Source organism: Bactrocera dorsalis, chromosome 5, assembly GCF_023373825.1.
Source record: "Bactrocera dorsalis isolate Fly_Bdor chromosome 5, ASM2337382v1, whole genome shotgun sequence".
NCBI classification, from domain to species: Eukaryota; Metazoa; Arthropoda; class Insecta; order Diptera; family Tephritidae; genus Bactrocera; species Bactrocera dorsalis.
The window spans coordinates 31,247,521-31,391,699 of NC_064307.1; the positions used below are offsets into that span (position 1 = coordinate 31,247,521).

A 144,179-nucleotide genomic window follows, 5' to 3' on the forward strand; every position below is an offset into this window, starting at 1 on the left:
CCTGGCTCTCGCGTGGAATATCCAATTGGCGCCACGTAGGCGAAGAGAATAGAAACGACTGGCGCGCTTGTGTTGACTCGGCTATAATCGCGTAAGCAGTGTTCTACGCCAGTAAAGACGAAGAAGACTAACAAATCTACTTGTATAAGTTAAAACACTTTAATGTTTAGATATATAAGTATTTATTTTATTTTTTACCATTATATAGTATATTTAATATTAATATTAGGTTCTAAACACTACATCTATACATAATTTTTCCATATTTTAATTCGTTTAACTAGAAGTATTCATTTTTGTCGCGTCAAACTAATTTACAATATATTATTTAAATGGTAATTTATGAACATTTATTCGCTTTAACCTAAATTCACTTTCGGAAGTTCAAAATACAGATAAAAAATTGCTAAAGAAATATCAAACAAAAATTAAGCAAAGATTTATTACATACATACATATTTATCATTTTATCACAATTTTAATAAATAAGAAATTATATAAGATATATTTTTAACGATTATACGATTATATGTAAGCATTGGTTGCAGTCAGATGCTTATGGATAGGTCAATAAAGTTTATTTATAACATTAACAATTATTTATTATAACTAGTTTTATTGTATAAAAGGCACAAACGCAGCTACAAATATACTAGTATTGAGAGACAACTTTATTACAGTGGCTAACATCTTGAGACATCCCGCTAGGTTCCATTACAAATCGTCTACTTGCGCTTTTGCGACTCGAGATATGTGGCGGTAAAGGTCAGCAGACGTTGGCGTTGCTTCAAATTGCGGGCGCGCACATGCGCTGAGTTCACCTCCTCCGTATAACTGCCTGGGAACCAGCCTACAACGCCATCGCGTATGCGCTCACCCAGGTACCAACCTAGAGGAAAAAAAATAGCAAAGTATTTCAATTATATAATTTTGTACAATTTCTTTGGTAATTTACCGTCTGGCAATTTTCGCGTTACGTTGACGACATCGCCAACCTCCAGACTCAGCGCATCCGGCTCTCTTGTCACGTATGCGTGCTTCGTTATCACTTGCGGACAGTCCCAGGATTCGTAAAGCTTTTCTCCAGGCGTCTCCGGCTCGGGCGGTCGAACTGCCTGCAACCAACGTTCCTGTTCGGAAACTGATGGGCAAGAAAGGAGCTGCAATACAACAAGTTAATAACCGTTTTGTAAATATTAACAAAAGTCGTTGACTTACTAGTTCCACAGTCTTTCGTTCATGATTCTCTAACAATGTCATCAATATTAGATTTTTGTGCGTCTGACTAATGTCTCTTAGATCGCCCGATGATATGGTTAACATGCTACGCGGGCAATAATCGAAGACTATGAATTGCTCTTCGCCCTTACGTTTTGTTAGTACGAGTAAGTCGGAGAAGAGGAATGCGTAGATCGCCACCTTGGAGAATTTTTTGCCGAACGTAAGTTTTACGTCGTCACCGCGCCAAATGAAATGCGTCAACTCGCCGCGCTTCACCAGGAAACGTGGTTTTGAACCAGCTGCAGGTACACCTACAGGCGCTATAGCTAAGGCACGTATCGTCGAAGGGAATTCCAGTTGACGCGCAATACGTTCAATTTCGTATGCTTGTTCACATCTATTCGCCGCCTCATTGCATTGTGTCACTATTTTATTCATGATGGCCAACGTCATTTTCCAGTTCTCGTATTCGTCATCATTGGAACTGACTTTACTGAAAACGGCATCGATTAGCAATGGCAAGCGCGTGATACGTTGCATGGGTAGCATGAGAAAAGAGTGTAGATTTAAGCCACAACAGGTGGGACTCGTTTCGAGTAGATGCAAGTTTTGCGCGAAGATACCGCGTGTCTCCTTCAAGCGACGCAATGTGCGGTCCATGCGCCCTTGATGTTCACAAAACGAGATGTAGACATGGAAGTATTTCTCGGCCATAGTATAAATACGTTTACTTAAACCGATCAGCATGATATTGTCTTGCCAACACGACTCCATTTCGGTAAGTAATCTTTCAGAACATTCATGCACGGGCACTATGTAGGCGAATAACGCTTTCCGATCGCGTGCGCTCACTACATTCGTATCCCGAAAAATGGGATGATTCATGAAATGACTACGCAATAAATTGAGCGATTTCAGATAGCTGGCCTCGGAGGTGATGATTTCAAATTTCGCCTCCTGTAAACTGCGTTCGCGTGGTGTAAGCGTGGCTGTGGGAAAATAATATATTTTGAGCTGTCAATAAATGAAAAATTACTTCGAATAAGTCGAGTACAACTCACCCAGCACACATGAGTTTATAACTTCCGGTATTTCGCTCCACAAGGTACGTGCTGGCCCGTTCTTTGGTTCAATTAATTGGAAAGCGCTTGGCCGCTGATGTTTCTGACTACTTATGCGTGCCTCACCACGCGTTCCATTCTGTCCAATTTCCTCATAACCGTCCGTTGAACTGTCATGACCCTCCATATCACGAGTGATCGACTGTAATTTTCATTTTTAGTATGTAATGTAATAGAAGTGGTAATATAGATAAACAAAATTAATTACCTCTATCTTAGCAGCGTTGTAGATCTGATACAGTGGTTCATTCTGGAACATGCTGTGTGGTAGATCATCACCAAGCGCGCCTTCATTACCAGTCGATACACCCGAACTACCGCTTGAACTTGCCACTGAAACGCCACTAGTTTGATACAGACCCGCCTCGGTGTACCACGAATTGCCGTTGAAAACCGACGATCCATTTTGACTCATTTTACTATCGTTTAGTGAAATTTCTGACTCATTTATCAGTTCACTCGTGCCATTTTTAAAAACACCACATTCAGCATACCAAGAGGTTGTCGATGAAGCAACGGGTGGCGGTGGTGGGGGATCCTGTGGACGTATGCCAATCGTTGTACGTCGCCGTTGTGAGTTCAGTGCTTTCGCTTCTTTTTTTGCCTTGCGCGCTACAGTTGAAAATCTCTGCGCCTCGGGTACAGGCACTGTGGGCGCTGTGGGCAGATCACCAGATGAGGCTTTTTCTGAAAAGCCAGAATCTAATTCTCCTGAGCCACCGTATGTCGGATCTTCAACGTAAAAGGTGCTGCGTGTAGGCGACAACGATGACATTTGTTTCATATCAAATGTGGAACCAACTAAACTTTTACGCAAACGTGATTTGAAACTTTTACCCGATTTCGATTTGGAACGTAATGTGGCAACATTCGTATCAGCTTTCGAATCAGTTTGATTAGTGGGCGTTTTGTCTGCTGCATTAAGTGCTTTATCATCTACTAAAATGGCTGGTGGACTGTGGAACTCTGTATTTTCGTAAATGTCTTGTTCTTGTGACGCGGTTGGTGTCTTTTTCACATTTTTCTGTGTCTTGGATTTAGTCTTTGGTGTATTCTCATATATATTGCCACTAACGTAGAATTGTGTAGAGTTCTCGTAAAGTTTTTGTTGACTATCACCGTACTTAGTTTGAGAAACGGGCGATTTCTTATTTGAGATGAAATTCTTCAGTTTGCGTACAATGGCGTACACTTGATTTGTGGAAGGAGGTGGATCCGGGAGCTTTACATTACGTATATCGACGCCGCTGTCATTGTGCTACAAAGAAAAGTTAAAGTGATTAAACAGTTACCAAAACTAATGGTAGTTCGTTTCAGTAGGAATGGGTACATCCAAATTCTCTAGTATTTTTGGCTAAACCCGCGCACATGTTTACTTTTTTTGGGAACATTGCATGGGTTGCTCTTTTTGAAAATCCCAAACGAATGTCGTGTCGTTTACTTACATTTTTTATATTCTCCTCGGTCTCATAAATTTCATCAGTATCCGTGTCGAAAGAGTCATAATCATCCGATACTGCCAGTGTGCCGAGCCCATGCATCGAGGCGGAGTATTGTTTACTGCGCTGCGAGCCATTTTTCGTAAAATGTGGCACATCTTGACTGTATTTATTATGGCTATTTGTACGCTGGTCAGGTAGCGTGGAGTGGCGTTTATTTCCCAAAGGCGACAAAGTCTCATAGTAGTGATCGGAGTCATCTAAAATGAAAATAAATAAACGCAAAGATCAGCAACGGGCAAATGGCACATTTTAAACTCCAGAATATTTATAAAAATACAATTAAGCACACAGTTGATAAAACCTTAAGATGTGGAACGAACCTATGAAGGTGCTCACAGTCATCGACTGCCGTGCGCCACCGTCATTGCCACCCTCAGTAATGGTGGCGCGTACAAACGATAGCCGACCACAGCGATTAATTCGTCTGTTCGCTTCCTGCTCGGCCTGAGTCGTTGTGTTTTGATATATGGGTTCGCTGATAGCATTGTGCTCGTTGACGGCACTATTCAGATATACCTGACTGGCCGGACAAGTGATGTAGACCTCACCGACTGCACGTGGTCGACGTTTACGCGGCAGCGTGCGCAATGTGCTGCAATTGCTTTCGCCTTGGCTGACATTCGTTGGCGCTGTTGCACTCATTTTATAACCGAGTTCATTTCCATATACACTTTTTCTCAATTTTCTTTTATTTCTATTTTATTTAGTTCAATTATTTATTTTGGTATTTTGTTGTATTCTCCTTCAGGAATATCTTTTAGTCGAATCATTGTAGAAACAAAAAAAATACAAACATAAAAATGTAGGTTCATGCAGGTCAATTGCACGTTGCCTGACATTCTCTTCGCGATTTAATCAAAGCTCACTCAGACATGCTTTCTCGGAGACACACACACGAATGCCTACAAACTCTGAAATTCTAATTGGTATTAAGAATTCTCCCAAACAAACGTCGGTATCGCATATGCTCGTATCTGCCTTTCCAATAAAAGTAGTTACCCCTTAAATGTCGTCTGTCGCGAAAAGTTCAATTGGTTAAGCTGGCAATATTTCTCAATTAAAATCAATTGTCTACCGGGTGTGTAACACTTTATGTTATATGTACATAAGAATGCGGTTACTTCTGTTTTAAATTTGTATTTTGTTGAATTTTATGTTATATAATAAAAGTGACGTCTACAGATATTACTTGGTTTTTGCGATTGTTTGATTTTAATGGATGCCTCTTTAAGTCAGAATTGCACTGGGAAGTGTCCTGAGTAGGTTTGAAGTTATAACGAACCTAAAGCATCTCATACATTGTCTTCTCTGTGAATGTGTGAACTGTCATGGCGGAGTGGCGCAGTGAGAATGCGTTACGAAAGCTCAACAGAGAAACCCTGCAATGTGCAGTTCTGTCTCCTTTACTCTGGATCTTAGTGGTAAATGACCTACTGAAAAAACTCTAGCAACGAGACTGTCGAGTTATAGCCAAGCTGTCAATTAAAATAAAATTGAACTGATTTTATTTACCAGGGGGTTATGTACTCCTTCCCTTATTGGAATGCTCTCACTATGTTGAAAAGGTGAAGTACTTGGATCTCATCTTTGATAGAATGCTATGATGAGAGCCCAACGTCGAGAGGCGAGTGAGTAAAGGGTTGCCTTACTATGTAAACGAGCTATTGGCTCCAAGGGTTATGCTTTGGCTTTACGAAACCATAGTTAAGTCAATTCTGTTCTATGGTGTGTTTGTCCGCTGGAGGCCGTTCGGTAAAGCCATAAGCGCTAAACAGCTGGAACTTATTTAAGAAGCGATTCACATTAGCATCAGTGATGCACTACGTACAACACCACCAATGGCACTTAATGCCATTCTGCATATGAAAGCCGTGGAGATAGACGCAGATGTATTACTGTGTATGTTGCTATCAGGTTCCAGGGAACTGGCACAGATTATAAGTACCAGAGAGAGACAACCTGAAATCCTCTTTCTCTTCGATTGCATTCCCGACAACTTGGACTTTTCCGCGCACATAACTCCGACTGGGATGGGTGGGTTTGAGAGGGAGTCTTTTGTCGGGAACTCTCAGTAACTTTTGTTTCAGACTGTCAGATCACTGGAATGTCTTTCAAGAAAAAGTGACAGCCCCAAATTACATCAGATTGGGAAAGGGCAGGGATTAGCCTTTCTTCATGCATTTGGGTCCTAGATGTATGGGTTTCGAGCGAGCTCGGCAAGCGTTGCTCAGCATGTTGATATGCGATGGTGTTTTTCATCCAAACCTTTCAGTTCTGGGCAGCACAATGGTCAAACGTCTCTGGCAGCCCATGTGAAATTATTTGTTTTCTCACAGTTATATCAATGAAAAATTAATAAAAACTGTATTAATATTGTAGGTAACCAAACTTTTTTATTAGCCCTTCATTGATGAAGGAATGGTAGAAAATATACGAAATAATAGTGCATATAAAATTTGTAATGATTTTTGGCAATAATGTAGTTTGCACAATTTTTCAGCGAAACCCATAAAATTAACAAAATTTTACACGAATTTCCCAATGTATAAATACTACCCAATTTTGCCTACTCATTTCACCCTAAAACATTTTGCGTATACTGTAGGTCAAAACACTTTGCCGTTCGCTTTGTTCGAACTAATTGGTTTTTGTTAAGTGCTTTGTAAACTATTTACGAGTACATTGAGCGATGGATCATTGGTGAAATAATGGACTCATGGTATGTATGTATGTCGAAAACTATTATTTGAAAATATTGCAATTGGTGATTAATTGAGCATACATTTATTATCACTTCTGCGTAAAAATTACCGTTTTTTCGCACGTGAGTAAAAGTTCAGAACATAAAATTATTTTATGTTTTAATGTATACAAGTTTTCGTCATGGAGGATGAGCGTTTGGGACCCGCCACGTAAAAAAAACACTCTCAATGAAAAGAAGAAAGCAGCCTTAGATAAGATACCCCCCTTTTGATGACGTCCACTGCAAACATGTTAAGGATGACGATTTAAAAATGCTGCTGGAATGTCTGGTCTCTTAATTGGAAAGGTGCCGCTGCCCAGCTGCTTGATGTCCTCGTAAGAGAAAGGTTGACATGACCGCCGTTCAAGAAGTGTGATGGACGTTCAGAATTGAGGTCTTAGTTATCGAAGGAATCCCACACTCTCCCGCAATTTTCGATCTAATTTAAGGAAAGGTGCTTCTTTTCTTCTTCTTCTTCTAAGCGCCATATTAACTGGTAAATATTATAAAACATAGTGAGCATTTTTCATACTAAAATTTAAATATTCATCATCCTAAATCATCCGTTAACTTTGGTTGCAGCGAAACTATAATGCCCTTCACAAATACATACATATGTATATATATTCTATACAAAAACTTGATTTTGTTCGTTGCAAGGCAACTATACAAGTATATTATAGTGGTCCGATATTCGGTTCCGACAAATGAACAGCTTTGGGAGAAAAGGACGTATGCTAAATTTCAGATTGATATCTTAAAAAGTAGTTCGCATATATACAGAAAGGCAAATGAACAGTCGATCACCTCTTTCAAAGGATTGGTTCGGACGAAAGGAGAAAATTATGCCAATTACTATGGGATAAGCCTCCTTTATATCGTATTTGTATAAAGTCCTATTGAGCCTAGTGTGTGAAAGACTGAAGCCAACCGTAAACAAATTGATTGGACTCTACAATTAACGAAATTCACCATGCACCTAATCTTAGAAAAGACCCGTGAAAAAAGGGTGGACCACACCATCTCTTTTTAGATTTTAGAGCCACCATCGACAGCATGAATTCTATGCCGTATGAATTTGACATCGCTGTAAAAGTACAGATTTGTAAACTGTTAACCAACATCATACGCTCCGTCAGGTTGGGAAGGATGCGTCCGAACCGTTCGATACCAAACAAGGTTGCAGACGGGGAGAGTCCCTATTATGTGACTTCTGCAATCTATTGTTGGAGAAAATAAAACGGCAAAACGGAAAAAGGACAATATTCTTTAAGAGTATAGAGCTGCTGTAGTTCTGCTTTTTCCGGACAGAATAAGGAAAAAAAAGGGATGGGTCAGATGGGTCAGAACAAGGTGAAGACGAAATATCTTCTCATATATCATCCGGAGGACTCTACAACGACAACATCTGATAAGACGGCGTTAGGAATAATCGAGGGGAAGGTGTTTCGAATGATTTATTGTCCTTTGCGCATTAACAACGGCGAATATTGCAGTCTATGGAACGATGAGCTGTACGAGATATACTCGTACTTGTACACAGACAGAGGTTAAGGTTCTTGTTGATGGATGTAAGAAAGCACTCCAGCTTTGAAGATTTTCGATTCAGTAAACGCTGGTGGGAGCAGAAGAAGGGGTATACCTTCGATCCGTTAAAGAGATCAGGTGGAGAAGGACCAGGCTGCACTCGGTAACTCTGACTTGGTATCTATTGACACCAATTAGCGAAAAAAGGAACGACTAGCGCGCTGTACGTTGTATCTATGCTAGTAAAGAAGAAAATCCAAGGTAATTGGAGTTTCGAAAATGCTCGTGTGTATGCTTTTAGCCTGTCCTCAAGCTAAAATACGTTTTCAAACAAAACATTCCAGTTTATACCCTACAAAACGGAAAGCTACATTTAATTAGTACAACTCACATGCGCGGTATATATATTTTTTTTATTTTAATTATATATACCATGTTTCAATCTGAATATAATTTAACTTTATCAAGGTCATGTAATTACTCATAAAACTGGTAATTTGTGGAATTATGTGAGTTTCGTCCATATAAGCAGGTGTAATTGTTAAACAGTTATTCAGATGGACTATTTTGTTTGTAGTAGTTGTTGTTGGACAACTTAATTAAAACAATGCCAAGTTTGTTTGCATTTATGGTCTAATTCATGAGGGTAATTGGGTGCAAAATGCAAACGTTTAAAATGTATGCACATATGTCAGTAAATATATACACTTATTTACATATACATAAGCCAGTATACTCTAGCACACTATTCGAGTGAGAATTTCAGCGCAGTACATATGTTTACATACGTATGCATGTACATAGCGCCAGTACATAAAGATCACGTTTGCAAAAAATGAACACGGAAAACTAAAAAACGCGCAACTAAACCAGAGTCGACAAATAAAAAACAAATTTCAACAAAAATGCTTATGTTGTTGCGTCAAAACTTGAAATGGCGCGCAGCTTCAGCGTTGAGGAAAGAAGAGGGAGGGCAGCATATGGTCACAGGCATACAGGTGAGCAATGAACCGGTCTATAATATCGACACCAAGCTGAGCTGACGTTTGGTTTTATTTTCATGTCAATTTATTTTATTTTTAAACTTCAATACCAGCGCAAAATGAATTATTATAAGCGCTTGTGTGTGAGTGCAACCACGAAACGTTACCGTGAACAGTGGTTTATGGATGAAAAAATATGTAAAAATTATATATTTATACCCTAAACAGGGTCAAGTTTTCCGCGCAGTTTGTAACACCGGGTACCCTATAAAATGTATACATACTTATATAAATAATAAACATGATGAGCTGAGTCGTTTTAGCCAGGTCCGTCTGACTGTTCGTCTATAAGTCTGTCCGTATGTGTATGAGGGAACTGGTCCGTCAGTTATTAATCTGAAATTTTGCACAAGTTCCTTTGTTCTCAAGAAGCTGATTATTGTTGTCATATAAATTGATCGGAATCAAGTGCTTGCTTGGAAAGCTTTTTCATTTAACCCCATATTTCCACGAAATCAGGCATGTGTCCTTGTGCCTAAGGAAATAATGCAATATTCGACGAAATTGTTCGAATCGGATCACTATAATATATAGCTCCAATACATATGAACGAAATTAAGTTTTTCTTTTTTAATAGCAAAAGCAATGAATATCGTGATATTGTATGCAGCATCAAGATGGATACAGGCGCTGGACATAAAATCATATGCAAGACCAATAGAAACATTGTAAAGGCTTTTTGCAATCCGAGTAATAAGTATTTTACGAACGAAAATGAAGTATGCCGAATATTGACATGAAGGGAGACGAATTTGCGACACTATATCAGCTATCAGAGTGGAAAAAGCGGAGAGAACCAAGAGCCTTACAATGTGGCAGCAGTTTTGGCAAACCTTATCCAAATGACGATGGACCCACAGTCTGATCCCAGACATTCATTCGTGGATAGACGACATGGGGACCTGAATTTTCACCTAACCCAAATACTGAGTGGCCATGGATACTTTAAAAAGTATCTATTCAAAATTAATCATGACGTTAAACCGTGTCCCCCGACGTGTACAGAGTGCATAGAAGACTCTAAACACGTAGTGACCTCGTTTTTTGAACGTAAGGGAAAAGTTAAAATCTACACTCGGTGGTGGTGAAATACTTTACTATGTGTGTCAAAAAGCTAAGAAACTTACAATAGATTAGGAGTCGGTCAGGCTCTCCGTACAATAGAAGAGACTTAAATGTTTTTTTCTCTCCCATTAAGTTTTTGGTATTAATCCGGTGGTTTCGTGGGAGAGATATGAGTTGGGCGTAGGTTGGTTTTAGCGGATTAAAGTTCTGCTCTCCGGAGTTTTATTTCTTCTAAAGAACTTTTTGCATTTGTGAATGGTATAATAGCTGCGGTGCAACCGAAGTTAATTCTTTTCTTATTGGTAAGTTTTTTTTATATGTAAGTCTGTTTCATGAGCAATGTACGTTTTGTTCTTGCAGAAAGCGCAGTCACAGTACTCAAAACTTTGTATTTGTAACCAAATTTATGCAAGTAATTTTCTGAGAATTCATTCTGCGAAACTTTCAAGTGAATTTTCGTGGGGAAAAATGTCGATAATTTTTTCCAAAAAAAAAGCAATATTAATTTGCAATCATACCGTTCCGTCTTGTCGAATAAATAAAATATTCGTACAATTTTGAGTTGTGTCATTTACGAATTAAAATACTCATATACATATATACATACATATGTACATGCATGTGTCGTAAATGAGTTTTTCTCGCATTTGTATCTTTTCAACAAATGGCTTCTTGAGTGGGATTAATATCTGCTTGGTATTTCCAAAAACTGGACGCAAATTAGAGCTTACTCAAAATGGTAAAATATATAGAAACCGGATTTTAAAGCAACATTGCTGCTGACTAAATTTGTAAAGACTTACCAAACTCAATTGATTTACTGAAATATTTTTATAGCTATGTATGCATCTCTTTTTGTGTTATTTGTGCTAGATGACAAACCATCGAATAATATAGTTTTAACAGAATACTATATGGCAACATTAAATTTGAAACAAAACAAAGGCCCTCCTTTGTTCTCTAATACCAATTTACATTTTTGATTTCGCAATTTGATTGCATTTAATTCTACCTTGGAAAATAGTAACGATCTCTTCGCCCTTAAGTAGTTTATAGTTAAGGTCATCTCTGCCGTATATTCGGTATGAAATGAAATCTCCTCAAGTATCCTAATCCTTTCGGAGTGGATTTGAAAGCAAGTGAAGCAGTACCCCTTTATTTGCCGTTTAGAAATTCTCTGGCCGCAAGCAAGCAAAGCCAAGCAAAAATCAGATGTCATATACCAGGCCGACTGTAAAGTTCGTAACCTTTCTACGGCAAAGCCACAATAATTGATATGTTTCATTGCTAGTTCTAACGTTCAAAAGCCACATTCCCCCCAGCGGGCAGTGGGTAGAAATTGTCCGCGGTAAGATATGCCTGTCGTAATAGGCGACTAAAATGCAATATGCACTATGTCTATTATTTGGCTTGCCTCGAAATATCAGCATAGTCAGAAATAGTGCTATAATACTCAGCTTGAACTGATATTATAGACTTTGAATGAGATTCCTTCTCGTGAAAAGACATTTGAAGTTCAAGCGAAAAATGTCCCAAGCAAGCCAAGCCAAGCAAAAATCAGATTTGGAGGTGCCATATATTTGGCAGACTGAAAAGTTTGTACCCTCTCAATGGTAAGACCACAATAATGCATATGTTTTATTGTTAGATCTAATCTTCAAAAATCCATTTGAAGCTCAAGCGACAAATGTCAACAGTCATTGAGTTTAATGGGTGCTCAACTGATAGTAGCAAAAGCTACAAGGTCTGACCGGAGACATAAATCTACCACAACGGAGAGCAGTTAGCCCTTGGTGTTTGCTCCAATTTGCTCATTAGGTTTGGTCTTTTGGGAAGATTCGTGGTGGCTATGGTGGAATTGAAAATTCAGTTCAGTGTGCAGTCGTATTGCGTCCGGTTGCCGGTCCTACAGCACTGCAGAGGTTTTAGGTCGGCCTCACACCAGACCAAGGTGGAAAAGGTATCCCTTCCACCTGACCAATTGGAACCGAATAATACTTGGAGAAAGCTTGCATTAGCTTGCTAAATGCTGCACATGCCATGTTAGTAGAATTGACGATAAACGCAATGGCCTACTTAAAGAAACTGGATGACATGAAAAAGTTAACAAAAATTTTTGGATGATCATAAAATAGGATTGGTGAAGATAGACGTCACTAACGGTATTAAAGGAATGAATTGGACTTATGTTGTAAGGACGACCGCGACCAAAGACAACAACGAATTGATGACTTTGAGCTCTCTGAGTTACATTAAGATATCTAACAGACTGATCAACATTAAGGTATAGAGTCCAGCGTATGATTTGAAATTCTTATATGAGATACATGGTGGCTAGGCGAGGATTTGCCACGATTTTATCCGTTTTACGCACAAGGATATATTATTGTCGGAAAAAAACCATCTACTATTTTAAATTTATTTTGTTATTTTCTGTTCAAAGTGGGTGTGGTGAGAGCTCACACGATTACGACCAAAGACAACAACGAATTGATGGAGCTTCATCATAATTTTAGTGTCGATTGAAAGAAGTCCAAAGTTAAAGCATCTTTACTTTGAGATCACATGGAAAAAGGAAAAATCTTCAACAGCAACCAATTTAATGCATTATTGGAACTTATGAAGGACGAAATCGGGAAAAAATTATCCAATGTGAAAAGGAAGAAATTTAGGTTGGTTTAATTCTATATGGCCCAGTTTTGAAATTGAATATTGCTAGCCCATGTTACCGTTGGAAGATCTATGTAGTTGTTGAACGATTCGTGATCTGAAATTGGAAGGTTTCTACATTGATTCGTTCAAGCCATTAGAACAATATCACCCATTTCAGCTTCGGTGTATTATGGTGGATTATTTAAAGAATATTCAACTACAAGTTGAACAGTGAATATTGTGGTAAAGTACTCCCATTTTTATCCAAATAAAAATATTTATGAAAGATAATAGAATTTCCAACGATTTCATTTTGCTTCACTCGGAACTTGTACTTAAGTAATACTTTAGCATAATATAACATATAAAGCCAGTACAATAATAATACGAAATAACCTCTCGAACTTTATACTACACATGGGCAATAAACATCTTAATCTGTTAATGGTGTCCAACCATACTCCGTAAGTGTGTGCTTGGCTGTGCATTGTTCGCATGATATATAAACCTAGAAACGTCATTTCATTGTTTATTGTGTCTGATCTCTTCATGGTTATGCCGCTTCTTCACAGCGTCACATCGCCGCATCTACTTACAAGGTTAAACGCGAACATGAACTGACCGTTTCTGGCATTTCCTTGGCGAGCAACACGACAGTCGCCATGTGTAGTCTGTCTGCGTTTACTGCTACGCATTCATAGGTTATCTGTCAATAATTTAATTATACATAAGAGCAGGTACATAAGTGAGCTTATGTGCATATATGCATGCAATTATATGTTTGTTTATATTTTTGCAGTTTTTTGCAAACCATGAAATGCATTCGATTGTTGCTGGTGAATCCATTGACTTGACTTGGCAGTCAAGGCATTTTCATTTCCATTTCTATTTTAATTTGCTTCGTTTTACGTTTTATTTTGAAAGTATTTCGCCTTTGTTTGCACTCGCCTTACTGGCAATTGTGGCAATTAATTGCGAATGCATATTGCAACGCCGTTGCATGTTTACATATGTGGCTCATACGAGGTGGCATCAATTATTGCCAATATTTGTGTTGCACTCAAATGAACGCATATAAAAAGTGGCTTCTTTTTAAACAAGACTTTCGCCTACCTGCATATATGTATGTACATATATATTGTATTTTTATGTGTTTTATTATCTTCAGTATGAATTCTACGCAGCTCAAATACGCAGTGCGTGCACATTAGGGGGGTTAAAACATAAGAAAACAAATAAATATAATATAAAAAAAATTTTCATTTGGTACTATTAAGTGCTCTACATTTTTTCATAAACCTAACTTAGGCTTAAGGGGTTACATGGGTTTACGGGTTTCAAAGAATTGATTTTTATTATCTTATTAAATTCTACAACACCTCTAGAATACTGTCCTCAATTTTCAAGTTCATCCGATTAATTTTTTCGGTAATAACAACTTAAGAACTTGTGCGCTCGAGGCTAGCTAGGCTAAATGCGCCGTCTTTAAACTTGTTTTTCTCAAAACTGTGGTTTTGAAGTCGGTTGGCAAGATTTCTCGAGAACTACTCTAGCGATCTTCATGAAATTTTACATAAGTCTTTGAGTTACAATTCTTAAAGCCTTGGTTGTAAGTTTTATTTCGATTACATTTATTTGAAAAAAGTCGAGAAATTTTCGTGTTTTCCTAAAAATGTCTCGCAAAAATCTGATTTTTAGTTTTTCATTTCCTTCGTCCAAGTTTTAAGTTAAGGTTTTAACCAAAACACGTATTTTTTCAAATTTTTTGGCCGAGTTTAAAATAGGTTTTTTCAGATTTCAGAATTTTTTTGTTAATAGTGTATGTTTGTAAAAATAAAAATTCTAATAAAATACTCGTATTTAATTTTTTGTATGAGAAAAAAATTGTTGAAAAAAGTACCAAACGAAATGAATGGTTTTGTCTGACCCACCTTAAGGCACATTGCGTATAGGCAAGGAGTTACAATTTGTTTTTGTCCAAGGTAAATATTTATTTGCCAGCGGACAGTCCTCATGAAATATATTCAAGTAAGTATTGATATGAATTTACGATGTCGTACTGCGAAGATAGTGAGCTGCATTTCCTGTTAATGTGAACATGATCACGAAACAGACAGTTTGCTTCCAGCTACGATAAAGACATTCCAATCCTTTTACGTGGCAGTGTTACTGAGCCAGATAATGGAAATCGTGGATTGTGTTAATTTGTTATGAAAGTGAAAAACCTGAACTAAATAGAAAGACATGTTTTACATTTTACTATACGTTTAATACGAGTATATTAGTGTCAGTATGCGCAACAGACTTAAGATAATGTATTTTGATATTTAGTAAAAAACTTGATATATTTCCATAATTATTTTACCGTAATTAAAAGCATCCGGTTCTAAGATATTGCTTCAGTTAAAATACAATGTCGGTTCTCATGTAAGCTGGTCAGAATAAATATAATTGTTGCCATTAATCTATTATGTATTTCTATACTATATTAATATATATGTAAAACTATACCTTTAAGTTTCTTAAGACAATGTACCACTAAACTAATAGCATTAACATTGTATTAGCCATATTAAAATACAACAAACTATATTTATTATACCCTGAACAGGGTTTGAACAGTTTGCCACTAAGTTTCTAACAGCCAAAAGGAAACGTCGGAGAAAGTAGGAGTACCCATCGGACCACTGTAAGATATGCCTGTCATACAAACTGATCCATAAAAATGGAGCTCTTATATGGAAAACCTTGACAAAATATCTTCAAATCTACGCAATAATCACCGAAAATATTTCTTTTTACCACTATAGCGTACATTGTGTCAAAAAAGCACACAGTAAGTAATTAAATTCCCAGGTAAATGTTGTTTCAAAAAAATATATTTTGCTAAGTTGATAGGACTGTTCTTATTACTTTGCCAAATATGAACGCGAACAATAAATAAAAATGTCGAACAAAGAATTTGTCTCAAATTTTGTATTTCTAACAAAATTGCATGTGCGAAATCGTTGCGAATGTTGGAAAAGGCGGTGATTCAGTTTTATCAAAAACTCAAGCCTACGGGTGGTACAAAGCCTTCAAGGCAATCGAGAGCTCGTTGAAGACATACCTCCTTCTGGACGACCTTCGACCTCTTCAACTAATGACATTATTAAAAAAGTAAGGATATGGTGCTTAAAAATCATGAGACAAGTGTTAGAGAGCTGGCAGGAGAACTCGATATCTCTCGCGAGTTCTTTCGAATGATTTTGGTGGTTATTTTGAGTAAGAAACGCCTACTTGCTCGACTCGTCCAGAAAAAGCTGAATGTTTCTCAAAAAGAGTACCGTAAACCTCTTCACACATGCTTGATCGTGCGAATTCCCATCCCATATTCGTAGAGAGCATTATAACTGCCGATGAGACACGAGTTCATGAGTTTGTCATGCAAACGAGTCAACAATCATGCGAATTGAACGCGTTTGACTGGAAGTCCATCGAAGAGATTAAACTAAATTCGCTGAAGGAGTTAAAGGTTATCCCAAGAAATGTTTACGAAAAGTATTTCTGGAACTGGAAATAAATATTGATGAGTAATTAAATATCTTCCGTATTCAATTTCCGGGTACTTTTTAGTCACAATATATAGCTGCCATACAAGCTGACCGACAAAAATCGAGATTTAAATCTTGTGTACCCTTTTATGCGAAAAAAATTGCAAATGAAAACTATCCGAATGTCTTATAATTTTTTAAGATATTTTTTATCAAATAATTCATATTTAATTTTATTTTCTTTAAGATAGAACGATCTTTTCTTGGCTTGAATTATTACATTCAAATTGTTCAATAGCAATAGAAGAACTACTAAAGATCGTTCTATCTTAAAGAAGTTGAAAGATTTAATAATTATTTGTAGATCAATTTCATTGCTTAAGAAAAATGGTAAGGTATTGACTATGTTTATAGCCTATTCACACAGCCAAATTTAGTACAATAAGATTATAATTGAGAAACCAGTTTTTGTTTTTTTTTGTTTGACTACTCGATCAGCGATAAGTGCGATTCTGTTATACTTTCTGCTTTTCCTTGTTTTATTTTTTTCTAGTAATTGAAATTTATCAGCTGATTGCTATTTTATACGCAACCAAATTTACAGCCTGGGCATCAAACGACAGAGTTAAACACAGCCAAATTTACAGTGTGGACAACAGCCCGCAGAGTAGCATTCCAGGTTCAGCTCGATTGCAATTCGCTTGAGAATTAATGTAGTAAAATCTTAGTTTTATTTTGTATGGAAAATCGATCTAAATTAGCACTTTAATCGAGCAAAGACCGGTTAATTGATCAATTAAGTGCTTTTCAGGCTATTACTCAGAAGTGAACGACAATAGGGAGAAAAAATCTACCATACGAACAATAAGATACCGAAACAATAATATTCAATATTTGGTTAGAAAAGTTCTGAATTTTTCATATTTATATTTGATTTTTATTCAACTATTAGAAAATTACAAATTCGTTCGATTTAAATCGTAATATTGGGTGATGAAAATATCTCATATTGAAGCTTCATATTTAAAAATATTGTCATCATTTGCACGAATATATTAAATTCGTACATATTTGGTGAAGGATTAAATTTGGGATTGAAATGACTATCTCTAAAAGGTAAACAGTATCAACAGCGGCTTCATACTCGTACAACGTTGCTGCAATGCTTGAAAGACAAAATCTCTTAAAAAGGACCTCATTGGTTAATGAAGAAAATGCTCATCGATCAAAAAAATATATTATGCCACAAATTAATGAAAATGATCGCTCAATTTCATGAAGTGAATTCATTTCTTTTACCATATTCTTGGATCTCACCCCCACCGAGTTTTTACTGTGCTTGTACATATCTCAAGATACATACAAATCTCAAAATTACCGGTTTGAATTGCAGCGGCAATCAAGAATTAATCACTGAGACTGATCAATCTTACTAATGATACCTACTTTTCTTTAAACTGATGTATAATTTTCAGCCACTTGCAAATAATATTTTATGAAGGTGATACACTTGACTATGGCTGCCACTTAGAACATTTAGCAATCTGCAGCTGCTCCACTCAGTCCACCAGCTAAAGCTATTTTTGCAATTTTGCTGCGGAAATGTAAATTTTCGCGCCAACAATTCGCACCTAGAGATTAACGGGCTCTGCTCAATTGATGCACAAATACAGAGATATGTATGTATGCTTGAATTTGGCTTTGTAGAGCAACGTAATGCAAAATATTGCTTTTGATTTCATTATGACGTTTCCTCTTTCATCATCGTTGAAAAATATATTCTGTTAATTAATTAACAAGCGTGTTGATCGTATTAATGAATGAACTTGTTCGCCTTCAAGTATTTTCACTTTTCAGTCTACGAAGATTTAGTTTGTGGCTATTTTTCAGACCATTAATTTTAGTTCCTCTTTTTGCTTCTTCGTAAGTTCGTAATTGTCTGCAAACTCATAGAATTAGGCTCATTAGCATATTTAGTTTTCTTGGCCGCTTTGAACTCCACTTTTTGGTAGACTTTCAATTTTTATGGTGAAGTCGAAATCGAAAGCGAGTGTTCTTAAAAAAAGTGGTAAAGTCGTATATTTTGATAGAATGAGTAATTCTTATTGTACCTGTTATATTTATCTTCATAAATATTTTATTTGGATTTGAGATAAATTTATAATTTAATAGCACATAGTACCGTGTTCACTTCGTATGCGCCTCATTAATGTTGGGTTGGATATCAACTGCATTTTGTTAGGGTTTTGATGTGTTAATAATTTTTATCAATCTCTATCGAAAAAATGGAATAAGGAACTCAAAGTTAAATAGTAAAATTAATGTCAGAGTTAAAATGTGAAAACATTCTTTAAAAAAGGTCCCTTATATTATAAAAAATTGTAGTCAAAAGCAAGTATTTATATAACATAAGCTTTATAACCTAAATATGTTCTTAGTTTCGCTAAATATTATTCTAAATCTAAAGATTCTTATCCTTGATAAAACGCTTTCATGGAGGCCATATATTGATAAGAGAGTACCGAAAGCATCGGTTGCCTTATATTGCTGTAGAGAAGCTATGGGGAAAAGGTGGAAACTCTCACTAAAGTTAGTGTTTTGGCTATACGAAACCGTTATCAAGCCAATAATGCTCTATAGTATATTTATCTGTTGGAAAGCGTTCGATAAGGCTACTTCGGCTAAAAAGCTTGAATGTGTTCAAAGAGCGGCTCTTAACAGCATATTCGGACAACATACGGACTACATAGCACACGTGGACCCTGCTGGCATTTGTATTGCTCTAAGGCCATGAAAAGTAGGTTTGTGATTGATCCAGAGCAAGAACACGTCGAAATTCTCTTCTTCTACAACTACTACATTCCTGAAAACTTTGATAAATGCGTCGCAAAAGCTGTTCATGACGGTTTTTTCTCTGCTCACATGCCGACAAAAGAGATGTGGATGGGAAGAAACTGCTGAAGAAGAGGTCCAGTGAGCTTTTTCACGGGCGGATCAAAACTGGGAAGGAAAATTGGAGGGGGAGTTTTCAGTAAGGAGCTCTCCGTCATTATTAGCTTTAGGATACGGGATCACTTTAGTGTTTTTCATACAGAAGTGGCTACTATCAAAGTTGCGGTGGACCTACTACTACGAAGTGCAGCCTCTTTTAATTGGACAGCGGATCAGTAAAACTAGCGCTAAGTTTGTTAACTGTGCATTTAAAGTTAGTTAAGGAGTATCTGTCTTCACTAGAAATAGCATCAAGCTACTTCATCATCAGAGTCATCTGGGCGCCTGGTAACAGCGTAATCTACCGATGAAAGGCCGATGAGTAGCCACAAGGCGCAGCATTGGCGTCTTGTGTTCTAGCACTAGACCAATGTACCTCGCGTGCGCTTAGCAGGCGCTGGTCATCAGTTACATATATGAAGGAGGGTGAGATGAGACCGGTAGTATTTCCTTTACAAGAAGACATAGTTGTAAGTAAAATTAGCCTTCTCAATAAATTTGTGCTAGGCTCTAAGCGCTTCGTTTGTCTGTAAGATTTCTACAAGAGTCTTATGATCCAGTATATTTGGAAAGATCTTTGAAATCTTACCTTCTGCAAACCAGAAGACATAGTCGAAGCTGAAATTAGCCGCCTCAATAAATTTGAGAGTCTTATGATCCAGTATATAGGAGTTTTTAGGTACCAAAACGAACCAGGGTTCTAACCTTACCAAGTGAGATACCTCTTAACTCAACTTACTCTTTTACTAAAGTAGGTCACTATTCCTGATAAGAATAGTCGACAAGTTCTATACAAACTTAAGAGAGTTATTATTCCAAGATCTCCCAAGAAAGCATTATGTCTCATATAAAAATCAAAAAATAAAATAAAATTAAATATGAGCGAATCGGAATCGATACAATAGCCAGGCGGTTCGCCCTAATACCACACCTACTCTAGAGATACAAAAAGTGATAAGTATGAGTCAGATAAGCTTCGTTCTAATTGAAAATAACCCAATTCTAGCACATGGGTGAGTTGTGATAAGAGTATATACACCTGTATAAGTACCTATACATCTTTGATTTGGATATAAATTGTACATATACTATATACTTATAGATATTAGTAGCAGATATTTATGTTATGAGTCAAAACAATTGGTAACCACGGTGCTGTGCAGATTTTGTAACTAACAGTATATTCACTTGTTGCTATGTAATTGAGTGTTTTTTTATATATTCACATATGTATTTATGCATTTGCTACGTTGAGGTCTGTCGCCCACCCAAACATTTTATTTGTCTGAATTTAAAAAGTAGCAAATAGAAACCAACAAAACTTCGAATAAACCGTATTAACAAACAATGGCTTAAATATAATGCAGCGGCGCCTTTGTTGGTGTCGAATGCGGAAGCCGGCTACGCCGTCATAGACACGATCACTGAACTTAGCGTTCATTAATTTTTTCAGCTTTGTAAATAGGTTGGCTTTTTTTACAGTTTGCTTGTTTGCAAATCGCCTTCACTATCGGTTTTATGCGTCGTTTTGTTATTTTTTTTTGTTAATTTTTCGCATTTTATACAGTCAACAACAAAAAACAAAAAAAAAAGCAGAAAAACCTCAAACAGCAAGCGATACAACTTTTCCGCGGCGATTATGGTGTTTGCGGTAAAATATGCAGTTTTTCCTGCATTACAACGTTACAACGGTAGTTTGCGAGCTTTTCCATTATGACAATTAACGCTCAGCGCCGCCACTTCTTACAAATGCCAGCTATGTTAGGCCATAAGAAATTAATAGAAATGCATATGTATGTCTGCTACACAAATATATAATTGGAAGCGCTGAAGATCGCATGCAAAACAATAACTTCAGACAAAATTCAAGTTTTGTTGTTATTATTGCTTTTCGCCAGCGTACGACTTCTTCACTTGTGAATTTACGCCATAACGCGATTTCATTTTATTATGTTTCAAGGTTCTTTATTTAATTTCACTTTATTTTTGTATTTATTATTGTTGTTTTATTTTTTTCGTGCGTATTCTTTTTTTCATACTTTGATCCACTAATACTGGTTTGCAGTCCTATCAAAACGGGGGCTTATTAGCACTCGTCACCGCATACATATTTACCTTGTTTGTTTTTATACCTGCGTCCATGTGTATGTATGTATGTTTGTGTATGTATGCATATGTGTGTATTATTTGTGTTTTTCTTTACTAGCTGACTTTGTATCGTTTCGCGTTTCGTCATCGCGGCATCGTGCGCAAACTAAATGTTCAACTACAAATTCGAAGCGCTAAAGTTACCTTTGTGCGCTCGCGTTTGCGCTCATTGCTTCGATGCCCAAAGGTAATAAATACATACATATGTATGTATGTTTATGAGTGCTGCAGCGCGAACAATGGCCAACAGCACCAACACACAACAAAGTTCATACTTGTGAACAGATCACAACAAAAATGATCGCATCGGTTACAAAGTGCTTCATAATACTGTAGGTAAGGGGATAAACTTGGTAGGGGCGCGGTTGTGTGGGTCAAAAATAAACTTAAGTAAGCAAAAACGTTAACTTCGAATTTAGCGAAGCTATAATACCTGCACATATACAAAAATTCCTTACAAGAACTTTGGACGGTCAGTTTGCATGGCAGCTATGTATGTACATATATGCTATTGTGACTTCATCTGCACAATTTCTTCGGAGATTTCAGTACTACTTTTGGTAACAACCTATGCCAAATTTCGTGAAGATCTCTTGCCAAATGAAATAGTTTTCCATACAAGCACTTGGTTCCGATGGTTTAGTTTGTATGGCTCCAACCAATGAGCAGTTTCTTGGTGAGAAAAGATCGTGCGCAAATTTTCAGACCGATATCTTATAAACTGGACTAGGTTCGCATGTACATATAAAGACTGACGAATAGACAGACAGACAAACATTGCTAAATCGACTCAATCCATCACGCTGATCATTTATATAATTTATAAGGTCCCCGCGTTTCCTTTAGGGTATTACAAACATCGTGGCGAACTGAATATACATTGTTCAGGGTATAAAAACTTGTTTTTGTATGTGTAGGATATTTTTTGTATAAAATATAATTCCCTTAGTGTTATATAAAATATATTTCAATATTACTGCGGGGAATGAGTTCCCTAGTCCAACAATTGGTTTTGGATTGAACGGCCCTGAAACTTAGTTCTGAAAATACCTGAAATTTGGCACTTTACTATAATCTATTTGGCCAAATAATGAAAGAGAAGACTTTATCCTTCCTGAGGGTTATCCCCATCTGGAGTAATGCATTTGCTCGATAACGGTTCGATAGTGTGAGGCTTCGATCTGTTGGATTTGTGATTTTGTTTCCATTTTGATCTCATCATCTGCGAGCCAGTTTTTAGCTGGCAGCCAAATCTGGCAAATAAGCGGTATGGGAGACTAGTTCATAGTCTATTTTCTCCATACGATCGGTTGCTTCACCAGCTGTTTTATATCGTTTTCTTTTCTCATAAATAACTGGCATTTATTCTGAACTATGACTGGGCTGTCAAAGTTGACCGTTCTTTTCTCAAAACTTTTCAGGTTCGTTTGCTCTTTTCTCAGACCTTCTAACTAGAAAGTGTTGCACTTTTTCCAAACTTCTCAAAACGTGAGAAGAAGTGAGAATGGCTCAGCGAATGTTTATTTATTCTTTTCGATAGTTATTTTTTAATAAAGTTCTTCTAATAGTTATAAGGAAGAAGTCAATTTAGTTATGCGCAATAATGAAAATTGCGATTGTGAGGTTGAAATTCAGTAGATTTAAGAAAACAAAGCGCTATTAGTGAATTGAATAAATTTTTCTGCTCATGCATAGCCAGCTCTCTTCTTCAAATCTAAAAAACAAAGCTTGGTAGAATGCAAGAAAGAGGTTATATTACTCTCTTCTAGCGAAATCAATCCGCTAACTGGACTTTTGTTTTTACAAAACTCCCTCTCTCTCTCTTTTCATTCTCGACGTCACAAAGCATTGTATTCCTCTGTCAAAAGCACTTCAAAGTAATAGTGGGACGAAACTGTCGTAGTTTATATGACATCATTTTAGTTCCGGAACTTTTGTGTAGTTGTTTTATTAGACAGCACTTCGAAATTGCAGTTGCTAGAATTCACAAGCTCCATTACTTAGCCTAACCCAGCCGATATGACATTTTTATTTCGGTGTAACTGTTCGCTGCTTCGGATTTTCACATCGGTGTAACTGTTTTGAGAGGTATGTGAGCGCCATACGTCTATAGTATACAATAAACCATAAGTTTATGTATCATCATGCCCAGTTGGACTACGAACCTAACCTAACCTTGCACATTGTGCCCCAACTACTAACTACGCCACTGTTTTTTGTTATGCCCGTAAGCGTAGCTTGTAATCATGTTATGGTGGCTATACGCCTTTATTGCATCGCTGTGCGTATACGAATATTATTACTGCAACAAAACTGTTGCTTGTTGTCATTGCGGTTGTGTATTTGCAAACAGTTACTTTAAAGTTACAGCAATACCACAGCAACATCTTTTTTATATACACACACACATTTCGCACTCATTTGACCTTAACATTTCGATTACTTATTTATACGAGCATATTTATTGCATTGCTTTTTAATATATTTTGGGATGGGAAACCGCAGAGCTTATTGGCGAGATACACATAGGTATGTATATTGGCAGCACGTTCCGATATTTGCCACATTTGCAAATGTACATATTTCTAACAATTTTCCCAAAACGTTAGCGTCAATATGAATGCCACACGCGTACTTGCATTGCGAAAATTCCGAAAAAGCGCAAACACAATAAATACCAGCAAACAGCGAACCTGTGCGATCACTGCAATTGCGACGGCGAAATGCACTGTAGGTCCAAACTAGAAAAAAACCTGAAAGCTGCTAATGCGCTAACTTTTTTCTCACTTTTTTCCATTCACTGAATCACTCACTACACTTGGACAGATCAACTTAGCCGTGCGATTGGGCGCGCGCGCGTCTACTTCTACGTCCAAACGCTCGAACCGGGCCCGTGCGACTGACTACGCCAAATGCGCCAGCGCTCTCTGCGCACAATGTACAGGCACACATATACAAAGGCAGTGTAAGGGTGGGGTGTCTATAGTACCAGCATTTGTGGACTACTGCCAGCAAAAGCCATGGGGGAATCGTACGTTCGAAATGCTTCAGTGATCGCAGTGCGCTCTGCTGCTCATGCACAGGCTCCAAGCCAATTGTGCTGCTCTCTGCGCGTATAGGCGTAAGCTTTTGTGAGTACCTACTATGAAACATGCACATAATTTATGGGATTATTGCTATATGTGAGCTCAATAGACTTTAAATGAGATACGCGATCATTAGACATCTGGTGGATACACTACAAATAGCGAAACACGTATGATAATGTTTCAAAGTCAAGCGTTTACGAAAGTGCGGCAAACGAAAATCGCGTCATCCGCGTTTCAGTGAGCTTATGCTTGGCAATATCTGATCATGCTGTTGTCATTTCGCTGTATCAGCGCTGTTGATCTTCACGCTCTCACTCTCGGTGTCTACATCTTGCCGGTTTTGCGTATTTTAGAGTGTGATGTGATGTGCTTATGCCTGCTACTGGCGCATGATGCTTATTAATAACAAGTTTTATTTTTATTTTTTATGATGCAAACGTGTCCCTGAAAGCTTTGAAAACATTTAACTTTTGTTTTCTAAAATCAGTTTACAAATCTTTAACTTTCGTCTTCTAAAGTCAGTTTACAAATTTAAGTGCAGTTCGAAGATTTTTAATTGATCTCTTCACTTTCATTGTGCACGTTCGTTGCAATCAGTTAACTTTAATACGAGCATGAAATATCAAATGTGCATTCCAACTCTTCGTTACAACCGCTGTAATTACAGTTTACAATTTATACCCACACACATATGTACATACATATATAAAATATTCATCAATAATGCATGCGCTTAGTTGTTTATGAGTTTATTGCTTTCTCCTTTTTCGTTTTATTTACAAAGCGTCGTGTTTGCCATTATGTTGTAATCGCATCGCCCTGAATATCCAAAAATCGCTGTTACCATTTATGTTCTGTGTGATTTATCGCATATTAGGTAATGTAATACAAATTCGTGCCTCGCAGTTCAAACAAGATCACCTTCAGAAAGTTGCTGTTAAGAAAGCTTGGCTTACAATTTGTGCTTTAAGCCACTGTTAGTGTTAATTAACATAGCAGTCAAAGAGCTTTTTGAGCTTTGATGTTTGGAATGTGGGCTGTGAAAACATTTTACAGAAGCTTAAGAGTTTAAAGCTTATTTTAACGGGTATCATATTTATGAAGTAGTTCTGTTGTGCCGATGGTTAGCCAGGAAGGGCGTGTTCACATTATTCATTTACCATATATGTATGTATTTTATTCCATATGGGAAGGTCGCAAGTGACATCGTTCCATTTTATGGGCTCTTGAAAAGTTCCAAAAAGATCTGATGTTTTTGAGCCAAATTTTGTTCAGAGATGAGGCCTATTTCGGGCTCAATGAAACGAAGTGCAACCTGAAATGAATCAAGTGCTGCCATTTCATTGAGAAAAAACAACGGTTTGGTGTGGTTTATGGGCCGGTGGAATTATCGGCCCATATTTCATCAAAAATAATGGCAGTCCGAAAGTAACCGTCAATGGCGACCGTTATTGCGCCATGATAACCGACTATTTAATGCCTGAAATTGAAGGTTTCAACAAGAATCGCATCCATCAATGCATTTATGAAGAGAAGACTTCGGTAAGCAGAAAATTTCACGTTTTGGACCGGTCGATCGTGTGATTTCGCACCGTTCGACTTTTTCGACAGAGAAAGTGGGAAATCGTATCCTTATTCCCTTCTAACTAGCTTGGAACTGCGGTAAATATTGTTACAGCGCAGTCCCATTTTCGAGTATACTCTCAAAAGCCAAATGACTCGTTATACTAGCTGCAGTTTGTATATGCTATTTCTGAACCTAAATAGTAGGTCTTTTGTTCTTTTTCCGCCATATTTGTTTTCATACTCTTGCAACCAGTTGCTACAGAATATTATAGTTTTGTTCACCTAACGATTGTACGTATCACCTAAAACTAAGCGAGATAGATATATGGTTACGTATATACATACATATATATAAATGATCAGGATGAATCCGGTTGACTGTCTGTCTGTCCGTCCGTCCGTCCATGCAAGCTGTAACTTGACTAAAAATTGAGATATCTTGATAAAACTTTGTATGCAGGTTCTTTAGTACAAAGAAAAATTCAAATTCGTAATCGGACCACTGCCATGCCCACAAATCGCTATTAACCTAAAACCTATAAAATGCCTTAACTAAGCACTAAATTAAGATATAAAATTATAATTTGGCGCAAGGGATCGCAGTAGCAAGGAGCACCTGTGGATACAATTTTTTTTAGGTATTTATTCGTGTAAAGCAGTAAGATTTAACATTTTACCGGATGTTATTAGCATTAGCTGCTTGAAAGAAAATTCTGTTCGAATGTCCCGCCTTTAATACAAGTAGAACAAGGCTAAAACACCACGAATCTCATACTTTTAGACATTCAGGTGAATTAGCGGAAATAGAAATAAAGCACCTTATCAGATTTGGCATAGATTCAGGGCGCGTTGTTGTTGACTGATATTCAATTAAAAGAGTTTTTCATCTGACTTCACAAAGAACTGCACATAACAGCCTAGTGCAATTCCTCGCCATGTCTAGGGATCAGCCATTTAGTCTAACCTACCTTAACCATGGAAAACTTTTTATTCAACAAAATATCTTCATAAAATTTTACACAGATTATTAGCCAAGGCAACACCACATTCTTTTAACAATTTATTCAGATCGAGTCACTATAAAATATAGCTGACATCTTTGTAAAAGATCGTTATGCCTTATGAAATAACATTAATTCGATTTCAACGTTATTTACATAAAACAAAGTTGATAGAAGAAGCTAGCAAAAAGTTTCCCGTTCGCCAATTACGTTTTCAGATTCAGTTATACACACACTTGTAGTTGCCATAAGAAAAGCATATGTGAAGCATATTACTGTGCTCATACTTTATTATTAAAATATCCTTACAAAAATGAAAAGTTCAACTTTTCTTATGACGCATAACTTCAAAAACTACAAATTTTAATGAAAATAATGAACATTTTTTTGCGTATGCACTTCCTTTGAAGAATGTTGCTCATACGCCACAGGATATGTGCTTGGAGATGCAATTGCTAAAAACATCTTTTATAATTAAGTACAGTACGGAAATGCTCAATATTCTTTCCCATAGATTTTTTCAAATTCAAACAATTTTCAAACATTTTTTTATTATCTTATTTAATTAGCTTAATCTCTAGAATATTGTCCTCAAATTTCAAGTTGATCCGAGCTACAGTTTTGGAGATACAGTCTTGAAAAGTATCGCACTCGAGGTCAGCGTTTAAAACTTTAAACGCGTTTTTCTCGAAACGGCATTTTTCAAATTTGCTTAAGTGATTGCTGGGATGGGTCTTTTGCATAGTTTTCCATGAATGATCTATCAGTTTTGATCTGTTAATCGAATTTGGCAAGCCAAAACGGCTAAAGTTTTTGATAAAAGTAAACCTTTTTAGTTTCTATGACTTTCGTAAATTTTTCAATAAAGTAATACAAACGATGGACGTTAATCGAGAAGCAATGTTTTCTTACTAGTTTTGATACTTTGCGTAGACGAACTTCTTTAGAGAATCATTCGATACACAGAATTTTCCATGTGAAGTTGCGTTTGATTGCAAGCCTTTGGCTTATCTAATATTTATATGAACGACCTTAAATGTTTCGCTCCACCTTATTAATAACAGTATTTATTTTTAGCTAATGATCAATTTAAAAATAAACTCACCTTCAATACAACTAATCGCCTTCTTTTGATGTAATCTTTTGTCTCTGACACGTTTCGACCAATCAGGACTGCGATGCACTTTGGAGCGTTCGCGTACACTGGAAGTGAACGAAAAAGAAATAAATGAAATATGTGAAATAAAGAAAGCTAAATTTGAATATTGCATTAATACGAGTAAACAAGAACACAATCTCATAATAGACGTTAGCCCATATACCCTCCAAGTAGGTGGCCTACCGGTTAAATAACCGGTTAACTACCCAACAGCGCTAACACAAACTTCTATTAATGTTTGTATATGTTTCTTAAGGCTCAATTGACAATTCTTACCGAAACTTTTATGTACTCTGTAGCACCACTCATTCTTTATGCAAAGGCTTTTTGAGTTGCACGGTGTATATGTATGTATGTATTATTTCCGCGTTAGTTCTTTTAATATGTCAGGGTTCCGTGGCTTGCAGGGTATATACATTTAATTATATATATAGTTATGTATATTAACAAACACTTTGTATTCGAATATGGCACAAATTTGTTATCTCAAATGCATTCCTAATGAAATTTCCAATTACAGCCATCAATCAAATTTGTTTTCCACAATAACAACAACAAATGTAAGTACCACAAACGACACATATGCGCAATAGAAATTGACAACTCAAGAACCTCGTTGATTTCGAAATACATGTCTACATGCTTACGAATATATGTATTCAATTGATTATACCCAACAAACAAAAGGAAGCCATGAATATAAAACCCAGATTGTTGGTAAAAATGTACAACGCGTTTATAATAGAAGAAGCGTTCCCCAATCCGTGGAAGGTACAGGGTTTCGTTTTACTCTCAAAAAAACATCTATATGACCTCGGGCTCAAATGAAATGGTTGCATAAAGGGTCTACACCGCCAACAACAGTGATTAGAGAGAAAACGGAAGAATTGCTCATAGACACAAGTAAGGTTGAAGAAAGTGGAGTGCGAGATTACTTCACAGTCACAACTGAAGTATTTGGAAGTAATGTTGGACTCCAAGTTAAAAATTAAGGAACATTTGCCATATACTTGCAGGACACAGGCTTTCTGCAAGTAATCAGTGCTTTCAGAACGATATCAAGCAATGCTGTTAAAGTATTAGCCAGCATGTTGTCTGTTAGCAACCAGGAGGACGAATTCGCGCGACTATAGCAGCTATCACAGCCGTCTACAAGGAAAAAAAACAGCAGAGAAAACCAAGAGCATAACAATGCAGTAGTAACAAGTCTCATCCAAAGAACGATAGACTCCAGACATTTATTCGTGGCTAGGCAAACGACATGGGGACCTGAATTTGAATGCTTTAAAAAGTATCTGTTCCAAATTAATCATGACGTTAGTCCGTATTGTCCGACGAGTACAGAGTGCATAGAAGGCGTCTGCTCTAATTATCACAAATCGAAGAAACTTACAATAGATTAGGAGTCATTACAATAGAAGGGACTTAAATATCTTTTTCTCTCCCACGAAGTAAAGCCTAATCCGGTGGATCCTTGTATGTATGTAGTATGTCTTTAAATCCAATGCTGAAATCAAAAATTATAGAGTCATCTTAATGATATGCATACGTAAGTAAAGAATATAAGTATGTAGATTCGGAGGATACATCGTTCTATTCTATATTAGTGAATCATCAGTTTTCTAGTTATGATTTTCTTTTCCTCAAACCTAATTGTTTGTTGGGTATATTTATTATCGAATATAGAAAATGTGGTTCTTATCATCAAAGGCGCGTAGAAAAGTTTAGATTTCTAGGTCAGCGGGTGAAACGGAATGAAATTTGTACGCCTACATAATCCAATTGAGCCACTATGTATTGGTAAGCATATGTACGAAGGGTGAGGTTGAATGGCGCAATGTAGGCAAATAAATGTCTCACTGAATCCATTGAGGTTAAGCAGTAGTCCAGAGCAGATATGTCGACATCGTTATATATTATATAAAACTATGTACATATGGTATATACTACTATGTATAATATTTTTCATTAGCATTTATTATCGTCCGTGCCAAAAATGAGAGTTGCGAATATAAAACTCACGCAGAAATTCGCTAATCTCCGCTGAACCAGACCTTATTGGAAATAAATGAATATGGTCGGATGAAAACTTATAGTATCTAAGCTTTGTTCTCTCTCCATATTCTTTTCTCTTTAAAATCATAATTTTTTCCATGTTTCAAGAGCTTATATTGATTGAAGTCGTCCCAAAGACCTCACGAATATTCATTAGGCATGCTACCAAACGAACTCAATACTTCCCATTACCGAAATTAATGAGTTATCGCATAATCATATACATACATACATAATATATACTATAAATGGTACATACATACATATGTAGATATGTACATATGTATATACAAAATAAAGAGTACAAAGAACATTGTTTTCCGCATGCGAACCAGGCACAAAGAAAGAAACCTTTCAACAATGCCAATGAGATTGCCATTTCTCACTGCAATCGTTCATATTTTTTCCTCTTTCTTCGCCTAATGTGCTTGAGAGTAACAGTTTAATTGTTTGTGTTGCTAATTGAGCTGAGCCCAATGCGTGGATCTTATTAATTATTACAAAACTGTTGACTGTTAACTGAATGAAAGAGATATCTTTTATGAGAAATTATGATCACTACATATAGTACATACAAATGTATACAAATGTATCGGCACGAGCATATTATAGCAACAGCACCGCAGTTTTAAAAATAAAATTTCGATTACATTGAGACTTCATTCAACTTATCGCTTGCGAACTTAAAGGTTTTTATTCAACCCCAATTCTAAAATTTTGACTTTCGGACTATACTTTGAAGGTTGGGAGGATAAAACGAGAACATACAAGGTCCAATTTTCGATATTTCGTATGTGTTGAATACAATAATTAAGTCCGTAGATGAAAAGCTTCAGATGTGCCATGGATATGTGAAAGCTCTGTTTAAAGTGTGCGCAGTGCCAGCTCAGGATTGGATAAAAAGGAGGATGGTTTAGGATTCTGAAATTTTGATCCAGTTTGTATGTTGTCTGTATGTGTTTATGTCCGGCTAAGGGTCATATATGGAGGAGTGACAAAAACGAATTTTTAAAATGTATTTTTAGATTCAGAAGCTGACTACAGAGATATTTATTGAACTAATAAAGCGTGCCAAAGTCAGCCAGGAGTGAATGAATGACAATTATACAATTCATTTCCGTTTACCCACCATGAACCAGAACCAACGCAAGTCAGTTTGTTTGCTGTGATCTTTTTGCGTTCTGTTCTTGACAAATATTGTCTGAAAACACCAATAATTAAAAATAGTTTAAAACAAGTAAGGAAGGGCTAAGTCAGGGAGCAACCCAACTGAATCAGAGTCTTGCAAGAATCAAAGTCAGGCAAATACTTTAAGGTGCAAAACCAGTCATACAGAGTAAAGTCAGCCGGATGTTCGAAAATCCCGATATTCGTTATATAGGGGCTAGGGCAAGTTTTCGCTTAAATTTTTCTATTTAAAGCACTAAGGTACACTGTAATGAGTAAAACACGCTCTCTTATTTTCATTTGGATAACTCACATATTGGCCGATGTATGTGGTACAAAATCAACCGGAAGTTCGAAAATCATTATATTAAGTATTTAGGGGCTAAGGAAAGTATTGGTTTGATTGAAACCATTTTTGGCATACAGACCATTATAAGAGAAGGATTATCGTTTAATTTCAATTATATATATCACATATTGACCGATATTTTCGATCAAAAGTCAACTATAGATACTGGGGTTCACATGTTCGGTACCTAAGGTCTTGAACAGTTTTGACTGAATTTAAACAATTTTTGGTCATAAGGTGGCACACATTACAGAAATTATTCGTGCAAAGTTTCACCCCGTTATATTAATTGCTTCTGGATTTTCGTACTGGAAACTGAACGAATGAAATGGAATTTAAAATTGTGTTATATGAGAAGTAGGCGTGGTTGTTGTAGGATTTCTTCCATTTTCACACTGTGACATAAGAATACCACCCACAACATTTTGTCCAAATCGGTTGGTCCGGTCCCGAGATATAGGATGTCACTAAAAAGGGGCGGTGCCACGCCCATTGTCAAATTTTCATATCGTCTCCTAAAAAGATCTCTCATACCATCTCGATGGTAAATTTTAATGTTTTTGGCGTGTTTTTAACAGCACTGTTATAAGGGGCGAGAGGGGGAGGATGGAGTCATGTGTAGAAGTTCACGCAAGTGAGGAAAGTTCTTCCTTGTGACATTTACTACCCATATAAAGGAGCGCAAGTTTGGTGTTGGATTCGTGGTGGGAGAGAGACTCCGTCGCCGAGTACTATCATTCACTCCAATCCGCATCAAGGCGAGGTTCTTCAACATATCGCTGATTTGCGCCCACGCCCCGACGGAAGAGAAGGACGATGTGACCAAAGATGCTTTTTATGAGTGCTTGGAGCGCACTTATGAGAGATGCCCCCGCCACGATGTCAAAATCGTGCTTGGCGACTTCAACGCCAGGATGGGCAAAGAAGGTATCTTTGGCACTACGGTCGGTAAATTCAGCCTCCACGAGGAAACATCCCCAAATGGGTTGAGGCTGATCGACTTCGCCGGGGCCCGAAATATGGTTATCTGTAGTACTAGATTCCAGCATAAGAAGATACATCAAGCTACCTGGCTGTCTCCGGATCGAAAAACCACCAACCAGATCGATCATGTTGTGATAGACGGAAGGACACGTCTCCAGTGTTTTAGATGTGCGTGCGCTCCGTGGTCCTAACATCGACTCGGACCACTATCTTGTTGCAGCCAAGATTCGCACCCGCCTCTGTGCAGCAAAAAACACACGCCAAACAAACACAAGGAAGGTTCGACGTCGAGAAGCTGCAATCACAACAGACAGCCGAACGATTTTCTACTCGGCTTGCACTCCTGCTCTCTGAGAGCACTCGTCAACAACTCGGTATAAGGGAACTGTGGGACGGCATTTCAAACTCCTTACGTACAGCTGCAACCGAAACCATTGGTTTTCGGAAAGTGCAAAAGAACAGCTGGTACGATGAGGAGTGCCGTGTCGCAGCGGAGAGAAAACAGGCTGCCTACCTCGCAACGTTACGATCGACCACAACACGTGCGGGATGGGATAGATACCGAGAGTTGAAGAGGGAAGCGAGACGCATTTGCAGACAGAAGAAGAAAGAGGCCGAAATGCGTGAGTACGAACAGCTTGATAAGCTGGCCGACAGGGGTAATGCTCGAAAATCTACGAAAAAATGCGGCGACTTACAGAAGGTTTCAAGACCGGAGCATACTCCTGTAGAACCCCCAAAGGTGATCTAGCCACCGATGCCCAGAGCATACTTAGATTATGGAGGGAACACTTCTCCAGCCTGCTGAATGGCAGTGAACACATAGCACCAGGAGAAGGCGAACCCGATACCCCAATCGATGACGATAGAGCAGACGTTCCATTGCCCGACCATGACGAAGTTCGAATAGCAGTTGCCCGCCTGAAGAACAACAAAGCGGCAGGGGCAGACGGATTGCCGGCCGAGCTATTCAAACACGGCGGCGAAGAACTGATAAGGAGCATGCATCAGCTTCTTTGCAAAATATGGTCGGATGAGAGCATGCCCAACGATTGGAATTTAAGTGTGCTATGCCCAATCCATAAAAAAGGAGACCCCACAATCTGCGCCAACTACCGTGGGATTAGCCTCCTCAACATCGCGTACAAGGTTCTATCGAGCGTATTGTGTGAAAGATTAAAGCCCACCGTCAACAAACTGATTGGACCTTATCAGTGTGGCTTCAGACCTGGAAAATCAACAACCGACCAGATATTCACCATGCGCCAATCTTGGAAAAGACCCGTGAAAGGAGAATCGACACTCACCACCTATTCGTCGATTTCAAAGCTGCTTTCGATAGCACGAAAAGGAGCTGCCTTTATGCCGCAATGTCTGAATTTGGTATCCCCGCAAAACTAATACGGCTGTGTAAACTGACGTTGAGCGGGACCAAAAGCTCCGTCAGGATCGGGAAGAACCTCTCCGAGCCGTTCGATACCAAACGAGGTTTCAGACAAGGCGACTCCCTATCGTGCGACTTTTTCAATCTGCTGCTGGAGAAAATTATTAGAGCTGCAGAACTGAACCGAGCAGGTACAATCTTTTATAAGAGTGTACAGCTGCTGGCGTATGCCGATGATATTGATATCATCGGTCTCAACACCCGCGCCGTTAGTTCTGCTTTCTCCAGACTGAACAAGGAAGCAACGCAAATGGGCCTGGCAGTGAACGAGGGCAAGACGAAATATCTCCTGTCATCAAACAAACAGTCGTCGCACTCGCGACTTGGCACTCACGTCACTGTTGACAGTCATAACTTTGAAGTTGTAGATAATTTCGTCTATTTAGAAACCAGCATTAACACCACCAACAATGTCAGCCTAGAAATCCAACGCAGGATTACTCTTGCCAACAGGTGCTACTTCGGACTGAGTAGGCAATTGAAAAGTAAAGTCCTCTCTCGACGAACAAAAACCAAACTCTATAAGTCGCTCATAATTCCCGTCTTGCTATATGGTGCAGAGGCTTGGACGATGACAACAACCGATGAGTCGACGTTGCGAGTTTTCGAGAGAAAAGTTCTGCGGAAGATTTATGGTCCTTTGCGCGTTGGCCACGGCGAATACCGCATCCGATGGAACGATGAGCTGTACGAGATATACGACGACATCGACATAGTTCAGCGAATTAAAAGACAGCGGCTACGCTGGCTAGGTCATGTTGTCCGGATGGATGAAAACACTCCAGCTCTGAAAGTATTCGACGCAGTACCCGCCGCGGGAAGCAGAGGAAGAGGAAGACCTCCACTCCGGTGGAAGGACCAAGTGGAGAAGGACCTGGCCTCGCTTGGAATATCCAATTGGCGCCACGTAGCGAAGAGAAGAAACGATTGGCGCGCTGTTGTTGACTCGGCTATAATCGCGTAAGCGGTGTCTACGCCAGTAAAGAAGAAGAAGTTATAAGGGGCTATCCTCCGATTTCATCTATTTTTAGACTGTCGGTAGGAGTTCCTACTCGATTTATACTCAACAGATTTGGTTGTTATAGCTAAAGTGGATTAGCAGATATACACATTAAACTTGTTGAGATAATTTGAACGAAATATTTTCAAAATAGTGTCCGTAATTATGTCCAGGAATTGCATTTGTATGAAAATAAGAACGAAACCGTTGTGTTCATTAAATTTGTCCAGTTATGGGAGATGGCCGAAAGTGAGGAATGTCCGTGATGGAGAATTTCATTGTATAAACATACTTTGTACGGTCTCCGGAGTTTTCTTTTGAGCATTACAAACATCGTGTTAGACTTAGGATACTCTGCTGACATCAACCGTCAAACAAAGGCAAAGAAGGTGGTGTTTCAATGAAAGAGATTGCATGAATTAGATATGGAATTTCTAACAGTTTCACCACAATCGCCTCATAGGATACCTGCGGTATTTACATCTCCTCAGAACTTCAAACAATGTTCACCTTAGAAGAATTTAAAAGAAAGAAGCGGCAATGACTATATAAGAGTCGAAACTGAAGCTGTGGGCAAAATATAGTAAGACTTTTTAATTTAAATTTCGTGGAAATTTTTTATTTTATTTTGGTATTACTATCAGTGATATATGTATGTGCCAAATTTCACATCAAAAAAATAATTTGTATTTAGTATACGATTGTCTTTCTGAAGTAAATAAAGTGCATTCGGCGATTTTTACGATGAGTGAAATTATTCAACAAAGAAATTCCAGTTTACCAATCAAATATCTGGCACTGAAGCGAAGTATGTTGGAAGAAACCTTCGCTGGTAGTCGTTTGTCGTAAGCAAACAAATTATTCAAAGAGGTTCGAGAACGCGTTGACGACGAACCAGATCCAGGGTGGCCATCAACATCAACTGAAGATCAACATATCAATAAAATACAAAAAATTGGTGCTTGAGAAATTACGCTTAACAATCAAAGATCTTGCTGTCGTCGTTAAAATGTCGGAAGAATCGGTAAAAACTATACTGTATTTTAAGAGAACATTTGCATCAAAGTAAAAGCACGATTGGTTCCAAAATCAATTAATTTTTTTGAACAATGCTTTCCGACTACCAGGATGTCATGAAACGTATTATTATTGGCGATAAGTCTTGGATCTATGCCTACGCCCCGGAAACAGACAGCTGAAAAACCCCAGTCAGAAATCAGGGTTATGTTGGCATTTATTTGAGTGTAATGCGTCGTTTGCGCGAAGCTACTCTTAAAACAAGGCCGAAATTATGGGCCGACAACTATTGGTTTTTATACCAAGATAATGCACCGCCGCATACAGCATTGATTTTTCATGAGTTTTTCGCCAACTTTTCAAACAATATTGTGCCGCAACTACAGTTGCCCCTTATGAGTTCTGACTGTTCAACAAACTCAAACGACCGCTCCGGGGAAACCATTTTGAGTCAATTAAAGACAAATCGCTACGCGCATTAAAGGCTATTCCGGAAATAGACTTCAACAACTGTTTCGAGGATTGGAAAAAACGTTTGAACAAGTGCATTGCGGCCAAAGGGGATTACTTTGAGGTAGACGACATACATACATTATATTTTGAAACATAAATTAAGAATTTTAAAATTATGGACAAGCCTTTACTATTTTTTGCCCACAGTAGTACATAAATTTTTAACTAACTCGATTAATTGAAGGAGATACAAACAGCGGACGGAAAAAATATCATCTTATATGTACAATAAATATACTGTAAATATAGAATTAAAGCGGTTGAAACAATCTGACTAATTACATAGAATAATAATTCAAGTGGCCTAACTGAAAGCGTTGAGTTGAGAAAACGGCTGACCGAAGATTACATTGAAAATTTAGGAGTATGTTAAAGAGTTCTAGGCTGGTTATTTGTGAGGTATATGGTATATACATACAGACATCTAAATGCAATTTCGCAAACAAAATACAAAACAAATGTTAACTGAATACAACCTTGCACTACTTATTTATAACATTTAACTATACACAAAGAATCTTTAGCTGCAGGTACTACCACACTCGTTGATTTGATAAGAAAAAGCCTTATCAGAAAATGATTAAGAATTATTATTAGTGATTACGAATAAATGCAGGAGGTGTAGCGGACGAAGAACGATAGCGAGTCGGAGTTTACAAAAGCGAATATGGAGATATATATATTTATGGGTAGTATACTCGAACTTTGCGGTTTCCCCATACCGCTCATACAAGCATATATAGTCTGTGTATATAGTATATATAAATATATGCACAACAAACATAAACAATGAGAGATAAGATAAGAAGGGTACCTCATTAGACACAAGAAAATTAGCTATTGGCTAATTTAATTTTGGCTTTCGGGAAAACACAACAATTCATCAACAATAATTACTGATTTGAGACACATTCATCAGCAAAAAATCTGCATATGACATTAAATATATGTTTATAAAGAGTTTTAGAAAAAAGAACCAAATTTTTAAATACTTACACAATAAATTGCGGCTTCGCAACTTGCTCTGCACCCTCCGCCTCAGGATCCGATATATCCACCCATTCATCACTGTTGTCACTTATTGCGCCACAATGCGACTGAGTATAGTTTTTGGTACCAGCGTGACCATCACTACTCTCATCACTACCATTATTATTAACACCACCGATGCGCCCGGAAATGCTTGCACTTGATTTTTCCGCCGTCGACGACTGCCTGGAGCCCAGACTACCCGTGCCATAGATCATGCTGGCCGTCACAGACATCTCGTATAAACTATTCGTTTTGTGATCTGATGAAATGGTAAGCGTCGAACCACTACTACTGCCCGTCAAATGGCCGACGACAGTACCGTTACTAATGCGACGGTAATGAGCGATGCTCTCGTAGCAATTAGAGGTGAGAGAAATGTTATCACTAACACATTTTGTTGTAGGGTTGTTGGATTTTTGCGTTGCATTGTCAGCAGTGTGCACCGATTCGTAACAGTGCGAACCCTTAATGGTGTCATAGATGTTCTCATCATCTGCATAGTAATGATGCTCGTCGTCATGATCGTCCATTGCAGGGATTGTGCTATTACTGCTGCTCTTGCTACAACCCGATCTGCTGTTAAGCGTTTTACTGTTTTCGCGAAGGGTCACTGTGTTCTTGCTTGCTGACTTTGGCGAACGCTTTCCTGGCATTGGCGATTTGGGCAGACGACGCTTCGGTTTCGGCAGCTCCGGCAGTTCGTCGTTGGTATTACGCACGTTGCCTACGTTCGTGAAGATTTGTTGCATAAGCTTGCCGCCTGTATTGCTGGAAGTGCTATCGTTTAAAGGCATAGCAGCCGTAGAAAGTGCAGTTGGTATGTCCGGCGGTGGTTCACAGATTTCATATCCGTCGTATAAGGGTTTGCTGTTACTCGCTATTGCCGTGGCAATCGCTTGCGTTAACTGCGTTGTTTGTTCGGCGGAACCCGCTATCGATTCGTAGTCAGCCAAGAGTGCGGCATTTGTGGCCTCAGTCACTATGGGTGTAGTTGTGGCTTTAGCTTCGTCTACAGTTTGGTAAATGTCCTCGAAGAGCTCACTACTTTCTACTAGTGGCTCGGTGAGTTTTTCTACCAAGTCTTCGTTTATTTCTTGCGTTTTCTTTTCTTGTGCTGCCGCTAAACTGTTATAAATGAAGGATTTTGGTGGTGTATACATAACGGTGCATTGTGGTAGTGGATTGGTCGTTATCGTTAAGTTTTTTTCAGTCTTTGTAGTATCACTGTGTCCAGCAATGGGTTCGTACATGGGCTCTGTCGAAGCTCCTGCTTCTTCTGCCGTTTTAACAGTTTCAAGTTCCACCAAAACGGGTTGCACACTTAATGGACGTACCACTTCGCTGTAATCGCATTGCTGACGCAGCAGTGCCTTTTGCTCCGTCATCAGTTGTTCGCCCTCAATACTGTTTACAAGTGACACATTGACAGCCTGAGCTACAATCAGTTTATTATTGGCCACTTGTTTGGTGCTCGCTTGAAATATGAAGGAGTTATTCGGCAGCACACGTTTTTCAAAGTCATCCTCCGGCGAGAGTACAACAGCGGCAGCGTTCTCATCGTTTTGTTCGATTGCGAGATCTTTTAATTTGTGATCGATGATTTCGAGTGCATCGAGTAACTTCGATTCTGGTTCAGGGGTCAGTGTGCCTGCATTAACGGGATTTAAAGTATTATTGTCCGTCTTGATCTCATCAGTCTCTATTGTGGTAGTCGTTGTTGTTTCTATAGTTAATGCTGCGTCTTCAGCTAACTCAGTAACTGGTCGCTGAATTTCTTCAGTCATTGCAGTCGGCGATGTCGGCTGCTTCGAAGACAGTTTCTTGTTACTATGACCGCCAACAAATGGTGACCTAAAACGGAACTTTTCATAAATTTTCGCGTATTTATGTTTGCGTTGCTTTGCCTTCTCATCATTGACGGCGTCGAGTTGGTCATCATGCGATGCGTTGGTCGGCGTTTGTATTATCTCCGCCGTTGTTGGCTTCTCGCTCGACGTTGGTGTTGTAATTGTGACAGTTGCTTTGCTGCTACCAACGGCAGCTAATGGCGTTTTCAGTGTCGCGTCAGTCGTGGGAATGCTAAGCTCAGCTTTTATGGTGGCCTCCGTTATTGCATCAATTGCAACGGGTTCAATTGCGTCCTCTGCCGTCGTCGCCTTAATGCAAATCGTATTGCATTCCACAGCAATGTCTTTATTGCTAGCTGCAAGTGTGTTCGCATCGGTTCTTTCATCATTACTTTTGGATATTCTCATCTCTGGTGCAGTGCTGCTACTGAGGCCATCCAGACATTCAACAAATGCATTCGTACTGTTAACGTTTTGCTGTAGATTATCGCCTTGTCGCTGTTCGACTTCGTTATATGTTTTTGCGTCATCAATGTTGCCGTTGTTACTGTTATTGTATGGCGCGTACGTGCTTTCTACATTTTTTGCGCTTGGCACGTTTAACTGTGACATGCCCAACGGGCTGTTCCAGTTCGATTTTTCATATGCTTCTAGCGGTGTTTTCGACTCTTCAGTTACAACTTCTAATGGCGGCGAGAGTGGCAGCGATAATTGCGCTTTCTTCATTTCGAGTTTCAGCTGCAACTCATTTGTTGTTGTGGGGGTGACATGAAGCTTAAAGTTCTTTGGTACACCGACACTACCGCCATTGTTATTCAGACTATACTGTTGTGCTCTGTTGAGTTCGCGCAGCTTTTGTAGCACATGCGCACTTTTCGCTGGCACCACAGGCTTAGCGGCCTCGGGATTACCTTCGAATTTCATTATGTTTCGCTGCACAGTTGAAGGTCGTGAAGGAGACCCTTCTGATTCGCGTGCACTCCGCGCTGTGCTGGGCAAAATACGTTTGTTACTGTCCAGTGTGGCGTTAGGATTCTGCACCACTTTGTAGACATGTCCGCCGCGTGACATGAGCACACCGTTCTTGCGCTTCACTTCTTCCAGCAGCTTCTTATCTTTTTGTATCATTTCATTGAATTGTTGTGTCAGCTTGGCAACTATATTGCCACCCCCCGGCACCAAAGTGACCGCACTACCACTGCCGCTGCCATTATTGAAGCTATCGCGTTGACTCATCTTGCGAGGCGCATGATATGTGCGCGTGTGTGTTTTAAAACTGTATTTTCGCGCGGATGCTGAGGACGATGAAGAGGAGGCGGTACGACGCGCGCTGCGCCCCCCTATAGTCGCGCCACTAGTTACCGAACCCGACGTTGATAACGTAAGCGAGCCTGATTTATTCGAATCGCTGCTACTGCGTTTCGCCACCGACGTACTCGCTGTTTCACGTTGCGCGTACCGCTTACGACTGGCTGAAAGACGAGGTGAACTGTTGGCAGCAAGCGTATCGGTATCGGAAGACTCGGCAGGGTGTTCGCGCCATTCGAGCGGGGTGGTTGGCGTTGTTGGCTCCATATCATTTGTTGTTGTGACGCGCGTTGCGGTGTTTGCTCTTTCACCGATAACAATTGCGTCACTTGATAACGTTGTGGCTTTTTCATGGCTAATATGGCTATTTACAGTTGCCATTTCTGAATTTTCACGACGCTTCTTTACCATGTCTTGCCTTTTTAGCCAATGTATGCGCTCGCCGCGGTCACTCGCCTGCACTGCTGGAAAGTGCGCATCGTCGTCGCGCGTCTCACTGCTTACGATGCCAGCGGTGACGCGGCGCGCACTCTTGATACGCATGCGCGCCTCGCGCGTCAAATGTTTTGCTGCTTGCTCGGCCGTTTTGTACTTATAAAAGTTGTCCTTCTCCCGATGTAAATAGTGTAGTTCGGACTCGTGCGTCGCTACTGTTAGCGCTTCAGCTTCACTATCAACGCCAACCTGCGTGCAATCGTGTAGGCTGTGCGCGCGTTTTTGGCTCAATCCAATGCCTTCGTCAGCACTCGCAGCAGACTCCGCTGTCGGTTTGGCTGCGTTCACTAAACAGCCAATGGATTTTGTTAATTTGTTCGCTTTGCTGTCACTTAGTGAGTTTTGTCGTCGCGTTGCGTCCTCACTAGCGCTAATGCGTTTATTCCACAAGTGTCGCAAACTTTGGACGCCACGAAATTCGCGTAGTGTTACGTCGCGTTCCGCCGCCGCGTTCGTCGGCGTCGGTGTCTGTGGCGATAATGACTTGGCACGACTCCCTGTATGGACTCCGCTCCCTTCAACGGCACTGATCTCTGTGTATTTTTGTTCGCTTTGCGTTGTATCGGTTTTATTTGTTTGTTTGGCGTTGCCACCGCGAAGCCAACTGAAAAGTGTCTTTGCTTTTGATGGCGATGAATTTGGTGTGGTTGAGTTTGTTGTAATTAATGCACTTTTATTTGCATCTTCAATAGCAGGCTTGGCCGTAGCCAACACTGCTGCATCGTATGTGGTCAACATTGTTTTTGTTTCCTTTGCACTGTCCAACATTTTGCTGTTCGTTTTTGGTATTAAACACTATTTGCACTAAGTTTTTCTTGTTGTTTTTGTTTATTATATGATTAGCTATCGGCTCACGTTCTTTGGTGTTGCATATTTCACTTTGGCAGCAATCACTTCGGTTGCAGATGACAGCCACTGCACAAGTGGCTGACGTTCCACAGGGGACTTGGCAGTGTGCGACAAACCTGTAATTAGAAACAAAGGAGAAAGTCAAAACATATTGCTAAACACATATTTTATAATATTGTAAATTATTATTTTGACTCAAATTTGTTTTCATAGCGATTTCGTAGAAACTAATTATTCAGCAATTTTAGAAATCAAAAGCATCTTCGAACTGGGAATTGCAATTGCGCTTTGTTTTGGAAATCTGTTGTTAGCGAACAAGGTCATTTCTGCTGCTAAACTTCTTGCCAATAATTGGCCGCATACCGGAAAGCTTATAAATTAAAGGGTGATCCATTTTGAGGTTCCCTACTTTATTAAAGAAATAACACATAAACTTCAAATTTAAGGAAGTTAAATTTCGAGGAATGCTTATTCTCATTCGAAAGAGCATTCTTTTTATTTACATATTAAAGATTATCGCTTTCAAATGTTGGACGCGGCTACGTTCCAGATGGTCGATCCGCTGAGTCAAATTTTCGATGACTTATTCGAGCATTTCGAATGGCAACAGGCGAATGAATGAAATTTTACTTCACAGTCTGAATCGAAGCGGGATTTTCTGCTTAAACTTTACATATCCCTATAGTAAAAAGTCTATCGGTGTGATATCACACAATCTTTGTGGCCAATCGACCGGAACAAAACATGAAATTAACTGCTCACCGGAGTGTTCTGCTAATAAATCCATAGATTGATGCGATGTGTGGACAGTAGCGCCATCTTGTTGAAACCAAATGTCCTCGAGGTCGCGAACTTCAATTCTGTGCCATAGTGTTTAGGCTCTCACCGGCAGTATTTTTGAGGAAATATCGACCGATGATTCCACCGGTCCACAAACCACAGCCAATTGGTTGTTTTTTCTTTTTGAAATGACAACTATTGAAACTCTTCAGGATGTTCTTCGTCCCAAATGCGGCAAATTTTACTTGTTTACATAGCCATTGAATCAGAAATTGTCCGTATCGCTGAACAAAATTCGGATCTTTTTGGAACTTTACAAGAGCCCTTAGAGCGAAGCGATGTCGCTTGGAAAAGTAGAGCGAATTCAGTTCTTGTACAAACTGTAATTTGTATGCTTTCAATTTAAGATATCGTGAAAAATGCGCCAAGTATACATACTCGTACGTCAGCTCGAGTCACCCACAACGGCCATCAACATCAACTGATGATCAAGACGTTAATAAGACAAAGGAATTGGTGATTGAGTATCGACGATTAACAGTCAGAGATCTTACTGGAGTCTTTCGAATATCGGAAGGATCAGTGAAAACTTTTTTGAAAGACCATTTGACTGCAAGAAAAGTGAAAGCACCTTTGGTTCTAAAATCACTCAATATTTTCGAAAAACAACTTCGCTTTAATATCTGTGAAATAAAGCTTTTCGACTTCCAAAACATCATTAAACGTATTACTACTGGCGAGATCGGAGCGGGTCAAAGCGCGACAAAACTGAAGGTATGTACAGTTCGTGAATCTCTACTCGCAATAAAGGCTATTCCGGAAATTGACTTTATCAACCGTTTTGAGCATTGGAAAAAACGTAAGAGGACGATATAGGTTTTGAAGAATTAATTAAGAATTTTATTATTATCCAATCGTCTGTATATAGGAGAACTAGTCCCTCAGTTTTTGAGATATAGATTGGAGAATTTAAACACGACTTCTTCTACCCAAAAAGCTGCTTCATTTTTGGAAACGTCGATATTCAAATCGCTATAATATACATAGTATTACTGTCATACAAACTGATCGATCAAAAGCAAGCTAAATATCTTCTAATATCCTTTCATGCTATAAGAAATGCGCCTGTGAAGGGTTATAGCTTAACCTTGTTTTTTTTTTTTAGAATAATATTTTTAATATAAAATATTAATCATACCACTACTACTAAACTAAACTAAGAAATGAATTGTATATTGATCCACCTCTAATGTTTGGTGTTCCAGCGATGCTTTAGAGTTTCCGCTGGAAGAATCAGCATTACGTTACTCGAAGGTAAATGTTAAAAATAAATTCTAAACCCCATTTTAGAGCATAAATATATTACATACAGATCGTAGGCTGGAAAACATTAGGTGCTTAGTTAAACTTCGTAAAGGTAGTAAAGCCATTTTAGAGCATAACTATTACATATGTATGCATGGAAACATTAGATCTTTATTTATTAAACTTTTTGTGTAGAGGTATATTATGCAATAGTAACTAGTTTGTCCATAAAATATTATAAACCAAATATTACAAATGTCTCTTGCATACCAAGCAGTTGTCAGCGCATCAACCCGCAACATATTGCTAAAACGCAACAATAGTAAAGTACCAATATAACAACAACATTACTGGCAAGAAGCCATGAAATAATTTGTATAGTCTTTGAATACTAATCAAAATATGGGTATGCCAAATTATTTTACATTAATATTGAAGTCATTGTTATTTCGATAGACTGAACGTCGGCACTGTGGAATTTTTATGTTATATTTCGCAATAGGTGACAAAGAGTGTAATAATGTTCACCTAACTGTTGCTTTTAAAAAACATAAATGAATCGAGTTATACTTATATACATAAAATACTATCTGTAAATTCAACTACTCGGAGTTAAGGCTTTTGTTTTGGTCTTTCGGATACATTTAGTCCCTTATAGAAGGATATATGGATTATGATAAAACAAAAATGAAGACTCCGTTCGTTATAAAAGCAACTAAAGTGTGATTAGTAAGATGGTATCTTGTATCTAATCGAGGAATGTTTGTATATTCTTTTTAATTATCAATAGTTGTGTGTTCGATTTGCTCTTTTTTTGCTATTAACCCTATTACTATATTCATACCATTTGCCAAAAGATAAAGTAACTTGATTGTTCCTAGATCCTGAACATGCGATGAAAAGCTATTTTCCTTTTGCGTCTTTTTCAGTATAAAGTACATACTATACATACATACAAGTATAGTATATCATTTATTTGAAGCACATCCAACAATAATTATTTTCTTACTCCAATATGCCGAACTCTGTACCTGGAAAATTTTTTTTGGGGAAGTTCTATTTTATTACCTTAATATTAACCCTTAGCCGAAATTCATCATATTTTAGAGGAAGTTTAGGGTGAACATGATCCAGCTAATCCAATGCGCCAAAAGTGGTTTGTACGATTTAAGAGTGGCGATTTTAGCTTGGTAGACGAAAAACGCTGTAGGTGACCCAAAAAGTTTGAAGATGAGGAACTAGAAGCACTACCAGATGAAGATTGTTGCCAAACAAATTACGATCTCACAGAATCTTTTGGATTCTCTCAAACACTCAGTTAACTTATCAACGTTCGAAAGCAGTTGCAAGATCATTGGGTACCATAACAATCGAAGCCAAAAGACGTTGTAGAACGATTTTGGATGTCAGCAACGCTGCTTGAACGCTACAAAAATAATTCGGTTCTGCATCGGATTGGGACTACTAATTAAAACAGGGTACATTAAAACATTAAAAACTATTTGGAAAGCAGCGGCTGGGAAGTTTTGCCTTACCCGCCTTATAAATCAGGCATTGCCAATTTCTGCCTACCATTTGTTCCAGAACGTCCTCTATGGAATAAGACTCACATCAGAACAATAAATAAAAAATTGGCTATATTCATTTTTGTCGGCAGTTCTTTTTTCTAGGATATCGGGCTAAATTCTCAAGTTGATCTGAGTAATAGTTTTGGAGATATAGACTTGAACAGTTGCGTGCTCGAGGTCAGCTATACAGTCACTTAAAACTTTAAACGTGTTTTTCACTAAACTGAGTTTTCAAAGTCAGTTGCCAGAATTTCTCCCCAACCGATCTCAATGAAACTTTGTACAGGTTTTCTAGATGTAAGTTACAAAGATTTTTGGTTTGTTCAATTACAACTAATTGAAAAAAAACGTCGAGAAATGATCACACAAATTTGAATTTTTTTGTAAAAACCTCTGTCAAAAATTAAATTTTATTTATTGCTTTGTTTTTCATTCATCCCATGCCATAAACTTGGCTTTAATTAGAAACGTATTTTTTTTAGTTTTTACTTTTGATGGTTCTATAAGAAATTCTGCTGCCAACGCGGAGACACTTTTTGTCCGAGGGATTCCCTGAATAATGGCCGATTTTACAATATTTTCCTTTGAAACTTTCACAAAATCTTTATAAAATATGTATCTTTGACATAATAAGAAGTTTTAATAAAATATTTAATTTATTATAAAAAGATAATTATTGAAAATATGTTAATTTTTATAATTAAAATTGTGAAAAAACCGCTCTTGTAGACCCAACAACTCAGGCTGTCTCAATTTCTTATGACGTTCTCTAAGTATAGTAAAAAGTAGGTCAACTCTAACTTGATATTTAAAATACATCCAGTTATTTTTTTGAGTATTTAATATTGGATTCTACCCCGACTTAGCCTTTCGCTTTGTTTCTATCAATAACAAAAGTATTTATTCTCACACACATCTGTGCGTACTTATAAAAAATGCTGATCACATAATATTTATTGACAAAAAGTCCCAATTACTGGTGCTTTTTACGCTATTTATATTATTTACGTAATAAAATAACACTATTAAATTGTAAACTGCCATATCAGCGATAACTAAATATTATTTGAAAAGGTTTTATTTTCATAAACACATAACGGGACAGCAGGAAAGAATTACATGAATAATAAAAAATCATAAAAGCAATCAAAAAAGTAAAATACAAATAAATTATTGAATATATGTATGTATGTTTGTATATATTTCTTATATTTCTACTGCGATCTGTGACTCTTGTTGTATTTATGTTTGTACAATTCGTAAGCCGATTAGCACACGTGAACATGGAACGTGCCCGTAGCGAAATGCTATAAATTGGACGCTTTCTTTACCAACAATAAACACATATGTGCCACTATTGATTAAATATTACTTTAACTTTTCTACATACACTATTATAACCTTTATGTGCATTAGGGTGTTTCTGAAAATTTCAAAGTTTTTATATCTTGCAAAAATTGCACAAACTTAAATTCAAGAATATAAAAGGGTTTTTGTAAAAAATTGCATTAATTATGTGTAAATTCAATAGTAATTAAAAATCTAATTTTTTCTTTCTTAATTAAATAAGAATCTATCTAATGTAAATAAGAAGGGCTAAATTCGGGTGTAACTGAACATTTTATACCCTTGTAATTTGGAAAGAACAAATCTGGAGGAGTACCTTCAAGTGCAAAATGTTTAATAGTTATATGGGCTTGTTAGTTATAAGGCATGTTTTCACTCGATATTGTTTATTTTAGGCGCAAAGATGCTTCGTTATTAGAAAAAGACGCTCAGTCAATTTTATTAAGGGGTGACATGGATTTACGGGTTTCAAAAAATTGTTTTTCTTACTCTTATTAAAATCTACAACACCTCTATAATATTACTTATATAAAGTTGATTCGAGTAATAGTTTCGGAGATACAGCCATGAGAATATGTGTGCTCGAGGCTAGCTAAGCTAAGTGCCCCATCTTTAAACGAGTTTTTCTCGAAACTGTATTTTTGAAGTCGGTTGGCAAGATTTCTCGAGAACTACTCTAGCGATCTTCATGAAATTTTACACAGGTCTTTGAGATGCAATTCTTAAAAACTTGGACGAAGGATTTGTTTTCGAATACAACTATTAAAAAAAGATGTCGTGAAATTTTCTAAAGTCTTAATTTTTTTGCAAAAATGTCTGCGAAAAATCCATTTTTCATTTTTTTCTTTCGTCCAATTTATAAGTTAAGGTTTTAATTCAACCAACTATTTTTTCACTTTAGATGATCCTGTAAGCAGTTATCCTGCCAAAGCGCGCGCATCTTTTTTCCGAGGGGACACCGGAAATGGCGTCCCATTGGCCAAGTGTAAAATATTTTTCGCCTAAAATCTGAAATTCTTTGTTAAAGTTTATGTTTGTAACAATATTTTACTTATTGTTGTTTGAATTATATACCGAAAAGTGAAAAAGAAAATCACCTGGAATTTAAATCGGCGGTTGCAATGGTATAAAAAGTTGATGTTGAGATAATATAAAATTTTTTTTACAAAAAATACTTGTACATACATAGAAATATTTGAGAAGATAAGATTTGAATACAAAAAAAAATTAAAAAAAGCACCCTAATGTGCATACGAGATCGATATATCTATTTTGGGGATCTTCGAACTTTGCGATACAATTTTTGAAGTAAATATGTATGTTTGCTTCCAAAAAGACCTCGCTCTCAGCGATTATCTTTTTCAATTCTGCCACTTTTTTCTTCGAAGCTGGAAAAATAACTTTTGCCAACTTGTTGACATTTTTGTCCGTAACAGCCACTTGCGGACGTCCTCTGCAATCGTCGCTTTCGAAAGATAGTAAAATTCTTATGAATGAATACTTCTCTTGGCTTAGAACTAAGGTTACTCTCTATCCAGCTATAAACAAGTACAACATTTTTACTTGTGAAGGGAACAACAAAGTTGTCAGTCAAATTTAAATTAGTATAGCCACATTCCTTTCGTTCCTTATTTAATTCACGATCGTCGTTCTCTGGTTCTATGGCACTGTCAAAGTCTTTGCGAAATTCAGCTCTGAAACATGTCGTTTCTTATCATGCTTTAGGAAGAGGAGCATATTCATTTTCAATATCGAAAATAAGCCCTTCCAGATATAAAGCCGACAATATGCAAATTCTGACAGCTGTGCAAACAGCATTGCCGTCATAAATATTTGCAAACACAAACAGATATGTGCTCTGAAAACGTATTTATCTGACGTATATATGTACATATAGACATCCATATGCCTCATTAAAAGTCACCTGATTAACAATTCGCGCCAATTACGGTTCATAAGTGTAAATATATAAATTTTTAATTTAACGTATACATATGTATATATGAATATAAAAATATGTAAGTTTGTAAGTACAGCCACATATAGTAAGATCTTTTTTTATAAATCCGGAGAAGCCTTTGACAGCATGCGAACGTGGCTTTAAGCAAATCTTTTGAGCACAAGAATTAAAAATAAATATGTATGTGCATAATTTGTATTTATGATAGCTAACACTAGTCTGTAAATATTAAGTAGTAACAAAAAGCGAGAAGTGGATACCTCATTAAAGTGTTATAACGGCGTGCTGTAAATGTGTTTGAAAAAGTGGTATAATGTGTTCGATTCGCTACTCTCCAATGCTTGGCGAATCAAAAACAGTTTTCTACTTCATTCCTCTGACTCTTCTAAAATGGACCTGTTTAGATTAGGGAACTGTACTATAAAATCGTCAGTTTGGAAGCACAAAGATAACAGGGGATCTCAACGTCTTTTGTGGATATACTCAAAACATTTTCGTCAATGTTTTCGGTATGAAACGTATCAGAAGACCAGAATCTTTTGCAAATAGCATCGTCAGTACAGATCGCAAAAGGTTAAGCTTGACAACGGAGCGGAGGATAAGTCGTGGATTTATAAAGTGATATCGAAATCCAATAATCTAGTAAATGGTGCTCCAAAAATGAGTCAAAACCGAAAAAATTCAAATTCGTTGAAAGCTATCCCAGAAGAGGCTAACAAAAAGTGCATTATATGAAAAAATGGAAGATACGTTGGCTAGCTTGTATTTGTCTATAAGAAATTTTCGAAATAGCCAGTGATATCAGATTTTATTGTTAAGTGTGTACATATATAAATATAAAATCAAAAATTGAAATATATTGTTACAATATACGTATATACATTATTGTTTACGATTTTTTACATCGTATTAAAATATAATATAGTAAAATTTCAAGCTTTCGCTCTCAGATGTAACCAATCTGTAACCATTTTACAAACGAATACCAAATTTTGTTTCATATGAGTGTTTTCTTTTATATCGTTTTTCCTTCGCCTGTAAACTTATGAAAAGTGATGTTACGTTATTTTGCATTCTAAGTGACGATATGTACAATATATGTATATCTCAAAACCAAGGTACCGTAGAAAAATAATTATTGTGCCGCTGCATAGTGTTAATCATCTACTTATTGTGGAGATCACGTATGGTTTTATTTTTATTTTCTAGGCTTTATTCATCACGTAGGAAATTGGCAACAATGAAATTCTTGAAACACATAGCCACCTGCATACCTATATGTATATATAGGTATTTACCTTACTTTTTTCTACACATATTCATACATATGTACATATATAATATAGACCGCCCTGCTTGTCTACGAAGAATCTCATTATCATATGTGACATTTATACAGAACAAATACTTGTATATCTCCCTGTGACATACTTACGAATATAACAATTCAGCACATTCTTTTAAAATACAATTCTGGGAAAAAATTACTGGGGATTCCCTAAGCGGAAGACTCTGGCTCTTTGTTCTTCCACTTGCTACTGTTTCGATTCCCTGAGGCTGGTAATTAGTATATGCAATTCAAATTTTGTCTGTGAAAGGCTAACTCTTTCTAAAGGTTGTGTTTTCAGATCGTTTGTTTTACTTGACGTTAAGCATTCGGATTATAAAAAAAGATTAAAAACCGTTTATTGAATTCACATTATATTTTTATAGCAAAGTTATATTTTTAGCTCACTCACCAAACATTTAAGATTGACACTTATCAGAGGAAAACTTCAGCAATACCATATAATGAAAAGAACATATCTCACAGCTTACAACAATGGGGTGACCTTATCACTCAAGAATGTTTAGAAATAGTTGGGATAAAAAACGTATATTCTACCAATTATTAATACGTTTGCAGGCATGAGAAAAGGGAATTATCTATAAAAAAATAGATGTACCATATATTAGGGTGGGTCAAAATAACAGCGCAGAGCAGTGAGTTCGCCACAAAACTAGCATTTTTCCATTTTTTTTCAAATTTTTTAGAAATTTTTTTCTTTAAAATCAAAAAATTTTAACCATTAATATATTTTAAATGCTTAGGATTACGAAAAATTTGATTTTAAGAGTATTTAATTCTCTACAAAGTCCATTAAAGCAAATATTATGATTTTTCGGAGTTAAACCGAGATACAAATTTTTTTATCTGATAATAAGAAAAAAGTCGAGGGGAGGATCCCCCGGGGTCAATTAAGAGAGCCTCTGGTACCCTTTCTTAGAGATCTGTTGACTTATTTTTTAGAGTACCTAACGAATAAAAAAACATTCCCCTTTTTAAAGTACCCTAATGTATATATCCCAACACTATCATCCTCCCATATTACCTGGGTTGAACATCAAAAGTAAATTCGTGTGCTCCGAGCAGCTAATCTTATTGAATTTTTTTCGCAGCAACTTTACACTTAACCTTTTAACCGTTATATATTTAAACAGCTGATATAGTAAGGCTTGTTTGTCAATTTTTTTTTTATTTTTTGGAATAGTTTTTGCTTCCCGTCGCATAGAAGATGGAAGATCCAAAACAGCATTTTCGGCACATTTTACATTGTTACTATCAAAAGGGTAAAATGCAGTTCAAGCCGGGCAGAATTTATATGATGTGTACTGAGAAGAGAAGAAGTTGATCGAACACCAATGCCAAAATTGTAAAATTTCTTTCAATTACAATTTCGATCTTTAGAGTGCACCACGTTCTGCAAGGCATTATGGGGCCGATGTGGATAAAATAAAGTCATTGGTCGATGCATATCGTCAAATAACACATCGAAAGATTTCGGAATGATTCTAGAACTAATTTCGAAGCTAATGTATGGATTCTTCATGTCCTTAGAGAACAAAATTGGCTTCGTCGCATTAACGACTGTGATTTGCTTGTCAATCGACAAAGAAAAGTGGGTTGTTTACAAGAATGCAAAGCGCAAGAGATCATGATCTATAAATGTTGAACCAGCTCAAACCATTTTGAGGGTCACCAAACAAATAGGTTATTTTATCTGTTTTGTGTGGTTTCGTTTTGAGTTTTTGCCCAGCAATACCACGATTAATTCAGAAGTGTATAGTGATCAGCTGGAAAAATTAAGTCGTAAGTATGATGACTCGCTTAAAGTTTTTGCAGCTTGAATGGGATGTGCTGCAACACCCACCATGTTTGGCAGGCTTGGCACCTTTAGATTATTGCTAATGTAAAAAAAAATTTGGATCGGTCAACCCTTATCTCAAGTGAAAACGTAAAAAATCACTTGTACTAGTTTTTCCTTGCAAGGATTTTATGAGCCTGGAATAAATCTCTTGCCGAAAGATAGCAAAATGTATTAGATTACAACGCAGAATAGTCAATTTCATAAAATGTTTTACACAATCAAAAATCGTATTTAAATTGCAATAAAAAAAAAAAATAACTTAGTGAACGATCCAATGTTATATTATATGTTATCACCATCTGATGCTAATATGAAATAATCAATCATACGTAAGCCATTAGCGCGTATGTAAACAAGTTCACTCATTGTTGTTGAGACTATTTCTGAATGAAATTTCAGTGGCAATCGATAACTTTCACCAATGCCACACAACCAGAAATGTGCCAACTAACAACCGGAATTAGACAGCCTACTCTTTCATCTAACGAAGTTATTTCAGTTTTCTAAAAATTTTTGAATAAATATGTATGCAACACAAGCAAGACAAGCAACACCAATTTCTATTTTGGCCGAAGCAACCTTACAAACCAACCGTTCGTCAGTTAAGAAACATCTCGCGCACACACAAATCCATATGCCGCCCGCTGTTGGAACAGGAGCACCGGCACAACCCGTTTTGGACTTATTCAATTATACGCTTTCTTGTTTGGCAGCGCTATTAGCCGGCGTTAGAGCCCATTTAGCTTGTGATGCCAAAAAGAAAAGGCCGACGAGACGCTAGAAGCTGGTAAGAATACACATACAATATATATATATATATACATGTGTATACAATGTATTTTCACTTGCTGTCAACAACGAGTCTTGCAAAGCCGAAACCATAGAAATGGCACGCAGACACTAATTTCAAATAGGTTGACCAGACTGCGAGATAGCTTCATCGGCTGTGACAGGTAAATTGTTTGGAATGCAAAGCGTGAACATAGTTCAATAGTTCGTGGCTGAGCGAAGCGCAACTGTTACGTTTTGCTTTTATTTTGGAAAAAAAATCTAATTTTTTTTACTTCTGAAAACAGTAACTTCTATCTTCTGAGTGTACCTGTATATACTCGCCACTTAAGCAGACACATAAAGGCAAGTCAACTTCTTTGTTGTTGCGAAAGTGACCTATTTCTGAAGTTTCACAAAGAGCTTTATTTACAAAAAGGTGCTAATTCTACGACATTCTACGATTTTTGTCAAACCTTTTTGTTATTTCTATAGTTTCTTTTTTTCTTGGTTAGCCATAATTTCATGCAAATATCTGTGAATAGCCATGATGAGCTTGAAAAGATTTTACACACATACAAGTATATACTTATATATTTATCACAAAAGCTGGCCATAAATATGGTAGTGGAGACGAACGATTGCCTTATAAATATTTGATTATGAAGAGATACAATGAACATCATCAGACGGCATTGCTTTTTATTCTTTCTCTCGGTTAAACTAAAGAATATATAGATGTACATTATCATCTGTGGGCAAAAAATAGTAAGAATTTCAAAATATACTATTATTGCTATATAAACTGTTTTATTTGACAAGATATCTTCACGAAATTTGACTTACAAGCAGATTATTACCCAAGGCATCGCAAAAAATTGATCACTTCGAACCACTACAGGATATAGCTGCCACACAAACTGAACGAACGGAATCAATGGCTTGTTTGGAAAAGTTTTTCATTTGACGAGATAATATATCTTCCAGAAACTTGCATGGATTATCACCTAAGACAACAAGACAATATCCAAAGAAATTGTTCAGATCGCATCAATACAGCATATAGCTGCCCTGCATACTGATCGATCAAAATCAAGTTCTTGTATGGAATCTTTAGTATTTGTGAATGGCATTATAGCTTTAGTGCAACCAAAATTAACTTTTTTTTTTAATTTTTGCTTTTGATCTTTCAAGTTCAATTAAAAAAAAAACTTTCTCGCGAACATAAATGGTTTTCATAAAACTAGTTGTATGTCAGCCAATCTGTATTCTTCTTTGGCGTACAATATGAGAAACATAATAATAATTTATGAACAATTAATTTCAGATATGTGTGCTTCCTTGAAAGCACACCTTATTTTAGCCTTTGAAGAGCCGCGCCTACTCCAAAGCTACATTTGCTTGCTGGACTTTTGTTAACTTTTTTTGCTTGATCTTTGTTAACTATTATATACTATATACTAAAAACAAAATTTATGTTCGACCTTGTGTCTTGTACAGATTGTTAGCAATTTCGCCATAACTACTACTTGCCATAAAACATTAGATATAGATAGATCACATATACGGGGTATAAGGGGAAAGTTTTGTTTCATAGTCATAAAATATTTTTTAAGCGATGGACATTGAACAATAAATTCTTTCAAAATTAAATCTAAAGGAATTATTTTAAGGAGTTTCTGCCGTTCATTCGTGAACTGAACAGGAGACTCAGTCACTAAGGGATAAAGCTCTAAGAGGTAAAATTAGAACGATTATTCACACTATTCAAACAGCATGAAGTGCTCGTCTGTCTTTAGCTATCGTTTACACTACCGTTCTTAAAGTAATACTTTAATGTCTGCCAGACACGTGGCTACTGCTAATTTGCTTATGAAAGCAGTATAATGAATTGGAAAGCTATTGTTCAAATCTTATTCAAATTTAAGTCGTTAAGATGATAGCTTTTAACTTAAAAATTTTATAGCATCAAGAAATTAGCGTTGAGCAATGTTAACTATTGTCCATTGAATTTTTCTTTTGATGCATTGGCCATTGTCATCAGCACCTGATTTTGACACATTAACGCATTCTCACCTATCATAAATAACACGGCGTACTAATTAGACAACAATTTTTCCGAAAGAAATACCAAACGTTATACTTGTACATGCCCAGTCGGAAGGCTCTACTTTTAAACGTTTTACTTCTAGAGCGTAAAACAGCATTTCTAGTCCATGTGCAGGTTCTTTTTATATTAGCAACTATCGGATTAAAAATATTTTAATGTGAGTCATGTAAAAAATTTATCTAGCTCCGATCTTGTACGAAATACTACACAATTTTTCAGTCAATGAGTATAAGCAAAAATGTACAAAATAAGTTCATGTGGCTACAACTGAATGATTAAAGCATAAATAATTGCAAAAACAAAAAATAATAATTTTTATTTTACGAGTATAATACATTTCTTTCTTCGGTTATTTGCTACAACTCTCCTAATTATTAACAATACTTTTTTAAAATAATCTTCCTTCTTTTTATTTTGTATTTAATTTTTTTTTTATAATTCACACAATTTCCAACAGGATCACATATGATTAAATATGTTCACAAAAAGAAATCTTGTTCTGGTACAGTACGTGCGCCGTAAGCATAACTATTTTATGTAATTCGATGCAATTCTTTCAGCTTATATGAAAAAAAAACTAAGGAAGCTTATGCAGAGTTATCCTACGAGAGTGAAATGATTTATTTTCAAAAGAAACCACACCAGTCGTTAAGAAATTCAATTAAGTACTGAATACTTATAACATCATTTTAATGACCTCCACGACTTCTTTAGGAGGAACGAGTTCGTTAAATCCATTTTTCGAATACGTTTTCCATCAAATCAAGTTGTTAGTCATGAATATCAAGTTCAATATTGACTTCTAAAGCTTGAAGAGAGTCTGGTTTATTGCTAACGACCGTTAATGACGTCAAATAATCACACAAGCAGTAGTCTAATGGTGTTAAATCATAACTTTCAATGTCACAATGAAGTAATCCAATCTCGAAACTTTTCTGGCAACACTTCGGTTGTTTCAAGTGCTGTTTGGCACGTAGCCCCTTCTTGTTGGAACCAGATGATGTCAAAATCAAATTCTTCTAATTTGGATTCATAAAAAGTTGGTTATCATCTATCTATATCGCTCTCTATTGACAGTAACAGTATCACCAGCGTCATTTCGAAAGAACTACGGACCAATGACTCCACTAGTCCAAAAACCATACCAAACTGTTAATTTAGGTCATAATTTATTAAGATTGGCCGAAACGACACTTTGAAATCATATCATCCCTATTGGAAAACCGGATGTATAAACTACTTTTGTTTCAGAGAATTTCTGTTTTAATCGTTATTCATAGATAGGATAGACTCTTTAAATTGAAGCCAAGCCTTTAAAATATCATTAAACATGCTTTCCCTGATCAAACGTGCCAAGACCAGATGATAAAGGCTGTACAAGAATTTTGCATTTTCTGAAAATGTAAAGGAAGTTTAATAATAAAGTAATATTATATTTTTAAACTTCTTCACTTTGATTAAAATTTGTTATAGTTGTTAATTTTAGCTCCTGTTAATGCTACTAGACCAGGCCCGATAATTTTTGAAATCCAGACAATCCAGACAAAAAAAAAATATAGTAGGATTAAATTCGAAAAAGAAAATAAACTAGAAAGATTTAAGGTCTGTAGGCGGAAAGAGGAAGGGGAGGGATGATTTAATTTTTAAGGGTTTAAAAATGGTTTATCTCTCTAGCCATCTCTCTAACACTTGTCTGATGATATTCGAGGACCGTAGTCTTTACTTTTTTAATATTTTCTTCAGTTGAAGAGATCGAAGATCGTCCAGAACAAGATGTCTCCAACGATCTCTTGACTGTCTTTGAAGGCTTTGTACCACTCGTAGGAATAGGTTTTTGATAAAACTGAATGACCGTAACCCTTTTCCAATATTCGCAATGATTCCGTTCAAGAAATTCGGTTATAAATACAAAATGTTACTCAAATTCTTTGTTTGTTTGGCATAGTAATTAAGAACAGTCCTACCAACTAAGCAAAACACATATTTGTTGAAATATTATTTACCCGGTGAATTTAATTACAATTTTCCATTACTTTCTTGTCACAACGTATATAATTCCAATTAAAATATCCTCATATGTAAACTGATTTCCTCCAAGCAATTTTCATAAATTGTATGATTACTTATAGTTCTGGAAGATTGTCATTAGAAACGCACGTTAAGAATTTTCATACTATTTAGAGTTGCTGTTAACGAGTGCACACTGTAAGTGCGTTCAACTCGATGGAATAGCAATAAACATCGAAAACTGTTGAATCTCTAAGAGATTAAACAACTTTCTTATTATTTTTCTTTTTCTATGACATTCATATGTATGTATGTGAGAGTGTTTGTATTTCATTTTCAAAATATTTTATGCATCTTGGTATGTATGACGCTAATTATTGACAGTGTCTGCCAATTTATTGACTCTCTAAAGGCGATTATTCTTAAGATATTTGCGTTTTTATTTTCTAGCATTGCGGATTCATATTTTATACCTGTATAAGTAAAAATGTATTGGTATTTTTACGCACACTTCCATATTTAAACAAAACCACACACTTCAGCACAAAAATATACTCCACAACAACAAGGAATGCCAATTTTAAGTCGCAATCGAAACGGTCTTTTCTGGACAACTTTGTGCAGGTGTGGCATTTGTTTATTTATTTTCTTCACCTCTTACAACAAACATATATGTATACACACATGTGTATAGGTTGTGTTTAGGTAGGAAATGTGAAATAAGTGCTTTTGCGAGTTCAATATTCGCAGCTCGCTTTGGGTGTGTGCGTTTTATTGCGAAGTTTTGATGACAGTAAAACGGCAAGATATTCGAAGTTGAATAGCTGAGGAAGATTTTATTGAATTTTTTTATTAAAGGCGAATATCACTACTAAACTCTTAAGTGTTTATGCTTGTTTGGAGAAAGTTATGTGTTTTCTTCTCTAAAAAATTGTCGTTTTTTTTGTCACAGCTTATTTATTTATTGTTAATTTTGTCACTTCATCGTTATTTGTCACAAATTGCCCCGTTTGTTTATTTGCCGGTTTGTTGTGTACTTTAGGTGTAACTGACGAAATATTGTGTAACTTGTGTAAGTGTGGTATTACTTCAAAATATGTGGGGTATTATTGGGCTACAGCTGGTATTGCAATTATTTATTTTTTTTAGAAAAACTAAATATTTTGTTTTAACCACTATCATTATCAATATTGTCGAATTGCTAAAGTGCTCAGCATCGTTGTATTGAATTTCAAAAAATTATAAAACCCAGAGAATTTAGGACAATATTAAGACGTGTAATCCTTATATTAAATATACACAAATGTTCGACAAAAGTCTAGGTATGACCTACATTTCTGAAATCTGTCTGAAAGTAATAGCAGAAATGTAAAGATGAGGTTTTGTTTTCATAACATTTTTACTAAGGAATTATAAAAAAGAAACATTTTTCATTGTAAAGATAACGAATCTAAAATAACAAAATAAATATTACGAATCTTATATTATACACCTAATTCATAAAATCGAAAAATTCTTTAAATTGAAATACCAATTATTTGATCATTTTTCCCAAGAAAATGCCAATATACGAGATACACCTTCGAATATATTAATATGTTTTAAAGGGTCTGAGATATTTTTCGTTCCAGTAGCCATAGTTTTATTTAAAATGCAATTTCTGTAACGAAGTTTCACAAGTCTAATGACGTTTTGATCCATCAGTTGAAGCAATAGCGTTGCAATTACCTAACAACTTGTATGTGTAAAAATTGTCCAGATCAGTCTGTCATCAGCAGTTTTGACCAGTGCGTTTAAAGGTGTCTGACTTTCTGAAATATCCAAGATAAGCTGGGCTTTCCAAAAATCTAATTACCTTTAAAACCCGAGTTCATGAATACTACCTATAGAACCAGTAAGCGGAAAACCATTTTTTTAAAGATGAATGCAAAAATTTTCGGGTGTGGACAGTTAGATTGAGACATATTCGTCATTGATAATTTGAAAGAAACAATGGCTCCATACATTTCACTCCGAAGTCCGTCGATTTTCCAACCTGTGAGGACAACAAAACCGATGAACCCGTTCCAATTTCTAGGAAAAACGAAGCAGTCGGCAGGCAAGGTTATGGCGCCTATATAATAATTTTTATTGACTACTTTGAAATCGGAAAATGAACCGTTTGAAGGACGAAATCGTCTTGCTGTTTCACCAAAGCAATGGAAAGTGTTACAAGTCAATGAAAATGGTAGCGAAGATTCATGAATTGGGCTTCACATTGCTTCTGCATCCACCGTACGCATCCAGATTCTAAGACTTATTCCTCTTCTCTCCGGTTCATCATAGAATTACTTGCTGGGAAACAATTTTTTTCGAAGAAAGAGCTAATCCGCCGAAACTTGGCTCTTATTCCCTGAGGCAAAGGACACTACTACTACTATCACTGATACTACTAAAAATTTATATCAAAAAAGTTGGTGGGTCGCTGTAATCTGTGTATCACCCTTGAGGAGAACTATGTTGAATAAAAAGAATTTTGCCAAAAATATATGTTTTACTATGATGGGCCGGGGACTTTTCAATTAACCTGTTATGCACATACTCCATAATATTTTTAGAATACTTGTAAGATAAAATCAATCGAAAAACACGTATTTTAAATATGTTGTGAAAAAAAAGAAAGTTTAAAACGTAGACAAAACGTGTGATCTAAAGACTGTGTTAAGAGCAATTTTCATATGTAAAAGTTATATTTACAATATACATACAGTGCTGTGCAATAACAAAAGCAAACAAAAAACGGCTGATAAGGGTTTTCCATTGAACATTTTCAAAACCAAACGAAACCTGAGCTAAAAAATAAATTTCACTCAAGGTATGTTTAAACCCTTTATGGGTGTAAGTGAAGTCAATTTAACGCCCCGGTACACTTAATTAAACCGGTATTAACATAAATGCAAAAATAACAAAAAATAATTATATTTTGAACGTCGCAGTTGTGCAAAACAAAAGCAACAATTTAACGTTTAAGGTTAGTAGGCCGACGAAAGTTTTGGAAAAGACGATTTACAGTTTATGCAGCGTGCTGGTTTTACTATTGCATATAACTATTTAGAGCACAATAATAAAAATTAGTTCGTTTTATATATTGGGAGCAAACAGACGTTTGAAATGGCGCGAGAAAAGTATTGCGATAGTTTGCCAACATGCCTTATAACTGATTATCGTAACGTGAGACGCTCAAAGTCAATAGCTAAAAATATATAATATCAATAGCTCTATCATTTTGTGTAGACTAAAAAGTATTATTTGGACCAAAAGTGTTTACCGACAGTGCAAATTTAGTGGCGACGACCGCGTAAAACCGACCCTCGAACTGATATGCAAAGGGTAGAGCTATTCTTCAAGAAAAATTCCATTTGCCCCAGCTTTACAAATGAAGGGTGCGCATGACTATTCATACTTGCATGAATATTCATGCAGTACAGTTCCGTAGACGAGCAATCGAAAAACCATACACTTGCGAAGTTACAGACCAGCGAACGGAAACCAATGCTTAACAAAAAAAAAAACACTTGCAAAAAAAAGGTATCATTGACACCCTAACCATCATAGGCTTTCTATATTTTGATGACTATTCAACAAATTTTTGTTTTTGCTATGAGCTTGAATTTTCGCCAATGCCACATTGTAATTGGTACGTTGCTAAATAGAAAAACCGTTTTTATTTAGCGACGAACTCCAAAGTTCTAATATGATTAATTCTGATGGATATGATTACAGTCCTGCCGGCATAAAGAGTAAACGCCATAGTGCAAAGCGACTTGTAGGATGGTTCTTCAAGCATGGTGGGAGGGTAGCATTTGTCATGAGTGAGGACGTGTTGTTCCGGCAGCGGGGTTGGTTGGTCCCTTTTAAAAAAAATAGATGGAATAATGTACCAGGTTTTGGTACAAAAGGTATTTTGGGAAACCAAATATGCTACCAATATGCTGAGTGGAATATGCCACTTTCCTTGGGGTCTTTCAACACGACCACGACCCGAAACACTACATCTATTAAGCTGGTTAAAAGACCTATCTTAGGGTCAGAGTGGCTGTTTCCAGGTTCTGTGATTGGCCTGCTCTATTCCCCGGAACTTGAATTCCAATCGAGAACCTGTTTGGCATTTTACAAAGCGGAGGCAGTTTCTGGTCGGCGTGATTGGGCATACCGAGAAGACTCTTTGACACGTTAAAAATGGAGTGGATAAAACCATCCCACAAAACCACAATTGAGAATAATTTGATAGCATCAATGCCTCCGAAGAAGTGCTGAGGTTATAAAAAGCTTAAGGTTCATAAACAAAATTATTAATGTTGGTTTGCTTAGTCTTTTGCACAATTACTAATTAGACTGTGAAGATAATAGTGTTTTTTGTTTATTGGTTCCTCAACAATATTTACTAAGAGCAATTTAATTGGAAAAATGTTTTTACTTATCACTGTGTACAAGTATTTTTATTTTCTGTTATAAAATTTTTTGTTAAAATATATTTTGAAAAAGTAGAACAATTAAATATTAATTAGTGAAATTAAAATTTGTTTGCCTTTTGTTTTGTTTTGCACCAACACTACTAATATTTAGTAACATATGTATTAGTTGCACAATGTTTTATTATTGTATTAGCACATGCGTAATCTTCCAATTTCATTTCTTTTTGGCGAAATTTGTGATCTCAAGACTTTGTTAAACAAAAAACTAATAATATAGAAAATAAAAAAAACAAAATAGAATTTATATCTTCCACACAAAAGCTCGTTAAAGCATTTAATTTTTTTTCTTTTTCTTACGTTGTTTAATTTAATATTCTATTTAGTTCTGATTTGTTATCACTTAAAAGTCATGCTCGTTAACTATTTAAATTTCCCCCGCAAATTTAATGGCAATGCATGAATTCTAGCCAAATCATCTTTGCATTTTTCACCACATTTGCATATTTGCTTTGGATAACACAGCAGCTGCCTGAAGCAAGAAATCTAGTTTCCGGAAATTATCTCACGTTCTTGCGCCACATAACTCCACGAATGTCACGTAGGAAATTTTATTTGACAGCAGTATGTGTTCTCACTGTCATCCACAGCAGACAGTCACTATTTCACTCACTTAATTAAGTTAAAGCTAGTTGACAATTTTAACGATTAGCTGATGCTCACTTAACATAGCAAAGCTCAAAGAACAGATCTATGAGGGAGGTTGAGCATACCAGAGAAATAAAATGCAAATAGCGGTATTGTCAACTAACCGTACATCAATCAGCCGGAAGGCCTAGGTTTTTTTATTTTCTGCTAATACTAACTTTGCATTCAATAAATTTTACTAAATATTTAAATTTTAAAACAAAAAATTAAGAAGAAATGACTTCGTTTTAGCCTTAAATAATAAATTTAAGAAATGTGAAAGTTGAAAATATGCATATTTGAACATTCACACTTCGCAACATAGACTCACACATATACTTCTAGGTAGTCCGTTTGTTTTAAGAAGTGCTTGAAAGCAACACTAACTTTTCGTTAAAGTGGTGCTACGCTGTGGCCCTTGGCTTTAGTCCATCGTCTTTGGCGCAGCAACTTCTGCATGTTATTAGCTAGTACGGATTTAAATATAGTAAGAGAAAACGTTAATTTCGGCTGCACCGAAGCTTTGATACCCTTAACAGGTGCATTTTTTATAGCTATGGAGTATTTTACAAAGCAATTTCGTTTGCTGACAACAGCTGATCTTATTGAAATTTTTCGCAGCAAACTTCACACTTTACCGCTTTACCGTTATATAATGTATTTGAACAGCAAAAGGTTGTTCGTAAAATTTTCTTAAATTTTTCCAAATAGTATTGCTTGGTATCCTATCGAAAATGGAAGATCGAATACAGCAATTTCGGCATATTTTACTGTTTTGCTATCAAAAGGGTAAAAATGCAGTTCAAGCAAGGCAGAAATTATGTGATGTGTACGCAGAAGATGTGTTGACTGGCCGCCAAAGCCAAAATTGGTATGGAAAATTTCGTTCCAGCGGTTTCAATCTTGAGAATGCACCACGTCCTGAAAGACAAAATTAAGCCGATATGGACAAAATAAAGGCGTTAGTCGATGAAAATCTTCAAATAACAAACAAAGAGATTACGGAAAGATTACATTTGTCTAACGCACATAAAAAGTCTAGGATTAATCTTAAAACTTGACATATTTGTTCCTAATGATCTTAGAGAACGAAATTTGGTTTGTCGCATTAAAGAAAGGGATTTTTATTTAAAGAGCAATGTTACTGGTGACGAAAAATGAGTTGTTTAGAAGAATGTAAAGCGCAAGAGATTATGATCTAAAAAGAATGAATTAGCTCAAACCACTTCAAAGGCCAATAGTCACCAAGCAGGGTTATGTTGTCTGTTTGAAGATAACACGCCCTATGGTATATGAATAACTGAAGGTATTACCCCTTTTTAATCCTTGTAAGTTGCAGGGTTATAAAATACTCGGTTTACCCAAAGTTCGCACTTCCTAATTTGTTTATATATTTTTTTTTTTGATTAAAAATTTTGAGTTAGTTTTTGCTTTCTCGTTGATTTTTGGCGATGAATATCTCGTAAATTTCTTACTTAATCGAAAAATTTTCATTTCCGCAGAGCAGAAGATTTCCTACTAAGGCTATGAGCATTACAATTTGAAATAATTTTTTTCATTGAGTTATAAATTTCATAAGAAAACATTTGCTTTTTTTCATTAAAATAATCCAACCGTTAATAGCCTTTACACTGTTAGGTTTACGAAAATGTCATGACAGACTTTTTTCAAGAGCGTTCAATTTCCCCTAAAATACATACATAAAACGAAAATTTTTTCTATTAATTTAGAAGATACAAAATTTTCTTTCTAATAGTAAGAAAAAATAGAAAACGGTTAGGTTGTGAACCTTCTTGTTACAGTTAAGAGCTCATACTTGGGAGCCTTTCTTAGCGGGGTCTTTCAACCAATTTTTCAGAGTACCAGACAAAAAAAAACACTCGTTTTTTGATCCACACTAATATTTATGTATATTTTAAAGATTTGTCCGTATTTTCTTCGCGATGGCAAAGGGAGTATAAATATATTAAATCTTAAAACCACATTGGAGTTCATTTGCATTTGCAACATGCGACGTCAGCGCGAGAGGGGCAATCGCTTAACACCACATAGAATTTAATTACCAAACCAAAATCGAACAAAATGAGCATAGAAGATCAAAACATTAATATGCAAACACAACATATATGTTAAATAATTTGAATAAAAGAAACGAGGTGAGGCGAAATTTTGGAAAGTTTAACATGACAATGGCATTATATGAATAACTTCTGCTTAGTGTTGGTAAATTAGTTTAATTAAAAATTGAAAGTTTTTTATGCATAAATTATATTTTGTAGTTGTTTCATGATTTTGGAACAATAAACGTATTGATAATCAATATAAGGTCCTATGCTGTAAAGCATTGCATTGAATAAATCGACTATTGACAAGAATTTGTTGACATTTATTTAAGATATATTATAAAAAGGAAAAAAAAATCTATTATGAAATTTAATAATTATTGTGTTAGTAGTATGGATGAACATATAATTTATAATTTTTTTTTTTAATTAATTCAGTTAATTAATTTTTTAATTAATTTAAATGTAGAATTTTTTTAATTATACAATATGTAATTTAACAAAATCCATAAAAGCTGAGTGAAAAAGAAGTGATATTGATATTATTAACATTTGATGATGAAACTAACGAAAACGACCAGAAAAAATGCTTAACCTTCATGGCAGCACTAAGATTTTGAGAATGCATGAATATTTAAAATTTTATTTTAAATACAGTAGTGCAACCTTCCACCAATTTACCGGTTTAACAGACTTTTGTTTCCATCTAGACCTTCATCTTCAGAAGGTGGACTGTTACTATATCACAAATTTCTGTCAAATAATTTCATCTTTTCAACCATTTTGATAGCTCTCTAATGCCTAGACAACATTTTAGTCAAGTTCCACACTTCTTGTTTGGTTGTTGTCTTTGCTATAACTAACAATCGCAGCTCCCGCATGCCTACAGCGCCTTTCAAATCACTGCTGCTTCAATACATCAAACTGTTTCTTCTTAGGAATACCATCAGAGGGTATTTCTCAATACTTTGTGTACCGGGGCGGGATGGCAGCTGAAAAAGAGTCAACAACATCCGTATAATAATCAGCACCATATTATTATTATGATGTCTTCAAATAAGTTTAAGGATGAGGGTTGTTAAAGCTTGGACTTGACTTCAGATGCAACAAAAAATCCATCTTGTCTCTGTTGAAAATCTCCAATTGATAGATGCCAAAAATATTGGAAAAGGTTTACATCTTTCATAAAGTATAGAGCTCAGTACTAATAGCTCACTTGTTCAAGGAAGCCAAGGAGTATTCATACTATTACATGTCTACAAATATAAATTGTGGACTTTTAGATCAGCGAGAAGGGTTGATATTGAAGCCGCATAGCAACGATGTGAATATAATTTTCCAGGATGGCGCAGATATACTGGCTGAATCTAACTTGTACGCTGGTCATAAAATTTACGGTCTATATGCTATCATACGGAAGTGGGAGACTATTTCCCTCTCATTTCAGGGCACCGTGGAGAGTTTTTCGATAAAAATTGGAAACAGTATACAAAAAATCGATTAAGTCAAAGCCTTTCAAACTACATTGTGGTTATATTGAATAAGAGAAAAGCCTTGCCTTATACAAGCCACTAGTAATGATTCAAAAGTACCATATCGTGAAGGCAATAATGTTTTAAGAATTCTATTAAAAACTAAATAAAAATATTTTTTACAAAAACTAAAAAAAAAAAAATTTTAAATATAATTTTTTTTTTTTTTAATATAAAATTTTTTTTAATATGATAAAAAGTATTTTTTGCTTATTATAAAAAAAAAAATTTGAAAACTAAAAAAAATATTTATAAAAAAATACAAAAAAATATTTAAAACCTGTAAAAAAATATTCTTTATCAGAATTAAAAAAAAAAAATAGAAAAGTAAAAAAGTACAAAAAAAATATATTTTTTAGGTTCAGTGGTTCATCATTAAATTAAACAGAATTTTTCTATGCCAGTTTATTTGAAAATCTTTAAACCATTATATTATTAAAAAAATATTTAAAAACTGTAAAAAAAATATTCTTCACCAGAATTAAAAAAAAAAATTGAAAAGTAAAAAATTAAAAAAAATATAGTAGTTCATCGTTAAATTAAACAGAATTTTTCTTAACTTAACTTAGCAGATTAAAAGTGCTTGCTCTTTCACACGAAAATCTCAAAAGCAGAGTTTTTTTCATAAAAAGCAATTAAATATTTTATTATAATATGTTTAGCATTTAGAACCACAAAATAAAAGTAAACTCGGGTCCAATAATAATTATTTGGTCTCTAGTAACAATTCTTACCAAATTTTTATGTATTGAAAAGGTTCGAATATAACATATGTTAATGTAATCAACTTGACTACCCCTACGGTACGAGGTCAGCTCAATGAAGGTTTACACTTATTGGATTTTCATATGCACTTTTCTTTAATTCACACTTTGTAGGTCGTGTGCAGTAATAGCTCATCCACCTTCACTATATGGTATTATGACATTTTTTGGTCGCTTTAACGTATGCAATTACCAGAAAACTTGCTTGAATGTGTAATCCCTTTTATTTTTTCAAAAGTTCACTAAATCTGCATTTAAATTTAAATCGAGGTTGTTTCAATATTATGAAACAAAAACAATTTCATATTTTTTTACGTCATCACTTCCTTAAGTCAGGAATAAAAACTTGAACACTTTTCCTTTCTCTCTATGCACCATACTTTTGTTTTGGTCGAAATTTAAAATTTTTTTGGTGTTGTCAAAGCAACGTACACATACACCAAAACCAATGGCACCTATAACGACTCAACAACCACCACACACGCTTTCAGTTCGAACAAACGTCAGTTTGCCGCTCGCCAACCGCTGGCAACAGCAACTAACCAATGCAACTAACTAACTGACTGAATTCCACTTGCAAAAGCCAAAACACCCTCAAGTGCTATGCATATGTTACATGCGTGTGTAAGTGTCAATGTACATACATATGCGTATGCAAGTGAGCTCATGAGTGGAAACGACCGCGACAAGTGATTATTGTACAAGAAATTACTGACGCGGGTGGTTGTGGCACACTCGGGCGTATGTGTAACAATTGGCTGGCCGATTGTCAATAAAGCAAAATAACACTTGCAGCAGCTGCCATAACAGCGCGCAAACAAACACGCACACATACACAGACACACAATAATGAAAATCAGTGGCAACGAGTGTTTGGTTGAGGTTGACAGATGCGCACCAGCGGTCTCCAGAGAGGGTGGCAGCTTGTGTATGCCAAACGAATAGCGAATGCTTTGCCTCTGCAATGGTTATCATTGATTGCTTTTGTTGTTGTGGTGTTGTAAATCGTATGGAAAGAAAATATTTATGCGCGCACTTATGCACACCAATACTATTCGTCTATAATTTTATACAATTTATTGACATTTATGGCGCGTAGCTGTTTGATTGACAGTCTGTCCTACCATGCGCCCGCTTGTCTGCCCTTCACGGTAGCCCAACTGTGCGTATGTGTGTGTATGTGCTGACACTAGAGGCGAAGCTTAAGCTTTTAGCATAACATAATGCCAAATGGCTTGTGTTCAATTAGTGCGGTCAAATGGTGGATCGATGTGGAAAACATGCAGGCAAATTATATAAATCGTGTATGTAAATACAATGTATCTAAACATGCATTTCAAAAAATATGTATACAGACGTATTATAAATTCATTTTCAAAGTAAGTATAAAAGTAAATATATAAATATTAAAATAAGGATCAGATGGTAAAAAAATAGATAGTAGATTATATGTGCATAATATAAAAATTAAAGCAGACGAATTACATTACTCAACATTTCCGAGTTACACGGTGGCAGAATAACATACAAACAAGTACCCAAAACACTTTTCTAAGCACTTTTTGGGATATCGTTCAGCTCCTTCAGCGAATTTTGTTTTATCTCTTCGATGGACTGAAAACGGGTTCCATTCCAATGAACTTGTTTGCATGTCGTACTCACAAACCCCTGTCTCATCGGCATTTATAAAGCTCTCCACGAATGTAGCATTAGAAATCGCACGATGAAAAAAATTTCAATTTTATCGGCATGATTTTTAAGCACCGTTTCCTTCAGCTTTTTAATATTTTTATCAGTTGAAGAGGTTGAAGCTCGTCCAGAACGAGGCATGTCTTCAACAATCTCTCGACCCTTTTTAAAAGCTTTGCACCCCTCATAGGCTTGTGTTTTTGATCAAACTGTCCCAATGTATGATGGCAGAACAACTACAACCTTTCTAAAGTCATTGGACTCTTCATTTTTTATAGTTATGGAAAAAACATATAATCAAGAACAATAGAAGCTCAGGGAATGCCATCAAATTTAGGACAGCCAAACCAATGCAACTTGTTTTTTTTTTTTATTTAATACCTATCTAACCAAAAGATACAGCCAGCAGAGTCGTATAATATCCAAATCAAAGCATAAAAAAAGAAAAAAAGCAATAGCTATAGCTATATACTACAGTAGCATTTATCGATTCACCAAGCGTTACTCTCCAGCGAATCGAACAACCTTAACTAGATGCTCAAACAAACGGTCAGATTTGTGGTAGAAGCCTGCGCTAAAATGTCTTTTGAACATGCGCAATAGCGTTATGATTCTTTCTTTGCAGAGATATTTTTCTTACTGTGCCCAAAAAATAAGGTGAGATTTGAATTTAAACTGCACGTGTCGAAGTATTTGGAGAATTATTTATTTTTAGGTGGTAGTACTGTCAGTCACATTTATGTCAAATTTCATGTCAAAATATTCATTAGTGTTTGATATACATACGTGTCGTTTTGTGAGCTGCTAAAAGAGAGTTTTTCGTTTTTTGCGATGTCGAAATTTGTTGAGCAAAGAATTTGCATTAAATTTTGTTTACGGAATCAATTTTCTGCTGCGGATACGTTGAGGATGGTGCAGAAAGCCTTTGGTGATGAGGCTATGTCTAAAAAAAATGTTTACAAGTGGTATAGTGAGTTCCAAGCCGGCCGTGAACGTGTCGAAGACGAAGAGCGTCCAGGGCGACCATCAACCTCAACCGACGAAGCTCACGTTCAACAAATCAAAGATTTGGTGTTGAAAAACCATCGATTAACAATTAGAGACCTTGCTGATGAAGTTAGCATATCGAAAGGCTCAGCCAATACCATTTTGAAGGATGTTTTGGGCCTCAAGCGCGTCAAATCTCGACTGGTACCGAAAACATTGAATTTTTTGGAAAAAAGGCGTCGCGTTGAAGTGTGTGAAACGATGCTTTCCGACTACCAGGGTGTCATGAAATGCATTATAACTGGCGATGAGACTTGGATCTATGCTTACGACCCCGAAATAACCGATCAATCGAGCGAATATCGTGCCAAAAGAGAGCCGAGACCAAAAAAATCGCGCCAAAGTAGCTCAAAAATCAAGGTTATGTTGACTGTTATCTTCGATTATCGTGGTGTTGTGCATTATGAATTCCTTCCAATCGGTCAAACAGTCAACAAGGAATATTATTTGAACGTTATGCGTCATTTGCGTAACGCTATCCGCCTAAAAAGTTTGGAGTTGTGGAAAGACAATTCTTGGTTTTTACACCACGATAATGCACCATCCCATACTTCCCTCATAATTCGTGATCATTTCGCCAAAAACTCAACCCATATCGTTCCGCAACCATCGTATTCACCTGATCTGGCGCCGTGCGACTTCTGGCTGTTCACCAAGCTCAAAAGACCGCCCCGGTGACACCGTTTTTATACGATAGAGGAGATTCAAGCCGCAGCGAAGACGGAACTGAAGGCCATCCCGGAAAGTGACTACAACCAGTGTTTCAAAGATTGGAAAATCCGTTGGCATAAGTGCATTGCATCGGGAGGGGATTACTTTGAAGGGAATGAAATTGATTTGGAAGAATAAATAAAGAATTTTCAAAATAAATACAATGTCACCTTATTTTTTGGGCACAGAGTATATACTATTTTAATGAGAAATTCGCATACTATCTTGTACGAGTTCTAGTCGATGACTTTGTTGTTGCTTTTCCGTGTCATTTCCATGTCTTTATTATAAAGATAAGGATTTACCGTTATATTTTAAAAACGATTTCCATCAACATCCTTTAAATCAGACGCGAAAAAAGTTTTTAATCCTGGCTCTATAACCACCAAATACTTTATGGGAATATATCGGCATAAGAAAAAATAATTAAAACATGTGAGCAAATTTTTGATAAGCTCAAAATCTTTACCGAAAGATGTGCTCCCACTGTAGAAGTGTTTTGGCTTTAAAAACTCCAATATTTAGCAGTTCAAGCTGCTGGGTTTAGTAATTTGAATCTGATAAATCTGAGTTTAGTATTTTTAGTAACGCCGCAGCCCTGAATATTCTGACGTATGTTATTAGTTCGGTTCAAAAATGTGTTTTTGCTTTAATTGCATTTTATCCAGATATATGTTATTTACGTAAAAACTGAATTCGGCTGAGCTTATTTAAATATGTACATATATTATATGCATACATACATATATATTACTGTTATATTATACTTATACCTTCCTTAACTCAGTTTTAATTAGATTTCTTTCGCGCACGATTGCATTACTTACAAGTATATATGTACCTCGTGTTGTTGCGCAAGCATATGTGTTTTTCCGCATATATATTTATTTATTAGGGTGAGTCAAAAAAATCGAAATTTTTTTCTTCTGATACTCTGAAAAATCGATTCTTAACCCCTCTACGAAAATCGTTTCAAATATGAGCTGTTAATTGTAATGGAAAGATACTCCGCCGAACAATTTTCTATTTTTTTTTTTCTTATCATCAGGCAGAAAAATTCATATCTAGCTTCCAATTACTTGAAAAAATATCTCGTTTCATAGATTTTATAAGAATTGAATTTTATAGGAAATTGAATTTTCTACAAAATGGTCTCAAACGATGGTCTGAGGCATGGCATAAATCTATGATGTGGATAGATATAGTTTAAATAAAAAATATTTCGACCATGCGCCAGTATTTTCTCGGTTTGTATGACTGTCAGTGACATCTGACAACATGACTTGAAAAAATATTTCGTTTCATAGATTTTTTGTGTGAATATTTTAAGAAAAAAACAACGAAATAATAATAATTTTTAATTGCAACTGCTTCGTTGGACATTTATCCGCCCTAATGTAGTATATACATATATATAAACACATGCTTGTTTTTAAGCCAGTTGGTGTTCTTTAATTACCGTAATGGCTACACCCTGTTTGCGCGCTAAAAATTAACCAACCAAGCAATAAACGACAAGCAACGAGCAGCGTCAGCAAGCAACAAAATAGCACAGCAGCAAATCAGGCAGCCCATAAACTATGCTAAATGCTAATAACGGCAAACTATATACATAAATATGTATGTATTCACAAGCATAAGTAGCCAACAAAGTAGACGAAGTGTTAAGAAGCAATTTAGCCGCCGACTAAGTGGCCAAGCCACTGATGCAACAAAGCCTACATGGGCTAACCTACCGGCAAAGCAATAAAAAAGCAACACAACCTGTCGTGCAGCTTGAGGGTCAGCGCTGTTTCCACACTTCTGCTGCCTGCTATTGTTATTGTTATTGTTATGGTTCTGGTTGGATTTTTAAGTTTTTCGGCAACTTTTGCTGCAGCCTAAAGTGGCATGTAATTAGCAATTACTCAAAGTGGATGCCTCAAAAATCAGCAACATCAAGTACGTTGCATGCAGTAGCGCGTGAATGCAAAAGCGAGTGCTAACGCTCAATTGGCAATAGCTAACTGTTAGTATTTAAATGTGACTTGCGGTTCTCCTATGCATGTAAGTATGTATGCGTGTGAATATGATTTGACGAAGATGACCCTCAAAATATTTAAAGCAGGCTTGGTTATTCTTAAAGGTCGACACGTACTCACTAAGTCTGAACAAACACATTTACAAGTATATGCATACCATACACGTACATATTTACAGACGAATATATGTATTTATATGTGTGGATGTGTGTGCGTGAAACAACCGCCGAAGTGTCAACAAAAAGTTGTTTAATAAAAATTTAAGACAAAACGCGCAAACGCCGAAAAATAATAACAATAAAAGAAATTATAATTAACTCAGTAAGAAAGCTTAACCCTTTGAGGAGCACACCAACCATGAAATATGAATAAAAATAAAAACGATTTTTCGCATAACGTTAGCTTTTGAGTTACAGCTTTCTAAAGGTTAGCTGCTCAGTTCAATCAGGTTAACCAGTTTATCGTTTTCTCTAAGCTACAACTTTCAAATTTGCTTCAGAGATTTCTCGAACACAAATGTTCCGACTACTATAAAATTTGTATGCATGTTCTATGTAGTCCTCCACACAACGACCTACCAGTTTTTTCAAGTTATCAAGTTTTCCGACGTTTTCGGCTAAATTGTGTTCAACGATGAGGCCCATTGCTAGCTCAATGGGTATGTAAACAAGCAAAATTGTAGCTTTTGGAACGAAGAGCAACTTGAAGAGATTCAAGAGCTGTCATTGCATCCAGAAAAAACAACGAATTAATGTGGTTCGTGAGTCGGTGGAATCATCGGTCCATATTTCTTCAAAAATGATGCAGATGAGAACGTAACTGTCAATGGCGAACGTTATCGCGTCATGATAAACGACTATTCGATCCCTGAGTTAAAGCTCGTGATCTAAGCAACCTTTAGTTTCAACAAGACGGTGTCACTTCTCACACATCGCACCAATCAATGGATTTATTGAGAGAACAGATAATTTCACACTATGGATCGGTCGATATTGGTGACCAGATCGTGTAATAACACTTCGTTAGACTCTTTTCTCCTCCTTTGGACTCCTGTGCAAAGTGTAAAGTCTATGCGAACAATCCCACTTCGATTCAGGCCTTTGAGCAAAACATCACACGTGTCATTTGCCGGTAACCAGTCGAAATGCTCGAACGAGTCATTGAAAATTGGACTCAACGATGAACCGTCTAAGACATAACCGTGGCCAACATTGAAAAGAGATAATCTTCCAAAAATAAACATTCATTAGCTGATATTTAGATATTATAGCCTTGTCTTTGACAATAAATTTCCAAATTTCGTGAAGATATTTTGTCAAGCGATAAAGTTTTTCATACAAGTACATGATTCCGATCGTTGTATTTGTATGGGAGCTATATGCTATAGAGGATCGATATCGGCGGTTCCGACAAATGAGCAGCTTCTTGGAGAGAAAAGAACTTGTGCACAATTTCAGGTCGATATCTCAAAAACTAAAGGACTTGTTCTCGTATATACTGACAGATGGAACGACAGATAGACGGACATGACTAAATCAACTCAGCTCTGAAGATTTATAGCTACATTTTAAAGAGTATCAGATACTCTTCCTTTTACTTGTTTCTTTCTGAGTGTTAAAAACTCCATGCCAAACTTATTTTACCTTTTTCGTGATAGAAAAAGGTTTGGCACCCACCACGTAAAAAACAGACCCAATGAAAGGTAGAAAACAGCCTAGGAATTTAAAAATTAATATAATTCATAGTTGATCATTAAAGGGTTAAGTCCAACCGGCGCACATATTTAACGTAACAATATGGCAGTAATTGAATTACAGTTAGCGTTTCATACGCGATTAAATTTCAACCAAAAAAAAACGCAAACACAATTTGTTGAAAATAATTACGTAAAGATAAGAATTAGTTGGGTTTTTTTAATTACCATGAAGCCTGTGTGCCTGTGACGCAAAAACCGCTGAGCTCCACACAAAAGCCGACACATTACAACAGGAGACGAACGGCGACGCAACGGAGCTGAGCTGCGCACATATTTGGAATTCCAGCGCCGCTCAATGTGAACACGAACAACACGAAAAGTCAGCCGTTCGACGAAATTCAAGTCAAGTTCGAGTTCAACACACAGCGCGCTCACTTGTTGTTGTTTTTTCACTAGCTAAATAAAAACAAATTTCGAAGTGACTATTCTTAATACAATTTTGTGACTTTTGTTATTGTTGCTTAACGCAACTGGTTGCGGCTGATACTTTGACTGAAAACAATTATGTTGCTCCTGTAAGTACGTGTGTGTGTGTGTGCTAAATGGCTTTTCAGTCGCCAAGTTGGGTGTCTGGCCGTTGTGCACTTTTCTACTAGCTGCGCATGCGTACTCGATTGAACCTGTTTGCTGCAATTGGCGAGCCTATAAATAGTAGATATGCAAAAAGTGGCGAATTTTCACTTCAACAGCGCTGCATGTGTGCTGTTATGTTGTGCATATGTGTTGATTACTTTGCTGTTATTGCACTTTCCTCACATTCGTTGCACTTTCATTAAACATTTAACACTTTTCGTTGCACTTCCGTTTCACTTGCCACCAGTCAGCACTTTTCGCTTGATAATTTCAACTCAATTTATTTGGCTAACTTAAAGTTTTCAAATTACTGCATTAATTATTTCGCCACTTAAGCATTTATTTATGTGCACTTGTAAAATTTTTCGCTGAATTCTTAATTATAATGCACTAAACTATTTATAAAATTCTATTTATATTTTCCCCAGGTGGCATACGCCTAGTGAAAACGTTTAAGCGCGACTTATACGTAGCGCGACTGCGAGAAAACTGAAAAATTCCAAACAGTTAAGCTGTCAAGCCAGTCAGCAAAGCGGCCAACAGCAACACAAGCGAAAAAGCAAAAACAACAGCGCAAACCAAAATGCGACAGAGTCAAGAGCATATGAGCGCGCACACTACTAATGAATATTGAGGACGTAACGTACTCGCATAATAACAAACATTTAGCAACGACGACGTGACTCCGTCATAGCCAGCACAAGCCAAATGAGCAAAGTGAGCGCGTTGGAGAGTGCGCAACTCTCGAAGACACACTTGAAGTCGGTGCGTGCTGGGCAGATGTGCTATCGACAGGCGGAAAACAGACAAGCGCGACCGCCACGAGCAGGCTATCAAGAGTCGGTGCCAGCCAGCCGCTGAGATAGCGCAGAGAGACCGTGAAGAAGATTGGAGTCAGCGTGAGCACTAACGCTAGCTTTGAGGAATATGTAAGTAGTGAAACGGCGGCGCGGTGGCGGAAGATGCGCCAAGAACACGTACCAACAACGCTTCTGCATGCGCCTAAAAGTTATAAGTATGTGTGTGTATAGACAATAACATTCCATACCAACGCTGACTGCAGCAACAGAAATGCTTTACAATGGCTTGATTAACAAAGCGCGCCTGCAACTGCAGCGATCTCTAGCAGACACACTTGAAGATGCACACAACTCAGCTAAGTGAGCTCGGCGCAGTGAACTCGAAAGCAAATAAAGCATGCGGCAGACATTGGCAACTCAAACGCGCACAGCGGCTGGCCGCATGCAGCAGCACTAGATTAGTAAGTATGTTCTGTAGTGGCACCTAATTTGTGTACCGCTTGGCACCCACTGCAACGCAAAGCTAGCCAAGTGTGTGAGCATGTGCTGCTTTGGATGCTTATGTGCTGTTGCTGTTCTATTTGTTTTGCGTGCGTATCGCCAATAATGTGATTCTGCCACAATTCTTTTGACGTGCTGCATTGTGGTGAAGCATCACCCAGTAAACAGCAGTTTTATGCTTTAACCATTATCAAAATGTGGAGTTTTTCTGGAAGCTAATTCATTTTTTGACTCCAGTGGTAACATACTTGATCTCATAGACTAAAAATCATTGAACATGAATCAAAAATATAAAGCGTGAGACAAACTTTGGGATTTCAAAACTGGAGTAAACCAGATCTAATAATGCCGCTTAAAAAATTATGCCATATGTACAGGTACCCGAGATAATATACTATACTATGTGGTTCGAAACGTATATGATCTACCAATGGGGGAACATTTTTTTTCAATGAAAGTATTCATTCATTCCTCAAATTAATCTCCATTTAGTATGGGATATACTGATAGGGGATACCAAAATTCGTATCAGCACTACAAGAGGCTCTCCACACGGTGGTGTGCTATCCCCCTTGTTATGGAGCCTTTTCGTGGACAAACTGCTCGTTTTGCTAACTGGCAATGAAATCCGCTGTCAATGATACTAGGAACCTAACCCTAGGAGGCAGAAAGACAGAGATGACTAATATGGTAAAATATCTTGGTCCACTCTGCGGTGGAAGCAGCATGTTCACCTGACCATGTCAAAAGACTTGTGATATGCAATCGACTATCTGGCAAATACTGAAGAGGTGGCTTGGACCCCGAAAGCATCACGGACTTCAGTAGGACTTCAACTAAGGAGGCTGTAACGACTCGCCTGCATCTGCGTATTGAGTGCCGTGAACACATATACAACGGCGGCACTTGAAATCGTGCTGGATCTCACACAGCTTCTCCTGGTAATTGGTCAAGAATTAAATTAACTGGCTGATAAGCTCGCCAAAATGGTAGGACACGATCCTTTCATTGCGGTTGGTCTCCATACCATAAAGAAGCTGCTCCGCAAAGATGAAGAAGTTGTTTATGATGAGTTACAACCTAACTTTAAAAGGTTTAAATATCTAATCAACCCAATGGACAAACTCAGGTTACCCGTGGCCCGTTGTAAGCTCAAGAAGCATTTATATAACACCTACATATATTTTTGTCCGAATTGACTCACAGCAGTAGGTGGAAACAGGATAAAAGACCTTGGATCCATGTTTACAAATAGGAATTATACCGTCTCAATAGCACCTAGGAATATGTATATTGGAATATATCAATATGCTGAGGCTAAGTGAGTCGTTGTGGCTTAGGAGAGGGCACAATAGACCTTAGGTCGCGTTGAAATACTCATTTATTTATCTATCTATGGGATCATGTACGATCAAGGGATGAATATAAGAAAGAAAGAACTGAACTACCATTTCAAGAAGGATTTGACAAAATGGAGTTATCATTAATTTCTACTATTACGGCATCAACTTAGTGAATGACATTATCGCACTTTTTTTGCTGAATATTGCCAATAAACTTAACATCATATTTTTTAACTCCTCAATTTTTAATTTAAGCACCAAGGTTGCCTTAGAGAAATCTACTCGTACATTCGGAAAATACTATTATTTTAATTATTTTGCTTTTCTTTAAATTGTGGTTAGTGGGTACAAACATAAAAATACTTGTATGTATAATTAACATAGCTTATATGTATACATATGGTATATGGTACATGTATGCTGTCATGTGAGCACACTTGCGAGCATCTTCTGCGCGATCAACTTCATTTGATGGCATATCTCGATAGCAGTCATAATAATCATTGAGATGTTTTTGCTTCTGCTGTCACTGACAGACTGCAGCAATGCGCTGATGACCTGAAAAGAGTTGGCAGTGTAGTGTTGTCGTCTACATACACACCATATATTCATATGTCCATACAAAGATGTCTGATCGGGGTATAGACACCACAAGCTGATCGTCATATATCGGATTTAGCAGCTTTATATAAAATTTGTCTGAGTCTAAAGTCTGACAAAATGGTGTCTATGAGGTACAAACTGTTAAGTAAATTAGAAGAATATTCGCTCTAAAACCAAGCTGAAGTGAAGCTTCATTTCATGACTGCAATTCGACGAGCTTGACTCGATGACTGAAATTTCCTTGCTGAAAACATGAAGCCTACTGAAAATTTAAAATAACTCTGAACGAATTAGACAGCATCTAACTAAATATAGAAAAACTTGAAGAATAATAAACGATTTACTTAAAAAATCCGATATACATATGTGGGATCGCTCTCAGGTCCGCGACTATTTCCTTATCCCTATTTACCAGTTAAATATTTATTATCCGGCAAAAACATACGGTCCAATATATTCACAAGATTTACTTCAGGAATAACTTCTTAATTCTTCACGATTATTCAAAGAGTTCCATCAACTTAGGTAGGAGAAAAAGTCGAGAGAGTTGAAAAACTTCATTATTTTGATCATACAACTTCTTATTAGTTTTTCAGAACATTTTTACCTTTATCTAAGTGGGAAATTTGAAGTGGTTTATTTTTTTTTGTATATTCACTCATCATCCTTAATTTCTCTCCGAAGTGAAACGACAGGCCGCTGAGTGGGCACGGATTCAAGGAAAGCGTGAAAAGAAACCTAAAGTTATGACTTCTTTGTTTTGAGGTAAAAATGGAATAAGTTCATTGGCTATCTTAGGTTAGGTTAGGTTAATATTGTAGGCTAATGAGCTAAGCATAGAACAGTTTCGCCAGAAACCAGATGGAGTTCAGTTACTAGCTCCATGAGGAGTAGCCATCCCTCAGAATGTCTGCGCTTTAACAGACCTGTGGCCTCACTATCGATAGCTCCTCTAGTGTATCATATCGAGGGGACCCCCGATACTTACAGCGTAGTCTTGCCAATGCGGGACAAGTGCACAAGAGATGCTCTATTGTTTCTCCGCGGACGTGTGTCGCCACTAGACAGCGACCAGTTAGTATTCCGCATTGACTATTTTTGAAATGGAAACATTATCAACGGTGACTATTAACGGTATATATTATACAATAATAATATACAAGGAAGAGGCCCTGGAAAAACGGCGGTACCATTTAGACAGGAGAAAGAGCACCATATAATGTGGAACTTGCGCTTAGCGATTTGTTCCAAACTCAAACAAATTCTTGTTAAAAAGAAATTTTGCAACTGAAAGCCAAGAGACCAATCTTAGTATAAAAGTACGAGGAAATATTAATTTTGTGAAATGGTATAAACAAAATTTGGCAAAAATTATATTTTTCCAACGAACAATACGAATTTTTCATACCGCTTGTTATTGAATAGTATATATATCTATATTTACAAACTAATGTTAAATAATTGTTAATTAATTAATAATTAAGTGTAGTAATGAATAATGGCGTAATGTAATGTGTACATGCGAATACATACATATGTTCATAATTATTAAATTATTTTATTTGTTTTCCGCAATTACACACACTTTAATTACGATACCCCACTTATCAATAAAATTGCATTAGGAAGGGTATATGTGTACGTGTGTGGGGTAACTGCAGAATGCATTAATGATAAACTCCGCATTGTAAATTCACTCTTTGGTGCGGTCACTTGCTCAGCGCCAGTGTTCTTCCCGATAATTTTCATATTTTGCTTCTTCAACTTTAGCGTTGACTTCATTTCGTTGAACTTCTTTATTTAAGTGTGACTGTTTGCAGTTGTTGGTAGTCGGCAACAGATGTGGACTGCGTAATTCTTATTGATTGCATTGAAGTTGAAGTGGATAGAAATGTTGCTGTGCTGCATGATATCATATGGCACCACAATGAGAATTATGTTGATAGGAGTCCATATCTATGCATATATACATATATGGGTATCAACATATATTTATATTTGCATATTGCCATATACATATATACATACTATTTATCGCATGAATATACAGTGCTGGCATGAGAATTAGCATGCTCCGTCCCACTAATAAAAAGCTAATTTTTAACTGTTGACTTTAAAAAAGAGGGTTGACTAAGCAAGGTCTTACTTATCAGCAGGCAATTTCACGCATCTTGGAAATATTTCAGTTATTCTGAGGTGGTTTAAGGGGCGCATCTTATTTTGATTTTTTTTATATTTTGATAGGTTATTTCTTTAAAAATCGCATACTAAAAAAGCTCAAATAGTTTTTGAGTTGCAACCTTCTAAAGTGTAGTCGCTCGGTTCAGTCAACTCCATCAGTTTATCTTTAAAAGCAATTTTCTTAGAACTGCTTAAGGAGTGATTACCTAGAAGAAAAAATCCGTCCGCTGTTAATCTTTTTATACATGATCGGAATTTTTGTTTTTGTTTTTGACCATCGGCCATTCTACGAATAATATCTTCTAGTTTAGATTCATTTTTCATTTATGGAGAAGTGGAAATCACTGCAACAGTGCATCCCTTTTATTTCGCGCTGCCGGAGATCGCGTGTAACTCGAAAAATAGATGCAACGGGCTTGCTGGGATTTAGGGGCGTAATGAAAACTATGTCAACTAAGGCTCTGGAGTTTATTCTTGACGTCCGGCCATATATAAGTTAAACATGAAGCAATGTTTCTGGCCAGTCGGCTCATGATTTTTGTCCATTATAGTCTTATTTGCGGTCTCCACTGGCATGGTATCATACTTAACCTTGTTAAATTGCCTAAATAGGCCCTGCGAGTAAATAAGACTCATAAAGAAGTAAACACAATTTTATCATTCCCCAAAAGAGAAGTATGTACCAATGGTTCTATGATCGGCAGTTCCAAAAGCGAAATCTACAAATTCACTGAAAATTGCTTCAAACTAAATCACTACAATCCAGTCTTTCAGGTCGAAATTGAGGGCATAAGAGATGGTGCTAAGTGGGCTTCTGCTCTAACCAACAAGTCCATAAACCTTCTAGTGAATATATAGATAGCTCACTATTGAAAACACAATTCTTCTAAGATAATCCAGAGAACTCAGCTCCTTCAAGAAATGTTTGAAGCAATGAACCTTAGAGAATCACCTAGGTCTTGGAACACAAGCAACACTGGATATACCGCAAAGTTATTTTGGGGTAATATTGACGGTGGATAGACAAAAAAGTTCATACCTGTAGCCAAACCGGAGCGCTTAGTAATATTGTAAGAGTCATCACAGGCCACCTACCCTTAAGATCCCATCTTCAGAAAATAGGAAAAGTGGAGTCGGCGGAATATAGAGCATGCGCGGAGGATGATGAGACGCAGGAACATTATCTATCCAAATGCCCAAGTCTTCAGCCGGATGAGACGGGACATATTCCACTGCTCCCAATGTTCCAGCTTAAGAAAGAGTGTTCAACTGAGGTGGATTCTTACCAAATCCACTGAGTTGCTGAATGGTGGCTTGAGTTTGCTAAACCATACTTTTATATACCATATTATATCGATTCGAAGTCGAAGTCTGTGTTGAACATGAAATTCTGACTGTTAACTTAATTTTACGATAACTCGAAAAAAATTGCTAAGATTTAGAGATTTGTATGTATCCATACATTTTTTATGACCTTTTCGGTATTTATATGGTATATACATATATATATATACATATGTATGTGCCAATATATGTAGATGAAATAAGACGCTTAATAAAAATACTTTCTTCTCAGACACAAACTAACCAACTGCATGGATAGCTGGAGAACCAACTCTCGCTCTTAATTGAATGCACGCACTTGGGCGATTGTAATTGTAATTGCCATGAACACTATATATGTAGTATATATGTATGTATATGTAGTTTGAATATGTCTCGTACGTTATTGGATGCAGATAGCATATTCTGTATGCAAATATTTTTGTAAAAACCCTGTGGTGCTGAACTAGTTGCAACATAACTAACAACTAAGTCCACTAGTCAGACAACTATCTTTTCCCAGTCAAACGATTGGTACTTATGGTTTGTTGTTTTTTTAGGTATACGAGATGTGAGTCGTCAGATTTTAGTTAGAAAAGATAAATAAGGTCTTATGTTCAGCAAGTATTTTATTTTGGATTTCATTGAAGTCCTCCGCACTTTTATTGATTTTCGGACTAGTTCAATTTCAATCAGTTTGATCTATCGGCATTTCCCGGACTTATTTGGTATTTATGTTATTACATATGCATATACGTATATATACATATGTATGTATATATTTGTGTACATGTAATTTTGCGACCATAAACAATATTGCAGTATGTCCGGAATTCAGACAATGCCAATGAGCTCTGGCTCTGGCTTTTGCTTTAAATCTCAACACCTCGTATGGAATGTAAGTTTATGGCAAAAAAAAAATTATTTGCAATTTGTTGATAATTTTAATGCTGCAAAACAAATCGCTATACTTGCTTTACAAAAAGCACATTAAAATTTTTTTTATAGGAAATCTGCCAGCATGCTGTAAAACTTTTTTGACTTTATTTAAATATTATGTCCCGAGTTTTGAAATTATGAATCACTAAAATATTTGCTATCTATGGCTTATATTCATAATAACTAAATTTTAAACTATTCAGATATTTTAACTAACCTTTATAAAATATTCCCCATAATATCACTTCAAGATTGAATGCCAAACGACTGGACCGTTTTGCCCAAACATTTAACAAAGTTAGCGCTTTGTTGGTGGTGGCATTGAAATCACTATCGAACTAAATATATAGTAAGTCAAGGTTCGAACCATACCAACCAATCGACCAGGTTATTAAATTAACCCTCCTTTACTGTTGCCAAACTAAGGAATATTTTCAAAATGAAATTTGAAATGCTTTTCATAAAAATTAAAAAATTTTAGCGACTTTTCATTTCAGATAAAATTTTTTCAATTGTTTTATATAAGAAATATTTAGTTTAGTCATACTGATTGACTGTCAGGTTACTGATTCTTAGTAATGCCAGATGAAGAGTTTAATTTGAGCTGAAGTATTCGTCATATAGAGCTTCAACGCTTTTTAAGAACTGTAAGAGTGACTTTATATCTACTTTTAATACTTTATCTAGTCCACTGAACTGCGGAATTCATAACTATCTAAGACGAATTCTAGATAAGTCTGGAGAGAAGCATAGAAGATATTCCAGCGTCTTGCTAATGGCTATTTCCATGAACTTTCTGCATGTGTCGTTGTTACTAATGCCCATCTAGCTGTAAATGTGATGCCAGTAACCTGTGTGCTATCGAGACTGTCTGAATAAAAAGCATGTGTGTTATTCTTCCGAACTCTTGCACATGATCCTTAATGCATGCCATCTTACCCTGATCCGTCTATCAGCCTATTCGAAAAATTCATTACATCACTGCGTATTTCCTGTACTGGTTCAGTAGCTGGACGGGGGGCACTTTTGACCATCTCATCAGCTATTTTGTTTAACAGAATTCCTTTGTGGCCTGGAACCCGGTAAATATACGTATGCAGCCGTTTACCGGCAGCTACTATATCAAAGATACCTTGCTTCTAACGACATTCGCTATCATAGTGGGATGTGAGATTATTGCGTAAATTCTCGCTTGCTAATCGACGTACATATACATTGATCCTCTTTATATTGTTATCTATTTCTTCCGCCTGGGAGTTCATGCAGTATTGCAGAAACTTGAAGGCTTGTCTAAAATCCAGCGCTGAGATATAGATTCCGGCGCCCACTCTATTAGCCATTTTTGATCATCCGTTTGTGTATATATTGTAAGTACCGCTAGAGAGTCGCACGCTTCTGCGCTATCCACACTCTTCTAGAGTGACTTGAAAACTCCTCTCTCAAGAAATATTAATGGTAATTATATCCAATTGTGAACTGAATAATTTTAGGGCAAGAAAATATTCTAGGTTAGGAAATATTACTATCGGAAACATTCCAACAAAAATTGTATACCTTTTAACCAAAAATATTAAACTATCAAGGGTTAAGTATTGGACTTGTGCACGAAGATAAATTTGTGTTTTGCCCCAGTGAGTTGCCTCGCTTGTCAAACAAGTTTTATCGAACCAATATGACTTGGCGTTGAGCAAGTGCGAATACCAAACAAAAACAAAGAAAATGATAATAAAGGTAAAATGAAAATAAACAAAATAATGGCAAACAAATTCGTGCAAGCAAGAGTACAAATTGTTAAGGAGAAACAAAGGTGGCCCACGTAGGCGGCGATAATGAAAAATTTGCTTATTTATGGCATACCAAGAGAGCCATGCAAGCCGTAGAGCATTGCGATGAGAGGAAATTGTTCTCCATACTCTTTTTTTATATAGTGCATATATAATTAATAGAGTAACCAGATAAAGCGGGCGTTTATTAATTATATTAAAAATTTTCAGTATGCTTAAGTATTTGAAACGAATTAGTCGGAACATTCACTGTCGCTGTTTCTTGAAATATGTATGTAAGGGGAATTTGTATGGTCATTAATTCTTTCAATTGAATTTTATATTTTTTAATATTGTATATACAAATGTGTAGTATAATTATGTGTGGTTGAGGCTGATTGTACTCTCCTGTTAAGCTCCGTAGAACAACGCGCTGGACTTAACAAAAGTGTTGAGTTTCAACTCTATCCACCAAATGTTTCGAACATTGGGCACTGCAACCTCACCTCACTTCACCTCAGTAATTAAAGCTTGGCATTCGCTGAGGTGATTATCCAACTCATTCGAAACTTCCACAATATGTATTCATTGAGTTCCAAAAACTCACTTTGTTTGTATTATCCTAAGATCCGTCGCTATAAGCCATATTTTCATCACTTGAACGATCTTGGTGAACGCTCAATGCATTTATATCTATTTAAAATTATGTGTATAAATACAGCCGTTAGGTAAAACTATAGTCCTCACTAAAAGTCCATAATTTCCTCGTTAAATTATCTTACATCGTGAGACTTGCTGCCGAAAAGAATCGAATTATTTACCACTGAAAATCAGATTTATGGTAGTTAAGTTGGAATTCCTTCTATATTTGAATGTACATTGTACTATATTATATGTAAGTATGTTGAAGCACTACATATACCGGATATACATAACAAGTAAATATAAAGTATGTGGAATGTTATCATTGCTCCATTTAATATACATTTCTGTGGCACTCGAAAATACTTAAAGTGTTGTATAAATACCATTGGGAAATGATTAAATATGAAGCACTGAGTTTATAAATAAATAATTTTTCCAAGTATATAAAGTACTATTAATTGATAATAATCGTTATCATTTGGGGATATTTTAATATAATGTTTCATATTTATAGCCTGGACAGGTTATACTAAGTTTGCAACGAAGTTTCTGTTATCACGTTTTGTGAGGTGTCAATTGTCAAACCATAATCATAGCAATATGCTAGGCCTTTTCTAAGTTAAACCAAGATATTTTAGAGCCTAGTTAAATTTATTTTCTCAAGAGATTTAATTGAAAAGAGATATTTCGAACCAAATTAATTTCTGCAAGAAACTAGTAAACTTAACGTATTCTCAACTTTAAATTGACTCTCCAAAATGGATGTCGCACTTGGACTACTAAGACAAATTCTTTGTGAAGCCAGAAAACTCTTGTATTTGAATCACAAGTATCGACAAAGCTTCTTTAATTCATCAAACCTGCACAGGCGTTTCATTTATATTACAGATTGTTCACCTGGATGGCGAAAGGTGTAAGACAAAGTGACATTGTCTTGAGACAATTTAAAAGTGAAGTATTGGGATTAGGAGGTAAAACTGTGTGTGTTACAAATTGGAAAATTCAATCACAAAAGACTGAGCGCTATTTCAATACATATTTTCCCGAAAGATTTCGTGAGGTTAATAATGGCTTATGGAAAACCTTTAAATTCTATAAATAAAGTCATCACCGACTGTGGCAACTAAGAATTGTCTTTAATTGGTCGTGCCATAAAATAACCAGTTACAATTTAGAACACGTCGCTAATTTGCATAGAATATATATAAATGGTAAAGATATCGTACATCCAATTTTAACGAACGCATATCATACTTCTTGCATAAGCAATTATCTACAACTGTGTTTTAGATAAAATTGTAAGTTTTATTATTAAATTTAAAAATGTGCTCTTGGTGTTTTAGTTTTATCGACTTGATGTTGTGTTGAAAACATATGTATGTACTGTATATGTATGTACTTATGTATATTTCCTTGCATCCTACTAAGCCAATTGATTATCATTTTAGGTTTTAACAAAAAAAAAATACCTCTATTAATTCTTAGTTTTTTAAGGAATTCTTATAAAAATTCCAAACATTTTAATCACACCATTTTTTGTTTTCCAAAAATATTGTCGAAAATTACTCCAGAGCTTTTGTTTACTACTTTCATTTAACATTATCTTAACTTATCTCAAACATGGAATAAACTTCATTAGATTTTAGAGTTCCATGGAAAAGGAGTATAAATATAAGTTGATGGAGGAAATAGCATCGTTTCTGTATTAATAGGTAACGGCGGAGACCCTCCTTGTATATATTATTCGATTCAAACATTAGATTTTCATATTTATTGGATTTAAAATTTTAGTTTGTTTAGCATGACCGATGTCACGTCTCTCTCTTATTTCATTTTTCAAATTGATGTACATTTCTTTGACATCGATCGAACGATTCACTCAAACCGGTTTAAACACTTTCAGTGGAAAGAAAAATCTATCTATCGTACATATATTTTTCTACTCACTGATTTAAAGTTTTCGTTTTCTTAAAAAAGTATTGATAATAGCATTTAGACGGGTGAGAATTTACTAAAAACGACAATACTTATAAGAACCCTTATCCGCCATATAAGTACCATACTATACAGAGGTGTACTCCATCTATTTTTTAACGATTACCAAAAAAAGAAATGAAAGAAAGGAAATTTATTTATCGAAAATATGGGTTTCTCTAACAGGAAACACGAAATTCACGTTTTATACCCTGAACAGGGTGCATTAACTTTTCCTTGAAGTCTGTAACACCCAGAAGGAAACGTCGGTGACCCTATAAAAATATAAACAATTTATCAGGTATATGAACTGAAATAATTTAGCCATTTCTGTCCTTCTGACAGTCTCTATATATGCAAACTAGACCGTCTGATTGTACGATATCGATCTAATATTTGGCACAAGTCCTTTTCTCCTCAAGAAAGTACATATTTGTTGTAAAAACTGATCGAGCCCAATCAAATCCATGTATGGAAAACCTTTTTATTTTAAAAGATATCTTTACAAAATTTGGCATATATCATTTTCTTAGGCATACCTGAAGAACTACAGACTACTAAAGCATATAGCTGCCATACAAACTGACCGATCAAAATCAATATGGGAAAGTTAAAGCTTTTACTTGTTTCTATAAACATTCGTTACAAGGAAGCTGCATTTATTGTGTAAAGTCAGTGCGTTATCTTACACTTGAAGGCTAATTGCTTGCTGGGATACCAAGTATGATTACATGCATGCAAGACAGGTATCTTGAAATGCCTAACTAAATACTTCTTACGCGTACTTTGTCAAAGTGATAAATTTAATCTATTGATTACCGACATTTACGTCTATGCGTATTTGGAAAGAAGCTAACGCTAATTTTGACCCACAATGTCGTCCGCCAAAATTGGAAAACGTTAAGTAACCGCTCAATTATGTAGTCAAAGACATATAAACAAATTAACATAGTGGTCTTATAAATGTCTGTCGAACTGTGTTAAAAATTTGATGCTTGTTTACAACTTTGGCAATTAATTTTACCAACAATAACAAATCTAAGCGAGGCAACTCAATCACTTGGTCGATCGTGAGGCAATCTTGTCAAACGGAATTGAGTATAAGCATTGCTATCGGATTGTGAAATCGGTGGCAAATAAGTAAACATGCAGATGAAGCATATATACCATATACACACACACAATCACTTGAATACGTGCATGATAGCATCTGTATCAAAATATACATACATATGTATATATTTGTGTGCATCTGCAAGTACTGTGTGAAGATTGTAATCACGCGACCTGTAAACCTGATTTTCGTTTCATTCAAATGTATGTAGAGATTGTGCAAACTGCCGCATATACATTAACCAGCTCATCAAATAGTCGCCGTGCACATATTTTACACATGTATGTATTTATGTTCACACGCATGTCTGTTATGTGTACGAAAATGTGCCGAAGCCGGAGTGAAGGTGGCAATAAACAAGTTGCACTTCCACTACTAACTCACTGCTTTTCTTGCTAGCCGGTGTTCGTTTACGCGCATGTTGCAAGTGCCTGCAGTGGCTGTTGATGGCGCTACTCTATATGATACTCGTGGTATTACAGCAAGAACGGCTCAGCTATTGCCTAGTGATCGTATTGAGCCATTGTCTGTGCAGCAAGTGATTTCCATCACCGCCACATGTGGGCGTCTAATGTTGCAACAATGATGTTTGTTTTGGTGAATACTGTAGCAATAAAACAACAAAGCGATAGCGTGAATTAACTTGGCGGCATAACAAAAACCAAAACTTTGGAAATTTCTTAACAAGTATTTTCAGTTGAAGATACCTATGTAAGTATTTGTTGATTGTAGTATAGCACTGCCAAAACTACTAAACTCTAAGTGATTTTAGACGATTCTCAGTATTTTCTTCGTTCGTATTGTAGCGCCTTCATCTGATCGGAGGATAAAACAGTCCTATATTCATTAAAATATATATAGGATAGATTGGGAGGTTCTTATGCATACACCCTATAGTTACTAAGTTTTCCTATCTAATTGTCTGTGTCAGAGTTATGTAATAGAAACGGGGATTTCTATGAGAATAGTATTATAAAATCATTCTCCAAATGGCAACATATTATCGAATAAAATGGATATTGAACCGAAATCGGATCATTTTTTTACGATGTTTTAGGTAAAAAGTCAGTCATGGGCTCTGGGGGTTCCTTTTTAGGATACCTTGCGCTTGAAGAGTAATGATCGAATTTTGACAATTTTTATACCTGAGATGGTATATTCAAAATGCACTATTCTCGCAAAGTATCGGGATATACATTGGTGCTTGATTTCCTCACTGGAAAATGAATAAACCAGATGAAATTTAAAATTGTGATATATGGGAAGTAGATGTGGTTGTTGTCCAATTTCGCAGAAACGTAAAGAAAACTTCTTTTCTTTTGAGTAGTTCGGTTCGAATCCTAAAAAAAACTGTTTTTGCGAAAAGTTCTTCTTAATTGCTTTAATATGAAGAAGACCTCAGCAGAAAGTCATCATATTTTGGTGGAAGTTTATAGCTAACAAGCTAAGCGAACATACCAAAAGTGGTTATTTTGGCTTGGAGGCCAAACAAAGCCCTGGTAGCCAAACAAGTTTGAAGATAAAGAACTGAAAGCATTACCCGATGAAGATTGTTGCCAAGAATAAGAAGAGCTCACAGAATCATTTAAGAACAAAGAAATAAAAATGAAACCAAAAGATGTTGAAAGACAGTCTGAACGCAAGAAAAAGAAGTCGTTTTGGCATCGAATTGTGACTAATAATGAAAAATGGTTCCATTACGATAATCTCAAGCGTAAACATGAAAATACGTTAACTTCGGCTGCACCGAAGCTAATATATCCTTCACAGGTGCATTTCTTTTAGTAACTATGTGTTCAGTTTGTATGGAAGCTATATGCTATAGTTAACCGATCTGAACAATTTCTTCGGAGATTATATTATTACCTTAAGCAGTAATCCATGTCAAATTTCGTGAAGATACCACGTCAAATACGAAAGCCGATCTAAACAATTTATTCCGAAATTACTTTATATCTAAGAGCAATAACTCATACCGAATTTCGTGAAGATACATTGTTAAATGTGAAAGCTTTCCATACAAGCACTTGATTCCGATCGTTCAGTTTGCATGGCAGCTATATGTTATAGTTGTCCAATATCGGCCGTTCCGACAAATGAGCAGCTTCTTGAAGAGAAAATGACGTTTGCAAAATTTCAAAACGATATCTTAAAAACTGAGGGACTAGTTCGTATATATACAGACAGACGGACATGGCTAAATCAACTCAGCTCGACATACTTATCATTTATATATATACTTTATAGGGTCTCCGACGCTTCCTTCTGGATGTTACAAACTTCGTGGCAAACTTAATATACCCTGTTCAGAGTAAAAAAATCAGTGTGATACCTGGCCAACCAGCCAAATCACCGCAAAACCTTAATATAAAACAGAAAGGGAGTGCGGTTTTAAGACCTTCAAAAATCGGCTGAAACCATTAATGAAGAACAAACAGTGTTCACACTCGCGACTTGGTACTGTTGACAGTCATAACTTCGAAGTTGTAGATAATTTCGTCTATTTAGGAACCAGTATAAACACCACCAACAATGTCAGCCTGGAAATCCAACGCAGGATAACTCTTGCCAACAGGTGCTACTTCGGACTGAGTAGGCAATTGAGAAGTAAAGTCCTCTCTCGACGAACAAAAACCAAACTATAAGTCGCTCATTATTCCAGTCCTGTTATATGGTGCGGAGGCTTGGACAATGACAGCAACTGATGAGTCGACGTTGCGAGTTTTCCAGAGAAAAGTTCTGCGAAAGTCCTTCGCGCGTTGGCCACGGCGAATATCGCATTCGATGGAACGATGAGCTGTATGAGATATACGACGACATTGACATAGTTCAGCGAATTAAAAGACAGCGGCTACGCTGGCTAGGTCATGTTGTCCGAATGGATGAAAACACTCCAGCTCTGAAAGTATTCGACGCAGTATCCGCCGGGGGAAGAAGAGGAAAAGGAAGACCTCCACTCCGTTGGAATGAATAGGTGGAGAAGGACCTGGCTTCACTTGAAATATCCAATTGGCGCCACGTAGCAAAATGAAGAAACGACTGGCGCGCTGTTGTTAACTCGGCTATAATCGCATAAGCGGTGTCTACGCCAGTAAAGAAGAATACTTTTTTTTGGAGAAAATATCATTCATTTCTTAAACAATCCAAATTCAACTTTTTTAATAGGTCACAGCTTTGATTTATGTAAGAAATACTTAGAGAATCACATAACTAGAATTTCCAAGAGATTCGTAAGCGCTTAGGTAACTGTGTATTGGTTAACTCTGAAATTGATTTGTACCACATTATATAATTATATGATATCTATACAAACACACTATCAGTTGCATTGCTCAAAAAGTGTTACTGGAGCTATGTATGTCAATACAATAACAAATGTACTTGAAATTTTCAAAGTCACACAACTTGAAATGTGAATAAACTTCAAAAATTGGAACGACAATAACATGACTAGTTTTCAGAGAATTAATTGGTGTAATGACAAATAAGCACAAAAATTGCAACAAGGTGACAACAACAAACGAGTCAAAGCCACATCGCAAGCCAAAAAGGGGTAAAGTAAATCAAATTGCAAAAAATCAGCAAACTTTAAAGATATTTGCGATAATTTTATTAGATAATACATAATTGTTTTATGTATATGTATTTGGTACATTTTTAGAAAATTCGCGATTTATTTATGCATAGAAAATACTTACAAAGAGGTGAAGCTGGTTACTCAGCGCAAAGTGACGCATGCGCTTTAAGGCATACCGCACAATGCTATGTTTGTATGTGAGTAACTGTGCGCTTTAGGAGATCAAATAACTGTGCGCAGCGTTTGCGTCACGTTTCTTTGGTTGTTGTTATGTTTTTATTACAATTGTATCTGCTTCTTGTCGCCACCACTTAAACGACAGACATATTTTTTATAACAATGTTACAGATATTATTACACTCAGTTGGTTTTCTTTTTACGGAAATAATGCGGAGGGGCTTGCTGGGCGTCTGAACCAGTTTGGCTAAAGTTCAATTCACTCTTGGACAGCACATGCTCACCTGCGCTCAAGTTGGAAAATTGGTTAATCAGACAGTGTGTGGTCAAAACATGCAGCCGATTGAGCATGTGCATATGTATAGACATAAATCAATGTGTAGATATATATTCAAAACTTTGGTACAGCAGTGACTCATGTTTGAGAAATTCCTTGCACTTAAAAATATCAGTGTAATGGCTGTGTGGAACATACTAGGTGTGTCCTAAAATAACCGAACATTTTTCATATTTAATAATATGCAAATTGTATTATCTTCAGTTCAGGCGAATATGAAAGCTGATTGATGGGAAAAAATCTTTTCTTATTCAAACTCAAAACTTATAATAACTTATTTTGTCCTTTTTTAATTCATATTGGAACGAAACGTGCAGACCCCTTCTTACCCAAATCTTCAATAAAAATTTTTCAAAAAGTGTTTTTTCATATTTAATCCTTCAGCCAACATTCTCGTAGTAAAATTTGCATCGATAAAAAAAAAGGTTCAAGGACTTTTTCAACCAATTTAGCACAATTACGAGCTGCTAGACATTTAAATTCTTCCTGCCATTTCGAGATCGTATTAACCACCTGTAAACATGGGTAAGTATCAAACAATCATCATTATAAATTTTTCCATCAATTCGTATGTCTCACCGATTTTTTGAAGTAAGTGTCATTTGTAACAGAATGAAGTACCTATTTAATGCTGCAAAGTTCAAATATATAGCATTAAATGTTGTAAGATTTAAATATAAAATTCGGAAATTTTAGGACACACCTTGTATGTGCATACCCCTGTGTGCTTATCTCAAATGTTTTTATTTTATTATTGAAAGTTTTTTTAGACACGCTAACACATGCTTGTAGGAGTCGTCTTAAATTTCCTTTCTCGACGTACAAATTGTGTCATTATAAATGCATTTGTCGAATTTGTCAACTTTTCTTTAAACAAATGATATAATAAATGTATACATTGCGAAAAAAGCACCCGGAAAATGCAAAGTGTATTTACTAAGACAAATATGAACGCGATCTGTCAACCAGTTTGTTTACAGCAGCTGCTTAAGTCGGTGCACCTCAGTAGTGCGTAGCAATTTTTACGAATGGATAAAAATATCGAAGAAAAGGTTTGTATCAAATTTTGTATTTCTAACCACGTTTACTGTGCGAAATCAACGCGAATATTGGAAAATATTTCGGTAATTCAGTTTAATCAAAAACACAAGCCTTCAAAGACGATCGAGTCTGGACGACCTTTGACCTCTTCAACTGAAGAAAATATTAAAAAAGTGAAGAATATGGCACTTGAAAATAGTCAGGCAAGTGTTATAGAGATGGCAAGAGAGCTCGACATCTCTTGTGAGTCAGTTTGAATGATTCTCGTTCTTGCTCGACTCGTCCCGATAAAACTGAATTTTCTTCAAAAAATGTACCGTAAACAGATTTCTTTGGGCATGCATGATCGTGCGAATTCCGATCCCACATTCATGGAGAGCATTATAGCAGCCGATGAAATATGGATTTATGTGTTTGACAGGTAAAAAATTCCACAACTTTAGGAATGGAGGGAAAAAACGGAACGAAACCAAAACACTACGCCAAAGCTACTAAAACATCAAGATTATGTAAATTGTTTTTTTTTTTCATATTAATGGGACAGACAGTCAATAAGGACTTCTATTTGGCCGTATTAAGGCGTTTGCGTGAGAACATCCGTCGAAAACGGACGGTATTGTGGAAGAACAATCCATGGATTTTACACGAAGATAATGTACCATCCCATCAAGCCACGATTTTGACCGAATTTAAAGCCACAAGCCCAATGAATTCAAAAGAGCAACCACCATATTCACCAGATTTGGCTCCCGGTGATTTCTTCTTTTTTCCTAAACTGAAATTGCCACCCCGTAGAACATCGGGGACTTAAAACAAAATTCAATTAGGATCTGAAGGCCTTTCTTATAAAAAGATTTACGAGGACTAGGAAAATCGTTGGCATAAGTGAATTTCATCTGGTTTTATTGGATTACTTTGAAGTTGACCAAATTAATATTGTAAATATTTTACGTGTTACTTACGATTTCCGGGTACTTTTTTGCCACAATGAATATGTATATATTTATATATATTACTTAATTTAAAAAATCTTGCTTACAGTTGTTGACACACGCAATATGTATATGCATTTATGCAGACGTTTTCTTGAGAAACAGGTGACTCTTCTTTTCACATTTTGTTAGTGTAAAAACCTATATCTTCTTTAGGGCTGCTGACATCACGCAAACATCCATAACTTGTATACAGTTACGTGTTGCAACGACTAGCACGATCCACAGTCATACCAACATTTCTAATAAGCAGCTTCTAAAAACACGCGATATATGAGTTTTCAGAGTTTTGCGTGTTTTTATATCAATTACTTACATTATTGCACGATTTCCAGCTAAATGAAGTGACGAAGTTGCTGGGAAATTTGCATAACTTTTTCATTTCCCTTTCAATTCATTCATAAGAAATAAATTTTCCATCTCAGTTGGTAATAGTGACTACCACTTAGTTTTACTTAGTTTTTTTCTACATGTTATTTTAGTTTATAGGTCAAATAAAGCAGTTTGGGGCCCTACCCACTGAATAGCTCCATTTATATTCATATATAATACATGTATGTTCCCGCTTTATACCGCAATTATCTTCTAATGAAAAACTAAACGTGTCATGGCTTTCTTGTCATTTGATCGGAGCTATTCTATATAATTAGTAGGAGCAACAGATTCATCCACATATTACTATAGTAAATAGTAATAAGTGTAAGTAAATTATTAATTTTTTTAATACATAACAACGACTGTTACTTTACTATATAAGTGTATGAAATAGTTACATATAATTTTCCACAGATTCAAAACGGATCTTACCGACATAATCAGTGAATCAGTGAAAAGGCAGGTGAGGCCTTCGTAGACAGTTTTTTATACGGAATTTGAGGTCGATACCTATTTTTGGCACCATCTACCGAAAGGGCGATCATGCCACAGCAGGCAAAACTCCGAGTTTAGAGACTTGTGGTCAAACTATTTGTCGTATCAAATTACTAAAAAGAGAAAGCTTGGTGCTTGGCCAAGACTTGCGAAAATGATGGCAACAATTATAGCGTAGTATGTCATATACTCGTACATATGCATTTGCAAATATTTATTATATTTTTCGTAATAATATAATACACGTAAGAGGGACATCAGGTAGAGCGCAGGTTGGTTGATAGTTTACTAATAATTTCTGGTTAACCAACTGGCTTAATACTTACAATTTTCTGTTATTGATTCGAATTTATATAATTTTCATTAAATGAATATTTTTCAAAGCAAGTTTTGATTGAAAATCTATAGGCTGGCTATCTTGATACTTCCCACCACCAGAAAATATTTTAGAAGATGATTTAAGAGCTTTGGAGAACAATTTCACATTTTTATAAATTATAAATAGTCTGATTCCGAGGTTCTTATTAAAATCAAACCTGACTCACAGGTATTTAAATTACTCTTGGTATTCCTATGAACTATTAAGAAATTCTCCATCAGTCTGCAAATGAAAATTCGAAAAATAACTGAAAGCAAGTTAGCAAAGAGTTGTCCTTTTTTAACATCGAAAGGTGACTTTATGACCATTTAAATATGTAACAATAAGATGAGCTCATGCTTATAAATATCAAGCATTAAAGGATTATGTTTTTTTGCTACATTAATATTGCGATAAATTGGCGACAAAAACACTTTCATGATTGCGTATGTTCTGAGCTCACATTTCTGTTGCGAAGTGTTTGGATCATCCCATAAGCATGTCGGTATGTTGTACAGACACAGTTAGTTATCAACAGCTGTAAAAGTAAGTCCACAACGAGGTAATAATTATTTTACTTCCGTTAATTGTTGTTGTTTACCAACAGATATGAAGTTCACAAAAATAGTCTCGCTTTCTGACTCGGTGTTGGCAGTTTTTTACTTAGCAAAGTAAACTGTTATCTGTAATGTTTTATTATTTTATTAACATATTTATGACTCATTAATTGCTGAATTAAACACCATAAGACAAATGTGTAGATATACACATATATACTTGTATTTATTTAAAAAAGCTGACATATATTTTTTATTGAATATGAAGTCAATGAACATCAAAAGCGCTTACTAAAGTAATCGCATAAGAGAATAAAGTATTTGTTAACCTAAAATTTGTTTGTGAACCAAAAGCAATACACTACTAACGGGTGATCCAAACAGAACTCCTCTTTTCAATAGCCCTTTTTCGACAGATCACGCGTGTGTCGTCCAAGCTGTCACGTTGTTTTTGTTCAGTATGGTTTGTAATTTCATCATTGAAGAGTACGCAGTGAAGAAAATTGGTAGCAGCCCTAGCTGAGAGTGTACATGGAGACCGTGGATAGTGAATTCGACACCGTTCACAGCAACTCGGACTGTCGTATGGAATGACTTGGCGAATTTACGTCGAGATCTGAAATTGAAAGCGAGAAATATATATCCTGAATAAGAAATGAAGCCGTTCGACCTTCCCAAGCGACATCACCTCGCTCTATAGGCTCTTGAAAAGTTCCAACAAGACCCGAGGGTTTCGAGCCAAATTTTGTTCACCGATGAGGCCTATTTCTGGCTCAATGGCACGTAAACAAGCAAAATTGCAGCATTTGTTACGAAGACCAACCTAAAGAGATTCAAGAGCTATCATTTCATCCAAAAAACACAACGGTTCGATGTGGCTTGTGGGCCGGTGGAATAGTCGGTTTAAATTTCTTCGAGAATGATGCCGGTAGTAACGCAACCATCAATCGCGACCGCTACACACCATGATAACCGACTATTTGATAACTGAAATATAAGCTCGTAATCTCATCGACAGACACCGCCACTTACCACACGTCGTATCAGTAAATAGATTTATTGAGGGCCGGTCGATTGGCAACAAGATCATATGATATCACACCGTTGGACTTTTTCCTGTTGTACAGTCTAAAGTCTATGCGGATAATTCCTTTTCAATTCAGGTCTTGAAGCAAAACATCACACGTGTCATTTGCCGGTAACCAATCGATATGCTCGAACGAGTCATTGAAAATTGGACACAACAATGGACCATCTAAGATGTAGCGCGACCAATATTTGACAGAGATATTCTCCAAAAAATAAATGCCAAAGAGTGTTCTTTCGAACCTCGAAATGGATCACCCTATATACAAAAAAAAATGATATAAAAAAAGTTGAGAAAGTATGCAAGTACCGTAAGCTATACAATTTCACACCTACGATAAATGCTTAGGTAAATAAAATCAATAAGTTATTTTACGATTATCCAGCGAATCTTAATAAATATGTACGAATAAATTTTGTAAAATGATTAAAAAATAAGAAAACACTTTACCGGTTGCACCAAAGCTAAAATACTCTTCACAAATTAAAACATTTTCCTTGATGAACTTGATCGGTCAGTTTGTGTGTCCTATAATAATCCGATCTGAACAATTTGTGAAAAGATTATAACGTGGCCTTGGGAATATTGCATGCCAAATTCTGTGCTGATAAAAGATCTTGATTTTGATCGAACAATTTGTATGACAGCTATGTACTCGTATATGCTACAGAAGTCCGATCTGAACAATTCTTCTTAGATTATACCCTTATTTTCAAATTTCGTGAAGATATCTCGTCAAAAGAAAAATTTTCATACAAGAACTTGATTCGGGTCATACAGTTCGTATGGTTCCGAGCAGCTTCTTAGAAAAAAAGGACGTGTGCAAAATTTCAGATCGATATTTCAAAAACTAAAAGACTAGTTCACGTATATACAGACAAACCCAGAGACGTGGCCAAATATACACATATTTTTTTTATAGGGTATCTGAAGGTTTCTTCGGAGTATAACAGACTTCGTGGAAAATTTAATATATTCTGTTAACATTCTAGGGTATAATGAATGCAAAGCGGAAACACCATCCGGTATCGCACAAAGTAAAATGTTTAAAATATCAGAACTTTACTTCGTATGTTAATAATTTATAATTGCTGTGATAAGCTATTTTGAACTAAACGTGAAATAAATGCTTAAGTCAGCTTTGAAAACTTCTACTAAAATGACCCGAAAAATTCTTTTGTCTGAGGCTGCCTAAACAAATACTGAGATACATTCAATAGCCTACATAGTGAACTAGTGCTACTGGGAGCGAGTGGAAATTAGTGAACCCCGATGTTCACGCTTAATGGCCTCATATTGATGACAGCCGAACTTACAAGTTTAGACAACTGATATGCTTGTATTCACGTATTCACTGTTCAATAAAAAAACGAATTCTTATCACCTTGAAACTCATCACAAACCGATATTGAGGGGTAGATACTTCCGGCTATCATCAGTTTGACCAAATTCGGACATTTTTCGCTATCTTAAAAAGTTGGTCAGCTTAAAAAATATACAAGTATGCGGCGTAGTAGTAAGAATGCTTTAAAACAAAATGAGATCGGAACTAAAAAAATTTCCTGCAGGGTACATCATCGCATGTGTATGTATACACATACATATATGTATATGTATAACTGTATACACAAATTGATAGTGCTTCGGAGAATTGAAGTTAAATTAATTTGATAACTTCTTATCAACAATTGCGAGAATGTGAATTCCATAAGTATGAACAAGTAAATCACTTCACAATAATACATGCCACGTTGAACCCTTCTCTCTACTATATTTATGCCTCTAATCATCATGCCGCGACAATAACATTGCAAAGAGTATTTGAGATACTATTTATTTCCCAACCTTTGCTTTGAAAATCCTTCCGACGGCATTAGTTTATTCTTGTTTCACTTGGGAGTGGCCAGAAACGATTATTTTACATATGGCTCAAGCAGCTCACGACTTTCGGTCTTAGATAAAGTATCCTCTGAGTAGCCAAAAAACAAGCGTTTGAACGCGAGCTAAAGTGAGAAGGCGAAACATCCCTTCCCAGGGTTGTGCGTTGGGTTTGGGATTCACCACATCCAAAAACACTCTGAAGGAAAAGAACAAATCAGCCTCGGTTGAGAGACTCCCCTTTAGACCTTATGTGAAAAAAAGCCCACCTTCAGCTAACTGATTGGACCAAATCTTCGTCGATTTCAAAGCTGTTTTTTACAGTGCGAAAAAGATCTGTTTTTATGCCACTATGTCTGACAAAATCTGATGAGTCGACGTTACAAGTTTCCGGGAGAAAGGTACTGCGGAAGATTTATGGTCCTTTACGCATTGGCAACGGCGAATACCGCAGTCGATGGAACGATGAGCTGTACGAGATGAAAACACTCCAACTCTTAGGGTATTGGATGCAGTAGACGCCGGAGAAGCAGAGGAAGCGAAAGACATCGACACCATTGTAAAGATCAGATGCAGAAAGAATCTTGGAATCTCTTTCACACCAAGAAGCTGTTGGAACCACTATGGCATATGTATAGCTGCCATACAAACCGAACGATCAGAATCAAGTGTTTGTATAGACCATTTTTCCACATGAGGAGATATTTTAACGAAATTTTCATGAATTTATATTGTTCAAGGCAATGAAGCAATCTCCGAAGAAATTGTTCAAGTCCGAGCACAATAGCACTGGCGTACAAACTGACGGATCACAGTTCTTGTTAGGGATGTTTTGCAATTGTGGAGGGTATTACAGCTTCGATGAACCGATGTTAACGTGTTTTTTACAATTATTACTACGAATTAAAACTATTACTGCGTTTCAGAAAAAATAAAGATTTTGAAGCACGTTTCAACCACACCTTCTCAGAATTAAGAGCATTGAACAAGCATGAACCATTTACACCCACTGAGGGTATAGGAAATTTGAAAAATTCGAAAATTATTCAATAGACGATAAGTGCAAATATCTATGTGGTATATATAGTGTTTATTTTCTTTGTATACTTACATTGTGAATAATTGATTTCCTATTACAGGCAACGGCAAATAAATCACAGCAAAATACAAAGAACTGAGCTGCTTACTCGCTACGTCAATTACGTCAATTCAATTACACAAAAACTAACTTTGAAAACTATACACACACAAACACAATTATTAAGGCAAATTTCTGTGAAAAAAAACACAATTTAACATAGTGCGGTTTTCAGCACAATTATTACTTAAAACATCAGTAGCACTTGTTTCTTGTAGGAAAGTATAGGGAAACTTTATTGAACTTGCAGAAGCGTACGCAAATCTCACAGACTGAAGAAACTGAAGTTACACTTTTTTAAAAGTATGTATGTATGAATATATTAATGTACGAATTCTGCCTTCCGGTCCAGCAATTGCTGCGAACCGCAATTTTGGCTGCTGCGAATATTTTATGAAAAAATTATGTGGACACTTTTGGTTCATGCAAAGACGGACAAAACTTCCCGAACAGGTATTTTTGCGCAATCAAAACGCTTTTGACTTTTCTATTGCAGACATACATATTTACATGTGTAAACACATGATGAACTAAACGGCAGATTAATATTGCCGCAGACGCATTGAAAGTGACAGTTACTGTCACCGGTTTTCAATTTATTGTTTGTTTTTTTTTTATGCACAAAAGTAGGTAAGTGGCGACATGGCAGGCGGATCAGTGATAGTAATCTCGTCACAAACTTCACTCAGCACTTCAACTCTGCACAATCTTTTTAAATTATTTTTCACTTTTTTATTTTCAAAATTTTTCTTCATTCATTAAACCACAGATGTACTTATGTATGTATGTATGCTTGAATATAAGTAGTACATTGTGGCAAATATCAAAGATGAAAGTAAAGATCGGCTGAGTAACGCGCGTTGGCAGCCACACTGATTTCGTTGGTTGATGCTGCCGTTGCCACTTGACGGTTGACGATTAACAGCACCGCGCGCCTGCGCTCAACCAATCCGGCACGGCGCGCTATGGATCAACCAGTTTCGCGGTCGTCAATGCAACGCACTCGCGCGCGCAGTGACTTCTTACACACATACACAAAAACAAAAACACTTTCACGTTCACTTTTCAATCAACGCTCATCAATAATACAACACAATTAATTGCAACAATTGCAATGTTAATGCGATCACTTATTTTCCAATTCGCAATTAAAACGCACCAATAATTCATGAAAATACACAATTTTGCTTCAAAATCAGTATGAATCCGTAAGATAAACAGAATTAACGCGCGGCTACTCGATAAGCGCGCCGTTTCGTGCGCTGTTCGCCGTCCGTTGCAAGACTGAAGTGCGATCCGTAAGAAAACTGTAACTGAAAGTACACAACGGCGACGCAAACGCCGCGCCATTCACCGCTCACCGCCGTTTGTCCTATATGCCTTTTGCCTACGCTCCGCGCTGTTAAGGCAACCGACGTTCGTTCGCAATGTTAATGACGATTGCAAATACACAAACAAAAGAAACTCTATCAGCAACAACACCAACGCTTGCAATACCAACAACCATGAGACGATGGAGACGACAGCGACCGCGTTGCTTGAGAAGCTTCATTGTTTTCGCTTAGCGCTGGAAATGTTATTATATTTCACCCGATTGTTGTTGTGGACTTGAGTCTGATCGCGCTTGCCATTGCGTTCGGTGAATAGACGAGGCAGCGTTTGGCCGCTCGATAGCCACTCATTCTTATTGCGAGCGCTTGGTGTTGGTGATTAAGACGGCGGCGCCGATGACGCTAACAATGCGTTCAACTTCATCGGCGCGCCGTTTTGAGTGATTGTCGAGCGCGGCGTGCTGTTTGCTGTATCGTGAAAAAGTAATAATCAACAGAAAACGTTAACAAGTCGACATACATACCCTACGAATTCATACGCTCACACGCATTTGTTGAGCTCACATGCGCTCACCATTAAAATCATATTAATCGCTTTGAGCAAAAGTTCCATAAGAATTGAAAAAATTTGAACTTAAAGAAGTTAACAATGGTAAAAAAGCTCTCATCCGGTGAATTGTTTATTCCAAAATGAGACTTTTTTATCTGATTCAAAGAAAGTATATAGTATTTGTACAAAAAATATGACGCCTAGTAGTAGTAAGTAGATTTAAGTTGTGCTATCAAACAATTGTTCACAGTATCGAAGGTGCGGTAATTTTTTCTTCAAATACGCATGCCTATAAAGAAAGTTTCACACTTTTGAGTCCGGTCTTCAATTTCACTTAGTCGTGATTATAGTATTGCTTTAAATTAACGCTTCCGCACCTACCTGTAGAAGAAAGTACTATTTAGATTAGGATGAACCTACTAAGATTAAAAATCGAGTATAAATCAGGGTAAATGCCCCAACTTTTTTCGATTGCTTCACTTTTGTAAAGTGGAGCAATCTAGGCTATGTTATTCTTTTATCTCTTGTCTTTGAATGACTGAACATAGATCTTAATTAATTCTAAATCCATTCATTTCGAGGTTTCCTACTTTTTCAAAGAAAAAAATACAGAAACTTCAAATTTAATGGGAAATGTTTATTATCATTCGAAAGAACATTTCTGCTTTTATATTTTTTGAGGATTATCTCTTTTAAATGTGAGCCGCGGTTACGTCTCATATGGTCTCTTGAATCACTTCAGGTAGCTCTGCGGCAATTTTGCTTATTTTTATACCCATTTAGCCAGAAATGGGCTATATCGCTGAACAAAATTTGGCTTTGTCAGTCCGAGTTGCTACGAATGCCGCCAAATCGAGTATTGTAGTTTGCGTACACCCTGAGCTATAACTGACCAAAGATCTTATTTCTGTAGCAATGTAAATGTGATTACTGTATTATGTTGTATTGTTACCTTATTTTCATGTTACTTGAATAAGCCATCCTGTTGTACTTTTGAATTTGTATCATACCTTATTTTAATGTTACTCGAATAAGCAACCCTGATGTAATTTTTAAACTTGTAACTGGCGACATGAAAGTGAGAAAAAATAAAGAAGAGTCAGTTCGGATGCAACCACGAAACGAATCGGTCTTCCTACATTTCTAAGTAAGAAATACTTTGTTTATAATTGGTAATCTAAAAGGGGAGAGAAATCTGTAAATTTAGAGGCAGCCCTAGGCGGACATAAAAGTTTGAAGTTAAAGAGAAGCATTACGACGAAAATTGTTGTCAAACCCAAGAAGAGCTCACAGGATATTTGGGAGTGACTCAGGCAGCCATTCCAGCACATTTAAATCAAGAAAATTAGGTGCTATAGGAATTAAAACCATGAGACGTTGAAAAATGGTTCCACTACGACAACCGTAAATGTAAAAAATCATATGTGAAACCTCGGAGGGTTGCTCCAATCAATAGCAAAGCCGAATATCCTAGATACAAAGATAAACCATCGTATTTGGTGGGGTCAGAAGTACCCGTTGTATTAAGAGTTTCTAAAAGCGATACCGACAACAATTCATCAAACTAATGCGAGTGAAGCTCGGCCTCATGTTGCAAGACCGGTTAAAAACCATTTAGGAAACAGCGGCAGGGAAGTTTTGCCACACACGCTTTGATATAATTGACCAGTTTGAAAGCAATACTCTTCAAATTTATCCAAATTTAGGGAAAATTGACTAGATAAACATATTAATATAATTTGCCATTTCTTTACTTCCATCTTGTACCCTAAATGTAGTACGAACTCAAAAAATCTAATCCAGGAGTGCAGTGGACTAATTCCGTACTTTAGATTTCCATCGATAGGATGAAATTTTACGCTGTTATAATCTTTGACTTTAACAAAGTCAGTTTGGGTTCCATGGCATATTTGACATTTTTGATTTGATTTTGTAACGGTTAAAACATTCAAAACTTTTCCATCTATAACAGTTAAAAACACTCTGAACGTTATTTCGATTATCTTACCAGCTTCGATTTCAACACGTAAGTTTTCATGCTCTTGAATTTGTTTATTTAAGTCAGCAGCTTCTCTTGTTATCACTTCCTTAGTTTCACTCGTGTATTCTCTAAAATCTTGTGGACTGCGGAAAACAATTATTCCAAATGGGGGCTCCCGCGCTACTCAAGAGTCTCAAGGGAATCACTGTTGTGGCCAAAAGACATGCATCAGCATTTCGTGATGTACTTTGATCAAGGAAAGATTGCTAATATTGAGATTGACCAAAGCTGCTGTCAAAACCGGAGCTAAATATCATTTCCGTTGATATGAAGTTACCCGTAATGTCGCAAATACTTCCTTTTGCATATCTATAATTCTTTTAGCCGTATGGTTTAAAAGCATTTGTAAAGGAACCTTTGCACATTTGTCATCTACAAGTACACCATCGGGTCTGCACTTACTTTTTATTGCTAATATATTATCATAGGGTGGATAAATATTAGCATTACGTTCCTTGCTAGAAGTTCGGATGGAACAGTATTGGCTCTTCGAAAAATTGTTTTCGAGAAGAAATGCTAACGCTTCCTCATCAGACATTACAATAGGTGCTTTTACATCATCGACATATAGCTTCCTAATCTTGGATGGTCTTGAAAACAACTGCCAAATCTACTTGTCCTTCTTTTCGAGCCGAAATTGATGCTGCTTGAACTAACAGATTTGTTTCATTGTGTTCTGATATCGAGAGGTCTTCTCTTACTTCGTTTAGATTTCTCAGAGTACTTAAGTTGCGAGAGCGTCGTCAGTTAGTGATTACCAATTTTTTCATCTGGGCTTAGTTCTACTGTGCATTGAGTCTTTGTGGGAAAGCGTTTTTCTAAATTTTATTTGCCTGTTTATTACAGTTTCTGAACAAAGCAGCCAGAATATTTAATTTTAAAATCATCTAATCTCTATGATACTTTTCCCACTTTGCAGACCCAAATTATTGTAAGCATGCGTGTTTTTTTTTGTTAAATACTTATAGCATTCATCTGAAATGTTTATCGGCTCCCACATTTTTGTATAAAATAATTTATTAGTGCGTCCTTATTTTTTCCTTTCTTCTGCTTGGTCAACCAAATATCAAAAACTGCTGAATTCTGTAAACAAATGACGACTGAAAAAAAAATTTACTCAAAAACCGCAAATCGAGATAAACATTTTCAAAAACTAAACACTTCAAAGTAATTTTGGTTTTTAATCTTATGCTTAACACTCCTAAACAAAATGTGTTAAGCTTACTCAAACTTAAAAAGTAAAATAAATTCCAAAATGTTAAAGACTTTTGGAAAAAGTTATTTTATTTTTTAGAGTATCCAACTTTTGAGTATTATATTTTACAAAATTAATAAACTTACCATCACCTTCGTGTTCCATTTAAACTTTTATTTAACACGCTTTGTTTTCAGCTTTAACAAGCAATTGAAGTAAGCACTATAAAACACCGAACGCAATTATGTTTACAAATGAAGCAAACAAATTCAACTTCGATGACTCACCGAATAAAGGTGCATTGCATATTACAACAACAAAATTCATTTTTGGTTGTTTTGGAGCGTTGACTACTAGATTTCAGAAACAACAACATATTTCGGGACTGCAAACATTTTGACTTTTGGCCAACGAAATGAAATTTCCGACCATAGTGACACGCCTTATAGCCCAGACCTTTCCCTTTCTGAGGCCATTTTTTCAGTTAATGCAGAACGTTCTCTCTGGAATACGGTTCACATGAGAACAATAATACAAAAAATTCGATTAATTCATTCTATAAATCAAATATAATAATTTCTTAACTATGCTTAGTATACTAATAATAATTCTTTAGTTTACCCCACACAATTTTTTTATAACTACACATACTATATTATTTTTTTCAATTAAACTCTAGAGTTTTGGAAATTCTTTGGGATTCTGTCTAATTATTTAGTACTTTAAAGTAGATTCATCACAATATATTTAGATTTACATAGGTGACAAATAAAACTTAAAACAAACATTAAAATATTCTTTCCTTTCATCGCAGGCATACTCGAACCTATTTTGTACTTTAATGAGATGCAAAGTAATCAACCTCACACATTTTATGACAATAAATGTAGTTTTCTTTTGTTCAAAATACTATTTTAATCTTAACTAAGCTGCTTTCTAGAGCGTGGGAAAACCTTAATTTATTGCAGTAATCATTAAGCTTTATTGTTGAATTGGGAAATGTATGTTGGGTAGATATCATACTTTTAACGGTAATAATTCTTGCTTATAACGTTTTTAAGTGTGGTTTATGTTCAAAAAAATACGCCACATCTATGAAATTCATCTCAAGGGTAACAGTTTTAGAGACATTAAAATTTAATAACTATAAATCCAGTTAAGGCTTAGAGTGACCTAGAGGGAAAACTGCAAGAAAGCTTTACAATCAAAAAATTCAAAACAAGAAGAAACGTTAAGTTCGACTGCACTGAAACTGTAATACCATTCACAACAGGTGTATAGTTTATAGAATAAAAGGCTGTAAAAGATATTTATCTTAATCTTGATATTTCAGTTTGAATGACTATATTAAATCATATAGTGGTGGTACGATCTGAACAATATGTTCCGAGATTGTAGCGTTGCTTTCAGTAATAATCGCAGCCAAACTTTGTGAGAATATCGTGTAAAATAATAAAGTTTACAAAAACTATATGCTACAGCCAGACAAAGTTTGAGATATCTTAAGTTATCTACGTAATTTGTAGTACGCTAAAAACGCTTTGCTCATCTAGGAGGGTCTGGTTATCCATTTTACGGAGTTTATGGGTAACGCAATGGACCAATAACCGTTCAAGGGTGACTAATCGATTAGGATCAATCGTACGACCTATACTAACCTTCTCAGGTCCTTCTCCACCTGGTATTTCCAATGGAGTGAAGGTATTCCTCTTACTCTGCTTTCCCGGCAGGTACTCTCAGAGCTGGATTGTTTTCATCAATTTGTACGACATGACCTAGCCAGCATAGCCGCTGAACTATGTTTGTGTCGTCGTGTATCTCGTACAGCTCATGGTTCCATCGAATGCGATTTTCATCGTGGCGAACGCGCAAAGAACCATAAATCACCGCAAAACCGTTCTCTCGAAAACTTGTAACGCCGACTTATCAGATGTTATCATCGTCCATGCCTCTGCAACATATAGCAAGACGGAGATGATGAGTGACTTGTAGAATTTGATCTTTGTTTGTCGAGAGATGACTTTACTTCTAAATGGTCTACTCAGTCCAAAGTAGCACCTGTTGATAAGAGTTATTTGGCGTTGGACTCAGCTTATAGTTCATACATATTAAGTCATTGTAATTAATATTCAATTTCATTATATGAACTTTTATATTATGTATATGAATCCGTTGGTGAGGCATCATCTTGAAGGGAATGGAATCGAAATGCAAAGCTGATTAATGTCATGTCAAAGAAAGATTAACTTAATTGTCAGAGGATAGTGAATTTGAAAATCAAACATCTATACATAGTTGTCTTCCTCGATATGCTTTGCAAGAACTTATTTAATGGAAACAGCTTCTCAATGTGGACATTCTTCAAAACTCTACACTTACCCCTACACTATCATTCAGCATAGTTAGCATTTCAGAAATTTACGCAGCGTTTTCTATGCTCATTCATGTCCGTCGTGGTTTTCTTTTTGAAACGTAAGAAATCTTCCGAAAACATTATTGCTCTATACTTTCAATAATATTTTTATATTTTTCGAATTTTACTTATGACTATACTAATAGTGGATTTCTATGGAATTTATATATATATATGCATAAATATTATAAATGCCCATACGAAGCATAATTACAGAACATTTCGATAGTGACACCTTTTTTGTGGAAATTCATATACATACATATACGTTTAATCCGAGATATTAATAAGTCGGACAGAAGTTTAAGGAACCCTTTACTTATTTTTGAATGTAAAAATATTATAACCATACATATGTATGGACAATGTACATACCTGTTGACTTTGTTAATCGTTAACTCAACATTTTGCACAGATATTCGCTGATATGTAAATAAATTTGAGCGCGTATATGCGTACATGTACATATGTATAATTGTTCCGTTAACTCTAAGATAAAGCGACCAGCAAATAGCCATCAGCAGTTTTTAACAAAATATAAACTGACCGCAAAAATTCCCTCATTTAAATTTGTGCACGAAATGTGGGCGCGTGAATCATTGTCTTTCAAGGCAGTACAAGAATTGAATTCGAAAGCTTCCAATCACGCATGCGCCAATTTTGCGGCTCTTGTTTGTGTTTTTTTTTTTCAAAATGGCCTTTGCTTGCTTTTCAAACTAAACCAATCTTTTTAACAATTTTTGCCAAAATAACTCATATAAAATATGTTCTTTAAATATCGACTTCTTATCATTTCATTTATTCATAAACATCAATAAATACAGATCAATACGTGTCACGCTCTTAACATAACTCAGCTCTATTGTTGACCATGTTCATCAGCATAAGCATCACCAAAACCGGTTTCAATTTCCACTGCGTTATTTCTGGTATTTCCGCCTTTTCGTCGCTTCAGCTTCCTACAATTTACTTATCTTGCGACTTTTTTGCATTTCTTCCAATTTTCTACTTTTTCCAAACACTGGCTTAGTCATGGCCAATTCTGGTTTTCGTTGATCTTCGTTCATTGTTTATTTTGTTTGTTGATTGATTTCATTAGCTCGCCCGAATTGCATACCTGTCTAGGCGACTGGTCAATCGGTGGTTGTTGAGAATGCAGGTAATTGGTCTACACTCAAGGCGAAATTTCTTCACTTCGTAATTGAAGTGTGGCATGAGTAAGTTGTGCCTATGTAAGTCGAAATTTGTATTGAGCTCAACACGTTTGGTTGTTAACAGCCTCTTATTAATGGGCGTGTCGTGCTCAGCTGGTAGCAAAAGCACGAACACGTCAATTGGCATTCCTGAACGTGCGAATTCGTATCACTTTCCAAATGATGGATGTAATTGACGCATAAAGAATAATAAAAAATTGCGAACAATTCTTGTACCAGTTTTTAAAAATGCTCCCTGTGGCATATTGGTATATTTTCACAACAGTATATGTACGTTTACATATACATTTTATAGAGACCGCTGACGTACACCGACAACTTTGCCATTAATTCTGCTTTCTCTAGACTGGATAAGGAAGGGAAGCAAATGGTAGTAAAAGAGAGCATCCTGGCATCAAACAAACAGTCGACAGTCATAACTTCGAAGTCGTAGATAAATTCGTCTATCTTTAAACCAGTATTAACACTAACAACAGCGTCCCCCTCGAAATCCAACGCAGAAAAACTCTTGCCAACAGGTGCTACTTCGGACTGGGGAATCTCTCGATGAACAAAAACCGAAATCTACGACTCACTCTTCATCCCTGTCCTGCCATATGGCGTAGAAGTATGGACGATAACAACATCTGATGAGTCGGCGTTACGAGTTTTCGAGAAAAAGATTCTGCGAAAAATTTATGGTTCTGATGGCGTCATATCCATTGGCATAGTTCCGCGAATTAAGAGACAGCGGCTAGGCTGCCGAGATCATGTCGTCCGAATGGATGAAAACACTCCAGTTCTAAGAGTATTCGACGTAGTACCTGCTGGGGGAAGCAGAGGCTGACCTCCACTCCGTTGGAAAGACCAGGTGAAGAAGAACCTGGCTACACTCGTAATCTCCAATTGGCGCCAAACAGCGAAAATGAAGAACGACTGGTGCGCTGATGTAAAAACCTCTATAAGCATGTAAGTGGTGTCTACGCAAATAAAGAAGAAGTGTTTGAAATTATATATCAAACTGTTTGATTTGTAAGATCAAACTTAAACTCAACAAAGATTTTAGTAATCCTTACCACTGGTGGGGGGAATTAAAAAACGTCTTTAGTCGAGCTGAGAATATTTCATTCTAGTTTTATTTATAAATTTGGAAACCTTATATACTATTTTTCAAAGTATCCTAAATAACTTATTTTTAAATAACTTAATATATGTGTATGTGTGTGTGTTCATATGTATGCAGCACATTGTTTATGATACTTGGTAGTGTATTGTTTTCTAGTGCATATGTTATGTGACTTGGATTTGTTTTTACTGTGAGTACATTTACAACAGTTGTTTAAAATGTATTGTAAGAACCCATGGGTCATCATATGCAAACATCTATCTTTAGTAATATTTGTGTTATTGTTTGTTGAATGTTATTGTTTTGCATGACAATGCATTTTAAGTATGTTTGTGTATATGTGTGTATGTTCAATATATTTGAACATAAATATCTAATATTAGTGGACTGTATCAATAGTAAGATTTAATAATTGTGAAATATATATGTAAAAAGTTTTTAAATATGTATAATGTTGTTGTCCGTGCTTTGCCGGCAGCGACGAACATGTTCATTTTTGAACATTCTCCCGGGCGACAAAAGTAACTTACAATTTGTGATCGATGTCATGTTCGCCAAACTAAGTGACGTTCACGATGACTACGAGCCTTTCTATGTTGAATTAGTTTATTCATCACAATTTCTGCTAATTCGTTACAACGGTAATCCTGCTGACTTTCATCTTTCAACATCGTACGACGGTGTACCTTTGATGTGACGCTTCTTTTTCGTACCTTAGTATTCTCCTTCTTCTCCCTTCTCTTCTTCGCCTTTCGGTAATTGTTGTATGTGTAGGAATTGGTCGTAGACATCCCATCCGTTTCTTCTTGGCCCTTAGATTCAGTGCTGCTTCTTCCGCTGTCATACCTCCATCTTCAACGATCGGGCCTAGATCCATTGTTGTATCTGTAATAATAAACGCAGCCTCTCTACTTCCTCCGAAGTGAGGACTCTCCCGGGGGAATAAAATACCTGGTAACGTCTTCTCTTCCCGTGGTAGCTCTCCAAGATTCCTTTTGCTCTTTTTGTTTTGTCATTGATTTTACTTTCGTTCATTGAGGAGGTGCTTGCTTTAACCCCCTCTTTAGTTTTTCTTCGTTTCTGCCCGGATCCATGGTTTTGATTAGTTGTCGACTTCTTGTTAGCTACCCATTAAGTCGTGCTCTTCTGTTGTCTCATCAACTTCAACATCTCTTCTGCAAGATATTTCGTCTCATCTTTTGCATTCTCCTCAATTTTAAGAGGAGACATTTTATTGTTCACATCATTTAAATGTGCGTTGCCTCCTCAAAAGTTAATTTCCTGCAGCTTTAACTCCAACACACAATGCAAACTATTCCGCTTCACTTTGCAGACGCGCCAGTTCCGATGGCGAACTAATTGCCATGCTGCGATCCAGGGTCTCGTTAAAGCTGCGCTGTGAGGATCGTAAAAACCGAAATCTCATCCTGCGACAGATTTAACTTGTCACGCAACTCGCGTTTCCCTATTCTCATTGGAAAGCTCTAAGCCCATTGAGTTCCTTTGTCAGCGCTTGCACTCGTTCATTCAAGTTATGTTCTCGTCTGTGGCCGCCTGGAAGCGGGCGGCGTAGGCATTTTCAGTGACTAGTCAATTTTTCACACAACTCTTGCTCGGAAATCGCCAATAAATTGAAACGCTCTTTTTAATTTGAGTTCGCGTTGTTCGGCTTCATCGAGTTGTTGTTGCTTTTGTGAGAGTTTGTTATCAATTTCTAAGCGATACGAATCGAGTGTACGCTTATGTTTCCACATCTTGTGCTTCCAGTTGTGACTCGAGTGCTGCGAAATTTTTCTTGAGCAAAAGCTTGGTAATCGGAGAGACTTGTTTGTGCCTTCTCCATTTCCATTTTGAGCTGTTCGTTAAATTGTTTGCGCACGTTATCATTATATGTGTGCCAGTAATTCCCCAAGCAGTGTTGTAATTTGCACCTGATTCCGTTATCAGTTGATTAACCATTAGCCTGGCATCCCCTTGCAGAGATGATTTTAAATAGCTCATCTTTGCGGAGTCACTTATATCCTTATTATTACGGACAAACTCCTTAAAGAGCTCTTTAAACGGTTGCCATTCTCGGAACTCCCTGAGAATATTTGCAATTCTATTTTTGGTAATTCCAATAATTTTTATTTTTTATTAAGTTGATTTCCTTTTGTTTTTTAATACACGTAAAGTATTAGTGATTTCAACAAAAAGTTCTTCTAATCCTAAAAACATTACGTGGCTTTTTGTACTTCATCGCCATTTGGCGATATCCCCCTCCATGCAGCTCCAATAGAACTTGAGACGGTGTTCGTAATTTTCAATTTCAGTTTCGTCTTTATTATTTATATTTATCTTTGCATCTGCAATTGTAGATTGAATTCTTTTCGATCTTCTTTCAATTGCCTGCTCTATACAAAAACAAAAAAAAACCCCCCCCCCCCCGGGGGGCCAATCATTGTATCTGCGTCTTCTACGCGTAGCTGTCTTCTCAAAAGTGATCCTTTCTACGCGTAGAGATCGCCTTTCCTTTGTACCATGTCGCAGTGTTCGACATTTTCAACTATTTTTTTTAATGAACTGTTCTTATCTTTAAAAAAAATAGTTGGAGGTTATTGTTTTGGTCGCCTGGTTGACCTTGCTGTGCCTCGATTCACAGCCGCTGAATATATAATTTTTTTTTTAATAAACCAGTTTTACACAGCGTTTAGTTTCGTACTACACGGCTTATGTGATATATAAATATGCGGGAATATGAACCCGTCTTACAATTTCTGTATTTAATTTGCCTGTGTAAATAAACAGGGCTTTTACATTGCCTATATATATTCATATATCAATAGGACCTTTACATAAATACATATATTGTCTGTATTTTTTTTTCATACAGGTCTTACTTGCCTGTATTTTCCTTATACAGGTCTTTTCTTTGGCTGAGCCAACAATCGGCTCGAAGGACCAAAATGTTTGAAATTATATATCAAACTGTTTGATTGTAAGATCAAACTTAAACTCAACAAGATTTTTAGTAATCCTTTACATGGTGGGGGGAATTAAAAAAACGTCTTTAGTCGAGCTGAGAATATTTCATTCTAGTTTTATTTATAAATTTGGAAACCTTATATACTATTTTTTCAAAGTATCCTAAATAACTTAATATATGTGTATGTGTGTGTGTTCATATGTATGCAGCACATTGTTTATGCTACTTGGTAGTGTATTGTTTTCTAGTGCATATGTTATGTGACCTTGGATTTGTTTTAATGTGAGTACATTTACAAACAGTTGTTAAAATGTATTGTAAGAACCCATGGGTCATCATATGCAAACATCCTATCTTTAGTAATATTTGTGTTATTGTTTGTTGAATGTTATTGTTTTGCATGACAATGCATTTTAAGTATGTTTGTGTATATGTGTGTATGTTCAATATATTTGAACATAAATATCTAATATTAGTGGACTGTATCAATAGTAAGATTTAATAATTGTGAAATATATATGTAAAAGTTTTTAAATATGTATAATGTTGTTGTCCGTGCTTTGCCGGCAGCGACGAACATGTTCATTTTTTGAACAAGAAGGATCCTGTATTTTACGATAAATAATATTACTTGAATTTCTAATACGGAAATTAAGATATTATTGAACTTTTTTATTTTTCTTTCAGACGTGGCTTTTACTTCCTAATGGTTGGTAAATTTCTTTCCAGTCAGCATACTCTTGACATCCGAGAATCGAAAAAGTCGATGAAAGTGGAGAATTAAACTCCTAGATCGAAGCTTAGACAAACCACATACCGTTGGTTGCTGATGGACGCTGATATCGGACACAGAGAAATTGCTGTTCTTTTCGGGTAAGTACTTTTTCAAAATTATGTTCGATACTTTTAAAAATAATCCATGACACGATTCGTTTTTCAATACATATATTTTTTTTAATTTCAATAAAATAAATATTTTTTATGTATATTTAAGTTCTTTGAATTATTCAACCACCCGATCAGTCCCCGGCAGTCCAGTTTACGTAACCGGATGCCTGTACTCGTACTATCAACTCGACAGCATTTCTAAAAAATATTTTGAGAATATTTTATGCTTATCCCACAATAAAAACTTTGACTTCTGCCACGAGTATTGTACCACTTTCGGCAAGAGGCAAAATCTGGTCACTAGGTATAATTTGCTTCTTTCCTAAGCTAAGTGATAGATTTGTATTAAATATTATTAGGTAACCAAAAGTGATATGATTGACCGATGACTTCTAGTGAGGCTTATATAACGATTATACCGATCTTCGTCTATAGATTTGAACTTATATTGTATATCTGAAAATACGTTATCTCAATGAAACTAAGTAGCTTCAAGAGTTCTGGTAATAAAACGAACTGATTTCCGTCGGTTTTGGTTTATTATAATCTCAAAATATTTTATGTATAAGTATATAGACATATTCTATACTTCTCTTTAAAGCGAGGAAAATTGTCTAATGTGGCAACATGGAAACGTGTCCTTGCGTTGCTAAGGTAAACAAACTCGTATCAAAACAAAGAGTGAATAATTACATGGTCAAAAGGAATCAAAGAAGTTGCCAACAGCTGGGCATTAGGTCATTACGAAAATACTCTCAAGTGGATAACATTTGATAATTTTTTTACAGCTTAAAAAGCATGTCCGTCAACGCCAAATGGCTACAAGTCATCGTAGACGAAGACGAGCCACGACCACGTCTAAACACCGTCACCAGCTGCATGACATTGTGCGATATAAAATGCGACAATTATGTGCGACTGATAGCGGCAGACATCGCATTGGAGGATGAGCCCACGGCGACCTTGAAAATCTTTCGTGGCACTACGCTGCATACGGAGTTGAAGCTCAACGGTATACCAGCTGCTGTACAAAGCTTCTACAGCGACGAGTCGGAGCCAAAAACTCCAAGTAAGTTTATTTAGTTCACTTACGCAGTTTGAAACAAGCAAAGTAAATTATTTTTATGTATATACATATGTGCTCGAAGTTATTGCTGTGGCCATCGCGGAATCGGTGTTGTTCTTTCGAAATTTGAAACCGTATTTCAAGTACACAGTGCCCGGCTTGGGGGCCGAGGAGTTAGAAAGGGATTTGTGGCTCAAATTACCTACAGTGCGCGTAGAGCAGCAGCCAGCCTTAGTCGAAAGCTTAAGGTCCATTGAGCGCCCAAAGATGTCAAGAAAGTCACAAAAACTAATACAGTTGTCACAAGAAGAACAAAATGTAGAGCTAAATTTATATCTCCAGAAAACCAAATTCTCACATTTAACAATATTTTTCAGGAGTTCATTTTGAAATATGCAGATGCGACGGTAATGCGTCACCCGAATATTGTAGCACTCGGTTGCTTGGAACGTATTTCCAGCGATGTGAATCCACCCTCACATTTGGTTATTGCCACCGATAACGGTGATATATTAGTGTTGGAACCACAAAGTTTCGGCTTAATTTATCAAGCAAAAACCTGTGACTACGAGACCGTGCCTTCTATGATTGCCGTGCATGGCACATACGAGACCGATTTCCGCATTGTAATCGCCACACGCTACGGCGGTGTATATCTACTGCGTAAGTCGGTTAAGGAGGGCCAGGAGATATTTAAAATATCTCATCCATTTACCGGTTTAATGTTGCTGCCAGTGGATCAAACGATAACGGTGTGTGCCATGGATTGTCGTCTCGTTTGTTATTCGAAGAAGGGTAAACAATTGTATGTTAACAAACTTCCCGCGCTGCCGATGTGTATGATACCGATTACACTGCCTCACCTAGGACTCACACTCTGCTGTGTAGCACTGGAAGGTGGTCTGGTGCAATTGTACTTGCAACGTTATTTGGTCAATGAGTTCCACATGGTATCCACAATTGGTGCGATGTGCTTCGGACGCACCGGCCACGAAGATTACGTGCTGAATATGGTTAGTGTTGAGGGTGAGATATTCGTGAAAATTCTAAAAAGGACAGCTGCATTTGATCCCAGTGAGCTGCTTGCACTTAAGGGAAATGTCGAGAGTAAGGCGATGGTTGAAACGATTTTGGAGAAGTCTAAGAAAAGTTCGATATTTGTGGAACAAGCGGCGAGGGAAAAACAAAATGCCAAGAGTAAGTGATTACCCAGTTTTAAAGTGGTTATATTTTGAAGGAAAATTCTTCGGAACCATATCCGACCACGGTATAGCGGTCTAAAAAATATAAAAAAGAAATTATAGAAACGAAGGAGAATTAGCACGAAAAAACGAATCTAAATAAACCGAGCAACACTGCTGGAAGCAAAGAATACTGGAAAGCAGAGTATTGAAGAACCGAACCAACTTACAATAAAAACTTTGAGGCAGTCTAAATGTCAGAGTTTTTGATTAATATCATTACTTACTGAAAATAGTTTTCATTTTTGGAAGAAGCTAATTATTATCTTTACCATTTATTTCATCACAACTTACCGTTATCCTTCTTTATTAACAGCAACTTATGGCGCATTTCAAGCCGAGCTATGGCGCTTACGTTATGTGGCCGCCCGTGCTACTGTCGACGCCATCAACTCATCGGAGAGCACAATTTCTGGTGACATAACTCATGCACCTGTCAAGCTCTCTGCGGAAGTGTGTGGTATTGGACCGGAGTTTCGACTTTATCTAACAATACAGAATATGTCGAGCTACAAGATGGCATCGAACTTAACTGTGCTGCTCCACGCCGATCGCCGTCATTACACCTTAAATAAATCTATGGCCAAGGTGAGAACTGCAGAAATTCTTAAAATACAAATATTACATTATTTACTCCTGCTTACAGCTGCCCAGCATATTGCCTGGAGTGCCGCTGAAGATCGACTTTGAGATTGTAGCGGTATTGGATCCAAATCTTAAGTTACCACCACATACACTGACGATAGAAAATTCACAAATACGCGTTATGCTGCTGAAAGCGCGTCAAACGAAACCGCTGATCGCCGCTGTGATCGCCATGCCGCAATCGGAAGCGAATGTTTGATTTTCATATGCTGATTATGTGTTAGTCGGATAACTCTTGTGCCCAAAAGTATGTTTTAAAAGACGATCTATTCGAATAAAATGTTATGATTGCATAAAGATGCATATATTCCTTTATTAAATAATCATATACTCATACAATTATGGACAAAATAATAGGGTCACTTTTAAAAAGTAAAAAATTTAATTTAACTTTTTGAGATCCTTGAGCGGAAACAATTGAGTGCTTTTAAATGTTTATTTAAGAAAAACTTGTACAATAGGGTTCTTCAAAGTATTACACATCTGAAGCATAACATTTGTTCATCTTTATGGCAATTTGTGGATTTCTTCCTAAAATAACTGCGTCAACTTGACGGCTAAGAATGTATCAATCCAATTTTTGATGCTCTGTTCTGAAGTGAAGTCACTGTTTTCCAAATAGCTTTTAACCGGTCTTGCAACATGAGGCCGTGCCTTGTCTTTCCGGGTGTTTTTCGTCAATCAAATTTGATTAATTGTTGACAATATCGTTCCACATTAAGGGTGGGTTTCCTCGGGTTAAAAACAGCCTTTTTTCAACAATTTTTTTCTCATATAAAAAATTAAATATTATTAAAAATTAGTATTGTCACAAACATACACTATTAACAAGGAAATTTTGAAATTTTTGGAAAAAATATTTTGAACTTCTATATAACTCCTTCAGAGATCATCTAAAGTGAAAAATACGTGTTTTAGTTAAAACCTTAACTTAGAATTTTTTTACAAAAAAAATGAAAATTTCAGTAAAAATTTTGCGACATTTTTTTTTTCCAAATAGTTGTTATCGAAAAAAATTTCATGAAGATTGGTTGAGTAATTCTAGAGAAATCTTGTCATCCGACTTCAAAGATCGAGAAAAACGCATTTAAAGACGGCGCACTTAGCCTAGCTAGCCTCAAGCGTACAAGTTCTCAAGGCTTTATCTCGGAAACTCTTACTCGGATCAAAATTTAGGACACTATTTTAGAGGTGTTATAGAATTTAATAAGATAATAAAAAGGATTTTTCGAACCCGTAAGCCTATGTAACACCTTAATGCTTTCTCCAGGTTTTACCATCTTAGCTCGCCCTTTTGATCTCACCAAATACAGAGCATTTTTCTTGGCGTCGTGAATATTCGGCTTTGCCGTTGATTTGGCTGATTGGACAGGTGTCACATATGACTATTTGCGTTTATGTGTGACTTTAATTCATGTGATACACAATATTCTTGCTTAAATTATGGAGGCAACACTTCTCCAGCCTGCTGAATGGCAGTGACAACATAACACCAGGAGAAGTCGAACTCGATTCCCCAACCGATGATGATGGCCGACCATGAAGAACTTCGAATAACAATTACCCGTCTGAAAAAAAACAAAGCTACGGGGGCCGATGGATTTCCGGCCAACCTATTCAAATACGGTGGCAAACAACTGATAAAGAGCATTCGTTAGGTTCTTTATAGAATATGTTCGAACGAAAGAATGTGCGACGATTGGAATTTAAGTGTGCTCTGCGTAATTCACAAAAAGGAAGACCCCATAATCTGCGCCAACTACCGTGGGGTAAGCCTCAACATCGCATATAAGGTTCTGTCAAACGTAGTACGTAAGAGATTAAAGCCCACCATCAACAAACTGATTGGACCTTATCGCCAAATCTTGGAAAAGACCCATGAAAAGAAGATCGACACACACCACCTCTTCGTCGATTTCAAAGCTTCTTTTGACAGCATCAGCTGTCTTTATGCCGCTATGTCTGAATTTGACATCCTACAAACCTAATACTGCTGTGTAATTTGACGTTGAGCAATATCAAAGACTCCGTCAGGATCACAAAGGACATCTTCGAGCCTGTCGACACAAGGTTTCAGACAAGGCGACTTTTTCAATCTACTGCTGGAGAAAACAATTCGAGCTGTAAAACTGAATAGAGAAGGTACAATCTTCTAAAAGAGTGTACAACTGATGGCGTACACCGATGACATCGATATAACTGGCCATAACAATCGCTCTGTTAGTACTGCTTTCTCCAGGGACGACAAAAACGCGAAGCAAATGGGTCTGGAGTGAACAAAGGCAAGACGAAACAAACAGTTCTCGCATTCGCGACTTGCTTCCCACGTCACTGTTGACAGTCATAACTTCGAAGTTGTAGATAATTCCGTCTATCTTGGAACCGCCATTAACACTAACAGCAATGTCAGCCTCAGAATACAACGCAGAAAAACTGGTGCCGACAGGTGCTACTTCGGACTGAGTAGGCAATTGAGAAGTAAAGTCCTCTCACTACGAACAAAGACTAAATTCTACAAGTCACTTATCATCCCCGTCCTGCTATATGGTGCAGAGGCATGTACTATGACAACAGCTTATGAGTCGACGTTACGTGGTTTAGAAAAAAAAGTACTTCGGTCCTTTCCTCATTGGCTACCCTTGAAATCTCCAATTGGCGACATGCAGCGAAAAGGAAGGACGACGCGCTGTTGTAACTCGGCTATAATCGCCTAAGCGGTGTCTACGCCAGTAAAGAAAGCAAATAATAAATTATGGATTATAACAAATTTAATGGATATCTCACCAAACTCTCTGTTGTGGACGTGATTGTTGACCTCCTCCAGAATTTTCACATTTTATTGACGACAATGCTTACCAACTCCAAATTTCGCTTGCAACAACCGATGATTTATTAAAAAGATAAGATGGGTGATAATTGAAGTCACAAATCCAGAAATTGTAAATCCAAAAGCGTATTAGTATTTATATTAAATATTATATACTTGTATGGACATAATTCAAAGAAACCGGCAGATAAGGCAATCACGCAATAAATACACTGCATTGATTAGGAAAAAATTCTGATTATTCGCACGCAATTTGCAATACCATTGTCGTGGAAACATTTTTTATATAAATATGAACGGTGAGGAGCACGCACCTCAATGTCTAACTGTATTAAGCAAAGAAAGCATTAATTTCTAGCAACATGGTCACGGTATGTTTATTTCATTCGAATTTAATTTTAAATTTTTCAGAGATTCAGGAGTTGTTTAGATAGCTGAAATGTGTTTATTTCTTTCTTGCAGTTTGAGGAAATCATTGAGAAAGCCCGCAACTTCTCCAAGAAACCCACACAGGAGGAGTTTTTGGAATTCTACGGCTATTATAAGCAGGCTACAGTTGGTGATTGCAATACCGATGAGCCAGAGGATCCCGTCCGTAAAGCCTTGTGGAACTCTTGGAAGGAGAAGGCCGGTTTGTCCGTCGAAGATGCAAAGGCTCACTATATAGAAGTGTACAAAAAATACGCACCCAAATATGAATAAATTTTATTTTTAATTGAACACAAACCTCTTCCATTAGTTATTTTTAATCTTCTTTGACTTTTCAAAATATGTGATCAAATCTCTTAATAAATATATGCGATATGCCTCAAAACAGATGACGAAACATTTCAATTATATCAATGAAGGTGTAAAAGGGTGGATGGTTCACTTTCTAGATATCGAATTAGTAATAAATAAAATATGGTTAATTTCGGGAGTAGATGAATATTTTTTACTTACAAGGAACAATTACAGGGAAATACTGCCAGGTGTGGGTAAAACTTTATTTTAAAGAAAGTTGCGTAAAAATTAGTACTCACTTTTGGCATTGCTCAGGTATTCTCACAAGTTTACCGACATATTCGGCATTGGAAAGTTTGACAATAAAATATTTTGACATATGAGCGGTATTTGGGTTGTTTACAGTGACTTAAAATATTCAAATCTTCTTCTCGACCAAAAACTGATTAAATTTTGACGATGAAGCTCCAGCAAGGACCAGTGTTTATCGATGGTGTGGTGAATTCGATCAAGGTTGTAGATCATTCCAAAACGAGTTTCGAGAAGGTCGTTCAAAATCAGTTGTTGTTCCTTAGGTGGACTAGCATACATTTAATATTGCATGAACATTTCAATGTAAAAAAAATGTTTCACGTTGGATCCCACACAATTTGACAATGGCTCCAAAAAATACGGATCGTTTGATCGAGAAAAACTTTAACAAAATACGATAGCGGTACTTCGAATCACGTCTATGATCGTGATAGGTGATGAACGTGGATTTGCGCGTATGAACCCAAAAATAAACAGCAGTCGACTGTATGGGGATTCCAAGACTATCCGAATTCAACAAAAGTTTTTTCGCGCACGAAGCACTTCCAAGCAAATTGTTATCTGTTTTTTTTTTTTTGGAACAACTAGATATATTGCAACCATACCAATAGAACAACGTAGAACAGTATAGTCCTGACTTGGCATTGAACGGCTTCTTTTTATTCCCATTCATAAAAAATAAGCTAAGAGGTCAGCGTTTTTTGACACCTGAAGAAGTTGTTTTGGAGATACCTCAATCAGAACTGCAAAAGTGCTTCGACAATTTGTTCAAACACATTGCAAAAGTATATATTGCAGATCTTAATAATAAGAATATTTTAAAAAACAATTAAGGGGGTATTCTGGTCTAGAAGCATGAATTTCAGGTAATTTTTAAAATTTTTTTACTAGTTATTTGTTAATTTTAGAAGAGTTCAGAAAAAAATTAAAAACTAAAAAAAGTAAAAAATTTCAAAAATTTCAAAAATTATGAGCTGGCGAAGTGTAGGGTCCTTAAAAATTTCCACGTGACCAAACCCATGATTTCAACCCTCCTAGTTATCTGAAACCGAAAAAAAAGATTAATAATCTAGAATAATGTCGCAATGGCCGGAACTACGGAAAAGTGGGAAAAATTTTTTTTCACAAAATGGCGACTGCCTGAAAAAAAAGTTTTTTTTTGATCACTTTTTCTGACTATTTCGATTTTTTTTAAATAATAAAAATAAAAATTTGGGGATGGGGCTAGTTCCAACCATAAACAAGCCTATAAAGAAGACTCTATAAAAATTTCCAATAAATCGGTCCAGTAGAACCTGAGAAATCGTGGGTATCGTTCCGAAAAAGTCAGTTTTGAGAAAAACGCATCAAAAATATGCCTATATCTCCGAAAATAATTTGAATTTGGAAAAATCCTCTTGTACACATATTCTTGAATAGTTGAACTTTAAAAATAAAAAAAAAATAAAAAATCCGATTTTTTTTAATTTCTAGACCAGAATACACTCTTAAGCTTTTTCGATTATTAAAATTTGTTTTTGTTCTCGAATCCCAAAATATTATAATACTCGTAATATAAAAGACAAGCTACTGATATATACGGTGTAAAGTCATTCGGAAATTTAAAATAATTAAATTCGGTATATAGTGGTTACGGTTAGTATTGACCGAGCCAGAGCCAGCCGGTTAGTATTGACTAAGCCAGACGTATCATGATCTTTAAGTTTCCTTAACACACAACTTATATCGAATACATGAGGTCTGTAGAAAATACTGACCCACAATTACCTTTTTTGGCAGCAAGGCATATTATTATCAGAAAAAGGCGTTGTTTCAATGTAATATCTCACATACTGTATTCAAATTGGGTAAAAAAAACAAATGAACTCAAGTACATATGCGATATCTAGGAGAACTGAAGTTATTTTCCGAATTCGTCTATTTTTAGACGTGTGAGTTATATCCTGAGCGCAGTCTTTGTGCAGAGTCTTATCCCAATATCTTTATTAGTGCTTAATTTCTTTACTGTAAAGTGAAAGAATCAGATGGAGCTTAAAATTGTGTTATATACCGAATTTAGTTAAAACTGGTCCAGTATTTCCGGAGGAATAGGATTTCACCTAGGATAGTGACACAGCCATTGCCCAATTTTTACACTGGCACCTACATATAAAGTCACTTCGTACCATCTTATTGTTGGCATTTTATACTTCTGGCATATTTATTTATGAAGGACTTGCGCATGCTATAGTTTTCAACACAACCGTTATACTATTGTTACTATTGTTAACTTTTCAATTTCACCAATAATTCTCACCGTCTGAGGAGGCGCGATATGATTTCTACTGAGAATGTTAGGAAAAAGGACTACTACCGCTTTTAAAAATTTTCAAACCACTGATGCTGCTCCCTACTGTCCCAGTAGAAAATTATCGTTTTGTATCTTAAATTGATTCGCAGTGCATAATCTCAATTATTTTCTATCTTTTATTTTAATTTTCAGCTTTATTATAGTACTTTATAGATTTTCGGTTTAATTTTTTGAGCCATGTATAATTCCGATTTCGTCCATCTACAATACAAACCTTTTGTACCAAGGGAACGAGTGCCAAATTTCAAGACCATATCTCAATGTTTGCCCATCTTATCACTTGTGCAGATAATCGATTTAGATTTTTTAAACTTTGTCTTAAAAATCGGTATCTCGAAACCGGGTTTAGACCCACATCTCAAAGTAGTTCTGAACCTTCCGTAGAATATTTCCTCAATACACTTTCTATATTTAATCTTCTATAAAATGTATTTATGTACATATATTTTAAGTTTATAAATTATATGTTATGTATAAAAGCAACAACTATTAAATACGTTCATGTTTGAAACTAGAAATGTTAGATTATTGTATCATAAAAACTATAACCTGCGGGAGTGTGTTGGCGTGATTAATGAGCGACCACCGTCAAATTTCTAGCTATGTATTTTGCCCAGCTGCATGAATAAACTCTATCAATTAATCAAATCTAAATTCTTATCAGCGATTGATAAGCCGATTTTTATCATTATATTGTATGAATTTATTGTACCGACTGAAAATGCACAATTCTTGCACCTAAACATTAATCTGAATTATGACATGCAATAAAGTATAAAAATAACAAATAGGGAAACACTGGAGTCGGGCGCAACACAACAATAAGTACTCTCGCAATTTGTAGGAACTGAAATTCTATAAAGCATTATTTTATGTAAATAAAGGCATCACTGGTCGATTACTTTTGATGTTTTTTTTGATCGCTAAATCAGACAAGGACTTTCCAGCATACAGGATACTAATCATATAATCATGGCCAGTTCATGGCGACGAAAATTGATCACATACAGCAATATCAAGCGAAAACGGTCGTGGTCGAAGGCCGTTGAATCGTCCCAAGTCGGATTGACGGCCAGGAAGGTTTTGCTGTGTGTTTTGGTGCAGGGTGTAGTGTTCCACCAGGACAACGCCAGACCACACACTTCGTTGATGACTCGTTAGAAACTACGGGAGCTCGTATGGGAGGTTTTATCGCATCCACCATATAGCCCGGACATAGCGCCAAGAGATTACCACCTGTTCCTGTCCATGGCGAACGCTCTTGTTTATGTAAAGTTGAACTACTCGTAAAAGAGGCTTGTCAATTATTCGCAAATAAGGAGCGGGCTTCTACGAGGAAGGTATTATGAAGTTGCCGTCTACATGGAAACAGATTATCGAATGACTATTTATTTTTTTTTAAGTTTTGTAAAAAAGCCTTTACTCTATAATTTACTTTCTCTGCTCCTGAAAATCAGTTTATTGAGTCAGAGCTTTCCTGTAAACGATATTTGATTTAAATTTATTTTGTGGCTACAATATAAATTGATTCTTGAGATCATCGAAATCCTCGATATATGAGCTCGTTGACTAGCTGCTGGGCCGATAATATTGGTTGCTACAATTAAATTGTCTTTCAGTTCCATAATAAGTAGCCTCGTCCTATTGCACATGCTTGGAGGACTTAAATTCCTCAAAACCATAGTTGGGAATTCCAGTTTTTAAAGCCAATTCATAGCAGTCCACAAGCGTTTAATGAATTGGAAAACTCCTCGGAATAATGAACTGGGTTTCCGATATTACAAGGTGTTAAGTTAAGGTGTCAATCGATTTTTATTTTTTTTTCCGGGAACTTTTTGAATAATTTAATCGTTTATTTCGGTGACACTTTCATTCCTGGGTGACACTATTGCCCTAGAACAAAACCAATGAAATTCCTTTTCGTGCAAATTCTCGATGTCAGGGTATACTACATCTATTAAAGCTTCAAAACTATGGACTATTTGGCCTCATCTAGAAGAATATTACAAATACTGCTTAAATTTGGAGTGCGAAAAATTCCTTCCCTAAGTTTAAGCAGTGGTTGTGGAAAATCACCCCCAGTAATTCCATGAGGTTGAGCTCTCATATTCGTCCGTAATTTTATATTTTCAATCGAAGTCCATAAGGGCGACGATATTAAGCAGGCTTTGATGATATCTGCGCGCATACCTCTGTTAATGACAGGAAGAGTCTGTCGTAAATCTCCAGCAAATACAAAAGTTATCCCGCCTATGTGTAGAAAGGAGTTTCTAAGGTCTTTTAATGTTCTGTTCACGGCCTTTATACTTGCTTTACATCTCATGGTGCATCCATCTCACATAATCAGTGAGGCGCCTTACAATTGTTAACTAAGAGGCCCATTTTTGCGGATAGACAATATTGATTGTTGTTCAAGATTTATGGATAACGAAAATTTAAAAGAGGAATTGCTCATTCATTTTTTCATCCTTTAGAAAGGTTACAGCAATTGCTGACGAAGTTACTGCTATCGCTATCTTCTTGATTGTCTTATTTTACCAAATATTAAATTTACAAGAGAGAGAAAAAAGAAATATTGTTTTTGTTATTATTCACGCTATAACTCGCGCTTTTCAGTCTGTTGCAGCTGAGCTAAATGTTAAACAACATCCTCTGTTATAAATAAGTAATGAATTTTTTTTACTTTACGCTCGTAAGACGGTTAAAAAATTAACATTTTCTTAATTTTTTTTTACAAACCATCCTCATTGGATTATCAACAGAGTCGTTCAGGTCATTTATCATATCATTATCATTTAGTCAGCTAGACAAAAACCCCAACTTATTTTTATATATTCTTTAAGATTATTAAAAGTTTGTATTAAAATTCTTGAGAATCTTATTATTTTTTTTTTTGCAGCCAATTTTGATCAGCAGTCATACCTAGGATAAATCCCCTTGACACTTCTTATCAAAACGAGAAAATAGGTGAAATTTGATGATTACCCCGCCCACTTCCCACAATCTAACTAAAAGTGCGATATATCAATAACTAAATGCGACATAGACATTTAATTTTACTTTCGGGATGGTGCAAGAGGACTTTATAGGAATCAGTGGTAAAATTGGATTATGGGCGCCCACCTTTAGCAGAAATTACATATCTCTGGATCTACTCCACCAATTTCAGCCAAATTCTATAGAAATCTTATTATCTTCACATTCTCATGTCATTGTGCGAAAAGGGGCGGAATAGGAATAGATCACGCCTATTACCCTTATAACACAATTTTAAATTCCATCTCACTTTTCAGTATATTTGGTCAAAATGTGTGATGTAAGAGGTGTGCAAGCTGCAAGAATATAAAATGTTCGGTTACAAATGAACTTAGCCCTTCTTCAGTTGTTTCACATAACGTTTTACAAACATTTGAAATAATTCCCACTAATATTTTCCTTCCTTTGGGATATCAAAGAAATTGCTAAGACCACTTTGCAACTGAAACCAAAATAAACCAATAGCGTGGTGCATATGAGCGGTAAATAGTTAACCATTGGGAAGAACGAAGCGTCAGCTCAAGTGTAAAATTGTAACGCAATCAAGCAGTAGTAATTTTTCTGTGACGCCTAATTGTATGCAACACTGGAATGTGTATTCATCATAATATTGTATTATTTATCTGATTGTATATAAATAAAGCACGTCATTATTTTAACGCCGTGCACGGTAGTGATTTACCACACCACTTAAAACTGTTAGGATTTCCCTAACCACACATAATTCATATCAGCCGAAATTCCTTCCCGGCTAGATTAAGAGTTAACACCAAACTCCCCGAAATTTCTTTACCATAAAATAGTATTGACTTTCTCAACGTCATCTAATCAATTTCCACAGATTTTGCCGCAGACTGTCATATATCTTCATTTTATGCATGCTCATTGTTATTTTATTTATTTTTAATTTAAACAGATAGCGTAATCTAGCGATTAGTAGCATTAACTAACAAAACTGGGATATATTCGTAATTTTCGGAGTATAAAAATGCTCGCGAGATTAGTTTAGAGTTAGTTGATTTCTACAACAGTTACGTGAACAACCAACAGCAGCTACAAAATGGTGTCTGTAAGTGGACGCACATAACTATATACTATACATATTTGATATGTTTTACTATTAAAAATTTTCCGCACTTTAGTTCGCAGAAGCAACCGAAAAAGCAAAGAACTTCTCAAAGAAGCCCACCGACGCCGAATTCTTGGAATTCTACGGTCTCTACAAGCAGGCTACTGTTGGTGATGTGAACATTGAGAAGCCAGGCGCTTTGGACTTGAAGAGGAAAGCCATGTGGGACGCATGGAACTCACGCAAGGGTCTGTCAAAGGCTGCCGCCGAGGAGGCCTACGTTCAGGTCTACGAGAAATACGCGCCCATTTACGCTTAAACGTTTCGTATATTATAATTAGATTTCGCTTTGTCAAACACTATTCATATTAATTTATAAATATCGTTAAATTTGATTGCCATGTAATATGGTAATTTGTGAATAAATGTGCATGTAAAATAAATAAAATAAAAGTTTAAGTTGCAAATTATAATATTAGTGAAAGCTATTTTTAGCGTTATATAGGAATTTCTAGCGTTGAATCTGCAATTATATTAACAGCATCAAAACGAGTTGAGCATGAGTAACTAAAAATTACATAGATAACCCTATCCAGCAAAATTTTAACTTTCTTTTAACACCTGAAAATGAATATCAAATTTTGAATGTACTAGAGTCATTAAACATTAATGTGAATAGAAATAATTGACACGTCAAGATTTCTTGTGACATCAAAACATATATTTCTTAAAAGTGCGAACTTTAGCAATATTTAAAAAAATAGAGAAGAATGTCTCGCGCTGTTGAAAACTCTGTTATAACAGCGTAAACAGTGTCTACACCAATAAAGAAGAAAATTTTTTTACAAGGTTCACAAAACATTTTCAGGTGAGCCAACAAATATTCTCACTGAGTTTGGTGAAATTCTCTTTCAGGTATACAAAACTCTTTGGAGATTTTGGTACAGACAGTTCAGCATGTTGTAAGGGTTGTATGTTTGGATACTGATATATATACAAATATCTCCATTTGGGAGAATTTTTCTTTTCTAGAAATACCCACTATATTGACGCCTACATGCAATTTGGGTATTGAGTCTTTCTATAAAAATTTCAATACTTCCAGACAGGACAAGGTTGCCAAGAAGCTTTTGGCCAGAAGGTAACATTGAAGACTCTATAAAGTATAATTTACTCAAATGATTTGGGTGACGAGCTGAGTTTTTGATATATAGATGTGAAATTTTGCACACATTCTTTTCTCCCCAAAAAGCTACTCATTTGTAGAAATCGACGACATCGGAGCTCTGTAGCATTTAGCCGCCACACAAACTGACCTCTCAAAATCAAAGTTTTGTAGGCATAAGCTACCATACAAACTGACTAATCAAAATCATGAAAAAGATATTTTTTTACCACTTATGTTATAAAAAATGCACCTCTGAAAAGTATCATAGCTTCGGTGTAGTCGAAGTCAACAATTTTTTTTTGTTTGATATAATTCTGTCTCTAATGGCATTTCAAACTTATTTTGAGTCATTACAATATCTTTCAACCTTTGGGTTATTTCTGTATATATTTTATACGTACAGGAAATATATTTTCGTCATAAGAAATTTGTTTAATTTTAAATTTAACACATTACAAGGTTATGCTGTGCGCAATCAGCAGCGATGTCACATATGAACTACACTAGTTATCATACTCCTGCAAAATATTGATACCGAGTATAATAGTTTTGTTCACCTAACAGTTATACGCATTACCTAAAACTAAGCGAGATAGATATAGGGTTACATAACCCCAGAAAGTATAATTCTTCATTTAAATTTTATATGGAAGGTATATACATTTTTTTCCTAGGTTTGTACAACTGTTCTTAGTTATGAGGCCAAAAATTAGCGCGATCTGTCAACCAGTGTGTTTACAGCAGTTGTTTATGTTAGTCGACGTCAGTAGGATCAGGATGGCGAGAAAAGTTGAAATACAGGTGACTGTCTGTCTCTCCGTCCATCTGTCCGTCCGTGCAAGCTGTAACTTGAATAAAAATTATGATAACTTGATGAAACTTGGTACACATGCTCCTTGGCAAAAAAAATACGAGTTCATAGATAAACGTAATCGGACCACTGCCACGCCGACATAACGCCATTAACCGAAAACTTATAAATAATGTAATTTGCCAACGGGAATCGCAGTAGTAAGGAGCACCTGTTGGCAAAAAAATTAAAAAGTGGGTGTGGCTCCGCCCCCTAATAAGTTTAATGTGCATATCTCCTAAACCACTAACACTACAACAATCAAATTTGCCCAGCACAAATACTATAAGAACTGACAGTGAAAAATGGATGAAATCGTAAGATAATCCCGCTCACTCAGCATATAACGGTACGGTTAAAACCTACTAAAAGCGTAATAAGTCAATAACTAAATACGCCAAAGACATTAAATTTTATATCCAAGATGGTATAAAAGGTGTTTATGTGAGAAATGGAACGATGGGCGTGGCACCGCTCACTTTTTGGTTAAATCACAAATCTCGCGAGCCGCCCGAAAGATTTTGACTAAACTTGATACCTGGATTGCTTCCCATATTTCGATGTCACAGTGCGAAGATGGGCTACAACCACGACTACATCCTATATAACACATTTTCAGATTTCAGTTGATCCTTTCACTTTCCAGCACACACATCAGGAAGCAATTGATATGACGGGATAAAACTTCACACTAATAATTCTTTTAATATATAGAATTACTATTGTCAGCAAAGGATTCTCTTTAAATTTCAGTTGTATATTCCAAACATTGTCCAATATTTTCGGTCAAAAGTCAACTATAGAGACTGGGGTCCACATAGTCGGTGCCCAGGGACTTCAAAAGTTTTTTTTGGATTTGGGAAATTTTTGGTCATAAAATGTCACACTTTAAAAGTGGGTTGAATCGGGTCAATACTGCCCTGAGCCCTCATATACCTAATATAAAGGTTTTCGAACTTCCGAGTGACTTTATATGGCATATATCGGCCATTATGTAAATTATACCAATGAAAATTACCAAACGTGGTTTACTCATAACAGTTTATCTAAAATTAAAATTGGGATACCTACCCTCAATATAACTAGTTAAGGTCAGGTGTTTGAACATCACGTTATTCCATATGATTAGTCATTGTATGTGAGGTACCTTAATGAAACCCAGGGAGCATTATTTTAGTATGTGGCATGATAATACAAGGGGCTTTCCAAAGTAAACAAAACTAAAAAAAAAGAACAAATGGTTTTTCCGGCAAAATCAAATTATTTTATTCGAAATAGTCTCCTTCTGCTTCAATACAGCTTTTTGCACGGTCCAAAAACATGTCGAACGAGTGTTTTAGCTCGTTGATCGGTGTGGCCGCCAGTATGCCGGAGCAAGCCTTTTGAATAGCCTCTACGTATGCATAGCGCTTTCCTTTCATGAGCAAATACATTTTTTCGAAAAGGAAGAAGTCGCACGGTGCCATATCAGGTGAGTACGGGGAGTGGTTATATAATACAACATATAATGATTTTCGATTTTCTAACAAACCCTATGCCGAATACATCGTAGTATATGAGTTTAAATATATAATACATATAAAATTGTTTAGGTTCCGTGCCTCTAATTATCATTTTACATCTTAAGGTATTTCTCTAACTTTAATGCTTGCAAGTTTCAAGAGTATAAAATCTTCAGTTGCACCCGAACTAACACTTCCTTACTTTTTTATATAATGCATTAATATGTACCCGCTGCCACTGGCTACTTGAACTTTACGAACTATTTACCACCTTAGCACTTCAACTCCACAAAGTGCATTTGATAAATAGATTAAACTGAAAATGTTTATTACTCGAAACGCTGACATTCATACAAATGTATAAAAGTATATTTACAAATACAACTAAGTAGTTGTGTATAATTGTATGAGCTACCTGCCGGCAAAACACACGTAATCCTCGAAAAATTCGCCAGATCAAACGTTTAAAAGCTCAAAATCAGTCGTAAACTACGTAAACACTTACCGACACTACCATTGGCGCACGTAACTGATTATGTGGCCCCCAACAGCGAGCTTTCGAGTGCGTCAACGATGAAGCTTTCAGCACAGCTGATCGCGCCAACCAATTGTTGTTAAATTCAATGAATGCTTGCGCTTCGAATTCAGACTGCAATTCGCCATTCGCGTGGAACGTTGATCGTGTAAGTTTGTTGCATTTAAGTTATAATAAATATACTTGTACGAGTACTTTTTTCGAAATCATACGAGCATAAGAGTCAACGGCGAAAATTATACGCTGAGAATTTTTGATTCGAGTGCAGGGGCTACTTCTATGTTTGTTTGCTTGTGCGGTTGCAATCTTGCGGATGCAATGAAGTGGTTTAAATTGCATTAGTTAAATATATACACAGTTATAAATTCAATAGTGTGACTAATAACTATTTCCCTGGTCTTTTATGAGAGGTTTCATTTACAAATACAATATGTGCAACGGTCAAAATGCAACGCACCTTAAATGAATTGACTAATTGACTAACATGTGTCGTAGCTATTTTGTATTCGAGCATTTAGTAAATATTTAAATTTGCCCGCTTCGACAACTTGCTAATGCGCTCAGCTTTGGTTTATTTTAGAGGCACGAACCTTCGAACCCAAACTTCACGCGACATTTTAGTGTGGTTTGCTGTGCTTAAGTGCGAATTTATGTGTGTTTGTGCTTAATAAGCTTGCTTATCCGTGTTTACCTCCTCTAATTATTCCTGTTTCACATGAACTATGTACTCTGTACTCACGTTCGTTTTCTGCACAGGTTTGAAATGCACACGAGTGTAAAATTCAACTCAATTAACACAATTAAAAAAAAAACAATAATAAAAATTAATTTCTAATTTTGACAAGTCTGCATTGTACCGAAAATGTCCAATTAAACAATTATAACCGCAGAAATAAAGTTTATACTGAAATTTTAACTGAAAATTTAACTCAAATTAACTAAAATTTTAACTGAATTTTTAGCTTAAATTTTAACTGAAAAATTAACTAAAATATTAACTGAAATTTTAACTCAAATTAACTAAAATTTTAACTGAAATAAAGTTTTAATAATTCGTAAATTGATTATGTTTCAAACTTTCAACATTGCAGACATAAAATATTTATTACCTATTGAAGCAGTTGGTAATGCATTCGCATGTCATGTACTCGTAGCTGTGTCTTAATCTTGTTTACTGATTTATCTATTTAGGTATGATGATGTTTAATTGTAGACATTAAATACGTGCGAATGCCGATTCTTAATAAAGCGGGCTACTACAGAGTTTTTAAATACTATTATGAAATAATAAAATGAAATATGTATGTGATAAAATCAGAAACTACGTAATGAAATAAACGCGGAATACTCCGACCTTGTTGATGACATTATCTTACAATAACTTTGTTCGGTTTATACTAAAGGTCATGCGACATTACTTTTTTCAGGTCGCATAAAATTTATTTTAGTGAAATATTTTTTTATACCTTGAAATTAATATACCCTAAATTTGCCATGAAGTTTGTAACACGCTGAGGGAAACATCGGACCTTGTAAGATATATATGTACATATATAATTATATAACCGAGCGGGTTGTTTTACAAGGTGCCAAAAAAAAAATGAAAAATCGTATATGCGGAAAATATTCTTCTTCTTTCTGAAGAGCTTTGCTTAAAAGAATATGGGTCTAAAACCGGCTTCGGTCAGCGATTTTTAAGGCAAAATATAACTTTTAGGGATCTTAAAAGTTTCTTCGTCAGTTTTTTAGACATCCAAATAAGATTTAATACATGGGTGCATTTTGAAATTTTGTTGATCATTTGTCAGTATCGGCCAGCTCGGATTCTTCACGCATGGACTATTTCCAAAATCAACGTTACAATCTCTGATCATATTGTTTAGACACTATAGCATATGTAGTTGTCATACAAAATGAATGATCGTATTCAAGTTCTTGTATGGAAATATTTTTTTTGAAGGTTATCATTTAATGGACAATTGTTTTGTTGAAGAAAATACAATGAAATTCGTCATAATCAGACATCCATCGTCACACTGGTTTTGTCCGGCTATGCACATACATGGGCATGGCAAAAAAGTGTATTTATAATAAATTGCATTCTTAGCGTCAGAAGCAGCAACTTAGAGAAATATTTCTACTAAATTAATAAGTGCGAGTCATTGTAAGGCAGCTGTTAATAATTCACAGTTATCCCATTAGTTTCCATTGAGCCATCGCAAACCTAACGAGGTAATTTGCTTACCATTCTCATTTTGCGTATTGTTTTTAAAAAACTGTCGCAGAAATGCACATATTAACATTGGTTTTGTATGGAAATATTAGTGAAAACATGGATTCATAAAAATTGTCCAATCATGGGAGCTGTCTGTTTAGGAGCGCTGTGCGCAATGGGTAATTTCACTGTACTGCAATATATTTTCATTTGTTAACAATTGTGAATTTCGTACGTGAAAATGGCCAACTTGACTTTTGACCATAATAAAATTTAATACTTAGAGAGAAATATAGAATAACTTTGATGGTCAGGAAATAATATGAGAGAAATATTATCTAAAGAAATGGCGTTTCAAACTAGCGACTAACAGATGAATGGATCAGCTTGACATAATCAAACCTGGTTTTATAAGCAATAAAGCTCTAATTTACCTTATATAATTTATATCAACTGATATGGTGTTCCGAATAAACTATCCTGCTTCTATGGATGAGACTCTAGCCCAACTTACTTTTAGATTTTTAGAAAATGTTGTGATATATGTAGAATAGAAAATGATATATATTCCGTGGCTTTGTAATTATGTTGTAAATTTATTTTATTTTATTTAATGTTGACTTTGTTCTACTTTATTTTACTTTGTTAGAATTATATTATTTTAATTTATTTTGAGTTAGGTAAAATTTATTTTGATTTAATTTTATTTACTTCAGATTTTGATTTGAATTGTAATTTCAATTTTGATTTTTATTTAATTTTGTTTTATTTCGTTTTATTTTATTTTATTTTATTTTATTTTATTTTATTTTATTTTATTTTATTTTATTTTATTTTATTTTATTTTATTTTATTTTATTTTATTTTATTTTATTTTATTTTATTTTATTTTATTTTATTTTATTTTATTTCGTTTTATTTTATTTTATTTTATTTTAGTCGCTTCAAATAATTTTATTTAACTTTACCTACCCTTTCTCAATTTCTGTTATAATATAAACCCAATCTGTATATAAAAGAACTTTGCAGTTTACTAAAACCCAATTAAATTCCTCAATACTCTTCTAAACTCGTTCTTTTTACTTTGTCCCATTTTCTCGGACATCATATACTTTTGTTTACATTGCATTCGTTTGTTAAGGCTCTGCAAATTGTAGAGATTTAACTGTTGCCAAGATATTATATATTTGTTATTTTTATTCTTATCTCTCCAAACAATTAATTTATCACCAAGTACTTGTACCAAAAACCGGTGCCCTATAAAAATCTCTATTGACCTATTACTGCTTTAACGAAAGGTTTGGACAAACCCCGCTTAACAATGAATAACAAAACTTGCAAAACTGTTTTCAATTGGCTCCCAATCCACGCCGGCTGGAAGCAACTATTGCTTGTCATGCAGCTGTAATAAAAATTACAACAAATACTCGTACAATAAGGCAATAAAGCATTAGCACGCCGGTCAGAGTTTTGTTTTCAATTTAATTACACACGTTGCACAGTGTTTGGCTGCTAATGAACGGTGGAAGTTATTATTTTTAAACCGTGAAATTCGCTATAAAACTTTTAAATTTTACTTCTGGATTGATGTTTTATGAAAAAATTATAAAGAATTGAAACAATGTCTGCTACAATACTTATTCAAATGCTTGACTTTTTAAATGAAATTTGGCAAATTTCTTAAGATTATATATGTATTTCATATAAAAATTTAATTTAATTTCTAGTTTGCTTTATATTTATATTATTTTCCTGCTGATGATGCGTATACTATACTTTAATTATATGTAAACTCTTTATTTATGCGAAAGTCCAGTGATCATTGGATGCAAAAAATTCAAACTTCCGGCAATGAGTTAGACATAAGTACAAAATATGAAATACTCAAAGGGGCATACTTCAATAATTAAAATCAGCAGCTAAAGTATTAAAAGCAGTTTTTTGTCTTACAAAACTCATTTAGAAGTGCTCATTAAAAACTTTATTAAAGCTTCGATTTTTTATATTAGATTTCAATGAAGGCGCGTCACAAGCTAAGAAAGCAAAAAAGTAGAAAAACCTGAAATAGAGCGAACATTTACTTTGGCTGCATTGAAGCTATAATACCCTTCACAGGTGCATGCCATATAATGCAAATGTGTAAACAGATCTCTTACTTAATTTGCATCAGCCTCTGAGCTATGATGGCTCGATCTGAACAATTTCTTCGGAGATTGCAACATTGCCTTTGTCAGCAGTCTATGCCAAACTTCGGTAAGATATCTTGTCATTTTTTCACGCAAGCACTTGATTTCGATCGGTCAGTTTATATGACAGCTATATAATATAGTAGTCCGATATCAACATTTCCACCACCACCACCATCTTATTGTGGAGAGAAGAACGTGTGCAAAATTTTAACACGATATTTTAAAGGCTGAGGAACTAGGCGGATATTTAAAACTCTGTAACCGGAAAGAATAAAAAGTTAAACCAGAAATTAAAATTAAAAAAAAAAAACATTAAAAATTCAATAGCATACAAATTGTTTATATGAATTGTTTCCTTCGTATAATTAATCAATTTTTCTCGCTTTCGGCACACTGTGCCACAAAAAACAACTCTAAAGCGCGCTTTACAATTGGACACTTGAATGCCGCACACGAGTAATCAAATTGAATTACTACTTGGAGAAAGTTGTACCGTAACATATAGTTACAAACATTTATATAAACATATATGTGTGCGTGCCTATTTATGCTTACATATTTATGTTTTATGCTGCCACTGTTGGTTGCAAAACAATAGACTTTGAATTAATGGGAAATGCAATGATTTAATAAAAGACAGTCTGTTACCTGCAGACGAAAGTGAAACTAAAAAGTGAAGAGCTAACCAAAAGAAGCAAAATAATTTAATTTTTCCAAGTGCAAACTCAGTTTTTAAATTTATGCAAATGCGTTTTTTGTAATGCCTATTTTATATAACCTCGAAATTTTACATTAAATTATTCGTAGAAAACCAAGAACCTGCACTTTGATTTAAATTTGGGGTTTTTACTTGATTAAAAATTGGTATATTGCGCTTCAAAAATCAGGGTATAAAGTTATTTCTTTGACGATCTGGCAGTCCTTTTTTAGGTCTAAACTTAATTACCTTCTAATTCACACAGCAAAGCGAACCGAATATTATCAATGAAAAAAGCAAACTTTCTATTTATTATTGTTTAATTTTGCGTCTTCTCACAGGGGTTTTCATTTCGCTCTATACTTCGAAACATGTTTGAACGAAGACCTCCTCTAATATACTCATTAAAGTAATTATTTTTTGAGTATTTCTACTTTTAGATAAAAGAACTTTCCACAAATGTCCTTTATTTAATCTGGTTTAACTTAATAATGTCGGAATGTCTGTAACTAAAAAAAATTTTAAAACAATTTTTTCACGAAATGGTAACTACTTTTTTATAGTTTTACAGACATAGATATATCTCTGTAAAATTTTCAGGTAAATCGATCAAGTAGAAAATGAGAAATCATGGGTCTTTTTTTTAAAAAGACATTTTCGAGAAAGACGCATTTAAAGTTTCAGTTCCGGCCAAAAAGTACCGATATCAAAAAAAATTTGAATTTTAAAAAATCATCCTCCAGACATACCTAGAATAGTTGAATTTTAAAAACCGTTCGTATAGTTTCGGCTGCTTTCCTCCTTGTTGTAGCTGGTAACCTTCATCACGTTCCAATTTTCCTTCAGGATTTTATATCCTAATAAGCCGAAGTACATTCTCCGGTTTTACCTTGCGATGTATAATAACCTTTTCCTCGGCCATCGAAAGTTGGCATAGGCGTGCTATGGTCTCCATATATTCTTTCAAAGAGCGCGTCAAGCAACTTCTTGTCTACCGCTTTCCATTTCCCACTGTGATATATCCAAGGGGGTTGCTTGATTACCAAGACTAGATGCCTCATGGCTATCTCGCTGGCCGTCGCTATCGTTCTGGACGTTGAGTGTTTCTCTTGATCGAGTCTGACGTTTGGTCTTACAGCGTCATTATTTTTCTACAGTCGTTTCACTGGCACCGTTTCTTGACTTTCATCGGGTCGCTGCCTTTTGGCCGCAATTCCTTCGTCGAACCGGTTTGCGAAGCTCAGTCCGAAGATGTGAATTGCGGCCTTCATTCATAATATGCTCGGCCGTCATCCATTTTTACGGTAGCCCAAGCCAATCTCTGCTCTTCCTCTTTCATCCTTCGACTTGCGGCTAAGTCTTTCGTTGACTTTCGCCATTGTTTTGTAGGTCGCTTTTGCTTTCAACCCCTCCTTACTGAGTTTTGCCCTCGCCTAGTTTTTATCGCCGACATAGTACCTGTAACTTTTCCCAGAGAGCGCTTTCGAGATCTTCGTCTTCACAGACTGTAGCATCTCCACGTTTCAAAGCGGGTGTGGCAAGTAAACTCACAGTGCCCGCCGGTGATAGCAGCCACTTCTCCCACCGACGTTTGGAGTGGGTTTTTTCGGGGAACTTCTACTCTTAGCGTTTTATATCTACCGCCAGGTACCTCATTAGCAATGGCAGAGGTAGATATACACCTCTTACCCCACTATTATAAGAAAAGCAGAAAAAGGAGAGTGTATATGTATGTACCTCTGCCTTAGTTAGATGCTACCTGCCAAGCTATGATGCTACCAGCAGCGACGTCCACTATCCAGTCGGCACCCGCTAGGAGGATAAAGCTAAGAGAATTTTCGTTGACCCTAGAATTCCATTTTATTTCTTGACAGACAACTGGTGTGGGATACGATGTAAAAAAAAAGTTGTTTTACCGTCAAATGCCTATAATTGTGTCAATCTCACGATAGGTCACATGATCCTTGATGATATCAGCTTGCGTACAGCATAGTTTTCTGAACAACGACTTATTTTGGACGATCATCATGAAATTCGTCTTGGAGTGATATACGACACCGATTGAAATCACCTTACCTTCGAAAAGCACTTGCCCTTGACGAAGCTTTATTGCCAAAAACTGAATAAAGTTCATTAATGAACCATAGCTGGTTTAGCCAACGTCGGATGTTGTAAAAAATTCGCTCAAAAACGTTCGCTAGGATTGCCAAATCCCGAAGCATAAAAGACAACCCAGATAAGATATATGTATGTACATATATGAAAACAAAAACACGGATAGGCTTTAACGACAAAATTAAAGTGGAAACTTTTAGGGTCAGAATTCTGTGTCAGTCAATAAATCCTTGTACTCATATACATACGTATACATTTATCTATATACAAGTACAATCGATCTGCCCTTGAATGAGAGTGAATGTGTCGTTTCCTGTAAAAAACAGGCTTCATTTGTAGGTCATGCTTCATCACGGACAAGGCTACAGACTGCTCTTGCTAGGTGTTAAGCCAAGTGAGTGTGTGTGCACTCCTCAATAAATGTATGTATGTATGTCATTGCATCAACGGATTGTTGTTCCGCTGCTACCATAATCCATTTCATTCACATTAAAATTCAAGGTGATATTTTAGCGATCCCCCCATTTATTTCATATAGAAAAAATAATTATCTCTTCCTTTTTCTCATTTCAGCAAATTAATTTAAAGATTATCACAAAATGTCGCTTGATGAGGTAATTACATAGTTGTATGCATTTATTTTTGAAAAAAGTAAAATTATATTGTTGTTTTTATTACAGAAATTCAATGCCGCTGCTGAAAAGGCAAAAACCTTCACGAAACGTCCCACCGACGAGGAACTGCTGGAATTATATGCGCTCTTCAAACAGGCCACGGTCGGCGATAATAACACATCTAAGCCCGGCATGCTCGACCTGAAAGGTAAAGCCAAATGGGAGTTCTGGAATAAGCAGAAGGGTAAATCACAAGACGTCGCCAAGCAGGAATACATAGAATTCGTAGAGAAATTGTCAGCTTCTTATCTTTAATGTAGAAAGTCATACTTGTAAATATTGTAATTCGAAATATAAAATGAATGAACAGAAAATATCTTAATCGGGACTATTCTAATCTCTCTTGAAGTTTCTTGTAACTGGAAAAATATTGTTGAAACAATTTAACTTTACTGTAAGGAAAACATTACGAACATTATGAATGACTCTCACTCAACTCGCAAGTTCTCATTGCCCTCGATGCCTTTGCCACCCGACACTCAGTAGTAGTGTACCCACTTTGTTCTGGCGCCACTCTCCACTGCTGCCTCGCTTTCCAAGACACTTCTGGCCAATATGCGACATGAGTTTAATGCATTGATTGCTGCTTGGCCGTTCATATAGATGTCAACTCCGGAGCTGTCTATTGAATCATTAGAGGCTAGCTTTGCAGTAGCATCTCTGTCTGAAATATACTGCAGTGGTCTGACAGCTTAAAAGGGTGTATTTTTCATACATATTTTTTTTTTTCGTCTCGTCAATTCCATCCCGGTAAATTTAATGTATGGGTGCCACAAAACACAAAAAAACGTAAGTACGAGGTTTGACAATTAAGTAATGATACTGATTTTATTGCCACGTTTGTGGTAAACCTGTGACCTTGAAATTTCCTTTCTTTTTTCCGGCATCCCTACCCTCTCCATTGATATATGTACCATCATTCTAGCTTGTTTAGTTCGCCTGCTGCGTCAAGTTGAGTAGACGTGTGTTTCTAGTGCTCGTCACGAAAATGGCAACGCGCCGCGATAATACTTTGCGCCAGATTGGGCGAAACGTACGCTAAAATTGTAAAAGTGTATGGTGATAGTGGTCACAATGATTGTCTCCGCACGCCCTCCGCCCGAAAAAAGCTCGCATGAGCAAGTCCTAAGTGAAAACGATGATTATTGCCTTTTTTGATAGCCGTGGGTGGAATCCACAAAGAATTCGTTCCACCGGGGAAAACTGTGAATCAAGTCTACTATTATCAAGTACTCGAAAGATTGCGAAAACGAGTCAACAGGGTGCGCCCAGACATCGCTCGTAACTGGATCCTTCATCACGACAGCGCGCCGTGCCACACCGCTCTCAGCGTGTCCCAGTAGTTGGCCTCTAAAGGGATCGTCGTGTTGCAACAGCCACCTTATTCGCCCGACATGTCTCTGTGACTTTTTTTGTTTCCTAAAACAAAATCGGTGGTCAAAGGAACCCATTTTAAGTCGATTACGGACATCCAAGCGGCCGTGACGAGGGTATTGCGGACATCCCAGTCGAAGCGTTCCAGAAATGTTACGAGGCATGGAAAACGCGCTGGAATCGCTGTATAGCTTCTCAAGGGGACTACTTTGAAGAGGATGGCAGAGTTGTAGAATGATTTTCAAATATACGGTTTTTATGGAATCAGTCTCATTACTTAATTGTCATACCTCGTAATCTATTCGCTATGAGCCGGCGCAAACAACAAAAATAAGGTTGAAAGTCAAGACGGCATTGCTATGTGTTTGGTGAGATTGGTAATTGGACCACTTGATGGAGGAGGATCAGAATCGGCCACGTCAATTGGAGAGGAATTGTGCTGTAAAAGTAAAGGATAACGCCAACTCATATCAGTAATGGTGTGCCAAAAACTACGAAAGATTCTTATGCATCAATCTCATTGTCAAGAGTTTAAGCCAATTATTTACTCCCTCTTTCGAATGAAATTAGCCTCAAGAGAAGCTGGTGTAAATCAACTATTCCAATTTCTTTCCAATAAGGACGAGCGTTTCTATGAGAGTAGCATTCGAAAATAACTCTAAAATGGTAACAAGTTATAAAACATATAGTACATGAACATACATAATTTACCTAAATCAGATTATATTTATGCTAAACTAAACCTTCAATTTAATTCAAAAATAATGGATTTCTTCTTCCTAGGCCTTATACATATTTCGTGTTGACTTACAGGCTAACAGTTCGCTTTATATGGCAGAAACAAAAGACTTAAGCAGCAAACTTCAGTAACATTTGAGTTGAAAAACTCGAATTTCTTCTTAAATTTAACGGATTTTTCCTTGATTTGCACCCTAAACTTTTACTTGTACCATTTGTTTGCCATATTAGTGAAGATGCAGTGATATAGTTTTACAACTTCAAATTAACAAAATCAGAGTTAAGCGTCCATACAGAGAAAGTAAAAAGAATAGAAACAAAAAGTTCAATATTTTTAATTCATTTTTTGTATCTTGGCATACCTATTTCAAGTCCTATTCGCTTTCGACATTAGTTATTACATATTTATATTAAGGTTTTTCCTGGTTCTATAAGAAGAGAAATATTTTATAAAATGTCTCGATCCTAAACTCAAATTTTCATCTTTTGATTCAAAGGAAGTATAAAGTATAAAGGATGCATCGCCGTTATGCCTACTAGTTAAATGTTAGATTTTACCATCTAACAAACTACTTACAAATTAACATTTTTCCTTTATTTATTTATTTATTTATTTTTTGTTTGGGGTTCAGTTAGTGTATTTGGATATCTTCTTTGAATAATTACTTCAAGGGAACATTTCCGATCCTTATATTAATGTATTAAATCGTAATTCTGCTATTCAGTGCGAAAATTCAGTCATTATTGAGTTACAATTACCAAACCGACTACAGTAATACTAACATAAATGTATTTCTAACAAGTCACAACAATTCGTATTAATTCAGTGCTTTCAAAACTCATCAACTGTTGGTTTCTCAACAAATGTTGCTAAACAAATCAACAGGTGAGTCGAAAAATCCAGAACTGCACGCAGTTTTATCGCTCATCGGCCAACACATTTTGCTCGAAACTACAAAGTTCGACATTAAGAGACGACAATAAAACGAGCTGCCGGCATAATTCAAGAGACACAAAATGTTTACCTCTTTTCATATACATCTATAGCACAGTTTTCATGAATGAATGGCAAACGGTCAGCATGAATTCAATGTATTATAGGTGCAGTGCCATAAACACTCACAAATGAATGAGAGTGTACTCACTCACATGGGATACCTGTGTTTGTGGGTACTAAGAGATAACAGGTATAATGAATGATATATCCAATTGCCACCGGCGCTTATTGGTAGTAAAACAAGAATATATAAAGGAACGCTGCTGCAATATGCTCTTTGATTCAGTGAGAACGTGAGAGATCGTTGGTGAGTGAATGTTGCGTTTACTTATCAGAACCAGCTTTTTGTCACATCTTTTCCTTTATGAGCATAAAAACCCTCGATGGAAAATATCAACTTACAAATGGACAAATAGTCCATTAAAGAAAATAATAAATTTTCTTTGAAATCCTTTTGAATGTGAATTTAAAGCGATGGGCTTCACCTTAACTAGATAGAATATAGCATTTGCACCTGGTAAGACTATTGGCAAAGATATTTAATATGGTCACAGCAAGGAAAAATTTCGCAATTTTTATCGACTTTCTTAACTCCGAGCTGTTTGTAAGCATTTTGGATATGGTCTACATATCGTACACATACATATAGAAGTTCTCACTTGTGCGCTGATAGGTTTAACTAATGACTAGAGGTCATTTGTTCCATTAAGTACAAAAGTTTTTTCCGGTTTTCAACGTTTTAACATATACCATAAATTAATTATAAATATCCTCTGGACTTTGCTAGGTTCTTGGCCAGACGAGACGACGAAGTTTGTAACACCCATAATGAAACACAAAGGAGACTATATACATAGGTTACCTTTTATATTTCAGGACAAGAAAACAAAAAAAAATATTAATCATCGAAAATCTCTTAATTGTTTTTCAAAATATTCTCCATTAAGATCTATACACTTTTGCTTGCGTTTTGACACTTTGGTTGAGGTATTTCCAAAACATGGTTTCTAAATCCAACATCCGCTCTTTAGGCGCGGAAAAACGTTGACTCTTCAGTTTATTTTTTACGTACGGGTATAAAAAGAATTTCAAGAAACATTTACTATGAAATTTTCATGGAATATTGAATGATCCCCTGTAGTTATAACAGTTTACGAACAGAATCAATGGTTTCCAGAACTAATACTGATTTTGAGTGAGCTTGAAGTCATCTACGACCTCGATTGACAACAAAAATGTTAAACTTTGCAATAAAGTTGTTAGTTTGCACAAAATTGCAACACTAGGGTCGCCAAATCCTTAAATATAAAAGGCAACTTACGTCATATATGTACATAAATGATCAGCGTGTCGAGCTTAGTTGATTTAGTCATGTTCAATTGTCCGCCTGTCTGTCTATACATACGGGATAAGTTAAGATAAATAGGTGAGGATTGCACTACGACTAAGTTCTAAGGACCAGCACATCGATCCAAGGGCTTTTATCCTGCGTCTGCAGACTACTATGCAGTCAATTAGCAAGTGTTCTGAAATTTCAGGCTTCCTGTCGCTGAACCGGCAATTTGCAGAAGAAGCTAGGCCCATGTTATAAAAGTACTTCTTGTATATACGGGAACTAATCCCTCAGCTATTGAAATATCGATCCAAAAATTTGCTCATGTCCTTATCTCCCCAAGCAGCTACTCATTTGTGGGAACCGGTGATATCGGACTACTATAACATATAGATTATTGCCCAAGACAAAACTAAGGTATCCGAGGAAATTTTCCACATCGGACTATATTACTGCCATGCAACTGAATGATCAAAATCAAGTTTTTGTATGAACACTTCTTTATTTTTAAAAGATATTCTTGTTTTTATATTCATTAGAGTATTTTTAAAAGTCAAAATAGCGAGATCACTCATTGCACAACTGACATTGGATTAATTTTTGTTGGTATTCAAGTTCTACGGCTACTGCTGTCTAACTAAACCTAATTTTGTTTAAAAATAGCAAGAGGATGGATGCACCTGACCGGAATATCCGGCTTTTAATGCAAGTATGCTAAAATAAAATTCCAACAGGGTGGTCTTTTATGGAAAAACACATGTATGCATATGTATGTGTGTTTTTAGAAGTGAGAGGTACAAAACAAACTGGTAGCAAACGTTTGGCCCTGATCTCTATTTATCTGCTCCCACCTCTACATATACGAATTCATGCTA

General features: G+C 36.1%; 5 protein-coding genes across 13 annotated transcripts; 4 read left to right on the plus strand and 1 right to left on the minus strand.

Moving 5' to 3' along the window:
• Window positions 1-243: 243 nt before the first annotated feature.
• LOC105224774 (ephexin-1) lies at window positions 244-101,236 on the minus strand. Of its 8 annotated transcripts, none has more exons than XM_049458275.1 (9): window positions 99,920-101,236; window positions 37,887-42,537; window positions 28,308-28,405; window positions 3,788-4,041; window positions 2,551-3,600; window positions 2,283-2,484; window positions 1,219-2,210; window positions 956-1,160; window positions 244-889 (listed from the first exon to the last, which is right to left on the minus strand). In XM_049458275.1, exons 2-9 carry the CDS (start codon window positions 42,338-42,340, stop codon window positions 726-728), a joined length of 7,419 nt encoding a protein of 2,472 aa, XP_049314232.1. In that variant the 5' UTR covers window positions 42,341-42,537; window positions 99,920-101,236; the 3' UTR covers window positions 244-725. The 8 variants fall into 8 exon arrangements, with proteins under 8 accessions (XP_049314232.1, XP_049314233.1, XP_049314236.1 ...); XM_049458276.1 differs by lacking the exon at window positions 99,920-101,236 and adding an exon at window positions 74,341-75,226; XM_049458279.1 differs by lacking the exons at window positions 28,308-28,405; window positions 37,887-42,537; window positions 99,920-101,236 and adding exons at window positions 4,165-4,598; window positions 24,360-24,525.
• A 13,105-nt stretch (window positions 101,237-114,341) lies between these two features.
• Window positions 114,342-116,897, plus strand: LOC105224840 (Bardet-Biedl syndrome 1 protein homolog). The gene is made up of 5 exons (XM_011203061.4): window positions 114,342-114,717; window positions 114,797-115,032; window positions 115,092-115,911; window positions 116,272-116,543; window positions 116,602-116,897. Exons 1-5 carry the CDS (start codon window positions 114,447-114,449, stop codon window positions 116,797-116,799), a joined length of 1,797 nt encoding a protein of 598 aa, XP_011201363.2. The 5' UTR covers window positions 114,342-114,446; the 3' UTR covers window positions 116,800-116,897.
• A 2,761-nt stretch (window positions 116,898-119,658) lies between these two features.
• On the plus strand, window positions 119,659-120,245 carry LOC105224775 (acyl-CoA-binding protein). The gene is made up of 2 exons (XM_011202974.4): window positions 119,659-119,798; window positions 119,890-120,245. Exons 1-2 carry the CDS (start codon window positions 119,790-119,792, stop codon window positions 120,127-120,129), a joined length of 249 nt encoding a protein of 82 aa, XP_011201276.1. The 5' UTR covers window positions 119,659-119,789; the 3' UTR covers window positions 120,130-120,245.
• A 6,519-nt stretch (window positions 120,246-126,764) lies between these two features.
• On the plus strand, window positions 126,765-127,390 carry LOC125778593 (acyl-CoA-binding protein-like). The gene is made up of 2 exons (XM_049456942.1): window positions 126,765-126,917; window positions 126,991-127,390. Exons 1-2 carry the CDS (start codon window positions 126,909-126,911, stop codon window positions 127,234-127,236), a joined length of 255 nt encoding a protein of 84 aa, XP_049312899.1. The 5' UTR covers window positions 126,765-126,908; the 3' UTR covers window positions 127,237-127,390.
• Window positions 127,391-131,017: 3,627 nt separating this feature from the next.
• LOC105224776 (acyl-CoA-binding protein homolog) lies at window positions 131,018-139,184 on the plus strand. Of its 2 annotated transcripts, XM_049457801.1 has the most exons (4): window positions 131,050-131,118; window positions 138,571-138,586; window positions 138,777-138,802; window positions 138,869-139,184. In XM_049457801.1, exons 1-4 carry the CDS (start codon window positions 131,065-131,067, stop codon window positions 139,115-139,117), a joined length of 345 nt encoding a protein of 114 aa, XP_049313758.1. In that variant the 5' UTR covers window positions 131,050-131,064; the 3' UTR covers window positions 139,118-139,184. The 2 variants fall into 2 exon arrangements, with proteins under 2 accessions (XP_011201277.1, XP_049313758.1); XM_011202975.4 differs by lacking the exon at window positions 138,571-138,586 and having other exon boundaries at window positions 131,018-131,120; window positions 138,762-138,802.
• Window positions 139,185-144,179: the final 4,995 nt, after the last annotated feature.

Bases quoted from the DNA above. Each gene is read 5' to 3' on its own strand.
- LOC105224840 (XM_011203061.4), top strand. From the start codon at position 114,447: ATGTCCGTCAACGCCAAATGGCTACAAGTCATCGTAGACGAAGACGAG. The intron at 114,718-114,796 runs GTAAGTTTATTT...ATGTGCTCGAAG, and splicing joins GTCGGAGCCAAAAACTCCAA to TTATTGCTGTGGCCATCGCG. The intron at 115,033-115,091 runs GTAGAGCTAAAT...AATATTTTTCAG, and splicing joins TGTCACAAGAAGAACAAAAT to GAGTTCATTTTGAAATATGC.
- LOC105224774 (XM_049458275.1), bottom strand. From the start codon at position 42,340: ATGTTGGACAGTGCAAAGGAAACAAAAACAATGTTGACCACATACGAT. The intron at 28,406-37,886 runs GTAAGTATTTAA...GTTCACTTCCAG, and splicing joins GCGAAGCCGCAATTTATTGT to TGTACGCGAACGCTCCAAAG. The intron at 2,485-2,550 runs GTAATTAATTTT...TGAAAATTACAG, and splicing joins ACAACGCTGCTAAGATAGAG to TCGATCACTCGTGATATGGA.
- LOC105224776 (XM_049457801.1), top strand. From the start codon at position 131,065: ATGCTTGCGCTTCGAATTCAGACTGCAATTCGCCATTCGCGTGGAACG. The intron at 138,803-138,868 runs GTAATTACATAG...TTTTTATTACAG, and splicing joins ACAAAATGTCGCTTGATGAG to AAATTCAATGCCGCTGCTGA.